A 121,896-nucleotide genomic window follows, 5' to 3' on the forward strand; every position below is an offset into this window, starting at 1 on the left:
TGGCATCATAATGTAACAGAGCAGCATGACATAGTAAAAAAACCTTGAAGCTACAGTGTCGTCTTTTGAGAACCTGTGGAAATCAAAGTTTATTGTGGAAATCAAAGTTTCTTTCAGAAATGGCTTACAAGATGTGCAACAGCCTCACCTGTCTTAAGACAGCAGAGGAAACTTCCTTCAGGCTTTTCTATTATCCAGCTCTTGAGTACCCTCTTTGCCTACATATCCTATTAGGGGAGGGTGGATTTTCAGTGAAGATGACTGTAGTCAGAGCGCTAAGATCAGCTGAGGCTGCCGTGTCTTTGGGAGGAGATAATCTGCCTGGGACTGTGCTGCCTGAGCCATGCGGGCCGGAACAAGGCAGGGACAGTGTCTTATAGACTGAGTGGTTTGGGTCAGAAGGGACCTTTAAAGGCCATCTAGTCCAACCCCCCTGTGATGATCCGGGACATCTCCAACTAGAGCAGGTTGCTCAGAGCCCCATCCAACCTGACCTTGGGTCTTTCCAGTGATGGGGAATCTACCACCTCTCTGCGCAACCTTGGATGGTGTTTCACCACCCTCAGCATAAAATTTTTCTTCCTAATATCTAGTCTAAATCTTCCCTCTCTTGGTTTAAAGACTCTGCCCCTTGTCCTTTTGCAACAGGCCCTGATAAAGACTCCTTCCCCATCTTTCCCATAGGCCTCCTTCAGGTACTGGAAGGGGCTATAAGGTCTCCCTGGAGCCTTCTCTTCTGCAGGCCAAGCAACCCCAACTCTCTCAGCCTGTCCTCACAGCAGAGGGGCTCCAGCCCTCAGAGCATCTTCGTGGCCTCCTGTGGACCTCCTCCAACAGGTCCGTGTCTTTCCTGTGCGGAGGGCCCCCGAGCTGGAGGCAGCACTGCAGGTGGGGTCTCCCCAGAGTGGAGCAGAGGGGCAGAATCCCCTCCCTCAGCTGCTGGCCACGCTGCTGGGGATGCAGTCCAGTCTTGCTGCCTTTCCCTTCAGCTTACCTCTCTTTGGCCGGCGTGTCAAAAAGCATTGTATTGCTTGGCTGATGCTTGCTTATGGAAAATGTCTGGTGAAGTGATTGTATGCCATGGAACAAAAAATTCTGGAAATTGCTATAGTAGTTCTAAATTATTCCATTATTTGAGACAGTCACGTAACGTTCTATAGTACTTGGAATTTAATACCTTTTCTGTGATTCAGTATTTACTCTGGGAAGAAAAGCGAATTATAAAATAGTAAGCATACGTATCTTAGCATGGCTACTAATCTTGCTTCTGGTGCCATGTGGCCTTCCTCTGTATTGACTTAATCTCTTCTTTCATGAGAAAGTAAAAATGCAAAACATGCTCCCTTGCTTTTTCTTTTGCGTACTTTTAGAATTGCATGGGACTGCGGCTTTCTGATATACCTTTCTCGAGTATGATCTGAACGTTTCCTCTTAGTACATGCAGGATGAAAAGATTTTTAATGAAAGGGTTTAATGAATCTCATGAAACAATTGTTTGTATACAAAAAGCGATTTGCACATATGCAGGCTGGGGATCTTTCTGAATAGGACCCACGGTCATCTAATTAGACATGCATGGTATTAGTAGGCATTTGTAGTACTCGCAGGACTAGTCCAAGGACAAGGGATCCCTGCTGAAAATTTTCCATTAAAAAGATAATTGCATAGCACAAGGCCTTTCTAAAAAGCCTTCCTAAATTTTTTCTTGTTTTTAATTAGGGGCTGAGAGCTAGATCTAAAAAGGCTGAAAATAGAAAAAAAAGTTCTTTTTCCTGGGTAGTAGAACTAATCATGCTGGCAGTGACAGTGGAACTGTAAAAAATTCAAAACAGAGGCGCTTTGCTTATAGTTTTATGATGTGCTTTATGATCTATGATCCTGGTAGACCTGAATGTTTGGTATATACTGACATTATTTCATATTTTCAATTGCACTATGTTAGACCTACATCTGGTTAGTTAATAACTACAGTCCCAGGCATGTGTCACCAGTACCAGGAGGTTCCAAACATTCTTTTTTCTTAAGATAAGATTTCTGGGCATCTCAGTTCTCCCCCAGAACCTTATTGGGCTCAGCTGTGCGAGAACACTGTCCACTCTGGTATGCCCCTCAATGGGGGCTGCTCGGAAAACACAGCTGGGTTGCGTTAGGTGGGGAAAAACCAAAACAAAACAGCACAGGCAAAACATCAGTCACTGTGAAAGAGGCTGTTAAATGGACTAAAATGTTGTCATCACTGTGACTGGTAACATCAGTGTGAGTTAGTAGAACTAGATAAATAGTTAAAGAGGAGTTTGCACATTTTTCCATCAGAATTGGAATGCAACCAAAGGAGTGATTACTCGGGTACTTTTACCATGAAATTTAGATAGGACCGAAAGAAGAATAGTGAATTTCAGGAAAGTCAGAGAGGCTCAGTGTAGGGGGTACAGGCTGCTTATGAGAATGTTGAAATAATCTATTATTCTTGGTCAGCATAATGAAGGAAGAAATGTAAAGACTTAGCTGTAGCTTGGTTATGAAGGGAATGAGAGAAAGATAGTGAGCACAGGTGAAAATGTTCTGCTATAAGCCTTGCGTGGTTGTGAGATGGTAATGGCAATGGAGAGAATGGTGTGAAATAAGTTTTGGCTCTTAACATATAGCCTTTCTGCTGCATGTGTAGCATGCTTACTGAAATAATAGCTTTTATTTTTTGCGGGGGAAAGCACCTCCAGATTAAGGAACAACAATGGATCTCAAAGTACATTCAGCAGAATTGTAGGTTGGAAACTAAACTTGCTTCTCAAGGTTTAGTAAGGACTGGAAGAGAAAAATGACATACATGTGAAGTGGTGTTGTATGGGTTCTCAGCCAAATAGCTGTTGCAAGTTGGATCTAGCAAAGACATGTGATTCTCCTGTCTCTGGCCAGTACAAGAATGGCAAGGTACAGTCATAGTACTGTTCCCCTTGGGCTGCCTTTTAAAGTTGGGGAATCAGAAAGACAGTCTCTGGACTTTGGAGGTCCTGGTCCTTGCAGAGGGAATGGCCAACAGCGGATGCTTTCAGCCGCACGCACAGCCCTGCACAGGTATCGGTGCGCATTTGTCAAGTGCGGGTTCCTGCTTGTTAGGGAGACCAATTCAGAAGACAGCCCAAGAACAGAATAAAACTTTGGAGAATTACTGATGGTATCCGGTGTTATATTTCAGGTTTCACAAAAGTTTCTTCTGAAATGCAATAAATGCACAGGGACTACTATTTCAAGATATGTAATTACCTAAAGGTGCAGATAGCCACACAATGGGATGTTCAAAAGGTGTCTATCCTTCATGTCACTGTGTATGAGCTTTTGAAAATCCCAGGCAGGTACTTGTGTAACTCTGAATTATAAGACACAAATTAATATATGTATCTATCATTTTAACATCTTGGAATGCAGTTCCTTGCAGTAATTGCCTTTCCCACCAACTTTTAGATAGCTAGGTATAGATGTAAAAATAGAGATGTCAGGAAGATTTGGGATGGCCTTTGGATGTTAATTTTTTTCTCTCTTAGGAAAGAGAGAACCTTAGTCACAAGAGAAGGATGCAAATGTAAAGGCTGAACATACGGCTGCAAATAGGTCCCATGAAAAAAAATACAAATTAGGTCAGACATCAATGAGCAAACTGATCCCAGCTGGTGGGTAAAGGAATTGTGAGTTAAAGCATTTGACAGTTCTACTGAGAAAAAGGAAAAATAGTTAAACTACCTATTTCTGTCTTTGCTGCTTTCAAATATACGTGATAACTTGCGATGTGTTTAGTCTTCCCTTAACCTTAATTGAAGCGTTGTTTTAGCAGGTTGAAAAAATGTGACTTCCTACCCATTAAAAACAGGCAAAAACAGACAAAATTAGCTTCGTAATTAGGAAGTGCTTTAGATGTGTTCGCTGACATGAAGAGAACTTCAGGCCTGTCTTGTAGTCATGTTTTGCCTTGACTCAAGTCTTGCATCTGTTTTCAGCTACCAATTTGTGGGTGGATTTGATTTTTTTCAGTTTTTTGCTACTTACATAAATACATTGAGAAAATAGTCACTGTCAAAAATCAGCGAAGCTCCTTTTGTCACAAATGCCCAGTGAAAATGTATAGTGAAAAGCTAGCTAGGACAGTTGTTATATCCCTGGCCATTTGCCTGTGTTACTGCCTGCACTGTGAGCTGTTTACACAATGTGGGAGCTTTGGCAGGTAATAAATTAGCTATAGCTGTTGATCGTGAGTTTAAAAGCTATTTCACACTGTGTAAGCCAATGTATTTGTTTACCTTTACAGGGGAGAATGGGAATCTTTCTGAATTTACTCTGACAGGATATGTCTGTATGGCCTTCTGTCAGAAAGGCTGGAATACTAAAATTCCTATAATGCTCCGATTAGTCCAGGTAGGATTGTATACAGTGGCAGAGGCCAGTAATCATTTATCAAAAAGATAGTATGTAATCATAGATTTTGATTATTTTGCATCGTGATTTTTCATGGACATGTTGGTAGGAACTTTTGTTGGTTAATGCAAAAACAGCTCTAACGAAAAAAAAAATCACCATCTACAGTAGACTTAAGCTCATGCCAAAAATGAGCTTATGCATATTAAAATTTTGTGTCAACATACTATAAACAGATCCCAGTACAGTTTATTGTAGATGAAACTTGGAAGTTATATTCTAAAGCTGAGGTCATTTTATGCCACTCCCTCCTCTCCTGCCACCTTTTTTCTTTCTTTTGGGTTTTTTGTTTGTTTGTTTGGTTGGTTGGTTGGTTTTTTTTTAATACAAAGCAAAAGAGCCACCCTTGCTTTTAACGCTGCATATTTTCTCTTGATATGCGGAGTAATGCTATTGGAACCTGAAGCTCTGGAACTTTCCAGATCTCCCCAATTCCCATGATTTCAAAAGACTACTCAGAAGATGTCAGTTAAGTTCACTTAATGGCTAGGGGAGTCAAGGTTTTTTTCAAAAGGTTTTTCTCTGTGAAGAGAGCTGAAGTATAATTAAACTGACCTATACACTTAGAGCAGGGGTACTTGCTGATGTTCTTATAATCATGCATATAAAATTAAGGTAAGAAAAACAGCAAAAATATTTCATCATTGTATTTTAATGGGCTTCCTTCTGTGTATTTAATAAGGTTAAATTCTGTTTGGACTCAATGTCTTAATAAAAGGTGAAACACCCAACAGTAGTAGCATATTTCACTAGAACCGTGAAGAGAATCGTATCAATCACAGAATAAATTAGCTCATGCGGTACCTCTGGAGATCATGTAGTTTAATCTCCTGCACAAAGCATGGCTAATCTTGAAGTTGGATCTGGTTGCACAAGACTTCGTGTGACTGAGCTTTGACTATCCCTAGGGCTGGAGACTGCCTGGCTGGCCCCATTCCCCTGCTTCACTTCTCTTGTGAAGCTCACTTTTCCAAGCACAAGGTTCATAATCCCCTGTATTGCAATGTCTGTTTCACCTTGTCCTTTCACTGGCCTTTCCAAGAAGAAATCTGGCTCTTGTGTTCCTTCTAGCTCTTCTTTAAGTGATTAAAGACAGCAGTTAGATCCCCTAGGCTTTCTCTTTTCCAGGCTGAACATCCACCGCTCCCTCAGCCTTTCTGCACGTGTTGTGTGCTCCATGCCCTGAGCCTGTTAGTCCAGGCTCCCCTGGACTCGCTCATTTTTCAGTATCCATTGACTACTGGGGTGGTCAAAAATAGATGGAGTACTGCAGGTGTGGCCTCACCAGGACATGATACGAGGGAAATGACCGCCTCTCTTGGCCTGCTTGTGATGCTCTTGCTCATGTAGCTCATATGCAGGTACCCCTCATTGCTCTAAAAGTATGCAGCCAACTTATGTTCAGCTTGATGTCCACCATGGTTCCCAGATGGAGGACATGCTGCATGGAGTTATTTCATCCCTGGTGCAGGATTCTGTGTTGAATTTCATGAGGTTCATATCAGCCTATTCCTCCAGCATTTGAGGGGTCCCTCCAATGTAATAGCAACTTCCCAAGTCTGGTGACCTCCGTGAACTTGAATTTGTTTGGTACTATTGCCAAGATGCCTAATGATCCATAAAACCCAGCTGCACTTAGTTTCAAGGAATGTTTATTTTTGAATAAAGAGCCAAACTTTTAAGACTGGTAACCTGCCTTTTTGTGCCAAAAGTACATAAAATTCCAGAAAGTTCAATACAAAATTTCTGGCAAGCATTTTTTCTTGCTCCCTTGCAGAGTATTTGGTTTCATACATTTAACAAAATTCCAGTTTGCCAGAGTCCATAGTGATTCTTTGTTCTCACGTTGAGAAATGGGTCCAGGTACCCTAAGGTGCAGTCCAGTACCTAAAACCATATGGTTAGTTCACTCTGAGATCCTTTATTAGGTGATTTGTTTAAAGGAAGCCTTAGCAGTCTAAATTAATACAGTGAAAAGTTCATTAGTGTGTGCTCCACGTTGTCCCTTGCGGCTACTGTGAGTTAGTTCGTGTCTCAAAATTACCACTTTTTTTTCCCCTGGGAAGAATTTTCCAGGCTCCTCTCAAACGCCTTTTAAAAAGTCTCATCAAAAGCAAGGCAAAGAAAATGACTCTTATAAAACCACTGCCTGCCTGCTCTGGTATTAAACACTTCCCATGTCTGTCTGCCTGGAAACAGCTACAAGAGCTGCAGAGATGAATCAAACACGCAACGGAGTAGCACGGCTCAGCTGGCGGGACTCTGGGACGGCTCTGACCTCCGAACGACTCGCTAACTCTGCATCTAGTGGAAGCTCAAAACAATGAGCGCCTGTCCAGCTACACCCAGATTTGTTTCCTGCTGTCGTACTTCAAGGAAATCTGCTCCGTGTGGGGACGGCGGCTTGCAAAACGTTCTGCAGCAGCCAAATAGTCGTGGCTGGAAACAGGGTGACTTATCGGTGTTAATGCCCATCCTCTTCGTGTATGAGTCATGCATGCAAAACCGTGTGAAATGAAATAGTCGCTAAACATAGTTAGCTGAGAGGCATTGGGAGTGAGGCAGGTCACAATACTTTAGGTTTGCGTTCGCCTAGCATTCTTGGAGAGAGAAGCAACTGGTTTGATAACCTTCTCGCCACTGTGGGGATGAATTACAAACGCAAAGGCCTGTGGTGCGTAAGTTTTTGTAAGAAAATTTTCAAAAGTATCGTTTTGGCAAAGGTAGGACTGCTTGTCTGTGACTCTCTACATCTCAAGTTTCTTGGAGTCGTCTAGCTTGGTAGATGTTATAAGGCTTTTTGACATAGCAACTTTCTTAAATAGCTTATCGGCTCCTGTGTAGTAGACAAATTCTCACGGATAAGAGATTGAGATCAGTGGAGGGGGGTTCTTCATCCGCCCATGTCTTGGAACAACGCTTGGGGGGGGAAGTGCTGTTTACTTGCGCGTGTCGTGATGTTTATGTGACAGGTGAGAAGATCAATCTTGGTCACTTCAGTAAAATAATGTATATACCAGTGAAGTCCTCAAGACCTGGTTCAAATTTATAGATATGCTGATAATGGTTAGCTCTTAAAAAGCATGAATTTGTGTATTAAAAGTACAGGTCAGGTTCTTAAAATAAGCTGCTCTGGTTAGGTTTTAAGAGCACAGAAGTTGATGAAGAGCAGCAATGTGGGAGCCTTACTCATGCTCACCGCTTTAAGTTTAAAATGACATTGTTTCATCTTTTAGAATGTAAACTCTTAATTGTGGAATTATATATTTAGTGGAGAAAAAAGAGTGACAGGTTTTGTTGCTTTGAGATAGCACAAACAAAAATGCTTTGCCTCAGAATCAGGCTGTGTTCGTGTTGTGAAGCTGGGAAACCGTTAGATACACTTGGCAGTATGGAAATAGTACTTCTGTAATGGGAAAAAATTAAACCAGCGTAAGTAATTTGCATGGATTTGATAATCATTGGTGTGTACAATGTACTTTGTTCTTGTAAACTATGCCACAAATTTAATTGATGCACAGGGGAAAAAAGGTGACAAAATTGCTTTCTGATAGTTGCAGCATTGTTGACAGAGTTCACTTGAATTTCATAAAGCGATACTTTGGAGACTTTTGCATAAAAATGAATATAGAACTTGTATTGAGTCACTGAGCATGCTCTGTGTATGAGAATTCAAGATAAATGCTGGTCCCTTCTTATAAGGGTATTTATCACAAACCAAAATTGGGAATTAGCTGAAATTGCAAAATCCACAAATTATTTTAGAGCCAGTGAACAGCTTGCATCTACTTTGTGGTGCTTCTGCAAGCAAGTCCTCGTACAGCAGCATTCAAAATACAGCACATACATCCTGTATCTGCTCTCTATAGGCAGAATTGTAGAACTTTGTATCATAATAGTTATTCTATGAGCTCCTATTTGCTATATGGTAATACAACAATATATATTGTTCTCCATTAATGTTGACGGGCCACTACAAATAGTGATTTACCCAAGAACATTACATGTAGCCATGTAGTTCAGTGGGTACTCGTCAGTGACTTATTAATGAGTAGGAGTAGTTTGTATTTCTGTAGTCTCTTAAGGCTTAAATTAAAAAAAAAAAAAAAAAAAAAACAACAACAACAAAAAAACACCAAACCCAAGAAAGCCTGGATTATTTTCAGTGTCATAAGTGGTGAAAGAAATTCTATGGCATGTAATGTCTATTTACACAGGGCTTTTTTGTCCAAAACATTTTTTTAATGAATGCGCGATGATTAAGGGGTTGGATCCGAAACTAGAGTAAAGGGGGGACCATTGACCTCAGTTGGACTGTACTGGTTCATAACAGCTGAGGAAATAGCAGGAAGTATTTGCATTCTTCAGTATGTCTAAGAGTAGAAGACAGAGACAAGAGCTGTTACAAGAGGACAAAGAAAAAAATTTATAGGAGTATGAAAGAAAATGGTTCATTTTAGTTTGGGGTGGGACTCTCTCTTAATGTTATCCAAATAGGAATTTATTAACTCTGATGCCTCACATTTTACTCCCAATTCATTTAAGCATTTAAGCCTTTTGAATGAGGCTGATACACTACGCTTGTGCAAAACCTTTGAGGCCATCCAGTTCAAGCACAGTTTCCTTACTTTTTTAGCAGAAAAATAGAGGACTCGGTGCTGCATGCTTACACTAAGCGCAAGGCTTCTCCTTGGAGGAATCTAACATGCAGCGTTTAGTTCTATATGCTTATGGAAATCAAGGGGTTTTTAAGCATGCATGGGCAGCTTTTGTCCAAGTGCAGGCATTTATAAGAGGTTTGCCTGATAGTCACTAGAAACGGGGTACATAACAGCTGACTTCTGCAGCCGCTTAATTGTGATGAAGGATGTGACTGAGGTATATATTTGTGTCTGTCTTGTTCGTTAACTTGTTCATAGCTTCACCTGGTATCGGTACTTCTAAAATCTACTGAACTGAAGCAAATCATCCAGTCTCTAAAGGCGCTGGATGGAGCAGAAGGAGGAATTGCGTTTGCCTGCCAGTACTGAGGCCATGAGAGACAGTAGGATGGTCAATATAAAACAGGAGTGCCAAGGGCACAAGGGAGCAGAAACCTACAGTTCTGCTTCGCTTAATATCCAGAAGCATCTGCTGGTTTAGAGTTTGTGCACTTCATAAAAAATTCAGTGTTTATTTGATGGCATGGCCTTAGTTAGTAATTCACCGATGATATATTCGTAAGGCCTTATCTTCCACTCGACTTGTTGTTTATGCTGATGTCACTCCGCTGAACACAGTACAGAGCAGTCCTGCACTAGAGCACAGATCCAGCTTATGGCTTTCCTTAGACATCCGCAAGGGGTGGAACCACATCTACTACTGTGTCTAGCAATGGAGTGTTCCTGAATGGGACTTTTGTTGTGAGAATTTCAGGCTTTCTTACTGGGAGAATGAATAATAAATCCAAACATCTTGAACTGGTGCCAAATAAATGTTAGCGTTAGGAAGGGGAAGGGGTTGTTTACATAAAGACTGTTTTCATTAAAACAATTTATGTAAAACTTGATTTTGTGCCCTTTGTTTTGTTTTGTTTGTTTTTTTAATTGATTGACTGACTGGTTCACTTTCTGAAAGCTGAGGATGTACAGTAAATTTGCTAACCTGATCACTGGAGAGCATTTTATGGAGCGGTCATTCTTGAGAGTGCCTGCTTCACATTATCATAGGTTCTAGGTAGTCTTGGCTGTTGTTGCCTTCATTTACTTGCTACAAAGGAGAGAATCCTAAGTTTCTCAGGTTCTCTGCTGCATCTTTTCAAGGGCAATACGCGTGTATTCAATATGCATGATCCTTTTGCTGAAGCTATGTGAGTCAATTGTGTCAATTGAGTCAATTGTGTCTATTGAGTCAAAACGTGAGACTATCAAGGGGATCTGTCCTGCAGCTGTATTTCACCTAGGATCAAGAGACGTTTAAAATGGAAACACAAAGGGGGAGACCACTGAGAAAGACTCGAAAACTTAGACTTCCAAAGGCACCCTTTCCCCCACCCCAATAAAAGCATAAAACCAAATTCATCATCTGCTGTCGCTGCAGTGCAATGGTTGCTTCCATCTTAGAATGCTGAAGGGTGAAATGGAAATGCCAAATTTTCCAGCCTTTTTGTTGTGAGGAAGGTGTAGGATGTAACTCCAAACAAGCATCACAGAATCATAGAATGGCTAGAGTTGGAAGGGACCTTAAAGATCACCGAGTTCCACCCTCCCTGCCATGGGCAGGGACACCTCCCACTAGACCAGGTTGCTCCAAGTCCCATCCAGCCTGGCCTTGAACACCTCCAGGGATGGGGCAGCCACAATGCATCAATGTGTGCAGAACGAGAATACTGGTGCTTTGGCTCAATTCCATCTAATCACACACCATGTCTGTGACTGTCTAGAAGCGAGCATTTTAGGTAGGCATAAGACAGGGTTGAAGTGATCCTTTCCCCATTATTTCCCCTGAACTTCCAATTACCAGTAACTTAGGAGCTTCTTGTAGCAGGTTTTGCATCTGGACAGTCATTTTTAATAGCTGGTGATGGTTTCATTTTCAAATGTGTACTTATAGTTTACGTAAATTTGGAATAAATTATTATCCTCTGCTCAGCTTTTACCCACTTTTCATATTTTTACACATCTGTGGTCCAATTTAGGACACAAAATGTTTGTGTATAACACAAAAGTTTGACAATATATATATTTGGTTGCAGAGTAGATTTCTTTACCACCATAATAAGTTTTTGAACAATTGCAAAAGATGGAAGTATTATTCTCTTTCTCTGATGCATATTCTAATGTCTTTAATAAGATGGAATAAATGTTTTAAAATACTGAGGCTTTACACCACAGTAAGAATTTTATGAAGCAGTGTTGTTTGCTTTTACAAGATGACTAATGGATCAAACATGATGGAAGTTGTCAAAGCAAACCAAGAATGCATGTTTTCCCCTCTTTTTTTCTTCTTTAATTCAGAGTGACAGTGTTGGTTTTCAGAATGCTCACTGTTTTGTGGCTTACCATATCATATAAAAATTTCTAGCAAGAATGATTTACTCTTGAACTTCTTTCATTGTAGTGGTTGTGTTGAGACAGTCAGTTTTGCATTATTCTTTGAAGTAGTGGGCACGCCTGTCTCTTTAGTAAGAAATAATAAAATAATTACGCTGAAAAACAGTGTGACAGACACTTACAAATTAGTCAGAAAATGCATAGAAAGGAAACATCCCTTCCCCAAGCAACTAATGAGTTAAATTAGATTACTGTGCTATATCAGAAAAATACCAAATTCAAAACTATATACCATAGGTGGAAGCAGTGTACATGGTCCTTAAAAATTAAGTATGAACATAAAACCCAATTTAAAGCAGCTGGTTTCAAGGAGGTGGAAATTATTATAAATAAGAGGTATAGAGCAGAAGTGGGTAGGAGAGAAATACCAAGCTTATCTTCACATAAATCTGGTGTTTGCCTTGTGGTTTCTTCAAGGTAACTAATGCCGCACATTAAAACACGCTTGAAGGCACGGGACTGTTGCTGTATCTGTATTTAAATCGAGGTGAATCACAGGGCAAAGCTGCAAAGCCGAGTAAAGTTCCATGGGAAATTGTTACCTTGCTTTACAGGAGTTGTTTTGAAACTTCAGGAAGTCTTGCTGACTTCCTCAGCAAGCCAAAACCTGAATGTCGATGTCGAATTTCTGTGAATGGAAAGAGCAGGTTAAGATAGTTTTTTTTCAAACACTTAGTTTGTCTTGCTCTTCTGAGACAATTTGCTGTAAACTAACATTTCTAAATAAAAGCTTAGAGTAGCTTAAAAATCAAACCAAAAAAAAGGGTCAAAACAGGACCTCTCAACAATTTTGCAACTTATGCACAAAAACAGATTCCAGAATTGCTACTCTTTTTTACAATAATTTTTCTATAAAACAGCATTTTTCTATAAAACAGTTTTGGATGGTAATTCTGGCCTCATCAACTTTACGAGAGAGATACACATAGTTTTCATTAGAAATAATCTGACAAACAAGAAGCATCCATTCTTTAGCAACAGAGGTGGTGCTTAAGAAAGGGATTTTGAGTAAGAGAGGGAGGCTTCCAAGGGGTAGGGCAGAATGGGATGAAATTATAGCCAAAATACCAGAAAGCACTGAGATGTTCACAGCCACAGCTTTGAGATGAAAGGACCTTATTTAGGAACTGCTGAACTCCTGCCACTGATGGTACTTAGAGCAAGTGGAGAGGAGAAAAATTATCTGAGGTCAGTCTTCAGAAATGAGGATAAGGTGTCAGGAAAGTGAGACAGAGTGGGGTTAGAGGCATCGGTGAAAACTGAGCACAAAGAGGATTATAGCACTGAAAAAAGGGAAGTAGAGAATTTCAGAAAGAATAGGAAGAAACAACTAGACATGCATCAGCGATAATACAGATCATTTATTCTCTAAAACTGCTAGTTTCTCAAAAAGTAGATGAGTTCATTTTTAATTATTTGAAAAAGAAAGCAGAACATTAATCTGTCTTGGTAAAAAATTTCCTTTCAAAAGCAACTTGATTCTGACATACTGTGCTTTGCTTTTGCATGGACTTTCAGAATTAGCTTGGTTTTGGGTTCAGAGTGCTCTGATTCAGTTTTATTTAAATACGGGAAAGAACATCTTAGTACCTCAAATGCTACTGATCTTCAGATGAAGTATTTACATCACCTGGGACTAATTGTAAGGTGACAGCTTTGTGGAGATATTCAAATAGATTTTTACATTTTAAAAACTCCTTTTTTTTAGGTTTCTGGGTTCTTGTATACTGTGTTTAGTAAGCAGCACCAGCGACTGGTGTAAGGAATGAAAAAGCAATTGTGTGTTCAGTTCATTAACTTTATTGATTTGACAGCTTTTCACAGATAGCCATTTCATGACTTTGGGAAACTTCAAGACTAGTTAGCATAATTTCTTTACTGGAGGAAAAAGATGTATTTTTAGAAGTAAGTACAGTGTGGTTTTAAACACTCTTCCCTTTCCTTCAGAAAGTTTAGGTATCGATAACTTAAGTTACTCTAAATTCCTCTGATCTGGTTTAATGTTGGTCCTTTAAATGTTGAGTGATTGATTTGGTCCATTAATAAAGGAGAAGCTTACTTCTCTATCCATCTGTCATACAGATCTGTCTTACTGTTTCATGTGCATTTTTAAATGCAAATAAAGCTAAAAAATGTATTTTTGGAATAACAAAGTCCTAAATAATGTTGCTATAAGCCAGACTATTAAATATAAAAATCATAAAAAAGCAGAAGTAGAACTTACTGCTGAGGTCCCCAGTTACCGTATTTTCATGCCTAAAACCTCATAATTTTAAAAAAAAATGTTTAAAGATTTACCAGTCTCCTATTTAGGACCACCATTTGCAAGCTAATAAAAAATTTATGAATTATCTCTGCAGATCTTGGCATTACTCTTCTGTCTGCAGAAAAATCTGGAAACGGTAACTAAAGATGCTGTACTCCGTTGTGAGGGTGGCTGGGCTGCTGCTTCAGCGTCAGAGCCTTTGTAATTTTGGAGTACTGGGAAGCACCCCAGAAAGCTGCTGTGCAAACTGAGAACTGCCAGAGCACCCTGACAATTATGCCTGACAAAAATCTCATGATTTTCCTTACGGCTAAGCTGAAAGGATGTGACAGGCTGTCATGACAGTATTGAAGCAGACACTGTTCCCATCACTGATCAGTACAAGGAAGGTCTGAATCCTGGTTAAAATTTCGGATTTTCATACGGTTGGGGGTGAAAGCAACAGAAAGGTAACAAACTTACCCATCTTTTTCAGTCTCTCTAGTCTGATGATAATGAGATTTTTTTTTTGCAGTTAAGTTTCCATTTTTCAAGCTAATTGAAATAGCTCTTCAGAGGAAAAATTACTGTAACTTGTTATGCCACTTAACAACCAGTATATTTATTCAAATCATGCAATGTCATTTACCTTAATGATATTTTCTTTTTCTGAACATTCCTAAACGAAATCAGTGTGCCACCATGTTCGCTTGTACACATTCATGTGAAATACATGTGTCCTTGTCACGAGAGTGTGGGTGACATACAGTTGAAGTCACTTGTGCTCCAAGTAGTAGAGGAATTTAATGAGCAAGTAACAGTGGCTTTTAAAATGACACACTGCAGTGCACTGTATGGTAGGTGACTGTAGTTATAAAACTATAATTAAGTGTGTGGGAACTGAGAACATCTGCTGAGGGAATGGCGCTTACTGTTGCCAATAAAAAAAAAAATAATAAAAAAGCCTAATGCTGTAAAAATAGCATTAAAATATTACATACACCAGATTAAGCCGAGAACATAATTTTCATAATTACATTAAGTAAACTGAGGGGTAGTTCATGAAGGAAAATACTCTGTGATGCTCCATTATGTCATCTATCCTCTTTTTGTTATTCACACTGCACTTGATGAGGTTGAATAGCTGGTATTACAGCAAGGCATGTAACTGATCTACACATTTTCATGAAACAGATCCCATCTCGTGTGCTAGCACGCCGTGAATTAGTTGAGTGACGCTTACGGCGCAGAACAATGAGCCCTGAATAGCACTTGTGGCAGCGTTGGAACTGCTGCAGGTACGGTTAAGCTAATCTGATAACCTCCAAGTAACATTTCATTTGGGACCAGTACTGAACCCACTCAGGCAATTAAGGATTCCTATCGGTGTCTGCACTCCTGGGGACATATACTTGGCAAAATTTCACTAGGTGATTTAGAAAGCAAAACAGGCAACATATCAGGATACTAATGAAACAAACCTTGTCTTAAAACTTCAAAATATTCAAGCGTTTTGTTTAGAACTGCATTATTGAACTCTCTAACCTAGCTGGAGTGGACTCATAGTACCTATTATGAATGAAGTCATTCAGCATTTCCTGTTTTAAGATCTTGTTTCAAGTTTCTTGTCAAAAGCGAGAGGTCATGATTCTACAATGTCATCATTTTGTTCACATTAAAAATACTGGTCACCTATAGTTCAGCAACGTTAGGGCTCGGTGAGTGGAATACCGGTGTAGACTTTAAAACAGCTTTGTTAGGAATGTGACTTTTACCTCCTGTTATAAAAATTGCGCGCTGCTGCAAAATCTGTTTACAGGTACTTGGTAGAGATTTGGCAAAAGCAGACTGATGATCTGTCCAAAAGATGATCCATTACCATTGCACGTGAAGGGAAAACTAGAATCGAGTACTTGACTGCTTCTGAGTGCCGGGAGAAGTATAGGGAATGAGTGGGACTATTCATGTAGTCGCTACTGCAACGAATGCTAGAGCAAGCTGAAAATAAGGTGATGGTGCTGACTATTCTTTCAGACCCACTGTAGACTGATCTTTGCAGAGGAAAAGGCTGCCTCGCTCGATGACTGCGGGAATAAGAGCGGTAGACTGTGACAAATTGCCTCTGGCAGGGGAAGGAGGAGTTTGGTTTGGAGGGTGGTGGGAGGAAAACTGGGATTTAAGTGAGTTAAACAGACAAAGGTAAGACTGGCTAGGAGGGAGTCTGGGGCTGGGCACAGAAAGCTTACTGTGGCTGCCTAACTCCCTTAGCTGAACAGGCAGAGATTCGTCTGGTGACTCTAGAAAAGTGATGCAGGTGTCCCTGTGGTGCCAGAGAATAAGACTCCAGTATTTCTCCTTCCTTTCAGAAGGAAAGAAAATCTAGAAGGGGACATGAGAAAGAGATACATCAGCGGTGTGAAGACTGTGGGTAGGAGTGAGTCCAGAGGAGGGCCATGAAGATGCTCCAAGGGCTGGAGCCCCTCTGCTGTGAGGACAGGCTGAGAGAGTTGGGGTTGTTCAGCCTGGAGAAGAGAAGGCTCCGGGGAGACCTTAGAGCCCCTTCCAGTACCTAAAGGGGCTACGGGAAAGCTGGGGAGGGACTCTTGATCAGGGAGTGTAGCGATAGGATGTGGAAGAACGGTTTTAAACTGAAAGAGTGGAGATTTAGATTAAGTATTAGGAAGAAATTCTTTACTGTGAGGGTGGTGAGCCCCTGGCGCAGGTTGCCCAGAGAAGCTGTGGCTGCCCCATCCCTGGAGGTGTTCAAGGCCAGGCTGGATGGGACTTTGAGCAACCTGGGCTGGTGGGAGGTGTCCCTGCCCATGGCAGAGAGGGTGGAACTCAGTGATGTTTAAGGTCCCTTCCAACTAACCATTCTATGATTCTGTGAAATGCCAATGAATCCATGGACTCATCTAGAGCACAAGCTGGATCTCCTCATGGGATGCGGGAGTAGGTTTGGGTAAGGAATGGAGCCAGTTGTAGACACTTCAGGATCCTTCTTCCATTTGCTGACCCAGTTTGTGCTGGTACTAGGGAATGAAGTAGGAGAGTGAATACTCGTGCTAGTGTGTGCCCTGCTGCCTGGCTCCTGTGGCAGTGGGCGTTGTGCTTTATTGGAGAAGAGCACGGAAAGCTAACAGTTATAAATAAGGGTCAAGGCCACATTCTGGATAATGGACGAACATGGCATAGCTCCTTACTGGAAGAACATCATTCTTTCTGTACACAGGCAAATTAATTGCGGGGGGGTTTTTTAAGCCATCAAAAGTTTTATGTGACACCATTACAATTCTTTAATTATAGTTTATTAAAGGTTAGATGTATGTGGAGGTTGCATGTGGAAGATATGGGCACGTGGGTATGTATGTACATGCGTAGGCACTTTCTGTCTGTCTTTTCCCTGAGCATATTTTCTCAGTAAGAAATACTTAGGGTTATACTAGGTTCTAAAAAAAAAAAAAAAAACACCCCCAAAAAAGCCCAAGTATTCCTTAGAGACAAGTCTTTTAATTTTGCAGAATGTGTGTGGTCAGTGCAGTTATGTCCTCCTTGAGCTGAATGATAATTCCATTTAAATGTTCTTGATGTTATTATGAATATATGATATGGCTCACAGATTTAGCTATTATTCAACTTACCGTTATTATACAATCAGAACTGAGAAGAAGCAGTGTTGTGTTGATAAAGGATGATCTTGTCTCTGACCTTCACTGTCTGGAATGCTGAACCACTGTGTTGACTGATTTCTTTCTAGTTTAGGAGCAGGAAGAATAACAAGAGTGAGAGTCACATGGTAATGCTTTATCCCCAAACTGGAAAATCAGATATTGGAGTAATATGTTCCAATAAATGCATATGAAAGTGTGAACTGAGCAAGGGGTAATGAAATAGCATGATTAGTGATTAACATATCTAACCAAATGATGTAGTATTCTACCCCATCAGTAAGAATATATTATCTGTAATTCCTTAAGAAAACTGAGAGAGGGGAAATCAGTCCTCTGATTACTAAAGTAAAATCTGGTAATTGTAAATTTGGCTCTTACAGAATTGAATGCTACTTGCAGGCAGAAAATACAATCTTTATAAATCCTAATAGATAACAGTTGTATGGTTATATGGATAACAATTTCTATAGCAGAACCCATATACTGTATAGGTAATGGTTAGAAGAATTCTTATCTAAATAATTGTAATAGTAATAATCTTGGGAAATACTAGTTTAAAAAATTGAAATAAAACTTTGTTATAAACAATAAAAGTTGGCACAGTTTTGTGGTTGTGGAATTTTGCAGTGATTTTTATTACCAGCTTGTTAATGTCTTCTCTTAGCAGCTGATATTCTTAGCAGCTGCTGTTTATCCAGTGATCCAAATGGTGGGCAGGTATATTGAAAATTCTGACATTTCCTTTGGATTTAATCAACATTTTTGAAAAAATCTGTCTGTAATTTACTAGTTTTCTTTGTTATTTTCTTGACTACCATTGCAAATATTTGGAACGTATGTTCTCTGGTTAAACGGTGTCTCTTGGTTTGGCTGATCTTTGTTTGCTATAGTATTTTTTGAACATTGTTTGCTATGGTATTTTTTACTCTGCCTCATTATATATGCTGTCACAGTACATAAGGACCTGTAATCAAGGACCAGCATCCCATTACTCTATAGGCATACAGAGACAGATCTAAATTAGTCTTCTTTCCCAAGAGTTTGTAATCTAAAATGAAAAAGTAACAGAACTGAGTAAAAGAAAAAGAAAAAAGAAAAAGTAAAAGTAAAAGAACTGAGATATGAGGAATCGATGTTTATTGGTATTAGTACAAAGCAGCCTCCAGCCACTGAGGAAAGGCTACGTCTTAGCAGAGACTGGGGTCCCGTCCTGGTATGTCTGTGGAAAGAGCTGAGCAGAGACTGTCCCTCTCCAAAAGCGACAAAGGAGGGTAAGAGAAAGCTGAACCTACAAAGGTGAAATGATCAGTCGAAAATCAATGGCAGAGCCAGGTGTAGGAAACACAGGTTAATGCCGTCTTACAGGGGATAAGCTGCTATACCATATGGCACCTGGCCTAAAGAAGCCTCGGAGCACGTAAGACAGCATGAAAAAATAGTTCAGTTCTGTCCTTGAAATGTCACTGACAAGTTAAAATGACAGGGACGGGGTTAAAATTCATAAAAATAAGCGAGGCCAATGCTGATTCTTTTAGGTATAGAGTAGATTTGATTGGCATGTGAAGCCATGAGAATGGCGTAAGTTTAATAGGTTTAATAGTGCACCCATTTCGTGAAACCCCCTCCACAAACAGGTATTAACTTGCAGCAAATGGGAACATAAATATCCTTTGTTTTCCTGATCTTTTGGCTTAGTGGTTCATTGGACAGTTCTGAGAAGATGGGACCTTTTCCCGTGAGTGGTTTTCAGCACCAGTATTTGATAACCATCAGCCAAGGGCCTGATAGTCGCTCTCCCGCTGTATAGGCAGATTCCATTTCCTTTTCAAAGCCTGATTTATTTTTTTTTCAAGATCCTCAAGATTTCCAGGTTATTTCAGTGACTCCTGCTTCATGATCAGAACCAAGAATGCTAGAGCAGTCTACTTTGGAATTAAAATTGCCAGATAACTGGCTGTCAGTAATGGAAATCTGCAATACATTTTAATAAAATGCATTGGCAATTTAATATAATTTCAAGGTGCAATTGCTTGAAAGGCTTATGGAAAAGAACTGTTACATTTTTTCCTTCGTGTTCTTAAGTGTGTTCCGAGGTGCTTTGTAGATTCGCATTTGCCTTTGAGTCATTTGTCAGCCCCTCAGATAGCAGGCAGTGTCATTCAGGTTTTTCATGTGCTTGCTTTTTCTCTTTCCAGCTGTTTCTGTCGAATACTATTGTTTTTTTCCCCAATTTGAAAATTATTTGTTTTCCCCCTACATTTCTGTGAAGATTGAGCCTTTTTGTATGCCTTCTCTCCTATTTTTTCCTATACTACTCTGCGTAACCTTTGTGAGTTTTAATGTTATACTGTTTCTGACTTGCTCAGTAGCAGAAATCTTAAATGTGCTGATGCACAATTAAGAATTGAGGGGAAGAGACAAAGATAAGCATGCAATTTTTAAAAACTAACCAAACCTGTAGAACTTTTGAAATTCAGTTAGCAGGTACAGGTAGCTAATATTAACAGTGCTTAATTACATGAACTTAATTGTGCTCCCAATTATAATGGTTAGTAGTTCTTTGGCTATTTATATTAGGAATAATTGTAGCTTTTTTGTTGTATATAACATTGAGGAATGTTGGACTTCATTAGGTATGAAACCAGGTGACAGTACAGTGCGCGTACTAGTGTTGTAAACAGTAGAAGTTAGGTTATTTTGATGTGTATTTTATGGAGGAGGGGAGTGAAGCTGTTTGCAATGAAAATTGGTGATTGTGCCCCTTGGGAAAGGGCAAAATATAATATCAGCAAAAGATGCAGATGCAAGCTTGCAAAGCTGATTGTTTAAGTACTGAAATGTTCCCTGTGTCATTCCATCAAATTTCTACCTCAGAAAATAATAAGGATTAAAATGTTCCAGTGAATATTTTCTTAGTTAATATTTGAAGTTATAGGTATTCTTTTTGTCTTTATGAGCATGTTACAAAAAGTTCAAAACCAAATACTGCTGCTTCAGCGTACTTACTAAGAATATATATTAAGGAGCCATGTGTCACCCCACGCATTGGGGTGACTCCGTTAGCTAGATGTAACGTGACCTCACTGTAGTTCAGGGAAGCATATTTTTGCATTTAAGAGAAAACCACTGGAAGGGAACAGAACAGGATTTTTCTTTCATGAATGAACGCTGTTCCCACTGATTCTATTGGGAGTGGTACTGACACATGAGAAAAAACCAAACTATTGGAAGGAATTCTATTTAGGTGAAGATTTATGCATGTTTAGTCTCAAATATCTAGTAGAAAGGAGCAGGAATGCATTGTTTGTCATACTGTATAAACGTGGAAAATTTCCTAATACTCAAAGTATTTAAGTGACCAGTAATTTGCAAAGTTCTGGAAATAAGTGATGAAACTAAATCTGGCTTACGTTCCTAATGTCTTTGGTGGTTACTGAAGGCTAAAGAACCCAAATTTAACCCTCAAATGATGTATTTCTCAGGAACGTAGCTGTAATGATACTTGTAGCTCATGTCTTGAGAAAGATGGAGAAATAGTTGGATAATGCCTATTCCATTTGGGTCTTGTGGGAAATAAAAATATGGGGTAAAATTTCAAAGAATGTCTAAAAGATTGACAGTAAGGTGAATTCTGGGTACCAATGCTGAATATTGTATTTACTAAAAGATACATACTTCATCATGGTGCGACAATTGGCACTTCCTAATCAGGCTGCTTTTCTGTCGCTACTTTCTACATTTCCAAAGAGTGATGTGGAAAGCTGGAGTTATTGCTAGTGCTGCCTAGTTCCCTGTTCCACTAAGGAGAAAACTGGGCAGGTTGTGTATACCGGAGTACTAAGCTAGCGGACACAATGAACACCGTCATCTTCTGGGGTTCCAGATGCTGAAATCTCTCCCTGAGCATCTGTGCCAGAGCAGAACTGCCTTGCTGCCCATCCCAAAGTGAAGTAATATGGAAATGCATGCCACCAGCATCCATCTCCTGGATGGGCTCTGGCTACCTGCCAGGGGCTCGTTTCTCCACCTGGAACATCTAAGTTTGCCCGACAAGGGAACTTTCAGAAGGACTGAGAAGATGTGTAATGCATTTTACGCACTCTGTCTTGAAGGTGGGGGTTTTTGTAATTATGTCTGTGGACACTAATCTACTGCATATCTAGGTCAGGGACAAGCTCTCATACAGTAATCTTAAATTATTTCCAGCCTACAGAATGAGTTGATTTGAACAAGCGCAGTTCCTGTAAAACAACAGCAAAGCAGGAAGCCAAAAGCAGGGAACGAAAATAATCGCCAGTAAAAGCTAGAAATTTACAATTTTATATTATTAAAAACAGTAGTAGGTTCTTGGACAAAAGGGTAAGAAATGCGAATTGCAGTCAGCAGTTAATGGGACTTTTTTTTTTTCTTTATATTTAAGCAATAAAAATCATGGAAAAAAATCACAAACACCATAAGCATGACTGGAATTATTAATAAATGTTTCTCTAATGGTAGAGCTTTAAGGAGTTGCAGAATATAAAAGCAGCAGTTTGTCCTCCTCCTTCCTTTTGCAGCTGTAAAAATAACCAGTAAAATGTACAGAATGTTGTCAGCTTAAACAGCTTTCTTGGTATGCTCTTATACTTGCAGTTACATTTTTGGAAAATGTTCTGGTATTGAAGCGTCTGAGAGGTATTTTGAGATGACAGCAAGTACCTATTTAGAACTAAGAGCAGAAGTTTGACTTAAGTTTGTTTTTCAGTACATAGCTAGTCAAAAGAATACATATCTCGTAAAAATCATGCTGAATTTTTAAGCTTCAAGTTTTTTCTCTGGAGAGACTTACTTTTAAGTTGATAGCAATTTAAATACAAGTGTTTGAGCTTTTTCTACTGATGCTGTATGCAATAACAAAGATTGCTGTAAGGAACCTTCAGCTTCGAAACATGTCTTTGCTTTTCTCTCTCCTCAGATTTTTAGTTAATTTTCTGTTTCATGAAGAAACAGAGGGAAAAAAGGAGGTAATATCAGTTTCTCTTAATCTTGCATTTATAGTATTCTCAGGAAGATGACATTAGGAAAAGAGTCCAAGGTCTGGAAAGAAGTTCCTGTGTCAACAGATTTATTCCGCTGTCATCAGACAGCCACTGGTCAAGTTCAGGCTCCAAAGTTTGACCACAGCACTCCTGGTAAAAGCGCTCCAGACCTTAATGACTGTCATGAATAGAAACTACCTTGTGATTTTCAACTTGCATCTAAGATAAAATTAATTCTTAATAGTAGTTCTTGTGCCAGCATTGTTCCTTTACTTCCTCCAGTTATGTCCAATCCCTTGATGTGTTTATAGAGAATGATCAGCGATGGGCTCCTGTGATGGATTCTCCTGTACCTGATGTTCTTTGAACTCTTGCTTATGGGAACTAGAACTGCTTGTGATTTTTCAAGACAAGATCTTGAATAACAATGTTGGTATTGTTATTTGCAAAGGAAAGTAGGCTTATGTGTCTGATATGTCGTAAGTTAGGTATCCATCTAACTTTGTTAGTAATATTGTAGGCAGTTGCAATATCTTCAAATTTTTATTCCTAATTACAACTTGGCAAACACAACAAAAATCATAAATTCAACTTATCATAGAACTGTAGAATGGTTTAGGTTGGAAAGGACCTTGAAGATCATCACCTTCCAACCCCCCTGCCATAGGCAGGGACACCTCCCACTAGACCAGGTTGCCCAAGGTCACCTCCAGCCTGGCCTTGAACACCTCCAGGGATGGGGCCTCAACAGCCTCTCTGGGCAACCTGTGCCAGTGCCTTACCACCCTCAAAGTGAAAAACTTCTTCCTAATGTTCAATCTGAACCTGCCCTCTTCCAGTTTAAAGCCATTCCCTGTCATCCTATCGCTATATGCCCTAGTAAAAAGTCCTTCCCCAGCTCTCCTGTAGGCCCCCTTTAGGTACTGGAAGGCCGCAATAAGATCTCCCCGGAGCCTTCTCTTCTCCAGGCTGAACAGCCCCAACTCTTTCAGGCTCTCCTCATAGGAGAGGTGCTCCAGCCCTCGGATCATCCTCGTGGCTCTCCTCTGGACACGCTCCAGCAGGTCCATGTCCTTCTTCTGTTGGGGACTCCAGAGCTGGATGCTTCCATGCCTGTTCTGCTGCCGCCTTTCCACACTGCTCAGAAATCACCTGTTTTCTACTAGAATTATCACTTATAATCAAAATTTCTCGACAGCTGTAGCAGGGTACCTACTCATCCCCCTCCTACCTCTGGAAGAATCTCTGCAAACACAGATCTCCTCATCCTCTCCCAGTCAGTCAAACCAACTCACGCTCTTTGCAGCCTAGACATGACTCCAAGCATTTTGTGTCTCCCCGGATCATCCACTAAACAGAGCTTTTGTATGGACAGGTTTCCCTGATCATGCACTTACTGCTGCTGACTACGATGTGACATATCTATTGCATTCCAGCAGTAGTTTATGGCCATGTACAAATTATTCAGGCATTGCAATTTTTTAATGACCTTATCAGTGCATTTGCAGATGATGTGCCTAAGTAACACGTGTACAATGACACTGCACTTAACATGAGGATGTCTTCACAATCCTGTCAACAGAATTTAAAAGTTAAAATTACAGAAACTATCATGGCAGTTGTCTGCCTGTGTTTTTTTTCTTTGATTGTCTATCTGAAAACACTTCAATTAGAACTGGAGTATTCAGGTCCTTATTGGGTGAGGCAATGTGATCTGGGGCAAACAGTATTTATGCTTATGTTTAACATTAAACATAGAAATAGGTCTTTGGGGCCTACATAAAGCATATGCTTAAGCGTATGCTGAGTGTATGCCTTGCTGGGTTGGATCTTAGTGCAGGCTCCCTGCCATTTTGTTGTCTTGTTGTTGCGTGTTAATGAAATTAAGACATGCAACCTTCTTAATTTTTTTACTGTAAGCACCATCTACCTGTGCTCCACCAAATGTTTTTTTCATATGAACAATACACCTGCATATATGCCTTCCTTCTGCTTAGGGGCTCAGCTGGAGAGACCTCTGCCCCCAAGGAAGCTTTGGCAGTTATTTCTTCATATGGGTCGCTGTTGCCACAATCTAAACATTTTGCGGTCTGTCAAGCTCTCATTGCTTTCCCATTGCCATAGGCATCCTGCTACAGCTAAACATCATTTTTCTTTTAAATACTGAGAGAAATAAAATAGTCAGCTTTGCTATTTTCCAGAACTAATGTGTCATACTTTTTTTTCTCCCCTTCACTGAATGTATGAGTTGGCATATAAAGTGTGTTGCAGAGATCGGGAATGCTCTCCAGACTCTTAATGATTTGGGTTAAAAGAATTTCCTACCACATGCAAATATAAAATCCTGCCTGGTAATAAATACGTGTTTGTGGATCACCTGCCATGTTTGAACTAACTGAATAAACAATCCTTGGAGTAAAATCACAGGCTGATTTGGCTCCTTAATTTTGCAGATATTTTTTCAAGTAGATTACTGTCTCTAGCTCAAACTGTGAAACTGGCAAACATTGATGCAAGTCTGACACTCCTCACGCAAATCTGGAAAGCTCCTGTCCTCTCCAAATATCTGGGCACTGCTGTCTACCTAAGAAAATGAAAATCTATCATTTTCCGGATCACACACATCTATCCTGCTGTTGATCCATCTGCACTCTGTATTGCAAGCCAATTGCTCCTCTCACTGAAGGTCCTTGGGGTAGAATTCATTATAAAGGATGGTAACTATAAAGAGCACATACTAGAATTAGCTTTAAAATGAATAGAAATACGGTATCAGAATATTTCATTTTAAACCTACTTTTTGTAATGTATTTTGTGAAATGGCAAGGAGCCTCTAACAGGTAACTTAGAATCTGTTGAAAAAGTTCAGTCGTCCATTAACACCGTCTGGTTGATCTCTGTCTCCTTATAAAAGTTGTCTTGAATACCTTGGGGAAAAACAATTCAATTCAATCAAACTCACAATTTACCCTACAATACTCAGCACAGTGAATGCCTGTAATACAACTGTAGGGGCTGCGGCTGGTGGGAAGGAGGGTTGTAATAACAATTGCTTTCTCTTTGATCCTCTTTCATACTCTGACTATATTAAGTAGAATGGTCAAAAATATCTTCAGACACAATCTATATGGAAACTGCCAGCTTGTTTTGCAACAGCAATAGAATCTGTATGTTCTGATTCAAAACATATCAGACAAGGTAGCTTGTTCTTCAAGAGCCTTTCAAAACCTCTGTAAGCAAGCAGGCAACTGGCATTCTGGAGTTTGCTCCCAGGTTAGCTATGCAGCTTAGCAAGCCTTGGGATTTCAAGGGGGTCTTAGACTCCACGGCTACAGAGCAGGAGGCAGAAAGACCCCCAAAGTTATCCATGAGCTTGGATGCCTTTGATCTGATACTCCTATGTGGCATTTAGGAATTTGCAATACATTGTTATTAATAAAGATGTAATGATAATTTTTTTAGTTTCTCTATGTACTTCAAAAGGAAAAAAAAAATCTCCTTTCCTTTACCTCTCAGTTCTGTCCAGAATTTTACATGGAAAGGATATTCTAACTTCTGATGGTCTCTATCCTTAGATAGTTATGGATTATGGTTATTAACAATGATTAACTTCATTCTTTGAGGTGCAAGCAGGTAATACCATGTTACTACTCATTTAGGCTTTGATTCACAGAGCACTGACATTGATTTGGTGTATGTTTGGTTGGATGTTAGAGCTCCTACCTTATGGCTGTAGGTGCTCTAACATCTGATCAATAGTGGAACTAAACCTCTAACAGTAAAGACACACATCTTGTATTCATGAATAAACTGAGGGTGGGGAAACCTTTCTTGACTTCTCACTATCCCTTTTTATAGCTCCATATCAATGTGGAACAGAAGGGGTGACAGCATGGCTCCCTGCAGCACCCCACACTTCAGGATTTATCTGGAACAGAAGAAGCGATCACAACTAGCTATCAGGGTCTCTTGGAGAATGTAGAGCAGGTGTCGATGAGATTCCCACAAGGCTTTTCAGTAGCCTCTCTCCGTGCAAAGTCTTGCTGAGCTGAGGTAATCTTTGTAGCATTATCAAGAAATATAGGGAGTTCTCAAGAAGTAACACAGGAATATATATTCCGTATTTAGTGAAACTCTAGCAATGGTAACTGCAACTGTATTCAACCTGACCGACCCATTTGTGTGCATTCACGCGGTCATTGAGTTCCTACTGTGTTACCTCTGTCAGATGAAGCCAACTGTAGAAGAACGCCCTGAAGATTAATCCTGCATCTCCCTCTGCGAAAGTTGGGCACGCTACTGTGGTTAAACTTGGTGTTCTTTTACCTCAGCATGTCAGATCAGGTGGGAGCTTAGTAGAAAACCTGCCCGATCTAGGTGGCTCAAGCAGTCTCTGATTTTGTAAACTCACGCCTTCCAGTAGCGCTTTGCATCTGCGCAATAATTACGGGCATTCCTTCCGTCACAGCGTTGGCTTTGGAGGAGCTGAGTATCTTAGCTGATCATTGGGCACCTTTTTGGCAGTGAAGAGTGTTTGATGCTTCCAGCGGAACATTCATCTCGCCTCTGCCAGGGGTCTGTATTAGAGCTACTCGCAAACCCATTCACAAAGAACAGTTTTCAGGAGGCACTGAAGTAGGAACAGAAGGACAAAGCAAACAAAGCCCTTTGCTCCCCTCTTCCTCTCCCACCCCCCTTCTTGAAGTAAGGATCTTAAAGACTGCTTGAAACAACTCTGAATAAAACGCTTTCAGGCGTATGGCTGTTACGTTCATTGCATTCGTTTGGATCCTACTGCCAGTATCATTAAGTATTTGAAAGCTACTTCATCTCCGTTGAAGCAGAGAATTCCAAGTAATTTCAGTATTAAATGCAAGGCTTACTGTTTGCATGAGTGCGATTTATATTGCCTTATTTGCATGCCTATTTGTCAGGGATGCAAGACTAATTTGTTCCTCAGCAAAATGAGATTAATGTGGAAATGTTAGTGATTTGTATGCGGTCCCTTGCTGAGTGTCAGCAATGCAGCCGAAGCTGTTCAGATAGAAAAACTCTCGGGAGGACAAAGCCGTAGAGCTAAAATTGAGCGTTGTCTGTTAAAACTTGAGCAAGAGTTAAGCACGCTTTATGTAAATACATCGAAGCCACCTGCTAGAAGTCATTTTGGCTCTGCAATGTTCCAAGAGTTCTGTACTTGTTGGGTCTGAAAATAAATATCATGTTGCATTTCGTAGCTTGCGTGCGGTACCGTCAGTGATTCAGTTCCAAGCTAAAAGAAGACTTGAAAACGGTGTCTCCTCTAGCAGCCTGGAAACACTGCAGGAATTTGAGGTTTTAAGAATATTCCGTAGCTGGTATGGAAATCCGAAATTTCAGTCAAAGACAGTTTATGAAAGAATGAATAAAATAGAATTTGCCTTAATTTTTAAAAGATCTTTTAGAAATTCTCAGAGGTAGTTTGCCGGTAGTTGCAGCGTAAAAAGAATGTAATAAAGCTTTATTCACTGCCACGTATCTGTTTTTGTAGTTCTCAAAAAGTTCAACGTGCATCTTTTTTGTCACAAAACTGCCTGAATAATGGCAACAGAGTTCAGATAATTTCTGAAAAACAGTAGGTTTTTCAAGCAGTGGAGAATCTGGCCTTGGTATGAACACAAGAGAATACAGCAATATGTGTGTTCCCTCAGAGGTACAGTTAATTCAGGGTTCCTGTTGAGTTGAGCTGGAAGTCTGTTTCGATATTCTGTTTACTTGTATTAATCGGTATCTTGAGTATCCCATTATCAACAAGGGTCCCTCGTGCATACCTTCCAACTTACTGCAGCGTAGTTGGACAGTTTATATTTTAAATTTATGCTTTGATGCTATATTGCATTAAAAATGCTGATTTTTCCCGTTGTTTTATCCTGAACTTGATGTGGGAACAGTTCAGAGGGAGAATGACTTTTTTTAGCCCTCAGTATTTTGACTTCCAGTGTCTCTGCCCAATCAGTAAAGTAAATTATAGCGGGCAGCATATACGTAACGATACAGCTGAGATTGGCCGGTACGCAGCATGCCAACCTTTTCTGCATATATCTTCATATCTCTAAAAGAGTGCGAATAGAAGAGGTATTAAAGCTCCTGATCGTAAGACAAAGCTGTGACAACGCTGGCAGTAGATGGGAAATATCATCCAGTTTGTCCTACGGCATACCATCAGTAGGTTAAAGTCGCCTGTTAATGTAGGATGTCATGCTTTTTCTACAGCTGTAGTTTGGTTTTGTGGGGTTTTACTATTTGTTTGTTTGTAAGTACTGTATAGACCCGGGATATCTAACGGAAGAGATTAAACCTTTGTCTGCATTTGACATGATTTTGGTGCCAATTATTACATTTAAATAGCACGTTGATGTACAGTGATGTGATTCCCTATCTATTGACTCCATTGGGAGTTTTGAAATGGATTCCTGTGGATGCCACAACATGTGTCCTAATTCTGTGCATGGCAATACAGTCCGCAACATTATGAGTGTCAGTGACGTTTGTAGAGACACATTAAATCACTGGATGAAAACAGCCCCATCTCCTGCTTACAAACCGTTGAAAAAGAGCTGGTAACTTTGGCTGCTTAAAAAAATATTCTGAGACCTACTCTTCATAACTTTCTGTTTGCACAAAGGAGTGAATAAAGCTTATGAGCAGCCTTTAAAAATATTTCCCCATTCCTGTATGGCAGTGATTTTTAGTTTAGAGTTTTGAGACCAAAAGCCAATCAGTAGTGTTTTATCCCAGAGCAAATGTTTACAACAGAGATACGAAACCCTAGAAAACAGAGTAGCTTATAATGGAAGCGACATCTCATCTTTAACTTTGGAAGGACAAGCAGTACCAATTTAATTAAAGCTGTGTTAAAATAGGACTGTCATTTGTATCACAGGGATTCTCCACCCCTCCGAGAAGTCCTGCTGCCATTTTGTACCACACGTTCTTGTCTTGTGCAAATTAATAGATCGTTTTATTTTCTGCAGGAAATCTGAAGACTTTTATAGCAAATCCTCCAGTGTCAAAATGAACACAGGTATGCTGCTTCTGTGAGATTTTTCTTTACTCTTACGTGTTGTTTAGTGAGCAGAGAAGGTCCCAAATTTGCTTAAATTTTCATGAACAAATTGTAGTTTAGTTGGTGCTGAACTCAAATTAAGCAAGATATCTTACCAGTATGTCTGCTTATGTGCATTTGTATTCCATATATATAAAATTTACATACATACTTTTCTATGTATGGATATATATGGATATGTGAAGTATATATGCATGTTTAGCTTTCTGTGCTTAAGTTGTAAGTATCAGTTTTGTATGTGTATGTTTTATGTAAAATGTAATATGAGGTAAAAAAAGTGGTGGTAAAGCATCACATTTTCCTATGAAAATGCACGTGCTTTGAAAATGCTTTGTTTTCATTCCCTACTTTCCTTAAATTAAGGGCCATAAAAATACTACCTTCTATTATTAGCTACACTTGCATAATCAGATGAGGATAACTATTTTGTATTTGGACGGATTTGTATTTTCTCTCAAGTTGCTGTGATAGATGTATTGACCAAATGAAGTACTCTGTAGAAACTTATGATCTGTGACAACGTGCTAACGTTTGCTCCTGAATCATGGAAGTCAATAGATAGTGCTGCTGGTCTTGCTGGAAGTGGGAATAAACTTCTCGAAAGGAGGCTGGTGAAATCCTGGCCTCACTCGTGTCAGGTGTAAATTTTCAGTTGCAGTCAACTCTTTACGCTCCGTAGGTGAACAGCCTGGTTCGCAGATTTAACTGTGGCGCATGGATAGACATCCCCATCCTTTCCAAACCAGTTGGTTTTAGCATTGACCGTAGGGCTGCACTATGGCAACTTGAAATAAGGAAAATGGGTTAGACGGGACCTGAGGACCTGAACTACCTTTGAAGTTAGTTTGGGGGTTTCAGCAGCATGCTCTAAATCGAAAGGATTAGCTTTTCCGTGCTATAGGCTGCCATGACCTGGAGCACTGGATTAATCAGCCTTCCTGGCTTCCTGTTACCTCAATGACTGGAACGCAGTAGGACCAGGTTCTTGGACAGATCTTTTAATACAAAGTTGAAATCTATTGTCTTACTTGAAACCACTACATTTTTAAAAATAAGCAGGACAATTTAAAATTCTCAGTTGCGTTTGTGGGTTTTTTCCCCCCAAAGTTTTGGTTGTTCTTAATTTTTACAGATGCTAACCAGGGTGGTGTGTTCTTCATTCATGGAAATACTGTTTGAAATTTGCCCTATCCTCTTGCATTTTTAGTGAGGACGTCTTTCCTAAACACGTCAGTCTGTATAATTAAGGTAGTACTGACATACTAGTTGCTTAATGGAACTGTAATTTCATACATTTGACTGTGATTACACTGTGCATTGCAGTTGTATGAGTTAAAATCATATGATAGATGTCATTTTGTAGCTTCTACTTTGAAAAATTTGGATAGATTCAGAGCAGTAAATTGCCAGTTTGTGCTACTGCAGCTCCAAACTATGACTTTGTTCTGTGTTGTACTGATTTTTCATGTAAGCTAGACATTCTCAAGAGAAATGGATGTAAGATTTAAGTAATCCATGTGACTAAATGACTTCTATTGGGGATCGGTAGTCTTCTGATCACAAAGGAGCCTTGAAAACTGATTTAAAAAACCTGAATGCACCTGAAATCCTTTCCAGTTACCTAAGGATATCATGATTGTCAGCTGAGCTTTAATCTACTCTGCACTTACACAGTGAAAATATTTTTCATCTTGCGTACACTTGATATTAATGCGCATGTTACCAGCAGCACTGAAAGGAGGTATTGACAAAAAATGTGGTATTCCCTATCGATTCTGTTGATGTAGAGTGTTTCCTGACTGTAAAAAAAAAAGAATAAAATTCAGTGAGTAGGGTGTAAAAGTGAACATCTTGCACCTATCTGTTGATAAAGCACCACTTTCACTAAGGAAGAGAATGACTGGGGTGGAAGCTGTTCGGCATGATGTTCTGGTCTAGCTGGTTCCTCCTTTCTCTCTCTCTCTTTTTTTTTTTTTTTTTTTTTTTTTACACCCTGTTGTCTTTGAACATAAAATGAGTGGTGCGGCTCTTTTATTTTTTTATATATATTTCATTGCTTTATAACAGGAATTTGTGCATGACACAATTGGAAGTTATCAGATGCTAGTGATTTGCCACTAGTTTGTTCTAAAAATATGCATTTCATTAATTACTTCTACAGATAAATAAGCACTCTAGTTTGATGCCAGTAACTGCTGAAGTGGCAAAGCTAGCCTGTATGCAGCTTTAAAAAGGAAAAGTAAATCTACTCTTCAGAGTGGGCTCCTCTAATCCAGCGTTCCCTGTGGCTGCAGACTTGGCAGCCTGTCTCAGCGAACCCTGCAGAAGATATTTTTGTCTACAGAGAAAATGTTTTGAAGAGCTTTGGTTTTCAATACTCTACCATATATGGGAGGGATTTTTTAGCATTTGATGTTAATTCTGTACCACATGTTAGGAAGGAATGTTCAACAGCATAAGGCAATGAAACATGTTTGCAAAAGCAAAGAAATAGATGTAACATCTAGGGGAGGTTTTCAGAAGGACCAGAGGTACTTTGGGTCATAGTTCCTTTTGGTGTTCAAATGCTATCATAATTTAAAAATAGTATTCTAACGGGATGCGTTCCTATTTAAACCCAGACTAAGCAATCCTCAACAGAGTAATATTTTAAACTATATATAGGGGTTTTCATCAACAAGTCTTCAAGTACTTCACAGATTTGAAGAGCATCATTAACTTGGTGAGACATTTTGAGAAACTAAGTCACGGAAAACCTGAGCTGCCCATGAAGCTCACTCAGATTAAAACACAGGATAAATGTGCTTATTGCTCATACTATATATGTGCATCTTGGGGGAGAGGTAATTGCATTGAGGAATAATGAATGGATACAAGTTAATAGGCTAAACCAGATTCTTAGTGTCCATCCATAAATATTTTGGCTGTGTTTCACACAGATAATTCTTGGTAAATGCATCTGATTTTAAAATTATTAAACAAGTTAGCTATTTGCAGGAGATGAAGCACATGAAGAGCAGCCAAGAGTGAAAAAGTATGCAGTTCTGGAAGACTGCAAATATTTTGTGTTTGTTAAAATTATTGCTGGAAGTCATCACATGCACTAATCACATTTTATCTGGGAGACAAGAATAGAAAATCTTGGGTCCCTGCAGAGTTCCTGAATAGACTGTGAAGCCACTTTTAGATCACTAAAGCAAATTAGGTGGGCTTGAGTACTTCAGGTGCTCTGCAAAAAATTTACTTCTTTAATCATTATTTGTTGTAACTTAGCAACATCAAAGAACCAAATAATAGTAGGTTCATCTGTGTAGTCAGTGGTGGGTTACGTGATGGAAGTTCCTCTGCCCAAGTAACAGCCTGTCTTGCCAGGATACTCCCAGGCCCATCACAGGAGCCATCAAAGGCCCATCTCCACAAGTCTCGAGGAGCGCAAGGGCAGGCAAAAACCCAAAACAAGGACTCCCAAGGAACGTAGGGAGGCACAAGAGCCTCCCTTGTCCAGGTTCCTCCCAGGACCATCCCAGGAGAGCCTCAGCCCTGGGGACCAGGCATGGAATGAATGGCAGGCTCAGTATCTGAGCCCAGCTGCTGGAAGGATCCACCTTGTACGTGTGTGCCTGTATATTCTCACTAGTGGACCTTTGTCCTGCTCAGCCAGACGCTGATAAGGCCATTGTGCAGTCAGTGTTAGTTTGAGTGCTCTGAGCATCTGTCATCTGCGTGGCCAGCCACGTATGTATGGGGTGTATACGTGTGCTCTTGTGCATGTGTCTGCTGGGGGGACATCTCCAGACTCACTGCTGGTTGGACCTGGGGAAACAGAAAGTCAGCACCTTCATCTGGCTCGGACTGGTGGATCCAACACCATGTATTTGCCTCAGAAGGCAAATAGGGAGTAAGAATCCCTGGTCTAAAGACTTTTAAACTTGAATTCACTGAGCAGACAAAGGGGAGAGTGATACTGTTCATGAGTACAGTGGATAGAGTAATGATCAGCAAACATTATTTTTGGGTGCCAATTTTCTTTTCTTTGAGCTGTAAGAACTTATTAAAAATTTCCTGCCCCGGCTGCTCTCTCTCACCTCTTCACAAAAGGTCACCATCCTTTCATCTTTGCCAGCTTGGTCTGTGCCACTGCTTTTACTGATTCTCTGAAAGTCTTTAAAAAAGAAAAAAGAAAAAAACCCAAACAAATAAACACAAAAAAAAAAGAAAGAAAAAAAAAAACACCAGAACACCCCATGTTCCTAAATGAAAGTGGTGGTGTTTTGAATTGGCTCCATTCTGCTTTGGAGCAGGACCTGACCAACAGACTGTTTGTCAAACAGAGGTGCAGCTTGCTCAGGGTGATGCTGTCTGTTGTGGTGGGAGCAGTTGTTGGGATGGTGGACATAGCGGGAAAGGGTTAAAGTACGTATTTGTGGAGAGAAGCAGAATTAAGGGATGGAGAGAGAAAGAAGTGAGGAAAGATGAGGAACGGAAAAAAGGCTGAATTGAAAAATTGAAGGAGGGGAGGGTGGCAAAGGGAGAGGAGCTGAATGGTGAGCTAACAAGGAGAAGAGAAGAGAGCATCCAGAGCACCGCCATGGAGAGCGTTAGGATACTTACACACATACGCACATCCTCCTAGCTGGAGGGCAAGCCACCACCTCGCCTGTCTTTTCCAGTCATTGGTTGTCTCTTTCTCTCTTCAAAGGTAAGTCTGCAGCACTGATCCGAGCATTCGGGGGTTCGTCCCTATATGGCCCTTGCTCTGCAAGATACTGCCAGAAGTATGTCTCACCAGATAATCCTTTCCTCCTCTTTCTTCTTCATTTTCTGCAGTACCTGCTAAGGATGCTTAGTTGTCTTTCCCTGATCTAATGGGAGTATGTAGGGCTTGCAAAAGAATATTTCGGCACCAACCGTGATAAGTCTTGATTTGAGCTGGACTTGCATTTGAGGCAGCTGTTTTGATCGTGAATTATTGCCCAACCTCACCTTCTGCAGACAGCTGATTCAGATCCTTTGCTTCAATGTTAAAACAATACCTGGGAAGACAGGACTCTCACTCCTGAAGAATTTGTCATGTTAAAAGCGTAGAGAATTCTCTCTGTGTGTATGCATATTTGCACACGTTTCATCTTTTTATATATGCATACATTTTGTATAGATCGTTTCACATATCCGCATTTGTTCCTTGAGTAACAGCCGTGCAATATTAATTGCTTATAGCTTGCAAGTGAAATGAGCAGATGATCATTAATTCAGCCTCCCCGTACTGTTTTTGAATTCTCTGTTCTCTAGACTTAGAGCTTTTTGGTACTTCAGGAATCTGGGTGAATATAGTCAGTATTTGCCGGGAATTTGATGGAGCTATGAAAAAGGAATACAGGCTGGAATAAATAAGCCTCTTGAAGTTCCGCTGTGTAAGGCCGTGCAGATAAGGGAAGCAGTTTGAAAAATGTCTCTTTTTGAGGCAGCGTGTAGATTCTTCTGATCTTCATTCAGACACAATGCCCTTGACTTAACGGGAGCCTGGCTTGAACAAAGATGGGGAGATGGAGTCCATCGTGCATAAATATGTGCTTGCCTACACACATTCATATTTTACTAGGAATTTTGCACAACTCAATATGGTATATTTGTGAGGTTATGTCTTAACTGAATGCTAATTGACTCATTCTTTTGTACAGATACTGAGAATGTTATTGCAGGTACAGACTTGTGTATGGGCTTCTCTATATAAGGGTAAATGTTGTATGCATATATCTATATAGCCATTACAACATCTGTTTTAGCTATCTTGTATGAAGCCATGTCAAGTACTTTGTGAGATAATGGGTCCACTGAGTATAAAAATCTGAATCAGTTCAGCTACACTAAAAATTAATTTGGAGCAGAATTTCCTGAAGTTACAATGATGGAATATTTGCAGTCAGTTTTCTCATTCTCTTCCTGTCGTCCCATTTCAGTTTCTCTGTCCTGAAATTCAGGAAGGTAGCTCTTGAAAAAATACAAAGAAAGCATTGCTTTGTTTGAATAAAAGATGTGACAGTATAACAATATTGTTTGCCTGTTAGCTTGTATTAATCAAATAAAGCATGCTGTCGAGGTCTGCCAATATTCAGATAAGAACAGAACCTCGCTATCAACACATCATCAAATCTCCTTGGAATTACTTCTGCTGTGTGTTGGGGAGGGAATACAAGAATGGAAAATGTGATTTTAATTACCATTGCCATTCTATATTTATGTAAGCGAACTGAAACAAGCGTGCAGGTTTGATAGCCATTGTCTTTGTTTCACGTGTACGCCACCAATAATTAATTGCGGGTAATGTATTGCTTTCGACTGTTGCTGACTGAAGTCATTTGGCCTTTTGCCTCGAGGCTTGGAATTGGCAATAAGTCTTCGGAACCGCTTACACCTGGGGCAGTGGCTCTGATGTTTGCCAACGTTAACAACTCTTCAACGCGTATCCTGCAAGACCTGTGGCCAGAGGGCTCTGCTATTTCGGGGGAATATCGGAATGAGCAAAGAAATACCAGGAGCTCACTTCTCTTGCAGACGTGGTTTAAAGATGTCTCTGTGGCTCAAATTACTGCCATCATAGGAAATACTTTCTACTAATAGGTTGCAGGTCTTCCATAAGTATAACTGTGTAAACCTCCCTGTCATAGGACACAGATATAGAAACCCTTAGGGCCTCTGTCGTAGTCGTGGTTCTTCTTGACTTCAGTGGGGCTCTGTATGAAATTTCAGTAGTATCAAATATGAAAATTGGAATAATTATTATATTGAACAGCAGAAAAGTATTCTGGTTAAATATAATCAGGAAGAATATTTATTCACTTGCTTTTACCGCTGTGATAGAGTTGCTAAAAAGCTAACTGTGGGAAAGCTACCTTCTAATAATAACGAAGTATTTATAAAGCAGAACGACAGCTCCAAGTGAGAGAGGAGCAGAGAGTAAGAAAAGAAAGGAGTCATGCAAGCTCCAGAAGAAAGGGGTTTTTCCATTCCTGGTTGTCCGGGGAGTGATTTTAGATTTCTAGTCGTTCCCTTGGGATGTTATTGGGTTCCATTAGATAAAAAAGAAGAGAGGGGAGGGAACAAGGATGTTCCACCTAAATAACAAAAAAATTGTGCCATCCTCAGTAGTTTTGTTTCTTGAGCCTAAAGGTTCCAAAAGACTGAACAAAAGCACTTTGTCAGCTGATCAAACATAAGCTTAGTTTATGAATGGTGTCTTTCTAATGCAGACAATGAAATGATTTTACAGTGCGGATTATTGATTAATATTACTCTGGAATGCTTAATCCTTCATCTTGATTACTTGTTTGTTTTTACTGATTATAATTAAGCAGTCTTTCAGGTAACAGAATGTATATATTTCCCTAGCAGATTAAGTGTTAAACATTGCTTTCTTTACTTATTTTCTGTGAGGTTTATTGTTGTTTCAAGCTTGTGAAATTTTATGTATTCTGCTAATCTGCAAAACTTGCAAATTGACCACGTTCCTGCAGCGGTGCCCTAACTGCACGCTTATTTTCATGTACGTTTGGCGTATCTCACCCGGTGATACGTTGCATGTGCTTGCTCCCTTTGTCTGGGGCTGCTGTCTGTATTGTTTTGTGCTTCCAGATAGCGGTGGGTGTGCTCGCAAACGTGCTGCCATGTCTGTCACATTAACAGCCGTGAAGAGAGTTCAGAGTTCTCCAAACCTATTGGCCTCAGGTATATCTGCTAACCGGGGAGCTGCTCCTCCCGAATGGCTTCTCTGTAGTGTTATGCATTCCTGCAATATTACTCTGCAAGGAGGACGAGGGTAACCCTATTTTGTATTCCACTGACAGGTCTGTTACTTCTACAATGCTCTTTAAAAAGTAGCCTTAGTTTCTCTCTGCCTATGTTGAGTAGTCATGAATGAAAAAAAAAAAATAATAATAATAGGAAGACTTAGGAAAAATCAGTTATTTATAAATAAATTTTGCCTTTGATGCATATTTTAGGTCTCATGTCCCCTTTTGTTTCAAGATAACATAGCATGAAAAGTAGCTTTTGTTTATTAAACAGTTTACTGCAACTTGCTTTAAAAACGCGTCTCAAAGGTAAAGAATCTGAATGCTGTTGCAAAATGGTCGTCAGAAGCCAGATTAGCTTTAAAAAAATCACTTATCAAGCATGTTTTCCTAAAAATGTTTAAAACAATAAAAACATGCAGAATATTCAGTAGACAGGCAGAACTGCTTCTTGGCAATACTTGTGTCTGGTTTTGCAAAATTAAATCGTAATGGGTATCGGCTGCTCAGGTTCACTGGTGAATTAATTAGCTGTAAGTATAAATCAGTAAAGAATCTTGAGTGGCGTAGACTAATTCACACCAGTCTGAACATGCGGCGTTCACACCAAACAAGCATAATACAGGAAGCTGAATAAAGAATGAGCCAGAAAATAATTGCGAGATGAAGTCTTTGTTTTGTAGGTCTTTTCAAATATAAGACTAATCTCCAGGAATAAGAATTGTGAAAATTTATGAAGCAAATTAAAAATTTGGTTGCTGCTCTTTGTAAGGGTAGTGGCAGGGCTGTTGGGATTATTGCGTGTATGTAAATTTAAGAAAACATTGGGTTCTTATTTCTTAGCAACCCTTCTCACAACTTTTTATCATTTAAGCATGCAATACAAGCCTCTTAATGTCTTGCTTTGTTGCACTTAAAGTTGGTGATAAGGAGCACTCTTAGTACTATAATTATTGTACATCAAAAATATTTTAAATTTCTTCAGAGATGTAATTTTAGTTTCTTTAGGAGAAAAATCACTAATACATCTACAAGTAAGCCAAAACATCACCAGAATTTCGAATCTGTTCTGTGCTGGCAGTCTGTATGTATCAGTTTCTGTGTTTTGCTTTGAAGTGATGAAGAAAGCATCACACATTCTGGTGTGAAGGGGGAGAGAAAATCCTGACAGAATCTCTAGGCATCTTTCTTGAGGTTGAATTAAACCTTTCTAGCTCATCTTCAAGGAATGTTATTTCTTTTGATACCTAGATTTTAGATGGTAATATATCGCAGTATTCACTGGGAAAAAACCCAACCACAGCAAATGTTTGTTTATTATTGGCTGTCTGATATAGCAGTGATTAATTAACAGTAACTCAGCACACTATAACCTTCTGTAGATCTTGTGGAATAAGTGTTGCACAGTTACTTATGGTCTAATATTCTGAGGTGTGCTTAGGAAACAGGAAGGAATTAGGTAACTGAACAAAAAGTTTCCTACATATTTTTCAAGTAGTGTCATCATCTTTTTTTTTTCTAACAGGGATTAATATTGGATGTTTCTTTTTCAGGGTCTGATTCTCAGTCTCCGGATTCAGGTAAATAAAACACTGTGTTATTCATGCATCAGTGTAATACCATGTAAGTGGATGAATTATAACGATCTTCCATTTATTTGATTTCATTACTCTGTACATCCGCATTCTTTAAGGAGAGCACCACTGAAATTGTAATAATAATTGCAAATGGTTAAGACCTCAAATTCAGGTCTCGTTTGAAAGCAGTATTTCCTGTAACACAGTATATGTTGTCAGAAAATGAATTGTGTGGGAGAATACAGGCTGCTAATTTGCCACCTTTAGCTTCAGTGGCACTTGCAATTTCATTTTTAGTCCCTTACTCAGAATTGCAAGTTCTGCCCACCCCACTTAGCAGCCTGCTCACTAATGTGTTACTTTTCCCAGCCTCTTACAATATTTTGGCTTCAAACCTGTAACTTGTTGAAGCAGGATAGTATCCCCCTCTATGTTTGGACAATCCCTTGAGGGCTTTCCAGCTCTGAGGACAGAGCCAAACCATGGTTAGTTGGTTCCTTGAAAAATCGAGGTGTCATTCAGATTTGGAAATAAGATACATTAGTGGAACAACAAATCAGGTATTGTGGTGAAATTTGGTGAAACTGCCATGACCAACTAACTTGACATGACCTGGGGTGTTTTTCAAAATCTGATGCAGCTGTGAAGTTCAAGAACTGAATCTGTGGAAGTACTTCAGCCTGCTTTATATAGGGGCTGAAGCACCAGTGTCTCAAAAGGATTCCCACGGTTAAAACCCGTAGTCTGTATGAAAGCCGTGGGGAGGTATCAAACTGCTACCAGCAGTGTTGTCAACGCTTGAGTTTTCTAAACTTTAAAGATCCATATTGTGTAAAGTGGCAGCTTTAGCCCTGTTCTAATAACTTCCATGGGGATAACAGCGGCAACGTCAGTTGTGTAGTAGCTAAACTTTTCCACAGTGTGTTTAATGGCTGGGTTGCTGTGATGAGAGCAATATACAGATCTACTAATCACAAAAAAAAAAAAAAAAAAAAAACAAAAAAAAAAACGCTTTGATTCTTTTTTCCTTACAAAAGCTTGGAGATCTTACAATGATGGAAGTAGAGAGGCACTGAATGGAGATGCTAGCTGTTCATCTCTTACAGCAAAAGGTTTTAGGAGCGTGCGGCCAAATCTACAGGATAAGAAATCACCAACTCAGGTAAAACTGAACACACCAGGTTTCATGCTGTGGCATTGGTGTGGGGGTTATTCTTGGGGGATAGCATATATAGATGGGATACCTCTGTGGAACATTTTCCCGATGTCTTCCAGGTAGTTGAATCACCTGTTCATATGGGTCATTACAAACTGGTTTACTGCATAGATAAAGTATTCTCCACACAGGATGCATGCCTCCAGGTTAATTACCAGAAATTGCTTTCAATGAACAAGACAGCCAGCTTAAATGAAAGTAGGTCATACACAAATAAAAGCTTTCTAGGCATGTTCCCAGACTTCAAAGAGTATTTATTAATATTTTACACTCGGAGAAATGCATCGGTCATCAAAATAATATCTGAGGATAAAGGTTTATTAATTATAAGGTAGACAGTGTTTCTGCCATTTTTGCAGGACAGTATAATTAGAGCATATTAAAAAAACTCAACGCTTAACTTGGAAACATATTTATCTGTCCAAAAAAAGATCAACATAACAACGTCTCTATTGCTGTTTTAATTTAAAGGTTTAAGAGGCTCTATGTGTTTCATATATGTGCGTTACCTGTGAATAATAGCTTGTTATGTAAGATCGTGGAGTACATTTTGGAAATTACTTACATATGTGAACAATTTCACAGGAATAATTCTTATTCAGTGTAATAATTGTTTTTTTTAAAAGAAAATGGACTGTTGTGGGCTCCCTTCTGATCCCAGTTTACTCTGAGCAAATGGAACATCTGGCTTTCTAAACACAAGCTGTACAGCCCTGCACAGTAAAAGGTGGTGGGAACCTGACCAATTCAATCGTCTGTTGAATTGAGCAATGTTGGGACGAAGCCCCTTAAGTTGCTAGTTCCTTTATTTAAAGATAAAAGTCAAACTGAGATGTATCTCCTGCTAACATTTACTTTCTTTCTGTTTCTTCTTCAATGTTATTTTGCTGTGTGTGGATGCTTTTGGCAAATAAGGCACCTCTGCCACCCCCTAGAAAAGAAAGTTTTCGGAAAGCAAGAGTTACTAATCACAAGAACGAAATTAATCTCCAGGCAGTAACAACTGGTCCAGCTAAACACCTTCCCACAGATACTGCCTATTACACTAACGAGGAGTCTGTCCAGAAGACAATGTCTTCTCAAATATCTAACACGAGTGTGTCCTATGCACAAAAAATCACTAAACCACTGACCTCCGTCTCCAGTGCAGGCACAAGCACGGTAGCCGGTATTAGTACTACTCTCCATCAAGGCCAAAGGCAACAGTCTCAAAAACGTAGGGTATCTACCCTGAAATTAACCCGGACACGCGACCCAGCGAGTAGCATTCGTTGTCATACCCAGCAACAGCTGAAGCCTGTTGAAGTGCCAGTATTTCCACAAAGGCCTGTCTCACCTGCCTGTAACCCCGTGCCTGAGAAACACACAGCATCTCTTTCCATTCAGATAGCTCCCATCCCTGACAGTAAAGCAGAGCCTGAAATCCAAGAACATCCACCTAGTGTTTCTCCAGACACTTCAAAGATGGCTTCAAAGGATTTGGGACAAAAGTCTACAGTTCTTCCTTCTTCACAGGCTGCAGAATGCCATGTGGTATATTTAATTTTTCCATTTTTTATTTTAGATCATTCATGAATCACTTAATAACCCTCTGTTTAGTTATACTTACATTATCAAAGTTAGATCTTGTGTTTTCTGGGTAAAACTACCTGTCACGTGGATCGAAACAGAACTGAACAAAACCTGAAGTTTTTGGAAGGGTATTGCAAAAAAAATGTAAAGTTATTAAAAAAAAATTAACCCAGCTGAGCAGGAAGGTAGACTTCTTTGTTCCTCTGTGTGCACTTTATGGAGTGCAAATGCACTGTAGGAAATTAGTGAATTGTAGGGGATGCATCTGCTTAAGTGGCTTTTCCTAGAGGGGGTTGCATTATGCCTGGTAGAGTTAGGCAACAGTTGGACTTGACAATCTTAAAGGTCTTTTCCAGCCATAACGATTCTATGATTAAAGCGTTATGCTGCCATAGGTGCTAGAAGGATCAAGTATACGTAGAAAAGGGTTGGGTTGGGGAGTTTCTACAAATGCAGCTCTGCCAGTTTGCTAGGCCCACCAAAAAATCTATTTTCTCAGTCGGTGCTTTCTGCAAGACTAGTCACTGCTGTCTCCTACGTGTCCTGTGCAATAGCACTTTTTAAAGAAAACGGGTTGATAAAATCTTTTGTCAACCACCTCTACATGAAGCATCACAAGGCACAGAACTTTTAAGTCCCTCTGTTTCCCCTATATAGACACTATGCCTACTGAGATGAAAATTCATTGTTAACTATGCTGATCTCACCTAGGAGAAATGGGAGCGTTAAGCACACAGTATAGGACCAGAGGAGTCTGAGCAGAGTTGATCACCATTCAGAAAGTTGCTGAGTCAAATAAAATAAGCCTGGGAGTAATAAAGCAGCAGCGAGTACAGACAAGGCAAAAGGAGAGATTGAGATTTTTCTGTTTTAAAAGTTAATTATTCTAGTATATCTAGCAATATACCGGCTTATTTGAGTTTGAAAGCCCATCAGTTGGAGGTAGGGATTGCTATAGGTCTAGGCGTAACTGCCTTAAAGCTTTGTCTGAGCGAGGATCCCATCATGGCGTATATGTGTTCATCTAGTTTTGCTACAATCGGTGGGGCTATTCTGAAGTAAATACAGCACAGTCTTGCAAACTTAAAGTCCGTTAACAGCCCTGTTGTCAATAGTAATAACACATCTGCTCGCTCAGACTGTGGTTCTTTCAGAGTTCCACCAGGTCTTTACTCTGGAAGCAACAAGTATCTGCATCAGCTGCAGGATAGCTTTACAAGTTGTAATGTGTCAATTCCCCCCTTCAACTCCCAAGTAAAAATTTTGATCTGAACAAAGCTTTGTGAAATTATATGGCAACAGTTTGCAACGCTCTTTGTGAATGCAGTCCCTCAAGAAATGGGAGCACAGAAGAATTAATTGCATTTGTCCTTCTCGAGATTAGAAACTAAACTATCATCTTAAACCCTTCTATTAGGCTACAAAAAATTTAGAATTTTTTAAGTAAAACAAGTTTCTCTTTGGGAAGAACCAGTATCCAGGGATATGGTCAGACAGTAGAACACGTGTAGGTGTGGCCAATACAACTTATGTGTCTATGTTTTCTTTTCACTTAAAAATAGTTGTTCAGCCTGTTAGCAGTATGATGCATTATATATGCTCAGAAAAATCAAAGTGTCTGTCAAACAGAAAGCAGTTTTATGACGGCTAACAAGAATTAGGTGAAATACCTTTTTTACGATCCAAAATATTAACTCTAATAAGAATGACTAAAAATAATTTAACTTCTAGCTACCTTTTTTTTTTGAATTTTAAAAGTCAAAACACACTTTGCAATTTCTTTTTATTTTAGAATCTGTTTTAGTTTCACTATGAGCTGGCAAAAGTCAGAAAAGTAGCTTTGACTTGTTTGGCAATTCTACACTTATTTTTCTGCCTTCTCCTTGGTTTCAGTGTGTGGGAAGAATGATCAGAAATTTGGCAACTGGGTTTCTTTGAATAAAATGATAAAAATTTCGGTTGATCATGGGGACCATTAAGGAATGTAGCCAACTTTTCAAACTGCATCCATTTATTGATCTCTTGCCTGCAAAATTCAGCTGACATCCTCCCTGGTGTTCAACTTTGAAATCAGTTCTGAGCATTAGTATGAAGAGGTGTATCTGGCATCACAGTCAAGTGTGGAGCTGGTGGGTTTTGCTATCTCTGGGTTAAAATACGTACCTAAAAATAGAGTACAAAGCAGCATGTGAGGTGGTGTAAAGTTCTTCATCAGGTGAGGTGCCAAAGCCAAGATGCCATGGGCTACGGTTAGAAATAAACGCTACAGCTGTATGTCTTAAAAAGATTTCTTTTCTGACTCAGTTCTGGTTGATATCTTGGAACTGTTTTAACTAATGATAAAAATTATGATCTCCTTTAGCGCTATATCTCATGGTATTTGCAAAGTTTACAGTTTCTCCCACATAGACAAAGTAACTTTCAGTACACTGTGCATGACAGTAATTTCATTTTAAAAATTGTTTTAGATTTGCAAGCTCTACAGGGCTTTGTACACCAGTTAAAATACTTTTGTACACACAGATCATAGGTGGTTACGTTAGACTATATCCTCTAGGGATAGTCTCAGGGTGTAGGTTAGGCCCAACAGCAGTGTTCAAAGCTGCCACAGAAACTCTCAGAAACCAAATACATTTAGAAACAACTCTCCCTCTGCGTCTGGGTTTCTGTATGTGGAGGAGAATGAGGTAAGATTGGCTAATCACCGCTTCTTAAGAGGTGGTGAATGGAGAAATACTGTGTATGGGTGGGTATCTATGTGTGTAGGGAACATGTACAACTCTATTATGTCACAAGGTATGGAAAAATACAGCTGAGAGAGCTTGTGTGGTCCAAGTTCGTGCACAACAGTTTCACAGTATTTTTTAATGTATCTTGTTATGTTTGGGCTCCTATTTGCGCTTCATTTCAGAGCTTATCTGCTGAAACTTGAGGTGCAAGCAGAAGTGTGGTATGACTCACCAAGTGACATTTTGTAAACACTCCTACTCAGAGAAAGGTTAACCCCCTTAAAAGTGTATATGAAAAGAGAAGCATTCAAGTTGCTTAGTATTAGTTAGTTTACATTATTACAGTCTGGAGAGATGCTGCTGCTCTTTACCCTCCTGCAGATCCGGGAGAAATAACCTGAACTATTTCGACAGAGAAATTAGCATTTTTTAATACAAGAGTGATGGAGGTAAATTCTGTTGTCCAAATTTCATATAAGAAAAAGTTCTAAACTGATGAAGAATTCTGAGCTGCACCTTCTGAAATAAACACCTGATATTTTTATGTTCATTTTGTTCATGGGTTGATAGGTGTCCTCTACTTCTAGATACCACTGTCTAAAACTGAGGATGCAAAACATTCATCCTGTTTGTTTGAATTCCATGATGAGTGAACACTTGGTGTAGTCCTGGTGTCCTGGAGGAATAAAAAGTACTGTACTAGATGTTCATGAAACTGTTTCTTTTGCCATCCTTATAGCTGTAGACAAGTGAATCAAGGAAAATAAGCCTGGAATTCAAAAACCTGTTTCTGAATCGGTTTATGTAATACATTACTGTTAGGTAGTGACAATACGTTGAGTGATGTAGAGGGTTGATGAGAAGACAGGTTTCGATGTGCCGGGGACAGATGGCAAGCAAAGAAAATCGAGCGCATAATTTTCATTTTAAGTTCTGTATCACTAGTGTGGTTTTGCACAAGGGCTGAATTCCAACTCCTTATAGCGAGTTTAGAATAAGAGAGGTATGTAGTAAAAATGAGCATAGGAATATCACTTGGAGCATCAGTTTGGAGATTTTGGCATCATCTTTTAACAATGAAAAATAGAGGTATTTTTACCCATTTGTGTAAGCGTATGGGTGCAATTTGATTGTTGACTACTAAACTCTGCTATGTATTAACAAAATGAGTTGATTCACTTATCTTTGAGTCTCCTTATCTGCGTCTTGACTGTTGAAGCAAGGCCAGCACTTTGGTGTCATTAGTAATGTCACACCACTGCCCACAGATCTTGCATTAAAATGATAGATGACGGGTTTTGAAACCCATACTAGGGTTGCGCATCTATTTCATGCGAATTGGGTAGCAACTGTATTCTTCAGGCCCCACATTTTAGTATTTCATGGAAGGTGAACGTTTCTAAGGACCTGCAGAAAGCTGCGCTTGAGACCTTCAATTCACTTCAAGACTGCGATGACATTTATCTCTCTCTCTCAAGCGTTGCTCCACAACCCACGATAGTTATGTAGTCTAACTAGTTTTTCATCATTCTAATTGATTAAGTACTTGTTTGGCATTTAATCCACCTGACTTCTGCTAGTGTTTGTTGTGCTATAACCATAACAAACCTAATCTGAAGCACACTGAATGCATTCAGCCTTGTCCTGCTTACATTTTTCATAGTGATAAAAAATATGGATTGGTAGTAGCCAAACAATTCTATTTAGAGTTTACCCGCACTCCATTTTTTTTTAAATGATGTAATCAGTTTTCAAAAATAATGCTATTTTAAATCACCATGTCAGCCACTCTTTCCCAGAGTGATGATTGTACCTGTGACAAAATTCTAGAACCAGGCAGAATATCCAAGTTTTACTCTACAAAGCTGAGAAACTTCATGTTGGGAATTAGTACCTAGAATTGCTGCATTCCTTCTACCCACGTTGTAAGAATGATAACTTCATATCCTTTTTAAGAATTGGGCTTGGTGAAATCGGCTATTATTTGCCAAACACAATGAATTTAATTCTTTAAGAACTCAATTTACTAGCTCTCTGGATGCACCCTGAATATCTGTTCTTGTGTTGTCCGTCCCTTCTTTTCTTAAGCATGCAGACAGTCTTCTCAGTTCAAAGCCAGAAGTCTTACTAGGTTTCTCAAGTCTTCAGCGTTTCCTGTTATTTTAACAATTGAGAGATCAATATGCATATTTTGGCTCAGTCGTGTAACTTTTCTTCTGGGGATGCTGAGAGGTTATCTGGTCTCAAGGACTTCAGAACTTCGTATTGGCTCTGCCTCAAAATTGCATTATGATCTCCTGGTTCACGTCTTTTGCTGGAGATCTTGAATTATGACATGAATGATGAAATTCATCGTGAATGATGATTCTGTCTTTCCTTTATGTATCTGTGAGGTGAAATTACTGTTTCTTATATGTGTGTGTAAATCCCCATATCTTAAGCCCCTGATATATTATGCTGTATAACTGGCTGTTTCACATCTGCATATGATTGCTTTTCATGAAATTAGTTTAGTAGTATTCCGTTGCTCTTTTGAAGTTTCCACTGGCAATTTATTTAGCTCTAAAAATCATAACTCTTTTTACTCAATTATTGATTTTCTGATTAAGAAGTAATCTCTTCAGATTTACTCTATGGAAAGGTTCGGGTTTTTCCAATTGTAGATTTGAAACATTGCTGTGAATAAGATTTGGATTTCGAGGTGTTTGATTAAGTTTCTTCACTGTCTTAACTGCAGATTTTAACAGCATCTGCTGGCTATTTTTATGTACCCCAGAGGTCCAGTAATGCCAAAGAGTTCTTTCGAATCATTTGGACCAAGTGGTGGATATCTGTTCACGTGCTTAACATTCTTTTCTGAAATGCTCATTCATAGGGATAGTCCCATTGACCTTAGTAAGGTTATTTGTGTAAATTCTAGTTGATCTCAAGCAAGAATTATGGAACTGGACCCCCAGTGACCTCTCGTAAGTAGCACAAGCTGGGTTGTGTTCCAAGTCTTCCATAAGGGCTTTAGAAGATATTTTCAGATTTTGGATTAAAATGCCAAAATGGCATTTTAATCTGATGGCTTGAAACATTTTTTGAACGATTACAGTTAAAGACGTCTGCCTATTCCGAGCATAGGAAATAACCATAATATTATTGGTAACTATGTGATATCGATGAGCAAATGTTGCTTTTTTAAGTAGTAATTACTGCATATGGTATCTTCCTGTCCTCTATTTACCTACCTCTTCCCCTGCAGCTATTCCAGAGTTCCTCAGGCCTATCAAAAGTGAAACCATTAGTGCTGAAATAGGCAGTATTTTGTCGTATTTCAGGAATTGATTGAAAGCTCGTGGCTAATAAGCAGTATAGAAGGATTTGTGCAGCTGTTTAACAAAGATTGGATGTCAACATGGTTTTCATGTATCTTTAATTCAAAAGGAAGCTGCAGATGCACAAAGCCAGTTTGGGGACTAGTTTAAACCCGGTGTCCTGTGTCTGATTTGAAATAACAGAACATAAAGCTTATGCATTGTGTGGCAGTTTTCAGCAGCGCTACCATGAGGATGTTCCCTTATACTTTTAAGGAATTATGCTGAAGCCAAACAACTACTTTGTTTTGTTTCAGTACAAGTCATCCCTGTCCTGTTCTTGTGCTCCCAATCTTTGTTGTTGCTCAGATTTATACCAGTTACCCTAACAATCCTTGTGTCCTCTAATGTTGAAAATGCTCCTATGCGTACACCTTACCCAGTAGGCTGACAGGGTGCTTCCAGGGTGCTTGGAAATTCTAAGATCATCTAAAGGTTTTTGTCAGAGAGGCAGTGGAGAAGATGTATTCCGTTAAAAGAGGCAAAGAAGTCCGCAACCCATTGCTTGCAGATCACACGAACGTTCAATATTGGTGTTTCCATTGAGCTTGCAGTCCTGCCCATCTGGCAGGATATACATTATACGTTACAGTTGATTTCAAAATATACAATATGCAGTACAGTTAATTTCAAAATGATACCTGTCCTTTGACAAAAGAGAGAGCAACCTTTACAGAGATCAGACTTGCAGATCCTTTTTTCCTTTTACAAACAAAACGAACATGACATTCTCTAGCCTCGTAGTTACGGAAAGTATAAAAGAGTGTGAACCTTCTCGATGCACAACTGAGATCATTAATAGATGCAGTACATTATGAATATTCATCCCCAGCACACTATGGTTTCTGGCATTGCTTCCACTGGTATTTGATGCATTCATTTCTTTCATGTTTTCCTACTTTAATATAGAGCGTGGTTGATTTATTTCCTAATCCATGTGAATGTGAACTTCCTTGGGCTGCTGAAAAACTTACGCTTTTGTAATTCTCCTACACACAGCAAGAGGCAAAGGGAAAAGTTTTTTATTCATTTGGTAATCTGTTTCTTTTCTTATTTTTTTTTTTCCTCAAATCTCAGCTTGGAAACCAGAAAGTAACTGCCCCTGTGATGGAGGTAAATGCTTCACAGACACACAGACAAACAGCAACAGAAGCTTCTCCACTGCCTCTTCCTCCTCCTGTGGTACCAGTTAACAGAACCTCTTTCTCACCAGACAGTGCCACCCATCTAGTACCATATTCTTTGCCAACGCTTGATGATTTTTTGCCTTCACGCTTTTATAAAACCCCAGCCCTTTCACAATTTTCTTACCAATGCCCATACCTAGCTTCTGAAAGCGTTATCCACAGGAACGAAACGGCCTCTGTAAGCACAGATTCTGCCATGAGCGAGTGCTCCTCCCGCACAGTGAGTGAGTCCTCCACGGCCATTCTAGATGAGCTGCAGACTTGTAGCTATGATACCACTGACTGCTCTGAAACACCTTCCCCAACCTTGAGCCAGATGTCTGCTGTGTCAGATGGCACCACCTTAACCAACACTGCTGCCACTTCTCATGTAATTATGCTTCCTTTTTTCCTCCTCCGTTTTGTTCAAACAGGTTGTCAAAGGGGAAAAGAATTCAGGCTTGTCTGTTACCCCCTTGCACGGACAAGTATTCCGTTAGTAGTTTTCTGTGTTCGCAGTTTGACAGTATGTTTTGCAACAGTTGTTTAAAAAAAAACTCTGGCGTAGCAGATTTGGTAATAGGGAAATGATTACGAGTTGTTACACAGTCGTATGGTCAGCTAAGGTCTATCAAACACTTTGCTTAAAATAAATGAAAATAAATTCAATGAATATCTGTTCCAAATGCATTAAAAGCAAGTGGTCTGCAGTGTTTGAAGATATCTGTTTAAAATATTGTCAGCAACGTACAGGTTTTTGGAGTTTGCAGCCTCTGGGCTATCATTTTTGGTTTATACCGAGGTTCAGATTTCAATAATGTAACTTGAAAATTCATAATAAATGTTGGCGATATTTAACACAGTTTTTTCCCCCAGCTGTGACCACTGACTGCACGAAACTGTTTTTTTCCGTCTAACTAACCTTTTCCTCTCCTAAGCACAGTTTCTTACAGGAGTGAACTTCTCAAATAATCTTGTGGTACCCAGGTGTCCTGGTACTTTTCTCTTGGTTAAGTCAAGGAACAAACCAGCATGCAATCACGTATTTTATACATACATTCACTTTTCTGTGCCTTAGTACACTCACGTATGGGTAGAAAGACGGTGTGGAATTTGGGTCAAATCCCGATCACTTCTGGTTTCTTTTGAGATTATCTGCATGATTAAAATGAGTCAGAACAAAGCCTTCATTTAAATTGAGCGATTCATTGCCGAATTACAAAGCAGAGAAATGTTCTGAGACTGAAGTTTTACTGGGTCACAACAGTGTTCAAACTGTGTACAAATACTTCAGCATGCTATAGTTTTCAAGCCTGGAAAGAACAAACTGCATATATTTTTAGAGTTTTATGTATATTTTCTAAAAAATATTTTGAGCCCAAACTTGCACGTAGTCACCTGGAAAGTCAATGATCTGTTGTCAGTGCTCTGGACGCTGTTAAGAAAAATAATATTAATAACAGGCATGTAAAAGCTGTCATTCCTAACTCTTGTAACACAGCTCTGAAACCTGTTGTCTTTTTTTTTTAAAGAGTCAGTACTGTGAGTCTGCGTACAGCCCAGTAGTTGTTACCAAAGATACCGTAATCAATGTAGGCTGGTACGTGTAAGTAAGGCACAATCACTACATGACCTTTCACTAGCTATGGGAAGCATGGAACGTGTATATTTTCTGCTAACCTACTTCTAAAATAATCAGCTAACTGCATTTCTTTTCTTAGAGCACCATTTTTGTAAGCTAAAGTGAACAGTCCTTCCTTCTTTCCTTTTTTGGGTGATCTCCCTGCAGAGGGATATGTTGTGGTCAGGTCTGACCACCGCGCTCTCTCTTAGACATGGAAGGGGTGAGCATAACAGTTGTTCACCACTGATGGACAAAGAGAAAGGATGAGTCTCCCACCAAAGGACGAAAATCCTCAAACGGTCCCGAGAGCCGCACAGAAATTAAACTGCTGGCAAGACCCACCTCTGCAGTGCAGAAAATTCTTCATCTCCCATCCTCTGTAGAGGAGGGCCAGATGACTATAAACCTGTCCCTGACACGAGAAAGTGATGGGGAAGCTGGTGGCACACACACATGGGCTGCTGGTGGCTCTACTCCTGTAACCATCATTCTCGAAGGAGACTCCTCTTGGTTCTGTAGATGAAAACCGCTGAGAGAACAACAAAAGTAATATAGGATTGTACCATGCGCACTGTGCCCGCATAAGGCGGAACCACGCTTCCAAAGGCAGTATGTGCACGTTGGGGATGTTTGTTTATTCTTGAGGTCCTTAATGAGAGCTTAGGCAAAAAAGGTTTTACAGCAGATCTTCTGAGAAGAAGAAACAGCATCAGGAAGAGCTGAATCAACAAACTTGTAAAACATTGCAGGCAAAAAGCAGAGCTGAACATAAAACTGTGGTTAATTGGCCATACTTTTAGTCCCAGATTACTGCTTCTTTGAAAACCTGAAGTATGAGAGTTGTAATTCTTATTTGGGCTTATGCTTAGAATTGGACTTAAAATCAGAGAACAGCTGGTTTTGGAAGCTATTTTTTCTGATTCTATTCCAGTTATGAACATTTGCCTTATAAAGTAGTTTTCATGGGTTCTTTTTGTTTATGTAGTTTAAAATTGTGGAATCTAATGGAAACTTGGAAATGCAAGTACACATTAAATTTTTGCCTTTTCCCGAGTTTTGAGACTATCTCGAGCTTCAAGACTTGATCCTGAGTATTTTAGCCTAATTCAGTGTCTTGAGGCCGGGGGTGTGCTGGGCAGCATTGTTGCACAAAACTGCTCAGACATCCGTGATGGGACCTCTTTCCCTTTGCTGCCTGCCTCAGCAGAAAGTGAGAAAGCAACTCCAGTCCCGAGTAGATGCTCTGCTCTGATTCAGAAGTCCAAAGAGCTGCTCTTTCTGATGCTCAAGCGAATTAAAGGAAGCTTAAACTTGGTACCTAGGAGGAATCCTTACAAGGGTTTGATTACTTAGCAGTAGGAGTAGGTGGCTCTGCTAGCAGTGGAGCACAGGTACAGTATATTGGAGAAAAAATAAATGGAGGGGCCTAGGGAAATGAGCAGCATGAAAGAGATGAGGATTATCTTCCCAGTTACCTGGGAAATAGGTGCATTTGGTGAAATAGTTATTTTCTGTATCATCTTATTTTCCCCCAAAGGAGATTACCTGGGAAAGTGAAAGGTCTAATTCATGAATAGGCATCTTAAAGATTTTACTTCCTTGTAAAATCTGGGAACAAACTCTCTCACCTGCAACCAAAGCATCGCATTGTCAGATTGAAACGTCAATAGCTCCCGAATGATGCCAAGGGCAGGAAGGGCCCTTGGAACTTGAAACTTCACAAAACTATTTTTTATAGCTAACCCTCTCACCGGTGCAAGATGTGTCAGATAAATGAATGCAATAGCCACCTTCACGGAAACTTTTCCTCAAAGAGAAAGTCATTAGGAACTGAGAAATTATAGCAGAGCTGATATCCCCTCTAAAACTGGAGTAGGTTTCCAGTCTACAAAGAACTCACGCTAGTTCTGCTCCTCTCTTCAGAGAAACAAAAGCCATAGTAAATGAGTGAGAAGATGTAAGGTTCTGGACACAGTTGCACCCTGCCTTCCCTAGAAACAAGCTTTTCCCAAAAGACAATATGCAGGAAGAGAGAATGGATGAACCCCTGAAGCAGGGTAGAGCTGGCTGGCCTCATCTAGGAACCTCATCTGAAAACATGGCATCACACCTCTCGAAATGCTATCTTAAAGCTCATATAGCTTTTGTATCCCTACAGCTCCAGGTTCTTCCGGAGGGGAGGATGGTGTGAGAACCGCCAACTTAGTTTATATTTTGGTTCTTGACTTTATTACGAGAGGAAACTAAATTAAACACAAACATTTTAACGGAGGCATCACCACAACAAAAACTTTTCACCTCTGTTCTGAAAACAGACATCCTTAAAATGAGAACCCCCTGAACGCACCTAGGACGTGATGTCTGCATAGGAGCCAGGATTTGTTTTGCTCTCTTAGCTATTGGAGGCCGAGATGTTAAAAATGTCAAATCAAATCAGTATTCTCCACAATACAAATGTATAGAAGAGGTTGTGACCCATTTCATTTTTAATGTAAAAAACATATGCCTTTTAATACATTTTTTACTTATGCTTTGCTGCTTCGGATAGTCTCGTTTTACATTTACAGCATGCTTTAGTTCCGTGTTTGTAGCACTTCTGATTTTGTTCAGATTTAAAGCAGAGTTCTGCATTAAAAGAGGTGTTACAGAGAGCTTCCCTCCCTTTTCTGCTGAAATATTCGCGACACTCTCATTTCATTCAATGCTTTCTCGATAGCTCTGTTTTGGTCCTTGCAGTGCTCCCCATGACAGTGCTACAGCCCAGATTCTAAACCTGGGGGCAGGAAAGCAGGTTGGTTCAGAAGTACCTCTTGTGACTAAAGCCTAAATGGCTTGTGATGCTGCTCTACTGCCGGTTTACTCATCTTTCCCATTTTATGTATTGGATTTTGTGCTGTGGGGTTTTTTTTATCAGTGCTATTTATTTTTATTGTGATAGATTACATATCAGCATCCCACGGGCACTCCAGCTGGCTTCCATTTTTTAAAGCAGCTTTGGCTCACTCTTTAGCTATTCTTAATGACACTTTTCCCTTCAGTCTGCCTTAAATATCAATGGGGCCTGAGCACGTGCATTAAGGGAATATGTCTCTTGGAGTGAGTGATATGTGGCAGGCAGCCTTCGTGGCTCAAGGGGAACTTTTACTGCCATCTTCATTTTGCATTGCTGCCAGACCTCGTTTGTGCCATCTCCCTTGCCTTGACCGTGGTCTTTCTGTCACCTTCCCATGACTTCAGCACACAGAAGGAGAGGAGGGGGGAGGTATAAGGTATATGAGGAACACATTCTGCTCCCCTTGTGATGAGTTTTGTATTTCAGTGAACGCAGATGCCTTTACGGCTGGGTACCTGACAACTGGTAATTGTTGTGTGGGTGACAGTCAGTCTTGCATCACTCTGTTTGGGATGGCGGTCGGAGGGCTTTGTCTGTAGTTTAATGGGATATTGTTTTGTTTCTCTCAGGCTCAGATCACAGTGAATGGGAACTCTGGCACTGCTGCCAGCCCAGTGAGTCACTTCCAAAGGCCTTTTTCCCCTTCTTCAGCTTACCCTCCACCAGCTTCGCTCAATTCCAACATTGTTATCATGCAGCATGGCAGGATGATGGGTAAGCCTCACACAGAATGTTTGCTTTATACATTACGCAACGTATTCCAATTCATGTGGCAAAGACTGCAAACAATTGCAGAGTGCTTCACGCCCATAATGAAGGTATTGTCTATTCATCTACCTTGGGAAGTAAATGCAAAAAAATAATGGCATTTATTGTCAGATATAGTAGCGACCCTGAACTGGAGTTACCGTTAAGTTTTCTTACTTATGTGTGTGAAGGTGAGCTCTTGTCACCTTTCTGCTACCTTTACGGAGGAAAGAGCATATATCAAAATAGCACCTTCAGATTTTGCCTTCTTTAAGAGACCAAAAGCCAACGTCGTACATTGGTTGTCCCCACAACTTCCATAATCTACAGCAGAAATACTGCCAACAAAGGGAGGAGCTCTGGGCTCTTAAACACTTAAAGCCATGTCACTCTATAATTTGCTTATGTATTTTTTGTCGGGTATTGTTAATATTTTTTAAAAAATCCACGGTCAGCCTTAGAAAGGTGCTTTGGCAGTATAATCCAGTTTACCCAGAACAGTCGTTTGCTTGCTGCTTTTTGTACCGGTGTTTTGCATATTCAGATAAGACTATACGTGCAAAATAATTTGAATGGGATCCTGGAGTTTACTTTTTTGTTGTGCATGCAGGGAAATGAGTCGCTCTGAGACTTACAGCTCAGACAAATGCTGCTATCCCTATCATAGCGATAAGTACAAAACCTGTATACATGGGTTTCTCCAAATTCCAGAATTCTAGATTCTTTGATTGCTTCCAGTTGGCTGATCGAAAGGACTATCATTTCTGGTTTGGATACACCAGAAGTAAATGAAGTGCTGTCCCAGGACTTTTACTCTTGTATGCTGCTGAAATTCTGTGTTCCGCAATCACAACCTGATTTAATTCTCCTTGCTTCTGTAAAAATCCCACTGATGGCCTCGGTTTGAAGAATGAAGGATCAAATCCAAAATGTTTTCTAAATTTATCATGCATTTTGGGAAGAAGGCCCAAATATTCAGACATTTGCCACGCAGAGTTGCCCCTCGCCATATATGTGTAGCGCTGGATTATTTACAGGATTTCAGACTTGAGTAAACAGCTGAAACAGCCACACCAAATCCAGGTCTCTGCACTGGGAGTGGGCAGAAGTATTCCAATTGAAATTGGAGCTTTCAGTCGCCAGAGCTCCTTTTGTTGATTTATAGTACAATTCAAATATTTTGCTTCAGAAGAATCAACGGATGTAAACGTCACACGAAAGGCAATTGTAATCTTCACCAGTAATGTTAGAATATTTATTTTTGCTCCCTACATTCATTTTTCCTGCAGTGGAAATGTCTCACAAGCACTGTACCTGCTCTTGCAAAAAAAAAAAAGATGCTTTGTCATAGCAGCCCACTAATTCACTGAAACGTGCGGCCTGAAGGAGTCGGGCTCTTTTTCCTGCATACAGGAGAGAAGTGCATCATCTGCAGCAGTACAAATTTTCGCATGACAAGTTCCAGCAACTAGGTGGTTTTTCTTAAATAAATGACTCTATTTTAGAGGGAAAAGGTAATAGTGCCGTTTTGATTTCGTTAATTATGAAGGAAGAACTGCAGCCTGCACAGTTCACCTAAATATCATAGGTGGATATCAGATTGTTCTGCAGATGTCAAGTTAATGAGGTCCATTTTTGTGGATTATATGTAGAGGCACTTAAACATACCAACGTACCTTTAAGGGACGAAACTTGTATGTCAGAATCTGTTTTTTAAAAATATTCATGCAGCAAAACTTAATGTTTCTAAACACATATCACCTAAGTCTTTATGGAGGGCTGTTTGGAATCTTGTTGCTATGCTTACAGAACAGCAATTTTCTGTAGTTTGCCAGACTTGGGCAGGGGGGAGAAGTTTTGAAATTATATCACTAGTTTCAAGGAATGGATAGGAAAGGTGCGAGAGTTTGATTTATAGGAAAAAAAAAACCTCCGCTGCTATTTCTCGATAGATTTTGTGGGCTTTGGGTTCTTTTTTTTCTTTTTTTTTGTGAGCAAGATGCTGTGAAAAAAGCCCTCTAATCTAAGATGGTCTGAGTTGAATAGCCTGTCTGGTCCTTAAATAAGTTTATAATTCTGTTAATGTAACATTAAGTAGGGCAAAGCCCCAGCTAAGATGATTATTTTTTTTTTAAGTGCTGTATATGTATGTGGCTAAGATTGTTGTCAGTCTTTGTACAGCATAGTGAAAACGGGGAAGCGTGTTATAACTGCCAAGCATGGTTATTCTATTGTTATACAGTATTCTGTCATGTTATCTTTACAGAGTCCACAGAGACGTACTCCCAGCATGTTCAGAGTGTTGGCAGCAGCAGCACCACCAGTACAATACCAATCTGTAGGTCCTCAGAAGAAGAAAAAAAAATTACAGTCATTAAAGCTCCGCATTATGCAGGGATTGGCCCGGTAGATGAATCTGGAATCCCTACAGCAATTAGAACGGTAGGAAATTCTGGGGAATCTGTGTATGAACTCATACAATGAACTGATTGTTGGTAATGGGGTTTTCACATTCTTCTAGTCTTATATAATGTGGAATACAGTGTGCGTAATCAGCGAGCTCATGAATATAATATTGTGTGTTGACGGAAAGGGAGAATGCTGATGGGAGCATAATTGAGCTACCTCATGTTTCTAGTTTTAATTAGAAGTAGCCAAAACTTTGTGTCTGTTTCTTGCTTCTGTTGTAGCTCTTGCCTTTTGGAGATAAGCAGTAATTGCATTTCTTTCGTTATTTCTAAAATAAGGTTTATACATATTATATAGATGTGTGCATGCGAGTATACATATATAGATATGTGTGTCTATATGTAAAAAACTTGCGCTTCTGCATTTTTGGAGGCAATGGTTCTCATGTCATCGGGGTAGTGCAGAAACGAATAGTTTTGTTCTGATAATCTTGTAAGCGACTAGCATTTTCGTGGAAGTGCAATATATAATCACTGTGCCCTTGAGTGACATGCAAACGAACAGCGTGGCAGCCCTTTCATTGTGGCTAGCCCCGGTTTTGATCGTCTGCCACTAGTCCCTGCTTGAGTGGTCCCAGGATGTCGAACTGAAGAGTTTTGTTTGCGCTATGCTGAAGCATTCTTTCCACTCCGCTGTCAGGGCAGCCTCTTCTGGCTGCTCCAGAGAGCACAGTGACAGCTGCACTGGGTCTGGAAAGGGATTTCTTACTGGCCTTCCCAGCCGGAGAAGAAGTGCTGTGCTAGACGGAGAAAGAGTAAGAAGAGTGGGAGCCAGGATGAAAGCGGCAGAGCCCTTGCAGGTGAAGTCTTTGTGAGGTGCAAGGTTCTAGCAGCTGTTGGATGTGTCCTCTCTGCCGCTGCTGACCTACGGGGCTGGGTTGTATTGCCAAGAACTGCTTCAGTGGATTGAAAAAATTAGGGGGGGGAGGAAATCGGGAATTGATGGAGAAAAGCTGTAGGAAAAATTCAGAATAAGTGGTAAGACGAGGGGACAATTTTGATAAGAATGGGGGGCAACTCTGGCATTTCTTGCTGTATTTCTGGCATGAAAAGTAATACGATCAGAATCTTTTAAAAATGAAGAAATTTCTATGCAACAATGCTCTAGCTTCCTACCCTCTTTTTAAGTAAATATATCCCTCTGCTTTATACAGGATAAAACAATTATCTTCGTTTGTTTTTTTTTTTTTTTTTAATAGCAGATTGATCTAATAGGGTACATATCAGTTATACAAATTATAACAGAAATCCCCCTCAAGTGGGCTTAACAGAGTTGGCAGTCTGCCAACCTATATTTAACTTCTGGATCGTATGGTCTGTGTGTCTCAGATTTTCACCTAAAACCATCATGTAATTTGGATTAGGACATTTTTCAGCTGCATTTGCTCTGGTTTTTGTTATGTTTTAATTTCAAAAATATAGCTTGTAAACTTAGTATTGTAGAAATGGTTCTCACGGTGAGATATGAGTTGAAAGATTATGCTAACGTGTGTGTGAGTGTGTCTCGTGTGCCACTTTGTGACCTTATTCTGCTTCCTTAGGATGTAGCTGGCAGTGAGATTGTTTTCAAGTTATTGATCTGAGATTACATTTTAAATGTACACGAGTATATTTGAGCCCTGTGTACCCCAGTCGTGTAAGAACAAAGGTGATACAGTTGTCAGCCAAAGACTCAAATGTGCTGCACCTTGGCACCTCTCAGAAGTGCAGTACTATGCAGAATCATGCAAAAGTGCTATAACTGCATTTCCCGTGAATAGTAGGAGGTAGGATATATCACTCGCTCTTTCTCCAAGGTCAGTGAGCCATCCAAATAGGCATCTTCTCCCAGAAAGTTCTCCCTCACTCCATCTGGAGGGAGAAAGAAGTTTTCAGATTAGTTGAGTTTATCGTTGCGTGCAAAATTTAAAAGTTTTGTATTCTTCCATCTTTATGAAAATGGCAACAGTCTGTCAAAAAAGCAGTAAATGCAGATTCACGGGTGATAGGCAACGTATACTCCGTGTTCTGAAACACTGTGCTACTCAAAGGTAAGCTTGTAAATAACAACTTAGGAGTATCTTTATTCCAGATTTGGTCTGCTTTTAGGAGCAGAGAGATTTTTCAAGCTGTGGTTATCTCCTCCAAGGCTGTCTTTCCTCTCAGAACATGCTTTGTGACGGCAGTTTAGGCAGGGAAAGCAGAGCGATGTTCTCCTCCTATTCCTGCAAACTCTCTGTCCAAAGCTGCTGGGAGGGGAAGGGTTCCTATAAAGCTTTCCCATCTCTCAGAACTTCCATCCCATGTTAGGGTGTTCCCTCCATACCACTTGAGCTCCTGCCAGTGCTGGGAAGTACAAGTCCAAAGCCTGAAAATTCAGATCATTGTTAAGTTCTGCCACCATGCCAAGCCCTGCCCCAAAGATGGTGACATTCCAAGGCATTAAAAATGAAGTCTTTGGAAAAGAGAGGGTAAAATGCTGTTCACTCAGGAAAGCATTCAGTCAAACGGCACCATCAGAGTTTATCACCAACAGGGTTCTGGGAAAGGAGAAAAGCAGATTCATGGAAAACAGTATGACTGCACTGGTTTAGACTATCCAAAATGATTGCTTCGTGTCTAACTAGCAAAATTAATCTGTAGACTGAAAAGGCCTCTATTTTCTAAGAATGAAAAAAAAAAAAATCAAGTCCCAGCAGATTTCTTTTCCGTACTTCGTGATGTAATAGTTCAGCTAGAAAAACACCACAGAAGGTCCCCTGAAAGTCATAAATGCCTCCTTTTATTGCATACTTTCTGATGGATTATTAAAATACTGCAATGATTATGGACTTTTCTGAGTACAAACTGCAGATACTTATGTTCTTTTCACGCTATTTGGCTGATTGTTCATTCACATATGATGATACCATGTTCCAACATTTAATTGCAACAACTGTAATGTATGCAAAGCAGGATGGCATCTGAATGGCTTGGTGCATTGTCAATACTGATAATTCCTCCAACAAATGTTGGTATGTGGGATTAGTGAATATAAATTGAGAAAATTTATTTTAAAATTAATTTATTCTATTCATTAACTAATCCTATGTGGCTTATAACGTAAAGCCAAATTATTGGCTGAGGCTTTAAACCCCAGGGTGGGGGTTGAGGGAGTGATGATGAGAGAAAAACATTCAAATGTCCAGAAAGATGTTGGGAGACCTTCTCTGGTCACATGGGAGCTTCTCCACGCCTGATCTCTATGTGGAAGCCTTCTCTTGGTTTGTGGAGGACCTGACTGATAAGGAGGATCCCGCAAAGAGGTGTCTGAGCATCTTTGTCCCTTGACAAACGTTAGGGTCATAGCAGTAATACTTATGCACTATTTGCAATCTATGCGCGTATCACTGATTCGAGCTCTGTTGGAAGACTCTTCTTGGCTTAATACAACCAGAAAGGCAGTTGTGGTATCATGGGACCATTCCAGGTTTGTAGTGCTGTGGGAAATGAGGAGCAACCATGGAGGTTATGCCCATCGGCATGAATCCCTTCAGACCTTCTGGACTTCCTTGTAAACTTTTGAACATACATGATCTTGGAGCACCAAACAGCATACTTGTTTCAAATCCAGCTAAATTATTCTTACCAGAGTTCCACTAGTATAGATGTTTAGTACCTTTAGGGAAACTGTTAAAATGGTCCAAATCTGCTTCTGAGTGCCTTCGCTTCGGCAGAAGTCAGGAATGTTGGTAGGTGGGGGAAGGGACCTGATCTGATAGGAAACTGGATCTCCTTCATCTCTTGCAAGCAGGTCTGGGTAAAAAGCATAACCGGCTGCTTAAATTTCTTTCTTCCCCAGCAGATTGCCAAGTTCTTCTGATGACTCTGAGCTCTTCTTTTAAACAATTCTTTTTTTTTAAATGTCATTTAGTAGCAATTTTGTGAGAACTCATATTGATTCCTCGAAATACGGGAGCGTTTTCTGCTTAGTCCCATATAGTAAGAGCTCACCATTGTTAACAAAACAGATTAATTATGTACAGTAACTGTAACAAGTACTTAGGGCAAAAGCGTGATTCACTCAAGATGGCATGGAGCCGGGTGAACACACTCAGATCTGTCAGTTATTTTGTTGAGAAGAACTTGTGGTTTTTCACTTTTCATGGTAAAGAGGAGAGGGCAGGGTGATGGCAGGTTTAGCATTGGCTGATGCAAGATAAGGCACATCAAGAGGGGTCTTTTGAATTATCCCTGTGCACCATGAGGTTTGACGATAATTTTGTACATCTGCATTGAAACTTTCACTTTTCTGACTACAGTGGAACAAGTAGGATTTTAGGACCTAATAATAATAATAACAATACTGAAAGCATGTTTGCATTTGTGCTATCTCCTTTTCTGAAATATTATCGTCATATCTCAAAGAAAATTGCAGCAAAAGAGAAAATGCGGAAGAGTAAGAGATAAAAATAATTAGAAGCACGAACAAATGTTGATAGGAGGAGAGGTTAGGAACTTTGGGATTGCTTAGTATACAAAGGTAAGGATAAATGTAATTTAATGAGTGGTTATTGAAAGGTGTATTTTATTCACTTCTCTTAAAATAGAAAAATAAGTTAAAATTCAATTGCCTGGAAAGGGGATTTGAAATTGATAAAAGGATATATTGTTTGTTTTCAATCCAAACATTAACTCTTAAAGATATTGTTGTCTTAATTCTTTTCTCTTCTCTTATTTCTCTTTTCCAAAGTTTTACTGCATTATTTAACAATTACATTTTGAAGATAATTTGAGTTGGAAATTGCCAGGAGTTCAAAAGAAGCTCTTCTTACATGCTTGTAATTGCTGAGGTGTTTGTATTTTCCTGTAAAGTATCTAGCATTCACCCTTGTCAAATATAGTAGATAAACTCTTGATCTGGCACTAGTTCCTCCATTCCTAACCGTTCTACCCTCCGAGATCAGAGTCCAAAACTGACTCAGTCTTCAGTGTCTTCCAGAACTTGTTACAGGAATTCCGAGATGAAAAACATAAATACACTATTTGAAATAGATGCTATGAAAATTATTATATTAAATAGGGGGCAAAACATAATAGTCTTTGTGTCCAGAATAACATTAAATGTCTGATCAGATCTGTACACACAGGTTTTTTGGGGTTTTTTTTTGTTAATTGTTAAAAACTGTATTTTGTTTAGACAGTCGACAGGCCGAAGGATTGGTACAAGACAATGTTCAAGCAAATCCATATGGTTCATAAGCCCGGTACGTATGCTTTTGTCTTGGCTGGCTGGTTCTCAGTGGTATGAAAAAATGCGCTTTTCTGCATTTTGATCATCCACTATGTGAAAATATAAGTGTTCACTAAGTGTCAGATAATGAATCAAATCAAATGGGTAAATTTGATGATAGATTTTACTGCAGAGAGAGGTATTTTCCTCTGCTAAAGGCTGGAAATTTCTACTGGGTTTATTTTATTACTAAAACTAAATAAAAATTGAAGTGATTAGAATAGGTGTGCAACCAGTATGATTCCATGTCGCTGGGGAGCTCAGTGAAGTGATCCTCATCTCCTGTTTAAAAGATGAGATATTGGCCACTCTAAATCTCCTACCGTACCGGCTGTCTTCTGGAGAGTTCATGTGTTAGAACAGCATGGGCTCGTTAACAGGCTGTTTCGAGGATACATTTTCTGTCTGAATTGCATTTTTTTGATAGAATGTCTTATTTGGTTTTGCTGAAATGGAGCTTTGGTGACATTACTAGCATTAGGGTTAACATCCTGTATCACGATTGTCACCGAGGATGTTAAGAAACGGTCTAACCGGCAGTTATGTTCGTTACGCCTCCGGAAGGGAGGAGGCTTTATTTGCCTGAGCTAGAGCTCGCCTTCGGTGTGGTCATACGGAATTAGTGGGAGAATAAAAAATGTAAGCAGGAAAGGTTTGGCTTACAAGATCTGTTTTGAACACTAGTCACATAGTAGATATTTTGTGATAGGAACAACTTATTCATAGTCTCTAGTAGAGGAGAGCTGACAAAAGGAAGAACTTGAGCTTGGGGAAGAGAGAAGACCAGACAAAAAGCTGTAATTTGCAATTTTGGTGCTAACCAGTAAGTACACAATATGGGTGACATGCCAAGAAGATACCATTTTACCGATAAGGTGGTAAAAATAGCCTATGGTAAGTATAATGGGAAAAGAGAGTCTTCAGAAAACACCTATGAGATGAGGAAAAGAAATACAGCACTTGATTGCCTGCCAGTCTTCTGTTTGTATTTGCAAAACCAAAGCTGCATTGCTGTGATAAACTGGCACGAATTGCACTGCTGTAACACGTGTATTTCTTTTTGTAGATGACGACACAGACATGTATAATACTGCATATGCATACGGTACTGGTAGGAATTATTCCCTCACTTCCAAATGAGTCTTTTGTTAATGTCAGCAAGTAACAGGGGTAGTTAACTATTCATGCTTGCTTTTATGATGCTTACATAAACACTTTTTATTGTCTTGCTTGATCTCAGTTGGTGTTTTTTCATGCCTTTTTTCCCAAATGAAACAAAGTTTAATTTTGGTTTCATTCTTACCACAGAAATGAATTGCAGCTGTGGGTCTCCTGCTGCAGATGGGCTATATTGTAGCACTGTCGTTTCTGATTACGTAGCGTTTCGTTTCACTGGTGATTGTGAGAAGCGCAGCCTTTCCTTATCAAAATGTAAAGTGTGAAAGTACAAATGCTAATTACATAGATGGGAAGACAAAAAGGTTGTACTGAAAACACCTTTTAAAAATATGCAATAAGAGTGGCTAATAAAGATGACTGGTTTATGATCTTGTTCATTTTTGCAATAGGCACTGGTGGTGATGTTATTTAGCTGCAAGAAAGACATATTCATCTAATAGATATGTAATTGTTGTCTCTTTCAGAAGATTATGCAATGTGGTAAGATTATTTAAAAGAACAAAAGTGACAGTGTGAAAGAGTACATGGGCAAAAAAAAAAACCCCATAGTGCCTTGTGCAAAAGTGCCATTCAAAATTCTTCCATTTCAGCGTTTGCTGCATTTGACATGCTCTCATGCTGCCTTTTTGTGTGCTGTTGAGAGCATTTGTTGTGGGTCAGTTGTTTGAGACCTGTTTGGACTCTTGTGATCCCTTTCAAGAGATGCTATTGCCTAGTTGTCCTAGACTAACAGCAATTATTAAAACAATTAAAATCAATGTGCGTTTCCAGCCACTTCTCTTCCTTCTGAACATGGAAGCAGTGAGAGGCAGGACAAGCCTGGGGATTACTAACAGGCTATCATTAACAGCTCTGATGGATACATACAGCCATTAACTTCTCCCCCCCAGTCGTTAATTAATCGTTAATTTATTTTAACTATACTACACTTTATCTCCGTGTTTGTATTTTTGTATAGAAATATACACAAAATATTCCAATGAGCTACGTATTACACAGCATTTAAAAATGCATTTGCACATTTTTGTAACCTTGCAGCTTTATTGGGTAACGGTGGGTTCTTGTAGCGTTCCGTGTTGTGTTTTATTAAAACTCATGCTGAAGTTGTGACTATTTCTGCTTTTGTTTTATGTTAGGTAGCTACAGTCCGTCCTTCTCTGCTCAGGCACACCCAGCTGCAAAGACGCAGACGTACAGACCATTGTCTAAAAGCGCTTCTGACAGTAGCTCCGATGCCTTTAAGGTCTCATCCCCTTTACCACCTCCACATGTGCCACCTCCGGTCCCACCACATCGTCTGAGGGAAAGGTCTACACCAGAAAAGTAAGTTAACGTATTTTCAAAAAGTGTTCTTCGTACATACAGTAGTCCAATTACAGGATATCACAAAGGATAAAATAGCAGCTATAGAATAATATGACTTTAAGGGCTTTGTTCAAGGGACAGTGAGGTGTTGAGGGGCGATCTTCATCAGCAGTGTGAGCATCATGCATGGTCCTGCCATTTCTTCAATGTGCTAAAGAAGCGCTTGTTCTTAAGAAGTGATACCACCATGAGCATTTAAGAATTTCATTCTCATAAGCAGGATTGTGCTACTCGTGTTTCAGAACAGTCCATGCTCTGGCAGCTGTCTCGAATAATGTCTGAGTAGGAAAGGCCATTTATGGTATCCAGTAGCAAAGAGAAAGGATCTAAACGATGTTGTAAATTGAAATTCAGGGAACAGCAAAACGGTAAGAGTGTAGCTGTCAACCCACGTTTCCCCAGAGCTCAAAAGTGCTTTATATCCCCATTTTTTAAATCTCCCTCTCCGTTTTGGTTGACCAAGAAGGTGTTTACAGATTAAAGGGGCATTTCGGTTTTCTCATGGTTTTCCAGCTTCAAACTTGTTCCACAAAATGAGATCCCAGTGGTTAGAGTCCAGCCTGGAAAATGTTACTACCTAATAACTCAGGAAGGAAACGCTTATCATTCTGATAAAAACATGCAAAGCGCAAAGACTCTTCAAGCATATCTGTAGCTACTACATCAAGCACAAAGCTTTTTCTTTTAGTGTTTACATTCGTGAACACTACATGTTAATATAATATTATGTTATTACACATTTTTGTGTGTATGTGTATCTACGTATGTATTTTATACATTAAAAGGGTCATTTTTTAATCCATTTGTGGCTACAATCCAACCTCTCTCGGTTACGCTCAAGTAACAAAGCAGAATTTGCCCATTTTGTCAGCTTGGACATTGTAAACATTTTTATATGTAGAATTTGAATTATAATGAGCAGTTTCAAGTAATTTGCAGTTTGCATAAAATATTAAGAGAAAAGAGCATACTAAGTGTTTAAAATTAAGACCATGACTATGGCTTTTTGAAAAATTTATAGGTAGCGGCAATCCAGAAGGCAATCCAGCAAATACACGTATTGCAGAGGAAAATGAGATTTCTCGATGGTTACTGATTTTGGTTGCTCCTGTTGTTGAGGGCAGGCTGTCAAGAGGAAATGCCAGGGGTTAGAGTTGGGCTACCAAAGGTTTGAATTTTCTTAGCCTGTCATACGGAAGTGTAGATTTTGTTTGCAAAGGCACCAAAACGTGGATCTGCTTAGCTTTGATCTCTGAAGTTCTGAGTCATCATCCTGTGCTAGGCCAAATGCCTCGGTCACAGAAACTGAGGCCTGTTACAGTTCCTTTTGTCAAGCTTGGAAATAACTGCTTCAGCGCTGAATTTGGTTGTTTAGCCTCTCCTTTTAATCTCCCGCATGATAAGACAGGCAATGGAAATCTGTGTTCTCCAGGCCAGGGGATGCCACGTTAGTTATGCTTTGCCTGCTGCCGACAGCTACAGCTTGTCAATCTTTTCCTGCCATTGGGAGATTCTTTTTTTTTAATTGCCTATAAAGCCTGAGTATTTAAAATCTCACATAAGAGGCTTAGGTCCATGTGTATCGCAGTTTTATGGCTGGGAGGCAAGATACGGTTTGCATTAACATAGTCCATTAGGGATTACGGGCTAAACGTTGTAAATTAAGTGAACTGAGCGTGAATCAGAATCTCAGCAGCATCTTTTCTTCTTCAGTGACTTGCAGGATGATGCAACTTGATCAGAACCTTTCCATTTTCCTGTTCGTTCTCAAAAACCACAACCTTTTCTGCTCTGAACTTAATTTTTTCCTCAGTGAAAATAAACGATACAGCCACGTAGAACTACTTCCCTTGAAATGTAGGGCATTTTATAAACAGAGGTGTCTGTGTGCCAGAAATTGCGCTCACAAACATAGTGTAAACAAAAGTTACTCCGTAGACTTTTCTTTTAAGGCATGTGACGTGTGCCTTATGATGTCAGGTCACATCAAACCGAGTCACATCAGAAAGGCAGATAGGGCTGACAGAGTTTAATCCGTGTATGCTCTTTCTTGTTGTAAATACAGGCAATAGCTGAATAGGGTTTCCCCTTTCCTTTCCCCCGTTCTTTGAGTTCCCGGTGGGGCATTTTACACAGAGATAAATAAGAAGATGTATGAGCTACACTTTTCTAAATGCAATGTGAGTAATGACTACGAAAACTTCCATGGAAAGGTAACTCTCACTGTGATGTAACTAGCTAACTATCCTCCCAAAATGTGTAGGAAGCTATTGATATAACACGGTAGATTACTGAAAAATAGAGTTAGTGGGGTTACTTTTTATTCTTTGCATAGCGCTATTAAATTGACAGCAAATTTATAATTGGAGAGAAAATGGCTAAATTACTGTCCCAACATCAACTGCCGAATTCTTGTTCTTGTTTATCTATTCAAATTTAAGTGGGAACAGGATACTGCTTACAAGGACATTCAGGAGCAGTTCTACTACAGATCAGGATAAGGAGCATCTATTCGATTTTCACACTGTCTTTTAAAAAATTCCTTATTTTTTTTTTCTCAGAAAATTCTGTAACTTTTTCAGTACGGACTTACTATCATATTGTGTGATGACAAAACTGTCTACCACTTGCCTATATTAGTATAGTGCATGAAACAAGTATAGGAAATTTGCAATTTGAGAAGGCATGTCATGGTATTTTGACACAATATATCAGGGAAGTCTACCAGTTCACAAAAGAGTGAGCAATCACGTAGGCTGGACATCCCAAGTATTTTTCCTGTTGTACTGAATATACCTGCTGTGAACAGGTTAATCATAGAATCATAGAATAGTTTGGGTTGGAAGGAGACTTTAAAGGCCATCTAGTCCAACCCCCCTGCCATGAGTAGGGACATCTCCAACTAGATCAGGTTGCTCAGAGCCACGTCCAACCTGACCTGGAATGTTTCCAGGGGTGGAACATCTACAACCTCTCTGCACAACCTGGGCCAGGGTTTCACCACCCTCAGTGTAAAAAATTTCTTCCTGATAACTAGTTTGAGTCTTCCCTCTTTTAGTTTAAAGCCATTACCACTTGTCCTATCACTACAGGCCCTGATAAAGCATCCCTCCCCAGCTTTCTTATAAGCCTTAGGTACTGAAAGGCCACAATAAGGTCTTCTGGAGACTTCTCCAGGCTGAACAACCCCAACTCTCTCAGCCTGTCCTCACAGCAGAGGGGCTCCAGCCCTCTGATCATCTTTGTGGCCTCCTCTGGACCTCCTCCAACAGGTCCATGTCCTTCTTGCGTTGGGACCCCAGAGCTGGAGGCAGCACTGCAGGTGGGGTCTCCCCAGAGTGGAGCAGAGGTGCAGAATCCCCTCCCTCGCCCTGCTGGCCACGCTGCTGGGGATGCAGCCCGGGATGGGGTTGGCTTTCTGGGCTGTGAGTGCACATTGCCAGCTTATGTTGAGCTTCTCATCCACCAGTACCCCCAAGTCCCTCTCAGCAGGGCTGCTCTCAGTCTCTCCATCCCCCAGCCTGTATTTATACTGGGGGTTGCCCAAACCCGGGTGCAGGACCCTGCACTTAGCCTTATTGAACCTCATGAGGTTCACATGGGCCCACTTCTCCAGCCTGTCCAGGTCCCTCTGGATGGCATCCCATCCATCAAGTATGTCAACCTCACCACTCAGCTTGGTGTCTTCTGCAAACTTGCTGAGGGTGCACTCCATGGTTAAGGTGATACAGTGGTTAAAACATTGGTGTGCCAGGCCAGACGTTTCACAACTGAGATCTGGAAAGAGAAGCTATGCTGAAGTTCATTTGTATCTGTGTGTTTCTCTCTCAGAGACCTGTAAAGCAGATGGCAATGATAGTAAATTAACTCAATTGCTCATGTTTGTTATTTAGAAATGACTGGGATCCCCCTGACAGAAAGGTAGATACCCGCAAGTTCCGTTCTGAACCAAGAAGTATTTTTGAATACGAGCCGGGAAAGTCATCAATCCTTGAACATGAAAGACCGGTAAGACACACGAGTGACATGGCTAATACAGTAAAGAGGTTTGGTGAGAGGTCATCTTTTTATTGTTTACTACTGATTATAACTACTTAGATGAATACTGAAGGTCCTTTTTCAAATGTGATTTTGCAGCAATTTGTTTTTGCTCTTTTCTGATGATTGTGTTGAAAATGTGAGTTTGCCTTCTTTGCTAAACTTAGATCTTCTGGTATTTCCAAGAAATCAAACCACCACTTTGCAAACCTAATGGATGATGAGCAAAACTGTGAATTAATGGCAACTGCTTCTTCTAATTGGCATGTGTCTCCAGCACTCATTTTCAGTAGTATTAACAGCACGTATAATAGCTGATTAATGAATGCATAAAAATAAACTACTTGTGTTTTCAGGATATGCCTAATTGTACCCTTAAGGAGATTTTGGTCAAATACTGGTCCAGGTTGCCCAGAGAGTTTCTGGAATCTCCATTTCTGGAGGTGGCCAAGACTCACCTGCACACGGCCCTGAGCAACCTGATCTGATTAGACCTGCTTTCAGCAGGAGGTTGGACTAGGTGACCTCTGGAGGTCCTTTCCAGCCGCAATTACTCTGTGATTACTGAGAGTACACTAACGTGTAATTAGAAGTCTTTATTCCTGCTTTCTGAATAACGATCGCAGTCGTGGATTTTTTTCAAAAGCATGTCTGGTAAAGCTACGCTTAATGCATGCAAAATGACCATTAACAGTAATTTTCATTTCCTGAAAGACACGTTCTCTGAGCCTTTTTAAATTACCTTTATGCTGTCTCAGTACTTTCTTATTTCAGGAAAACTCTTGTGTATCAATGGCAATATTTTCTTGTCTTGGGCTTTTACTTTGAGGTTGAAATGGTTGAGGGAGTCCGGTTTTAAAGAAGGGGTTTATGTAATCAATACTGGATTATTATTTGCTTCTGTATTACTGTATTACATGCTTGTTCACGTAATTTATTTTACTTATTTAAAATAAATTAAGCAAATAATTGAATTCCAGAATATGTGGTGTGTCAACAGTGTGAAAAGGCTGTACTAAGCACCTTTCCCTTGTGTTTTAGTGGTTTTTGCGGGAATATAATTTTTGTTAGCTAGAAAATACTAAGCTGTGTTTCTGTGAAATTAAGTTCTTGCGGAACTGATGCATTTTTCAAAGAGGAAATTGGCATTTCTAGGTGAACTGCTAGTAAATCAATATAATTAAATGGGATTTAGTAGTTATTGTGAAGCTGAACTTAGCAAATACTTTTATTTAAAAGGTGATGGCATTTATTCTGAGCACTTTTTTGATTGCCATGGCTGCATTGTACACGCTGAGGCCATTTACCAGCCTTCCCAATGCCAAAGAATAACAGCAGATTCAAGTTAAAAATAATAAAATTACAGTAATGCTTCAAGAATGGGCTCACTTTTCTAATAAATTACATTTTCTGCTAATGTAATGTGAAAAAAAAATTCATATAGGAATTGCAGTGCTGATGTCGATGACCATAGATACAAGTTTTCAATTTTAGCAAACTAATGAAATGAGAAAAAAGTAAGCTTTGCTCACTGTTCCTGAACCTTTTTTCTTTAACTTGCTTATGCATTTTATTTTTGTTCTCAGTCAAGAGGTTGGACTTTGAGCTTTGCTTGGTCCTTAAAATATTTTCATGCAGAAAAGCCTTAGTCACATTGGACTTACCGAGCAGCATCTGGCAAGGGCACGGCCACACTTTTATCATCTAAAACTTAGACTAGAAGTTTAGATTTAGCTGATGTAAATACAAGGAAACCTCTCTTTGTAGAATAAATTGAAAAAGCTGAGGAAATAATATTCATGGGCAGAATGGAGAGATTTTTTGTTTATTTATAATTCAGAGCTGTAAAAGATTGGATAAGAGGAATGAATGCAGAATACAAGAGCTGAAACTTATGCTGACACTAGTGCAACGTTATTAACCGGTATAAAAATAGTTGGAGTAAGCTAGCCCAGTATTATCAGTGTGGAATTTCTGCTGTCGATAAAGATGATGTTCAGCTTTATTTGGACCGTGTTACCAAAAGAAAAAGACTTGGTTTCATTTGCTATCCTTGTGTTCACTGAATGGCATATGGAAAGTACAACTCATGACTTGTTAAGTGATGGTCAGCAGAGTAGGTCAAGAGATTTTTCTGTGTCTCTACAAAAAGCTAACGTCTATAATCATTGTATTAGTTCCAAAGGCAGATGAAAACTCCCAATTCTCAGTGGTGTCAGTATTGCATGAGTTAAGTCTTTCATCTTGATAATCTCTAAAGATTTGATTTTTAATGTCTGAAAAATTGTTCCGATGATTCTGAAAGAAAATACTAATGAAAATATGGAATATAAAAATAAATAGTTTATTAATATTGTAAAAGATGGACATTTATAACACCTGAACTAGAAATCCTTACTTTATCGGTTTTGCTAAAACCAAAAAAGTCAAAGGGAGTTCTCCAACACTCCAAGTCTTTATTTTTTTTGCTGAAATTAAATCATTTCCGTGTCTACAGAATTGCAGTTTTGATGGCAAAATGATCTGAAGAAAAAAGAAAAAAAGATATTTATGACTACCTTTTATGATACTGAACAGGACAGAGGAGGTTTAAAAGATCAACGTTCCCATTATTGACTTAGATACAACATTGGAATCAGTTGTGATTAATGTGGAAATTAGAAACGTGGGAAGCGTGTAATAAAATGAGATTCAATGTAAAACTAACATTTCGTGGGAAATATTATTCAGCAGATTCTCATTCAGTAGATCAGAAGAATGTAAGAAATAATAAACCTGAAAAAATGACCTAGTAATACACATTACGTGGTTAGATTGGCTAGGCATAGATTATTATCTTTGTTATGGATATAAAAAGATGAGTGTAATTTCAAGCTGCAGTATCGTGTAGCAGCCTTCTGTCATGAAACAGGAAATTAATGTTTTTTCTTCTGTAATTTGGATGTGTAAGGGTAGAAAACATCAACAAAAAAGGGGGGCTTGGGTTGGTGCTTTGAGATTACAACTACAAGTAAGTGACATTAAGCTGTTGAGTAGTCTGCCAAGCAACGATGTGGCAGCTGCTTTTTTTCCCATTTCAATAAGCCCGTAAAATATTCCCATTTTTTAAGGTGCTACATAAGTTGGTCTGAGGAATGTTTCCATTTCCAATGCCTGCAATGTAATTGTATCTCTCTTCTTTTTCTCTAATATCATCTGAACCATGGATTTCTTTCCTAAACTGGATGTTTGCTTTCAATGAATAAGTAAATTTCAGGGTGATAATTTAATCCTATTCATATGGATATGAAGTTAAATTTTTATTCTTTACTAGCTTCAATCTTGTATATGTGAAGTACTTCCTCCATACATGTACTTTTCTCGATTTCTGCAGTAAAGCAAGTAAGGAAAAATCTAGCGGTGTAACTGTTAAGAAAGACTGAAAAATTGGGACAGGCAGTAGATTTTTATTTTTAGCAGATATTTTAGTCTAAACATGAGAGTGCACGTGCTAGTCAGATAAAATTGTCAGGTTAAATTTTAGTTCTAGATTTTTTTATACATGTTCAGTAAACAAATTCTACTGAGTTTATATGCAAGAGGATATCATGATCAGAATAAATTAAAAAACATTACTGTTTTATCAAATAGCAGAAATAGACTGGGCTTGCACCATAATGTACATCTGTTGTTTGTTGGTGTTTTGTTTTATTTTTACTGTAGTGGAAAAATTGAAGTTTTCTTTAGAATATGCAAGTTTGATCACCTTTGACATCTCAAGCGGGTCATCAGAATGTGGGTTTGGTGTAAGTTGAGTTACTTGAGGAACATGTTGTCAACTGAAAAAAAATTCTCAGCATGTTTTAAAATGAAATCAGGAATTCCACATATAGGTATGTTTTGATATGACATTAAGAAATATGTCTCCTTGTAAAGATATGGAGAGACTAAGTCAATCTGGTAACGGACTTGGAGCTATGATGGTAGCCTAAACCACAGCAGACGGCTATTTAAATGTAGGCATAAAAAAGAAAAAAGGAAAAAGGAAAAGAAAAAGCAAACTTCTTTAGATCTGATAAAATGCCAAAGCCAAACAGATGACAAACATCTCAGTCCATTGTTCCAAAGAGGCTTCAGTATGGCGTCTGAACTTGCAAATGCAAAATATTAATTTGACCATGCAGATTGTATAAGAACCATTTAACCCACCAGTTTAAATGCACAATTTTGATTATTACCTGTGAGTGTCTACCTGTGTATATCCAATCAAGCACAGGCAAAGCTGCAGGCAACACCAGAGATGTATTTTTTTAAATGGGTGTTCTTTTATACTTGAGTATATTGATACAGTGCTGCATTGACCATCTGATGCAAATGGCAAAAAGAGTGAAGATAATTACTGGTCTTTAGTAGTATATTTTCAACAAGTAATGAAAATGTTGCTAAATGACTAGATTAAGTTTAAGAGTATAAGAACGTGACTTGGTTTGACTGACAAGTCATAAAAAGGGAATTTGCCTTCTTACAGCTTTTATTCTCTGTTCAAACAGTTTGGGAGATACTTTGTAAGACCAAGCCAAGATCGGTTTTTTAAGCCAAAATGATTTGTTCATTTGACGTCTCTTAGAAGAGGAGATAATAGAAAAAGGTCCATCAGCAAAACTGAAGCTGAAAGCCAAGGGAAATCAATTGCCTGTGTATTGATCTCGGGAGCGCAGGGAATGCAGTCCTCCCTGGGACTGCCAGGCAGCAGCGAATTTGCAAACTTTCGTGCTTGGTTTCTTTTTGTTTGCTGCCCTCTGTGGGTCAAGCTGTAAATAAAAGTAGGACTGGGGTACATGGAGTTTACATACTTACTTATGCTCTCATTTTATTTGCACACTACTACAGGGTGAGAACTCCAACACTTATAAACTACATAAAATACATTATTTCTAGCGGGTTTTTTACAAGTGGAAATGCAGGGGGGTTTAAACTTTCAACTAATTGCAAGAGTGTTTGAAGACAAAAGAGGAGCCAGCTACCATTCTCATTTTTACCTCCTTGGCTAGCTGGGTGGAAGCCCAGCTGGTCTGATGGTGCGTTCTGGCTCCCTGCAAGAAGGGACACCAGTTGGTCCATCAATGGTTTTGTAGGGCTGACAGCTCTGCAATTTCCACCCCATATGCATTTCATGGGATTGATTTATTTACTTTATGTAGGTGCACCCAATTGTCCATGAAAATGAATTCATTGGTGTAATATAAAAGTGGAAACATGCTCTAAATATTTCAACAGTCAGTAACTTAGTTTGGAGAAATAACAGAAAAGCAATTGTTTAGTACTGCCTTCTCAGATTATCCGGATCTAAATTGTGGATTTTTTTTTTTTTAAGGTAAACAAAAAACTCTGAATATGCCAAGCATTCTCTGTAATGGTAATCAAGTTGATATATAATGAATTTATCTTCTGCATTGTGAATTTGATTTTTGCCCTCATGCTTTCATCTCTCTGTAGAAGACAATCCTGTTTTTTCTTAAATCAATTATAGTCGCTATGAAGGTCACAAATCTTTACTGGTAAGTTCATGAAACTAATTTCAGTGGTGGTTTTCTACTAAAGACTTGGGTATGTACAGCCGAGTTGAAACAATTGTCATCAGTAGTGCTGAATTATGCCTGTGGATGGTGGAAATGTAGGGGCAAAACTCCAGAGCAGCTTCGCTCCTAACCAGGCTACGGAGCACGGGCAAGGTTTTCATCACTCGTATTCACTTCCCACTCTGGTCCCAGGAATAATACTTCCCTTACTTGAAAGGGCCGTTGTGAAGATAAATCTGTAAAACAACAGTTGGTGTCCAGATATTGCGTGAACAGCTCATAGACAAGTGAGGACCAAGGTAGTTCAAAAGGGTTGTTGACCTGTCAATAGAGCAAAGTTGGAAGTCTGTTCCAGTAACATCAAAGGCAGCAAGAAAAGTGCTGTAAGATGTTTAATTACCTGAAATGGTGAAGAGTAGGGTGTTATCTCTTGCAGAAAACAGAAATAGCTGTATGTGATTGCTCAGGTCTATTGGCGACAGCGTGACTCCGGAGGCAAAAGCGTTACGTGCTTAATCACCAGTATCATTCTTTATGCCGGACCCTGTCTTCTTCTTTGAGGAGTGCTTTCTAGGTCACACCGTAATTAGTGTTTAAGTTCTGGTAATTACAGTTGCGGAGGACCAAATTTTAAAATCAGAAATATCATTAAGAAGAGGCTTTCTCTGTTTCAGAGATCTTCAAGCCAACAGTTCAGAGTAGTGCTGTGCTGCATGACAGCTTGCACCAGATCCTACAAAGGAACTGGAGCTATTTAGAAAATAATTAACGCAGCCAAGTTTACAGTTGATAAGATATCCCATTGGGAGCTCTACTGTTTTGCACTGTCATGTTTTCATGCTACTTGAATAAATCGGTGAATTATTCTTTTGTTCATTGAAAAATTTTCTTAATGCTATCTTCAATTGCTACTTTATCCCTTTGCTGTGAGAATTTTCAGATGACAACAATGTATTTCACTGTGGAAAAAAATGCTTCATTATGTCAGCAAGACCGGGAGATAAAGCATTACAAAATACGGCTAAAACAGATATTATGGAATGCATAATTTTTTCTTCCCCATTTTTTGACTATAGGACTTAAAATATACCCGTTCCATTTTGTACGCTGAAGTGGCTTTTTAATATACTCATGCCTGCATGATGCACATTCCTTATCTCTGCTCAGCGCTTGCTTCAAGAGAGCAAGATCCAGAATTAGCATGCATTGTGAGAACACAAGGAATGACCAAAAGCAATACTGACAAAATTATGTCTTTATTGCTGCCGGGCAATTTCTTGCCTATGCAAGAAGATGGCAATCTTCTTAGCAAGGAATCTTTAGTAGCATTAAAGTTACTTAAGTAATGAAGGGATGTTTACAGAAGTGGTCAAAGAGCTTTCTTAGCTTTAAAAGAGTAATTTTGAAACACTTAACATCTTCCAATCATTGGAAGAACAGCAACAAAAAGAAAAGCGTTAAAGCTACCAGTCAATGACAGCTCTTGAACGAGAATATTCTCTTAAATACTGTCTTCATTCTTTGATTTTATTCCATCCCTTTCCCCATATTTGTTTTGTGTTTGTGTGTGTTTGTTGATAAAGTGACACGGCATTTCTAGCACCTTGCTCAGTGTGTGCCTTTTCCTTCCCTTTTCCTTCACAACTGCTCCAGACTGATCGCATAAACCCAGATGACATAGATTTAGAAAACGAACCATGGTATAAATTCTTTTCAGAACTGCAGTTTGGATGTCCGGTAAGTGAGGACAGAATATTAATATTTAAACATTAGGAAAAATATTTTTACAATGAGGAATTTATAAATTACCAATTCAGCAAACATATGCCAGTACAGTTAATATGATTCTTTTTATGAGAAAGGTCAATAAAGTAGTCTCATGCACATAACTTATTTTTCAAGTGGACCCTTAACTTGCCAGAGTAGTGGCTTTAATAGCTTTAATACCGACTGCATGTTAGACAAATAGTAGTGTGTATATATTTAGGAACAAGACAAACTGTGCGTTAAACAGGGATGTTTACTAGTCTACCTAAATCTTTCACATCTGGCTGGATTATTTTTGAAAAACACATCAGTTTGCATTACGGATGCTAAGTTGCGAATCATGTATTTTACTTGAAGGAATGTGTCTAAATTTAAATGCACGCAACCATATACAAATTGATTATGGCAGTAAATACTGAGATTTTTTTCCTTTTTTTCCTCTCTTACATGCATACATACCGAATACATATTTTGCACCTGAACACAGAGATAGAGGTTTACTCTGTTTTCAAACTGGACACCTGCTTGAACAAACACACTTCAGTTCTGCTCCAATTTTCAGAAATAGCCAGATCCAAAAAAAAAAACAAAAGGACTCGGGCAAACAGATGCTACCTTAGTCCTACTGCAAGCATTTACGTTTAAAATTGTAAACTGAAAAGCTCCCTTTGGTTGAAACACCTAAACGTCAGCGATACCTGTTTTTCACCTTTGGTTGCCTAGGCGCTCCCAGTTCTTCTGCAGGTACCGCAGGCTACGTTAGACGTAAGCACCAAAGGCTGTTTATATATTTTATACAAGGATAAAACCGTAACGTTGTCCTCCAAACAAGACTGAGAACTTGGTTTCACTTCCTCTTTGCCTTAACAACTAGACTGGAGATGCACCTGCCCTTGCTTTTGCACACCCCCCCTTTAGCTTCATGGAGCTCAGATTCTTTCCTGCACGCTCTTAACATCTTTAGGGAAAAGGATAACAAATGTCTTCATCCCAGAAGAATGTCTAACACAGGGTTAGAATACTTTCCAGACGGGTGGAAGCTGTGAGTTCAAATCCCCTCAGAAAAAGAAGGGAATATATATGCATATATATAACCCACACATTCCCTCGGTCTGGTTAAGTGTCCTCATAGCTCCCCAGGATCCTGGGCAGCTTGAGGAAAATCCCAAATAGACATGGCATTTGAGCTTGAGTATCAGGATTTAAAACATTCCCATTCTGATCTTTCCCTGTTAGCTAGCAATTTGCTGGAGCCCCCCTCAGTGTGCTCCATGGGGAGCCTGAGCACTTGCCAGAGGGCTCTGGAGGGCGCTCGGGGAAGCAGGTACCCGAGTCCCTTTTGGTAGCTAGCCACAAGCCAAAATCGAACTCCCAGCTACTTTGGTGAGAGCAGAAGAGAAAGCAAACCACATACATTCTTTTAAAACCCTAATTTTTTAATCATAACACTTCAAAAAAATACTCATTGAATACCTGAAAAAAAAAAAAGTTAAATATATCTGGGTTTACTTTGTTGTCCAGTGCTCTATAATGTATCACATTTTGACTGATTACCTTTTATCTCCTTTTATCTTGCCATTCAAGCTGTTTTGTCATTCCTCCCTCTAGGTGGGCAGAAACAGTCCAGATGATACATTCTTCTGATGAATTATATGTCAACAATATTTAACTGATAATGATAACCTGAGAATAGTGTCTCCTATAAGATAAAGTATATTGAGATGTCCCCAGCAGAACATAACTGTGATGCTTTACGCTCTTCTGTCTTATCAGTGTTGAAAACTGCCAGTATTGATTCCACCATTCACTTGCAAATTTTACTGCCTACAGTTACTAACATTTAAGATGCTTATAATTTAAAAAGTATTGTAACGCATTCTTCCTTCCATTCTACCCATATGTGTCACTCTGTATCTGATGTTGTCAACACTTAGTTTCTAACTGTGTCACCTTCTCCACATGTTTCACTCCTTGCTGCCATTGATTCTACTCCATTCCATCTCTACACTTCTGCTTTTATGATGCAGCCACCTAAAAAGCTTTTGGACTATGTTCAAGACAGTTCTTCTGGTGTTTCCAATGAGGTAAATGAATGATTCTTGTTCGGATGATTCTCTCGGGAAGAAGGGTTGTAGTGCTCGCCATTTATGTCTTAAGTTTGTTAAAATTTAGTGGTTTCCGTCTGATAGCTATGAGGCGTTGCTAATTCACAATCATTGTATCTCGTCTTCATATCTTTCCAGATCACTAGTGCATTTGGATGTTGATCTTATTATCCTAGGAACTGTGAGTCCTTATCCCCAAAGCTTCTCAGAGATTAACACTCAGAATTACACAACAGCCCATACATTTCTAACTCATTGACAAATTCCCACTTCTTCAGAGTTGGGCAAGTGCATTCATTGCTTTCAGACACCATGAATACATCAACACAGTAGTATCTTTTAATTAAAATACCTGACTGCAAATTCTATATGTCAAGTGAAAGCCTTTGTGGCTAAGCTGTCGTTTCTCCAATTATTTATGACTAAGGTTGCTAATCAGGAACTGCAGCAATTAATAATTCTGTTTTAATTTTATAACTGTAGGATTGGCAGTCACTGTCATTTCCTCCAAATAAAAGGCATCGAGATCAGGTAGTGGGCTGTCATCGCCCTGCTCTGAGTGGGAGAGATTCAGGCTTTCATTCCTTCTCCCCTCCCTCCCCATTTTTAGAGTGTTAGGGCAAAAGTCAGTGAATCCTGTAACGACAACTTTACTTCATATGGTGGCTTTACCTCATTGATATTCGTGATTCACTCTCATCTTTCGTATTCTCTCCAAAAATCAAATGCAAATCGTGGCCTCAAATTGTTAATTGTTTGCGAGTTACTCTGGTTTGGGTTTAAGCTCTATAAATCTGGACAAAGTTCATGATTGTGAAATATGGTCCAGTTCTCTGAGACAGTAAGCTTCTAGGCCTTCGCTAATAACTGAGAGTTCGCCATATATCGGAGAAGACAATTTAAAAGCCCCTAGCAGGATTGTTTGTGTTCAGTAGGTCTGGGTAAAACGGCTATTCAGACCGGTTTTCTCTTTGTTTAGTTTACAAAGACATTTACCTTTTATTTTGCAACTTTTAAAATCTTTGAATATGACAAATCGTGTTCAAAAACTACAGCAAATTAAATATTCTTCCAGGGGGGGAAATATTTCAAAATATCTTGATAAAGTATTAGAACCAGCATGCAAACAAGCCTGTTTGTTTTTTACAACTTTTGCCTGCTTTTCCTAACTTCATTTTCAGTCACCATTAAAGTCTTGATGCATGAAAACAGCTAAAACGTTGGCTTAATTGTAAATATATATCTGGGGTTTTTTGGAGTAGAACCAAATCAAAGTATTCAACAAGTATTTGGTAGTTTGAGGTGGTTGTCTCCAATATTGAAATATTTTTGTCAGGCAGCCTTTATCCGTATAGGGCAGTGTGGAATATTCTGGAAGTTGCCTAATTAGCTTTGGAGATGGGGCAGTGGGGGAGATGTGTTCTGTCGGGCCACCGGGAAGTGGCTTGGAGGGATCACGGGTCAGTAAATGCCCGAGAGCTGATAGGACAGCTACAAACAGCGGTACCCACTCTTGGCAGTAAAAAAAACATATCCACTGTTTGCTTTCACCGTTCCCGGTGTGCCGTATCACTGCGGCTTTACCTGGGGGTAGAAGGGATGACCTCCATGCAGCCTATATATAATAAAGTATGCCTGTAGTAAAAATTAGGATTGTACAATGTGTAACATACAGTATTTTTCATATAGAAAAAACTTCAAAGGGAGGCATCAAAGAAAGGGCAGAAGGGCAAGTTACGTTCAAAGTGATAAGAGTATCTTAAAGGACGGAAAGCAAAAGCCATATGGTAACCCAGCAGCCAAATTTGGCATGACACACACTTCTTGCTGTCTTAGGCTGATCACTAACACACTATTTATGGCCTGGAGAATGCTGTGGATAAAGACGTTCTCTATGGTTTGCCTTCAGTTGTGTGATTTCCAAGTTCCCTTCCATAGGAGGCAATGGGGATCGGCAGCGCCCTTGGCATTTACATGGTGGGCTGTATAGCCCTGGAGCCATTACAAGCGGTGGAATGTAATCACTGCCTCCTGGCCATCATGTGGTCTCGGTCCAGGCTCTAATGGAAGGGGTTGGGATCTGCCCCAAAAAAACCCACGATGACAATTGATCTGCCGTGTTTGTGTTGCCTCATGCAACAGTTCTAACGGAGGTCACCTGTGAGTTCCCGTCCTCTGCTGGTACCGGACTGTGGTGGGGACTGATCAACAAAGACGAGGTTGATAGTTCTGCCCAGTTTTGAAATAAGACTCTTGACGTTTTCCAGACAGGCTCAGCGTGTGTTTTGTGGGTAGTGTAGGGAAGCACCCAGATCTGAGACCTTTGCTTCGCTCCGCTGTGTAGAAATGCGAGGGGAAGCGTGATTACACCAGCTGTTGGTGTGAGCAACTCTGCTGCTGGCTTCTATGGCCTTGTTGCGGACAGACCTCATAATATTAGATACGTATCTTAAAATCATTGAAGTTGGATAGTGATGGGAGAATTATCATAAAGTAGTTTGCAGCTTTCAGAGGATGTAAAGGAAAAACTTGAAAATATGAACTGTATGAACAGTAAAGACTAAGGAATAACTACCTTCTTCAGAATGTATTTTAAAAAACAAATACCATGTCACTTGCTGTAGACAGAATAGGCTCACAGTAATGCACTTGTCCTGAGCCCCATACGCATCCCAAATATTGAGAAATAAAATAGGAATGATATCCTGAGTGCTAATAGCAGGTTTATGCTCTGTCTGAGAATATCTGATAATCTCCTCCACACCTCCATAACAGAACCGGCTCCAAAACACAGGCTTCTATTTAAGATGCCTTTGGAAAGGAGATTTGACCCTTTACTCCTTTCCTAGAGCAGATTGTATGGGTGTGTTTCACAGTACCTCTTCTCTCTAATGTTTAACTCCATTGACTTTATGAGCTAGGTTACAGCACTGAACATACTGCGGTCAACAATTACCTGTTTCTGTTCTCCACATTCAAATCCACAAATCAGTTGTTATTTTAACACATCATAAATAAGTTTGTTTATCACCTAAGAACAATGTAACAACAGATGATTAAAAAAAAAAAAAAAACAACAAACAAACAAACCTTGAAATCTATGTTTTGCTAGGAAAATGAAACTTGTAAGAAATAATTTCACATTCACTTGTAGAAAAATAGGTTGGCGTTGGTAAATTTAGCAAATAAAAATCAGATGCTGTGCTAAAATTTGATTGAATTCCACAGTCTTGTGTACTCTCCCCTCATGGGAGAAAAGCATATGTGGAGCACCACTGCACAGAAGTCCACCTGGGGAAGGAATACATCGTTGTATGGGAGTGAGGCAAACCTTCACTGATGGAACCACTGGGAGAAGCTGGGCATGTGATCAGTAATATTGGTAGTCTTCTTCCAACAGGCTGTTGCTAGAGCAGACCTGCCCCACTGAGAGCGCCGTCCGCCTGACATCACCGATGGCCTCTTCCCTGTACCTTGAGAACGTGGGCTGCCTCCCACTACCTCACCTTGCTTAATTCCCAGGTGGTGTGATGGTCTCTCATCCGCAGGCTGCAAATTGCAGATGAGTGTTGCTTGAGGACATGTTGAGTTAGAAAGAATAAACGCAATAGCAATTCCTATCAGGTGGGCGTATTGCCATTGATGACTTTTTTAATGCCACTTTCTCCTTCCTACTGTAGTGCACACACTGTGGGTTACATGTGTATCATTCGCTAATGTAAATGATATGCAGATGAATAGAGGAGATATCATGTCTCCTCTAATGGGTCTAGAGGCTGTATTGGGTGAGCTGAAAATGACTGCATGACAAGTAACCCTTTTTTTTAGCATAGCACTAAGGTAATTTTTGGAGCTTTTATTTCTAGCTGTCCTCTTTTATCCATAGCATTAAGTCACTGGAGTAGAGTTGTAGGTTACCAGAACTTGAGCATCAGTTTCCACAACCTGAAAATCCATGATGCAGTGCAGCAGTGGAAGAATAAGGATGAGAAAAAGAGGACATTTATTCTTTTGGTTTCCAATTCTATTATGAAACAAAATATTTGTGAAACAGACCAATGTAGCGCATTACAATAGAATCACATTTGGGTTTTGGAAGCAGTTTCAGAAGTCTTGGTCTAATTGAGCCCTGACAGGAACAATTTAACAGTATCCATCAGGTGAGAATTTCAGCAGCAGCAGAGAAATGGCCTCAGCTGTGCCTCTAATGTGGTGACAGAATATTAAAAAAGAGACCTTAAAATCTCGCAAAGACACATCACTTTTAGAGCACAGGACTCTTAGTTAAAGGTATTACCTGAGTCTTGCATTGCTTCCATTCTGAAGAGGTGCACAGACTAGCAAGTTTAAGCACACCAATTACTAAAACAATGAAGTGGTACGATCGACATGATTTCATGATTTAGTCCAGTAGTCTATTTCATTTCAAAATAAATTGGAAGAAGACAGAGAAGTCGTTATAACCAAAACCTCGGGTTTCCTTTTTTCCTAAACTCGTGCTCACTTTGGGAATTCCCCCATAATGTAATGCTCTGAGGGTTGGTGGGATGAAAAAATGCCATGTTGAACGGTCAAAGATCACCAAGAAGCCTTGAAATAGGCCAAGAACTAAATTCCTTCAATTCCAGGCCAGTTCCTAAGCTGTCTCTTGGTGAAACATCAGAGTTGCCGTAACCCTGTTTGCCAACGTTACAACCCAATGTTGTTTTCAAAATCTGTTGCCTTTGACACGTCTGTTGAAAACAAGAGGAGCAAGAGCTGTGCACAAACACTAACAGGATACAGCTCGTATTCACAGTGCTTAGTCTAACAGAAATCCATGGTAGAGGTAGTTCTGCCACAGTGTCTTACAAGTTAAGCTAAGTAGGACTTGAGAGAAGTATCAGGAGCCTAATTCTGCCATTTCTAGTGGTCAGGTTTGTGTTACTGATTTTTGCAGTGAGCATATTCCTTACAGGTCACTTATCTCAGATTTGTAATCACACGGGAGGAGGGATTCTACCTTTGCATTTATACAGCAGGTTATTCTGATCCAAACTGGAGCTTATGAACGTAATAGTATTTAACAGTGAGAATAATAGTAGTAATACGTAGAAACACAGAAGAAATACATGAGTACTTGTCGATAAAGCAAAGAAATTTCTGTTTAGAAAAAACAAACATTTTGAAACCCTATGCGGAGATCGCCTTAAATAAGTTATAGAGGCCTTATTTTCTCTGGAAATTAACTTTGAATTATTAACATCCTTTAACTGTTTACATCTCAGCTGCCATTCTTACCAAAAGCCTGAGAGTTTTTTTACCTGATTTTTAATGTGATTTAAATTAAACTACAGTTAAAAATTGCTGAGAAAATGAGAACAATCTTAGCTCAAGTTTTAGATAACATTTGATAGATATTGTAGCATGTTTGCGAAGTTCTCCCCACCTCCCAGTATAATTTCAGTATAAACCAGAAATCAAAACTTCAGTTAATGTCCACTTCCTATGCGACGCAGGTCTTCTTAAATAACAAAGTCTAGTGACAAATGGGCTCTAACTGAAAAATTGTATTGCCTTTATAGTGCTCCACCTGTAAAAGTAGTTTCAACAGTTCCTGTAGAATGTCATTTAAAATGCAGTGTCTCATGAAATCTGTTCCCAAATATTCTTAGACTATAGGTACCCTCTAGAAGTATTTGTAAGTATCAGATTACAAATCTGGGTGAAGTCCTATTCATTAACTTGCAATTCGAATCATGGGAAAAAAAGAATACCTAACAAAAAAAGCGCTTAAAAAGGCCATGAGTGCTATTTCTTCTGCAGTCCTTCTGTACAGAGAAAAGTCTGTAAAGATTTTTCCATACAGAAAAAAGTCTAGAAGGCTTCTATAGACAGAAGAATAGTTCCTGCAGCTTACAAAGCTATATGATAGTTCTATTTCCAGTCCATCGGGTTAGCTCTGAAATGACACGCCAGGAATTTAAACAAGTTTAACCTTTGAACCACGCTGCTTTGTACCCATGAAGGAATACGCCAGGGACCATGCAGTTTGTTCTAGATTCATACCGAGTTACCAGAATTGTAATATTACCTGGTTATTACTGCAGGCTTGAAATGTATGAAATGAGGGCAAGTCATGCCCGACAAATTTGGTGGCCTTCTATGAAGGGGTTACGGTGGCAGTGGACAAGGGAAGACCAACTGATGTCATCTACTTGGATTTGTGCAAAGCGTTTGACGCCGTCCCACACCATATCCTGGTCTCTAAATTGAGACATGGATTTGACAAACGGACCACTCGGTGGATAAAGAACTGGCTGGACAGTCACACTCAAAGAGTTGCGGTCAACGGCTCGATGTCCAAGTGGAGAGCAGTGACAAGTGGTGTTCCTTAGGGGTCAGTACTGGGTCCTGTACTGTTCAACATCTTTGTTGGCGACATGGACAGTGGGGTCAACTGCACCCTCAGCAAGTTTGCCGATGACACCAAGCTGTTTGGTGAGGTAGACGCGCTGGAGGGGAGGGATGCCATCCAGAGGGGCCTGGACAGGCTGGAGAGGTGGGCCCAAGCCAATCTTATGCAGTTCAACAAGGCCAAGTGCAAGGTCCTACATCTGGGTCGGGGCAATCCCAAGCACAAATACAGGCTCAGCGAGGAATTTCTGGAGAGCAGCCCTAAGGAGAAGGACCTGGGGGTGCTGATTGACGAGAAGCTCAACATGAGCCGGCAATGTGCGATCGCAGCCCAGAAGGCCAACCATATCCTGGGCTGCATCAAAAGAAGTGTGGCCAACAGGTCAAAGGAGGTGATTCTGCCCCTCTACTCCACTCTCGTGAGACCCCACCTGGAGTACTGCATCCAGCTCTGGAGTCCCCAACAGAAGAAGGACATGGACCTGCTGGAGCGTGTCCAGAGGAGAGCCACGAGGATGATGCGAGGGCTGGAGCACCTCTCCTCTGAGGAGAGGCTGAGCGAGTTGGGGCTTCAGCCTGGAGAAGAGAAGGCTCCGGGGAGATCTTACTGCAGCCTTCCAGTCCCTAAAGGGGGCCTACAGGAGAGCTGGGGAAGGACTTTTTACTCGGGCATGTAGCGATAGGACGAGGGGGAATGGCTTTAAACTGGAAGAGGACAGGTTCAGGTTAAACATTAGGAAGAAGTTTTTCACTTTGAGGGTGGTGCAGCACTGGAACAAGTTGCCCAGAGAGGTTGTTGAGGCCCCATCCCTGGAGGTGTTCAAGGCCAGGCTGGACGTGGCCTTGGGCAACCTGGGCTGGGGGGAGGTGTCCCTGCCTACAGCAGGGGGGTTGGAACTCGATGATCTTCAAGGTCCTTTCCAACCTAAACCATTCTATGATTCTATGATTTATTTATAATTAGCAGTCATTTAAGGTTGACTTTGTATTAATAATAAAATTATGGAGCAGTACTCTATTCCATCTTCCAGGGTTCATGCAGTAGTTAATTCCACAACCCCATAAGCAACGACTAATGTTCTGTGATAAGAACTGTTCTCACCAGGTATATAAGGTGGTCGACAACTGGCCACAAACATCATGGGAGTTACAAAAGTTTCTGGCTATAAGTGATTGTGGGATTTTGGTGAGTAATTGGGAGAGATGAGAAGCTCTGCAGACCTCACTTGCGCATGAAGAAATTATTTTCAGATTTTTATGTTTTTATAGTAAAAGTTTGTTTCAGCTGTTCTGTATCTGTTTTTGAAAAGAATAAAGGAGCATGACTTTGGATCATTATTTAGTAGTGCTTTAAAAGAAAAAAACATTACTGAAGTAGAACATGAAGTAAAACCTAGTGATGCTTTTTAAAAACTGTGTAATTATTCTCATGTCTGTGTTGGAGTGCCCAGGATGGTAATCATCATAGCCTGTTTTTATAGGATTTGTCACAGAGTAACAAAGCATAATTGAACATGATAAGGAGAAACTGTCACCCCTTTTTCAAATACAGACATGTAACAGATTCATATATTTGTTTTTACAGGCTTCCTTGTATCATCACTATTCAACAGACAGAGGCCTGGACAGGCCCTCTAGGTAAGAAATACAATATAGGATTTCATAGACGCAGATTATACAGCCTGAGGGTTTTCTCTGTGACCTGAAGCCAGCAGATGTTGGCAAGAGTCAGATTTTAACTTCCACCTTGTGAGCTGTTCTGTTTCTCTTGTGAGGAAATAGAGAGATGCACGGGGAGGCTGTTTGTATTTTGATACTGAAGTGTAAACCTTACTTTTGTCTTACACGGACTTACTGTTTACGTTCAAAATAAGCCGTGCTGTGTTCTGGGTCTTCCCACTGACATCCCTGAGCTGCTGCCTCAACTGCAGCGCTCCATCATTCGACCATACTGCCTGCAGCGCTTTCCCTGCTGTGTCCCTAAGGGTGCTACCGCGTCTGGTCTCGGTCTCTTTCCCTATCTTCGCACTGAACTTCTAGTACCAAAAAGTAGTCTAAAAAAAAACTTGATGCATTTATTTCAAATAATGCATCAGGAAAATGACACAGCAATTTTATCTAGAATTTTAAAGCAATCGGGTGAAAAAGAAATTCAGCTTTTCTCTGTGAAATATGCTGTCAGATGTCCGAGACCAGTGCTTCTCCCCTTTACGTGTTTTTGATGCATTTGTTCTGGCATTGTTTAATCTATAAACCGCTGGTATACTTAAGAGCTTACTTTTTAAATTCCTGAATTCTGATCTTGGAATTAGACCGCTGCTAATACTGCTTATTTCTGTAGTTCTGCAAGTACGGCGAGTGACTACCGAAAAAGACGGAAGTCGGAACCTGCTGTAAGTCATCAGAGGGCGCACAGCGATCAGAACGCAAACAGGCCTACCCTGGGCCGTACAGATATGCAAGGCCCATATTCCACCCTTAGAAAGCCTTTAACTAGCTCGTCTCCTTCGTCTCCATCAAGAGCGAAAGGTAAGAGGAAGAGCGTATTTGCCAGCAGAAGGCTACCGAGGGTGCGTTGTACAGTCCCTTGCTAGTAAACGCAACTGTCCGCTCTTGCTCAGTGCGGAGATCTGGGAGGTCTACTCATATGAAGCAACAGTTTGCTGTTGGGCAACTAACTTCTGTATTCTTACATCTGTAATTCTTAAAATGTGTAAGTTGAAGCTGAAAAGCTGCATTTGTAACAAGGGTTTTCCAGTTTCAACTGCTTATTTTAACAACACAGACTTGACTAAATGAAGACTATGATTTGTACCACTATAGAGAAACCCATAAACTTTTATTAATTCCACTACTTTCATTAGATTATTGTGATTTTAAAACTATTTACAGAATATACAGAAAGTAAATCAAGACAAGTAGCGTTCAAGATTAAAGATGTGTTTCCAGAATAGTAGACCTTTCCAATCGATAGCTGATATGTTAGACCTTGTCAGTTATCAGGACCTAATTTAATCAAGCAAACATCCATAATCTGATTCTTGATTTTGTAAATCCTTGAAGTATTTAGTACAGCATATGCAATCTAATTAGCTTATTTTCCAAGTTACTTGCCGTTACATCACTGTTCTCTGTGTCTCTCCAGAAAAGAGATAATTGAATCAATTGTTGGGGTTGGGTTTGGGGTTTTCGGTGGTGTTTTTTAGCAAGACAAAAGGTCTCCAGTAAAACGTGATGGAAGTAATATTAAGTTATTATTATCCATTTAATTGCTGTATTTTGTAGCTATACTTTCTAATCAGCCTATACCTCTATTAGGGACTGCATAAACCTTCGTAAAAGTCAATTCCCACTGAAAAGAATGTAATATCCTGGCTGCAACAGAACGCATCACACAAAGAAAAGCAGTGAGCAATATTAAGAGTGAAGTGACAGAAAAGCAAATGTAGTTAAAAACCGGTGTTATGGTGGTAATTTAAAAAGTGGGTAAACTCACCCATTTGGTGTACCAGGCCAGGTACTGGAAAGTTGGTAAATTCCATTTATCTGCATTTACCTTTGACTACACCACCAATAATGAGCCCGTATCAAGACTTAAACAATTCCTGTGTTGGAAAATCCTTCCCTTCAGAACATCTACCACAGCTAATTAATAACTTTTGGAAGGTGACCTAGCTGTGTCACTCTGTTCTCTACCAGCATTACGAAACCTACTAGGATGTTAATTTTTCTTGGAATTAACCATTCTGTTAAAGCAGCAGCACATTATAAGCTCTTTGATCAGCATGGATTTTGAACTCAAGTGTTTCAGTTTCTGATCCAGATTCAAATTGTTCTTCTAGAAAGCAGATTGAGCTGTTTTGAAGCATGGATCCTGAACTGAATGTTGCCACTTGAGACCATTTTTGAAAGTTCAGTGCAAGTATGAGAGACCGCAGTTCCAAACGTGTCTCATAGTTACTACTAGATCTAGCACGCGCCTAAAAATATGTCGTAAAACTTGCTTGAAAACTCAGGCTTTGTTATGGAAGTCAAGCTATGGAAGTCAGCGTGTTTCTTCTACATGCTGGTTAGACTCAGTAAACTGATACATCTTCCTTTACACCTGTGTAGCAGTTCCTCGGCTGCCTTGTTCTGCCCTCCAGAAGCTGTAGAAAACACCACTCCCTTCAGTGCTATCACACAGGGGAAGAGTGGGCCACCTATGCTACCTGTCACCAACTGGGAGAAATTTCCCATTTGACCTTATATAAAGATTTATCTTTAATTACTTAAGGATATGCAGTTGTTGTGAACTCTCCGAGCATTACTCAGCTCAAAAATTCTGAACAGCTGCTTTCAGAATGCTCAGGTGGAAAAGTCAACATTTGAGTGAAGTCTGGATTCGTTGTTTGGCTTCATCTTTAAATTCTTTGCAGCTTTTATTGTCTGTTGACCTGCTTCCAAATCGACATTAATGCTTGTTTTCTTACGTTACTTTGGCGGGGGGTTGTGGAGAGGGGTAACATCTCCATAAATCATAAGGAATTCTTTTTGATGTTCAAATTATCATGAGTACGTTTTTACAGCTGGAAAATAACTTAATTATTAGCTCTGCTTCCCCAGGCTGTAGCAACCTATGTGCTGACCTAAGTTGATAGATGCGTTAATTGCTGTCTCTTTTCTAGTCTCTCTAATACTGATGTTAATTCCAACTTTCTGAATCTTTTAATTTCTGGCAATGTCTCTTTTTTACCATGCTGCTCTGTGGATTATAAAGGTGGGGATATTAGCAAAGTATATCCATCCCTTTTAAGTTATTCAGTGCACAACCACAACACCTCAAATGAATTAGATTACTGTAGCACTTACAGACAACATTTAGCTGTTCCAAACGATTCAAGAAGGGCCATCAGCTACAAGAATGGCTGGCAAATGACTCGTCAAAATGCAGAAGTCTGGAGCAGCACAGAAGAAACTGCTTCTCCAAAGAGGAAATCTCGTAGCTGTGATGATCTGTTAACAGATGATCGCGATAGCTTTCCCGATGCGCAGGCCAAGTCTGAAAGCATGGGCTCTCTGTTGTGTGAGGAGGACTCCAAAGAAGTTTGCTCAATGAACTGGGCCTCCCCATATGTTCCTGAGGGCCGTGGTAGTAGTAGGTCAAGAGTTCGTCACAGATCTGCGCATGATGCCCCAGGTTTCCTAAAAATGTACAAAAAGATGCACCGCATCAATCGCAAGGACTTGATGAATTCTGAGGTGATTTGTTCTGTGAAGTCCAGAATACTGCAGTATGAAAAAGAACAGCACAAAGGTATTCTTCAAGGCTGGAGAGAGTCTTCTACTGAAGAGGTGCCCCGAGACATGGTACCAACCAGAATATCTGAATTTGAAAAATTAATTCAGAAGTCAAAATCAATGCCGAACCTAGGCGATGAAATGTTGTCAACCGTTACACTACAGCCTCCTAAAAACGGCTTATGTCCAAAGAGGCGATTTTCTATCGAATCCTTGCTGGAAGAAGAAAACCAAGGCAGACATCCCTCTCAGGTACAACGGAGCTACAAGTCTAAAACCCTGGTGCCAATTCATATTGAAGTGACCAGTGATGAGCCACAACGATCGCATATGGATTTTTCAGACAGCGATCAAGATGGAGTGGTTTCGGACCTCAGTGACTTTATCCAGATAGAGGGTTCATCCTTTTGTAGTGAAAGTGACTTTGACCACTTTTCCTTCACGTCATCCGAAAGCTTTTACGGCTCAGGCCATCACCACCACCACCACCACCACCACCACCGGCATCTCATCAGCTCCTGCAAAGGGCGATGCCCAGCATCCTACACCCGCTTCACCACCATGCTAAAACACGAAAGGGCTAAACAAGAAACCGCTGAAGATCCGAGGAGACAGGAAGCAGAATCTGGCCTCTCTAAGATAGCATTCCTAGTCAGCCCAGTGCCTTTCCGGAGGAAAAAAAGTGCAGCTCCTAAAAAACAAACTGAAAAGAAAAAATGCAAGTCGTCGGTATTTGAAGCACTAGATTCTGCACTTAAAGACATCTGTGACCAAATCAAAGCTGAAAAAAGAAGGGGAAGCTTGCCCGACAACAGTATATTACACAGACTTATTACTGAGCTGCTTCCAGACATTCCAGAAAGGAATTCATCTCTCAAAGCTCTGAAAAAGAGTCCCATGCACCAGCCTTTTCATCCACTGCCTCAAGATGGTGCTATCCATTGCCCACTGTACCAGAATGATTGTGGAAGATTACCTCTTAGTGCCTCTTTTCCAGACATGGACGCAACTAACAACAATGATAGTGCACTGTGTTTCCAAGGTGGATTACCTTTCTTCCTCTGTCCTTGTGGTTCACTTATCCAACCTTACTCCCTGTATTTCCCGCCCTTTCTCATTCCATTTTTATTTGTGTCGTCTATAAGAAGCTTTCATCCCACAAAATTCTTAATGAAGGATGTCATTTTTGCATAGGTGGTGAGGATAGATAAATTTGCTGTCTATTCACAAAGTAATCTGGACAACTGGAGTAACGGTGTATTTCAACGAATAGATTCTTAGTGCTATAAATTACAACGGTGTTATTAAATTAAGCAATGTGGGTTTTTTCTCCAAAAGACCTTACAGAAAGTGAATGCCTGCATCGTAAGATGGTGGTCAAACAAAAAACAATGTGCAGACAACCCTTCCTTTATTATTTTGAAAAAAACAACCTGCAGCTAAAACATGTTGTACTGTGTAGTTTTGTTACATGGAAGTGATAAAAATGCTGTTAATTCCGTCAGTAGCATAGAAAGTTGGTTCTGTTTTCTTATGAAAATACACTAATTCCACTGCTTTATATTACTTTTTGTGAATAGACCTTAAGGTCATTTTAGGAAGTTTCCATTTCCACTGTTCAAACAATACAATTGCCAATTTCTGTGGCAGCAAAACTAGTTCTTCTCATAGAACATTCATATATCATGAAGAGAAATTGAGAACTATCCTATCCTCTTAGAAGGATTCACCATAATCAAAACTTGAATGAAACTGTCAGGGTCACTAACTTTTTAAAACGTCTGTCTTGACAGTGATCTGGTTTTAAAGTTACTACTTTACTTTCAGTTGTTCATTGCTCTGCTTCTCTTTTTCTCAAAAAAAAAAATTGCCTGTGCTTAAAACATTTTTAAAGTTTAACCTTTCAATATTAAAAGAAGCAAACTAGATTCATAGCGGGAATGCAGAAAGGTGTATCCCAGATGATTTAGATTAAAGTTTTTGGCAAGTCTGTCGTTTATTTCTCTTTTTAAATGGTAACGTTTCTGGGTTAAACAATTCTGCTTCTAGACATACAGTCCTCTGACAGAGCATCCTTGAGAATTTAATGACATTACAAAGCTATTATTGAAATCACAAATGGATGTAAGAAAAAATGTCCTTAATATATCAATTATGCAATATTTGATTAGACTCATCTTACTTATCTTTAATCTCACAACTTTTTCTGGAATTTTTGCAAGTACCACACTAGTAAATATGTATTTCAAGAATCATAGAATCGTTATGGTTGGAAGACATCTTTAAGATCATCAAGTCCAACCGTTAACCTAACGCTGCCGAGTTACCACTAAACCATGTCCTTCAGCACTACATCAGAGTTGAAGCTGTTACCATCTCTTCATAACTAGTTAAAAAAGACATATTGAGAACAGAGAATTTGGTAAAAAAACAGCTACAAAATGCAGTTCAGAATTGAATTAGTCATACCTGAGGCCTGATCATGATTAACTCTGGCAGGCAGCACGACGCGATGAGACTGAAGTTGTTGGACATTGCGCTGGTCGCATATCGCAGTTGCTAAATGAGAATTTTCCAGTCCTTGAAAATAAGGAAATCCACAGTGCAGAGTAAACATGGATTCCTAATAGCTTCTGCAGCTACGAAGGAGCCTGGCATGAGGAAAGCGGTATGCTCTGTCAACATGAATATCCTTAAAGTAGCGTGGAGAATTAGTACGGCAGAATGTTCCATTGACTTCCATCAGCAGCAGTCATGGCTGAGCTCTACTTCTAATGAAGGTTCGTGTTTTGTTGGATCTGTGTGTGCCTCTTACAGCCCCCATCCACACAGAGACCCCAAGGTCATAGCAAAAAACACCGAGAACTACCAATATTGCCTGCATAAGGAGCTGTGTAGAAATAACAGAAATGGTTCTTCATAAAGCTGCTGCGTTTTAAATCCTTCCCTCCCACGTCCTTCTCTTTCTGCTACAGTATAAAGAAAAATCAATAGATGTGTTTGGAGGCATTATATCTTTAGGTTTATGCAGTGAGCATACATCCTCATTCACAGACACGTGCCATATCAGGAAAGCTGTCCAGAATTGGGACTGTGATACACTTGTTGGTGATGCCACCAATGACATAAATAATACAATTATATCTTTTTCTGCCTCCACTGTCTTTATCAATAGATTAGCCAACACCCCACTGGAGATCATTTACACCTTTTTTTTCTACGTGTACTTTCTTAGAAATGTACGTGTGAATGAAGTCAAAGGAAGACACACATCAGTCATATGTCTCCACTGGCAGGTGTCACTGTGGCAGTAGGAGGCTAAAATAGTAAATCTCAGAAGTCAAGAGGCAGTTCATGTCATCCTCCAGTCTGAAATAATTCCGTTATATTTTCATTTCACATTGGCAACTTGCAGAGCTATAAAGAATGTAGGATTTTGATTTGATTTTTATTAAAACATGGAAAGATGTATGAACCAGCCTATAATGTGCTATCCTGTAATAAACATTGCTAAACTGTGCTTTAGAGAAAATCTGCCACATAGATTGGTGAGTAATGATTTGTACTCCATCTCTTAAAACGGAGTTGTTTTTATGAAATAACATCCTTTTAAATTCCCTTGTGCTGCCTAACAAGTGCCCGTGGTAAAGTAGAAATGCATCTTAGATCACTTAGGAGGAAACCATTTTTGTTCATTATTTTCTCATTGAAGCATGCTTAAATCATGTTTTGTGCATGTAATTATGTGTTTATATTGTTGGCATTCCGAAACAGTTTATTGCAACCTGATGAAGTCCCGGTACTGCTGTCATGTCTTCCATTTTCCATTTGGTCCAGTAGGGTTGCACCCCTTCGTACAGTGAGGCATAATTTTGCTCTCTCGATCCTTTATCATATGTTCTTCTGCTGTGGACCAGCGGACAGCTTTTGTCTTTGCTTGAGAGTCAGTATCTTCTTTTTCTTTAAAGGTGCACTTTAGCCATCGTATCCTGTGCTTTTCTTTCTATTAAAAGTAAAATAATAGATTTCAATACCTCTTCATCCCCCTAAATGAAACCAAGCAGCATCACAGATTTGAATGGCTTTGTTTAATTTACCATAGTTTCACATAATTTCTGTTTTCAGTAGACCAGGAGTCTCCTGGAAGCTATTCTTCTGCTTTCACTGATGTGGGACGATGTACTCCAAGGGAGAGAAGAGGAACTACGGACAAAGAGGTAGTGAAACAACAATAAATAATGCAGCAATATCCATATGGAAAATTGGTGACAAATCTGAGACAAGATTTGTGTTGGCTTTAAGACACTAATGATATAGACCAAAGGAACAGTAATTTCTCATCGTATCAGATGGGACAGCATCCTCCTTTTCCATTAAGGAGATTGGTACTTCAAGAAATTAAAAGCATATAAAGCCTTGTCAGATTATCTACATCTTCTATCTTTGTTTAAATAGATATGGACATAAGTTTACTAGTCATTGATAGGCTCTGTCAAAGTTGACCGGAGTGGGCGTTCGGGACAGAGAAGAATAGCAGATGTGACTGGGGAAAGGTTCTTTTGAGAACCGGAGCGTTACACAAAGAAACTACCCCAGTAGTTTCAAAACTGATACAAAGAACATCTGTATTTCACCATTATTTTTGTTTAGAAAAAGCAAAAAACCCGCTGTATGATAGGCAAAACCACTTATCCTAAAAGCGATCTGTAATGTCTGTAACAGTTGGTGACTGTAAGTATATGCTGATTGCTTATATTAATGCTGTGGAAGAGGAAATGGAAGCAGGCATACAACCTTTAAAGTAACACAAACTATCACTGAAAAAAATACACAAAAAAAAAGGAGTATCTCATTCACTATCTTAAGTTGTCCAGATCTAGAACTATAAACACTCTCCAAACAGGCTTCGGGGATTTTATTCAATCATAAAGTAACTAGATTTATATTAACCAACATCTAAAGACCATAGATTGTTAACATTTTCCATTGATTTTTATTAAAATATTGCACAAAATAATGGCAGCATCAGAGATTACCATATTTTAATTGCTAATATTTAAGTTTTTGCTCTGGGCCATCTACCTTGTTAAATGGTGGTACAGGCTAGAACCGGGTAGAGGATCTGAATTCAGATCCACTTGCACCCCGCTGGCATGGTTATATTGCCACAGTTCGATTAAGAGTCTGATTTCAAAATAAGGCAGCTCACTACAAAATAAAGGTTAAAAAACTTCCAGGAGCCATATTGTGTCTTCCTTTTGCAGAATTCTGTGACATCGAAGGTCATCTTTCAATTTGAAAAGATGTAAAGTACTTAGGCTACAAGCCATTCTTAAGAGCGCTGTAATTTAAAAAGAGGAAAGAAGAAAGGCTCCTCTATTTCCAGTATGTTTTGTACATTTTAAAGTGTTTTGTATTTAATCAGCTCCACTGTTCTTTTAATGTTATCCCCCTTCTTCAGTTACTTGCTTTAGTGGTTACAGCACCAGCTGTACCAAAATCAGGAAAGAGTGAAAAGGTCTTAGCTACAGTTGAAGATATAGATCTCCCCTCCTGTCTAAAAGACTGTTTTTAACAGCAGCAGAGAACAGAAAAATGCTTTTATATTTAGGCCATCTTATTTCAAGAGCTGTAATGGAAAATTGCATTAGTATTGCGAAACGCAAGTTGACAGGATCCCTGTAATAACTTTGGGGCCTTTTTTATTATAGCAAAGACAGTGCTGTAGGTAGGCTAAATTTGCTAGCCTTTAGATGACAAGAAGAGCGAGAACCCAGTTGAGAACATCTGGCCTGGAAGAAAGGTAAAACGCAGAAGTTACAAGTGTCCCTTTTTATTCCTCTTATAAAAAGACATACACCCTTACATCATCACAAACAGCACCTCTCAGAAGTAGTGTAATCAGCTCATTCTTGTCACCAGTATATCCCAGAGAGAGATTTTTTTAAAATGTGGCGATCTCACGTGCGCAAGTACTTGCAGAGAAAGTCTAAATGGCTTTGCCAAATATCCTCACGGGATACTGCTGATCACTTCTTGCACCTCCCTCTGAAGCACCTAGCGCTGGTTGTCCACCCGGGGCAGACACGAGATGAGTGAGGCTCCTGGGTCAGATCACAGTTCGTGTTTTCAGCACGGCTTTGAAAACGGTGACAGTATAGGTGTCAGCCACACAGGTGAGCAGAGGTAGGGATGGTTTGCAGTTTTATTTCTGAAACAATCTTGAGTTTACAGATACTTGGCGGTACAACTTGATAAATACATGAAAGGAACGATATGATGTGATTGCCTGTGATAGCAAGAGAGCTACACAGATGATTCGGGAGATCACTTCCAGTCCTCCAGTGTTTCTCAGTTTTTCTTCAGACTATGAATGGGATTATAGAAATTTAAAATATTCCCAACCTTTTCCAGCTCTCAGAGTAGTTTTTCCTTTCTATATACATATATAAAATGTGATGCATTATTTGCAGTTGAAATTAGCCTAAAAATAACAAGTTTAACAGATGCATCTAAAGTATTAGAGAATATTAAGCATGTGCACTTCCATTGTGCCTACATGTCTAGTTGCCTATGAGTCAAATTGGCATTCAGATAACTTTTTTTTTACTTTTGTAGTCCTCATAAACCTAAAATTGCAAATTAGTCTGTATTAAAATTTAGCTGCTATTTCTATTTTTAAAACACTAAGTCCCAAACACCCAACTGCCTTAAGAAAGGAAGCTATGTATTTAATTGCCTATTACTAAAAGAACCCCCGTAAGGCACATGTCCTTTTCTTTTTGGATCCTGGTCATCTTTTTAAAAGCTGAAACACGTTTACCATATGTAGTAATACTACCTGAATGTATTAATCCCTTCGCCTGTTTTTCAGAAACTGCCAGCTAGAGCTGTATATGACTTTAAAGCTCAGACTTCTAAGTAAGTACCAGACTTTTGTTCGTTTAAGAATTCATAATTCAAGAAAACTCCTTCTAGCGCTTGTGGCGGCTAACTGCTGTTCTAGCCGGTTTCAAAGGCAAATGCCGTGGAAGCAGAGGACCCCGCTTGCTGTCACGGTAGTCTCTGCATTAGCAAACTGTGAGAAGTTATTTAGTAATAGAAATGTCTTAAATTATTATATTCTCCATTGCATTCGTTTGAACACACGAATGGCTGTGCATCTTCAGCCTTCTAGAGCACAGGTCCTGAGGGTCACCCACAGAACGCTCTTTGTTTGTAGTGAATTGTGTTTAGGTTCCGCAAGGTACAGTGCTTAAAATACTGTCAAATACCCCCGAGATGTCTGTCATAAAATCATCATCTAAACAGGTGATCCAGAAGACATCATACTTTTATGCAGACCCTATCCTAAGTGCTGTGGTGATAAGTAGCAATACTGCCTTGGAATCACAGTGTAAATGTGATTTACATGTCATTTACAGATAGGACCCGGGATTCATAAATGGGAATTGTTTTATTTTATATGGTATAATCAACTGGTAAATGTGCCACAGCTGTGAGACTTTTCCTTCAAATGTTTGGTCGCTACATTCTGTTGCAGTTCCGAACTGTAAAGATCTCAGAAACTATGCAGTTAGAAGAGTTAAATGTAAAGGTGTGATCTTCTGATCTAAATAAATTTGTTCCAGAGAGCTGTCCTTTAAGAAAGGAGATACTGTCTATATCCTCAGGAAAATTGATCAAAACTGGTATGAGGGTGAGCACCATGGAAGAGTTGGAATATTCCCAATTTCCTATGTCGAGGTTTGTTCTGTTTTAATTCCTTGAATTAGTTTGTGTAATGGGTCCGCACACTGCATGGGAATGATGAAAATCTGAGGTTTTTTTCTTTTTCCTTAGAAACTTTCTCCCCCAGAAAAAGCACAGCCTGCCAGGCCACCTCCCCCTGCACAGATCGGAGAGATTGGAGAAGCTATTGCCAAATACAACTTCAGCGCAGACACAAATGTGGAGTTATCGCTTAGAAAGGTACAGTTTATCTTTATCAAAATACCATTATAGAGTCTACTGCTGCACAGAATTAATGTATAGGTACATACCGTGCTTTGGTGCGCTCTGCATTCACTATTCGCGATGCACAAAGCAATGCAATGGTAGGAAACTACTAACATAGCAGCTCGTTGGCTTGCAGTCTTTCACAGCTACCTGCAAATAGTTTAAATATGTTGCGCATGTAAGCTGGATTGGGGTAAATTAGCATATGCAAACAACGGCTAACTGCCCACCTAAATTTCTAGTTTTGACTTCAATTATCCATTGCTTTTTTAAATAATTATTTCTTGATGTCACAGTTATCATGGTAAGGGGTTTAATATAGAAGAAATAGAAGAATACAGAGAATAGAAAACAGAAAAAAAGCTCAGAGATATTTTTGTGAATGTAGCAGTTCTTCCAAATATTTCATTTAATAACAGTCTGCTTTTTATAATATTCTTTTATCTTTTCTATGTACATCCCGGTGGTTATGCTTTATTGCACATGAGCAAAAGAAATGTTTAATTTCTGAGGTTTCTGAGACACTGGAATATTACCACGATAGAGAAGCATTATTATTGTAGGCGTTACATAGTTAGTTGTAAGTAGTATATACTTTTTATCCCCTAGAAAGTAGTTCTCTCTCTTTTTTTAAGAATTAGAGTTCATAGAAGTTATTCAGTGGTTTGGGTTTTTTTTTTTAAATAAGAGTAAAGATACAGTTTTAGATGCTGACCTAAAGCCTCATCCAGCACAACTGAAGATAACGGGCGTTTTTCCATTCATTTGACATTGGTAAACGTCAAAGAGGTCTAAAAGAAAATCAGGAATAGGAACTTAAGAAAGCGTTGGGGGTAGTTTGACAATTTATTTCTTTTTCAGATTCTCTTTTGTGCTTATTGCCATGGTTGTAATCTCGACAGCCCGGTTTGGGTTTGTTTTTAAAAGTTAACTTGCACTGGTTTTCTTTTGTTCCATCCCACTAAAGATAATTTTAGGGTACTCCACAAATCCACTACAGAAACAAAATTACAGAAATCCAAGAGAATGTAAAACTAATAGGGAAGGATTTATTACAGAAAGACACGTGGTAAAAAAGCACATCATGTAAAACAGCAGAGGCGGTAGCTCATGAAGTTTCACTACAGAGAAAAGTTTGAATAGAAAGTTGGTATTTTCGATTTCAGTTGCTAAGCTCTCTAAAAATAGCAAGTGAGCAACTGCACATCTTTTTTACACAGGAAAAGCACTTCTTTCTCTCATCTTTCCCCTGAACTCATTTTTTCACTTTCACTTACTTCAGTTTTACTGATAATGAAGCACTTGCATGGATTTCATCGTTTAACTTTTATCACTTTTAAGGAAAAATGGGCATAGCAGTCACTTTGCATATCACAGTTAGGCTGTTAGCTAGTACTTTGGCCAACGATTAAACCAGGTTGTGTTACAAAGAAAAGTTTAAATGTTAATCCCCCAACCAAGAGTAGGAGACTACACGAGATTCCCCTCTGATAAAAGATTAGCATTTCCAGTCCGTGACTAGCCCCCAGTTTGGCTGGAATGGTAGTTGCATACGCGGTTATTGTAAATGGGAGAAGTGTCAAAGTGGAGACCAATGGGAAACAGCACTGCAGGGAAAATAATACTGTGTGCTGAAATAGTATCTGCTATTCAAAAAATTAACTTGCAGTGTATCTGCTGATAACTCATTTTCATAATGCATTTCAGGGAGACAGAGTAATTCTTCTGAAGCGAGTTGATCAAAACTGGTATGAAGGTAAAATACCAGGAACCAACAGACAAGGCATCTTCCCTGTTTCCTATGTAGAAGTCATCAAAAAGAATGCATCAAAAAGTCTTGATGACTACCCCGATCCTCCGATACCCCAAAGCTATTCTAGTGACAGAATACACCATTTAAGTTCAACTAAGGTAAGGATTTTTTTCTCTTTGCTATCACCCCTAGAGTGGGTTTCGAAGGACTTGTAATTTTTTTTGTTAACATAAGATAATACATAATCTATGCATTAAGTACACGTCATTTTCTTTCCTGCATAGGTAGAATTGCATTACTAACTTTTTTTTTAAGTATTTTAACAGCCAAGTGTGTGTCTTACATTCTGCCAGGATTTTTGCTCTTTTCTTCATTAGCTAATTACATTATTGAGAGTAGGGCCAGGCAAAATTTGGGCAGAAAAATCAAGCTGACAGAACAAAATTTATTTGAGAGTCTTAGACAGAATTGGAGCATTAAGGATATGTCTATCAGACTTTTCATAGTGCAGTGTGAAGACATTCCCATAACAGCTATCCTAAAAGCCTGCAGGCCCATAGGCCCGCAAAGGGCAAGAGAGAGCAGTTTGTGTGGGGACACGGCTTGCCAAGACCACTTCTGTGACTTTCAAAGTAAAGGAGAACAGCTAAGGAATGATTTGTACTATAACCCTCCTCCTTTTGCCATTCACTCTCTATAAGGAGGCTGTTGGTACGATAGGTTCTTTCGAGGGGTATGACAACAGTGACAGTATTGTTTCATTTAGTAGTGAGGCAAATGTATCGCATTGTCAACGAGCTTGGATCCAGACCTTCAGAGTTGGAATTTTTCACAACAGTTGTCTGTTGTAGGTTCTGAATTCTTTTGCTTCTTAGTCTATATAACCACCACAAACCATACTAGACGATGTTGCAGAAAGATTCCTGTATTCCGGTTTATCATTCACTCCTGAGATTTCACAGTCACCTGTGTGGGGAACATAACCCCTTTGGCAATGATAGAAACTAAGAAAGTTTCTGTTTGGAAACTGTGATTAACATTAATGTATTATCGATGATTTTGAACACTCAAGATGGAAACTTTTCTAAATCTTCCTCTTTACCTTTGTTGTTTATCTCTTCAGCAGGGGCGGTGGGTTTTGTGTGTCATTATAAACTTCTTATCCTGCTAGAGATTACTCTGTCTGTTTCTGTTGGGTTTGCCCCCTTTTCCACTTTCATATACTTGCATACTCGTGCTCATTTAGATGCTTCAGCTTTGAGATAAGTTCCACGTTTATTTGCAGCTTTGAGGACAGCTACCAAAAGATGCCACTTACAGACAGCGGTGGCCTCTGAAAATACTGCTTACAACTAAGCAGTATTAGCGGGTTTGGGATAGTTGCTAGAACAGGTCGTGGCTGGTTTTGCAGAAGGTGTCACAACAGAGAACTAGCTCCTCTCTTCCATTCCAACCGAACTGTTGAATTGAAGTAGCGTCAAATTCTGTAGCTGCAGACTGAGGTATTGATAAGATAAGACCCCTTATTATTACAGGAATCCAGAGGTTCCTGAAGGCAAGTCAAGAGTATGAGGCAACTTATACGCTCCATATTACGGAGCTGCCTCTCTGTATTTGGAGGTGCCCCTCTCCCCGTTTTCGATGGGGAAGGTTTGTCTCTAAGGCATCCTGCGGCTAAAGCTGGTGTCTGTGTAACCCCTTGCTGGGCACAGGTGATGCTTCAGACCATTTACATTCAGATTATAAAACTGTCCTGCCACTATTAAGTTAGTTATTATTAAATTACTTCTGTAGGGAGGGAAGTGGAAGAAGCCTTCCTTGTAACACAGAAAACTTTTGCAACCATCTGATTCAAGCATAAGTCAAAAAAAAAAAAAAAAAAAAAACAAAAACCCAAGCCTCTACTGACCCTCTCAAACAGACGTCTTGTTTTTGAATTCAACTGCATTCAGAAACGGCAATACCGTTTAAGAAGACATGTTGTTCCTGACTACCTAGAAGGACTTTACCAGTCATGAAGGTGTTCTGGAGTTTATCGCAATTACTGATACCACTTTTCCTATGCCTTTGGAGCTTTTTAGCACGTATCGCTCCCTGTTGCTAGAACAGTTGGGCTAAACTCCTCTGGCCTAATGGCACTAGAAATAAATAAGCAATACAAGTCGGGAGCAAGCTTTACTCTCCTTAACTTGGCCTAGACCATCGATATCTTCAGCTCTAGTGCAGCCTGTAGCCACCGGAACCTAAAAACGGCAATATCTCCTCGGTAGTATTACTAACCTTAAAAGCACAGGTTGTAAGCCCTTGTTCAAGGGGAAAGACGAGGGGAAGAGATTGAGTATTGCTTGTAACAGCCCAGCTCTGTTTTAGCAGACTGCATTGTATCAGTCTATACTGTTTACTTTGGTACAGAAGACTCTGTAACAAGGGTTTGTCTAACTGTAAAATACAGCTATTTGCCTCAAGAAAACTCACGCAGAAGGTAAGTAAATTAACCTTCCTATGCTGCGACATTAATTTAGCCTTTTGAAACTATTTTACTCTTCTAGAGTAATATTTAAAGTCTAAAGTAGTCCGGATAACTTAAAGAGATGTACATCTAATTATTCTGGATAATTCTAGCAATGAGATCAAAATATTTTTCATTCAGTTTTAATTTTGAGGATTCCTAGTAACAAAAATACATTTTCAGTATTTACTGAAGCAATGGATATCTACTGATGCTGTGTACGTATGACTCACCAGTCTCTCATTCTTACAAAAGGACGTTTCTTTTACCAGAAGGATACTTCAATCAATATTGTGTAACGGTACTCAAAATATACTGCTGTGTACTGTGCTCTCACTATTTTAAAAGCATTGTTGACTGCCTGCCTTTCACAAATGTTGGTGTCACTTTGAACTAATAGGGTTGTTTAAAAAAAAATAAAATGCATTCTGTAGCCGCTCATGCCTTAATAAAAGTATGCAATGTATTAAAGATGTTTCTTAAACATTTCCTCGGAAGTACTGAGAAAAAGTAGAGGTATTAACATTAGGATAATTAGAAATCACCTCAGTTGCTATAGTTTTAAAGAAATACTCAATGACACCTGAAGTGTACTTCTGAAAATGCTGTTCTCAAAATAACAGTAATGGTTCGGGGAAAAATACATTAATATTAATTGTATGATTTAATAACCTGTGACAGGCTCACTGTCAGAGCGCCATAAGTAACATAAGTTTAGCAGATCAAATGCAGGTCGCCTTCATGAATGTAATGATTCAGATCTGTCTTCATGTTTGACATTTAAGCCCCAAGCCAGAACCTGATACAGTTTCATTTTTCAAATGTCTTTCCTGCTGTTCCGATTCATGTAGTAATGATTTCAGACCCCCGTGCTCACTGAAATGATACCCTATAATCCAGATGATGGCACAGGCTTTTCTCTTGTCCAGTCTACTCATATCCTAGTTCTCTGTCATGCTTATTTATTTACTTAAATTCCCATGTTTTTCTGTTTTTGAAGTTGCCTTCCCAAGCGCTGTCCCCACTTTCCAGACACCTTTCCTCCTCTTGGTCTCACATTGATCAAAAGATTCTCCACGCTGCCACTAGTGACCACTTTTCAAGGACTGTTGGTTTGTCACCTTCAAGCGCGTGCACCTTACCTCCACCACCATTTCCAGACAGTTTTCTTTGTGACTTAGAAGAACTCGATTCTTTGGCACTAACAACATCCCAATCTGTAGCAATCTCCCCGGGTAATAGCATTCACCGAGTTAAGGACGATCACTTTATTCCAAGTACAGAGGTCTCTCTCAGCTCTTCTACAGCCCTTCCCCTGTCCTTTCTTGTACCTCCCTCTGTCTCATCTTCAGCCAGCTCATCGCATGACATAGTATGTAAGCATACCAGTAACAATACCAACCCAGGAAAAGATAAAGACTTGAGAGGTATACTTGACTCTCTGGTTATCGAAGTACCTAGAGACTTGGCAGACGCTACAGGAGAAGGTGAACATGTTGGCGCTATCAGTAACATCCCTTCACCACATGAAGGTGGCTCCGGCTCCAGAGCGTTAGCTGCAACTGCTGAAAACGAAGAGGAAAACTCTGTTGCAGATCTGTCAGTTCATATAGGGGATGAGGCAAAGGCTCCAGAATCAGATTTCTACGAAGGAGCACAAGACACAACAGAAGAACTGACAAGACTCTATATAGAGGAGGATCTGGGACATGACAATTTAGAATTCCCAATAACAAGTGGAGGAGACTCCATGGTATGTTATGAAGGATGCACTTCACCGAATATTGATAAGGTATTTTAATTTGTGCACACAGATTTATACTATTGCATTGGATAAAAATTGCCAGTGTTAGGGGACAGTCCCTTCTCAGAAGTACACCACGGTAAGTTCTGTGGTGTATCAGCTCTGCTGGTCCTTCCCCCTCTGTCCTTGTTAGCTGCCATCGAGCTTCTGACGCGAAAAGCCAGTGAAGCACTTTCCTCACTGGCCCATTATGTTTTTGAGCCAGAGGCCCCAGCGAGGCAACGCTGTCAGGAGCCTTCAGAGGGAGCGACATGCCTCCTGCAGAGGCTCAGCGGTTTGCGCTTCGCACGTGTCACTCCACCGGCCCATGTATTTATAGTAGACTCTGTTACGAGAATGTGACTAATAATAACAGATCAGATTTATGTTTGGCAGTTAAACAAATGCTTCCCCCTAAAGCCCTCCCCAGTTCCTCTTTGGGACAGCGCAACACGGGACTATCCCAAATGTCTGCCGGCCATTAAGTGCCACAATATGGCTGCGGCGTTTGTGTGGTTTCTGAGCAAAGTTTTAGAACAGATTCCTTCTGTCCAGCACTTATTTCAACAGACTGTTCAGGCAGTTGCTTTGGCTGGCGCATGCAAACCAGATAGTTAGGACAATATGTTTTAGGCCAAATGTAAAACTAGTTAATTAGAAGGATTTTGCAAGCTGCCTCTACCCCTACTTAACCTGAAAAACACAGGAGAGAACCATAAGAATAGAGGTGAAATCCACAGCCACAAATGGCAACTTGTTTTAATTTCTGAGGGAAGAATTTCTTCCAGAAAAGTAGACTAATAATAAAATTAGCATCACATTTCTAACTGTTCAGGTTAGTTACGTGACTCCTTCTTGAGCATTTTATGTCCTTTACAGCTGCTTTTCTAGCACAATTACTTCTCATTTTTCTTAAACGCTTAAGCCAGTTCTGCTTTCTGCGGGAACAGCGGGAGACTCTGCTCCTCCTTCCCACCTTTCTTCTAACCTTCCATTTCACTCTGCCGCGGCACCAACTTCTCGCTCTCTTCCTACAACATCCCCATCTACTGCTTCTCCCTCCCCTCCTCCCCTTCCTAAGCCCCTACAGCAGCAGGAGAAAGACTCACCAAAGGTAAAGGTAACCGCACCTCTTGAGTACCGAGTTGCAAATCTTCACCTATGTTCAATAACGGCAAGGCTAACACCGTGTTTGATCTTTTCAGATGTATCGTTTGCTTTACTAATATTAAATAACATAGCACGTGGAGTATTAAGATAGGCCTTCTTCAAATGAAACACAAGGGTGAAGCTATAACCATTGTGATACATTGCAATAGCTTAAGGAGAGAGCAGTGGCAGGAAAGCAGAAAGCCTTCAACTCAATTTCAGGTCCGTACCAGGACATCAGTAACTCTTATTTAATTGAAAGAAACAGAATCACATTCAAGTACGCAGCAACTAAGTTACATTTCTAGTTTAAAAGCGTTTTCAGTTTCAGTCCAAAGCCTGGGAGAACAGTCATAAACATCACAGTAAAGCACCACGGCGCAGGGTCATGTTCTAAATCCCAGTTCTGTTAGTCGAGGACTGGACAAAGGTTATTCCCTCTTCAGGACTACACTTTGTGTCAGCATTGCAGTTCGCTGGCAGAAAAATGAAATCATCTGGGAAGTTGTTTTAGATAGACAAAGTCAATTCCTAGTGCAGTTCAGACCCACAGTCAATTTCCAGTTCTGACTTCCAGAGTGTCCATTTGCTCATGAAAAAGGAGGAAGAGTCATCTAAAAAGTTTGCGAAACTATCCTAAAAAAAGGGATCATTACCTCTATGGCAAAAAAAAATATTTTTTTTTTAAATATACCACATCTTACAATGTGTGTTCATGGAAAACCGAGAGATAATGGACTTAAGGTGTTAAGGTCCACCAGATCTGTTGTTTTTTTCTGAAGTAGGGAAGAGGCATAAGGGTTCTCTCCAGGGCATGAATCTGACGTGGGCTTAGGGATGTTTCGCTTTGAAGAAGGAGTGAAACACAGTATTGCATTCGTTTCTGCAACTTTGAATAATTTATCAGTTGTGCAGTACTTTTGATGGTACTTTTTGCTTTGCCTAATCAACAAAATTCAGAAAATTCCTCATCTGCACTGAAATTCTTTTTAGGTGACCTCAATATTCCTTGCCCTTGTTTGAGCAAGGCATTTTAATCACAGCTGAAAATAAATTGAGGGAATATCTGTTCTGAGAGTTAAAAGATCTGCTCCTGGGAACCTCCTCGGCAGCGTACTGCTCTTCATTGGGCATGGCAGGGAGCAAGACGCAAAGTGACCCAGGGAGACGTCTCCGTCTTGCAGACACAAGAGCCTATCTACTGAGGAGAACTAGAGGGCTGGGGGGCTGGTACAGAGTTCTAGCTCTTAATTATTGTTTTCAAACCATTTCAAGTCGGGATTATTTTTTAAGTCCAGGGAACAGATTCTTTTATAAGCTTAATCAGTATAGACTTACCTATTTGAAAATTCTTGAAATTATTAAATACACTCCTATCAACAGCAGATTTTTTTGCACGATATTTCCAAAATGAGATAAAGATTTCTTTCCCCCAAGGGTAAACAAACTTTTTTCAGCAGTCAACACTGACTGTATTGCCAGGATAGAGAGTTGCATTAAAGCAAGCGTAGCCAAGTTTTGGCTGTCATCGTTTCTTGCTACTTAGTCTACAGGCTGGACTTGAGAAGGAAGGACAGTTCCTATCCTCTTCTCTTTGCACATGTTGTCCGTGTCCAAGTCTCCTCTCAACTGCTACAGCAGAAAGAACATGAGACATTTCCAGGACTCAAATACCACAAGTGAAGAGAGGTTCTTCAGAGAGTTCTTGAAACGGTATACTGATACTTCGGTAATTTTTGTTGATGTAAAAATACATACATACGTGTATGTATATATATTTGGAATGTGGCTTAAATCTAAAGCACGATTGGAGATTTGAGCAGTAGAATACAAGGAGCCATGGGTAGAAGTATCACTTTGCTCCATGTTGGTGGGAGAGATGTGTCCTCCGAAGGAAGAACTCTTTCCAAGGAGAAATAGGGATTTTTCCTGCCTCCTTGGCCTCCCTTGGTATCCTTTTTTTTGGTTATTCACCCTCTCAGTTCATAAGAGGGGGCTGGTCTTCTGTCTTGCCACATTCTACTGGCAAACAGTCACAAGTACCAAAGAAAAGGTTTCCAATGTCAGCACTCCACTCCTCTCGCGTTCCCCCCGACTCACCCCTGCCCCTGAGAATTCACATTTCCTGCACACACACCCCTTAAGAGCTGAATCCTGACAAATATTCAGCTGATTTTTCGGGATGTTAACAAAACAAGGATTTTTCATTGAAGTACTTTCCAACAAGTATTTACTTGCTATCTAAATGCAACTTGAAGGTCTGTGTTGTGTTTAACAGCAAGGAATTGCAACGTTTGGCGTGGGTATTTCCAAGATAGTATTTCTGCCCTGCGCTGTTGAGCTTTCCTGCGTTATTAACTGAGTTACTTCAGCGGGTACACTTGCAATAACTGTTCTTACTCCAACTGCATCCACTGTGCGTGAATAATCTTTTAACTCTAATGTGTAAGGGCACGTGCCAGAGCACCAAACCCTTGGAAAAAAGGGTACAGTGGCAACGATGAAAATGCTGTGTACTAATGGTACCGTTGTTTGCACCTGTAACACAGTTGGGGTTTGTTATCAAGAAAAGCATGTCCAGTTTGCATGTATGAATGAAGCAACAAAAATCTCACCATGCTTCATTTTTAAACTCTCACTTGACACAGTGTTTGTGGTTTTTCTAGGCTAATTTAAAGAGAGAGCTATTTGTTATGGGTAAACCTCCTCGTAGCCCAGTGATGACTAAGAGATACTGCAGCTCACCTGTCCGAGGTCCCACCTATTCCCACAGGGTATGGTACTGGACGCCCAGTGTGCAAGAACAGCATTTCCATAGATAAAAGGAGCCCAGTGTCCAGTCTTTCAGTATTTTGCTTTTGCCCAAGTGTCTCAACACTCTCCGTACGCCGTGTTTTCTTCCTGTTGTGCTTCTGTGCTATGTCTGAGTAAAGCCAACAGGTCTGTGTGTGCCAAAACTTATTTTATAAATCCATTAGTGTATTGTGTCTCTGCAGTACTGCATAGTATTTCCAGTGCTACAAGATGTAAGAGACCACAGTTCTTTATATTTAGCCTGTTTTTTCCCTAAATTACTCCTCCATTTCAAAATATTTCTAGTTTATTAAAATTACAGCTTCTAAGAGTCAAAAATTCATACTTCATTGCACATATACAGGCTGAATTCTTGGTTTTGAATCCATGTCCTTCTTTTCAAACTGTTTTGTTGCTGCTTTAGTATGTTCACTCAGTACTGTGCTCTTTAGCCAAGCCCTGTTATTCCAGACTGTCATATTCTTTAGCCTTTCCTTTCATATTTATAGTACAACAGTAACACAGCCGTAACAATTTTACCTAGCCAGAAAGTTAGGTTGTTCAGAGTTTGCATGTGTTTCTCTCAAAAAGGTGATCTAAATTATGAAAAAAAAAAAAAAAAAAACCAACAAAATAACCACCTAAACTCTATGGGAATGATAATTCATGGGTTTTGTTCTACTTTTAGTTTTGGACTAAATTATTCTTTGCATTGGTTTCTTAACATTTGTTTCTTAAAAGCAATAACGGGATGAACTGTATTCCATGCTGGTGATTATATGTTACCGTCTTTCTGATGGCTCCCTTTTTAAAATTCAAATTTTAAAAAAAGATATGCAGGTTTCTGGAACTTTTCAAAGTCTTGGCTTTTTGGCAGGCCTCTGTTTGCTACCAGGCATGAGGGACAGTGCTTTCTTCATTACTGAAGAGAGACTGAATTTCAATGATAGGAAGGCAGGATTCTTGTAGTAGCGGATCAACACCATCCCAAAGAAAGTCCAACTGGGAATAAGACCAGGAAAAAAAGGATTAAGCCCTGTTTTAATTTTTTGAGTTACTCCAACTGAACGGTGGGTAATCAATATAGTGAGAGGACCGTATTGGTCAACGTTTAGTGCATTTATGTCTTTATTTCCAAAACCACAAGAGCACAAATTGTACACCTGATTTGCATGTTCAGGACTATGCAGAACTACTCTATGCAAGCAGATACGAATCATGCACAAACATCAGGTGTACACCTGGGACCACTGACTTGACTGCATACTTTTTAGTGGTTTTGGGATTAGGCTCTACAATTTTTCCCAGGAAACAGGACAGTGTAGTGAACTGAGCTGTAAGTTGGAAACCAGAAATCCGAAGCACCAAGGGCTACCCATAGGGTGATGCATTTCATAATGTCTCTTAATCACAATTAGCCAGACCTTGCAACGGTCCCCATTCTAGCCAATGCCACTGTATGTGGGAATGAGAGCTTAGGGAAAGAAAACAGGCAAAAAGTTTCTCGATGGCAGCTGGGCTACTATTGAGGAATGCATTCCGATAGAGAGTAAGCTCCAAGGCCCCCCTATTCAGACACAGCACAGATTATTTCCCACCAGTTTTCCCAGATTCTAGTTCCATCAAAGGTGAATCTGCTATCTCTGTAGCAATAACATAGAGTTGACAAATCTTCACTCACCTCGATTTTTTTCATCATTGGGTTTCTACAGTAGTTAACTAGCAATAAGACATTTTAAAGCATTGAAGCACCAAAAAATAGGTAACACCGACCTATCTAATTTCTCCCTGGCTTGGAATATGTTCAAAGCATTAAATAATTTGTAGTATTGCTTAGGACACTGGCTTTTATTGTTTCCAAGAAAAATCTGTAACCTCGGTTGAGTTCTCTTGCATCTCTGACTATCTTTGGCATTCAGCTCACTTACAGACCTGATGAAAGATTAGCAGAGAATAAGGTCAGATTCCAATCCAAATACCAAGCAGTCTGCCCAGTGGAATAGTCTCTTCTTGCTCGACAAGCCAACTGCTGAAGGGGGTTTACTGAGAACTGAACTGTCTAATTTGCAATCTTTATTGTTGGATTCTTCAGTAAAAATTATCTGTCTTCTACGCTGGCAGAGGAGAGTTAAGCGAGGAAGAGAACAGTCAAAGAGTATAAACAATTTCTTTTTCCTTTACTTTGAAAACCTCTTCCCGCGTAGCTGTCATTAATACGAATAAAAGTTGTGTAATCTGCCTGCCTGCATCTTTAGGCATCTTTTTAAAATTATACTCTACAGACTGTAAAAATGAAGTGGAGAACATTCACAGTGTTTTCTGCATGTCCACATACCAACATGATGAAAAGAAGTTTAACTACTTCAATTTCATCTGGAGATGTTGGGGGGGGGGGGGGGGGGCAGGAAACAAAGGAAAAAAAAACCATAGTGCATTTTAACATTCAATTGATATCATCAGGCTGTGGGTTGTTTACCACGACCTTCTCTCATGGAACACTACGTCATCTTCAAGAGTAAACCGAAATAGCCAAACCTGGGAGAGGGAGAGCCATGGAGCAATAGGACAAGTCCCATGGCTTCAAGATCAGGTTGCAATTTACTCAATTCATGAAAGAAAAGTGCTGTGAGCTGTGTTTGATACCCACGCTCCCAAAACAGATACAGTTCCCAGACCTGTATCAGCCTGTCAGTCTCTACAGCGTGACCACAGGGCATCATCCTCAGTCAACAGAGAATACGATCGCTGCTCACATCAAGAGCTCTCCCAAGCAGCTGCTCCTGCGCTGGTTCTGGCCCCAGCCAGATTCTAACGGGCAGAAGCCAACGTCTTCCTGAGCAGGATATGGTTTCTTTAGGAGGTTAACATATCTCATTTCCATTGCGTTCAGGTTTATTGTATATTAGTGGTGGGTAATGCTCCATTAAGAAGGAAAATAATTCCTTTCATAAAGCTTTGCACTGGAAATACAAACTAGTTTTTCCTCTGAAGTAAAAGCGTTAATTGTTATTTTCACACAATTACATGCATTCTTTCGAAAATTCTTTGTGCTCTATGCCTCCCAACAGCCTGCATGGCTTTGTGCTCCCCCTTGAGATGAAACAGAATTAATTAAAGCATAGCATGTTCCGCCTGCCAAGTTAGTACTCTGTGTGTGTGTAATGTAAACGGGTATGTTGTTTGTCTGTGAATATTCTAAATTCTGCCATTACATATAGGAGATTTTATTTCTGCTTATCTAAAAATATACTTCACCCAAGGAATGTATAGTGTTCATCAGTTTCATCTGATTTTTCTAATGCTATTTCTGTTTCACAGTGAGGAGGCAGCAGGGTTCCCTTCCAACTTTCTACTTCACTATAAATAGAATGGACTGTTGATAAAGTTCACAGCTTTGTTTTAGTTTTTATTATGTCCTCCAAAAACCAGATCTCTAAACCTGCCAAGATTCTTTTGCTTCTCTTAAGAATTTATTATGAGTTGGAAAAGGGGGGGGGGGGGGGATATGTTGTTTTACACCAGGTAGAATACGAACCCCTAAGCAACTCTGTATCGTGCCCCTGTCCAACTGTTTGGTCCTTAAACTATAAATCTTTATTACATTTCAAATCATTTCATTTCAGCCACAGCGCCCTGTGCTTGCTCATGAAAACATACACAGTGGGGGGGAACCGTAAGTATACTTCTTGTCTACTAAACCCAACCCTAACATTTAAGCAATAGCCAGCCCATTCTCAAATGATTTGTTAGCCTGCCAAGGACAATTATGAAGAGATTTCAGAAATTGAGAGATAACCGCATGATGTAGGAAGATATCCAAGAAGGTCCCAGAGGGCAAAGCCATAGTTGTCTAATTTACATCAAACTCAGACAGACGTGCCAACTTACAGTTCTCCATCATTCATACTGAAAAAGGATAATAATTTTATAATGACTTTTCTTATTCTCTCCGTGTTTACATCTCAGCAGAATGCCAATTAAAGATTTAATATTGATTCAACTCTTCTGCTTTACCAACTTGACAAATTATTCAGAAACAGTTCTGAATGTGAAGGGAGGGGGCGGAAACAACTTGATAATGTTGATCACAGGAACACAGGCTCGCACTTTTTGGTGTAATTTACATGTGCAATCTAAAAATTAAAGACAAGAAAGCCTTTCTGAAAACCGGAGAATAACCTAGATCTCAAGTCTTATTTTTACAAGCAATGTATGCCCTTGGGATAAAGCTTTGGGAAAGGCTATTTCAGTGCTGATTGTTAAAATGCAAGTTCAGTACGGGTTTGTTTGGGGGTATTTTTGGTTGGGTTTTTTTTTTTTTTTTTTAATTATTATTTGGGGGGACGGGGGGGTAGTGGTGGTGTCCCAGTCTTGCACTCGGGTCCTGCTTCAGTGACCACTGGAAGCAATAGCTATTCTTCCTCTAGCATCAGAGCACTTTGGAGTATGCCCCATTAGATGAATTCTCCTCAATGTAACTAAAGCTTAGCATCTAAAAATATTTAAAGATTTACCTGGTAGTCACTTTAAGAAATGGCAAAAGAGAAGAGGAGCAAAAAATTACCAAATAACTACACCACAGACAACATATAATGAAAATTAGATGTTTTGGTTTCAATCTCACTAAAACCACAAGCTCCTACGGGTATTGTTGAGCGTACTGAAGCATCTAACTCTGTTTTGTAAGCAATAATTACCTAATTAATTTTGTTCAATATAGTTTAAGTCATTCATAACTAAAGTTACTTATTCCTAAAATGAAAAAATCAAAACACATTTAAATTGCCAACCAACCATTCTCCGTCTCGAATATGTATTCTGTTAGTGTTGTAAATGGTAGTAGAGTATTTTTATGTACATTTATGTATTTAAGAAATTCTTACATTAGCAAAGAGAGAATGAAATGACTACAAAGGACCTATTAAAATGGATTATCTGGAAATGACTAAAATTAGATTTCTAAATTACAAAGAGCGCTAATTGGAAAGTTCTTGTTACTGTATTTGAGTAAGTATTTGGCTTGAATCCTATTCACAACACGTTACATCTGCAACTCCTCTACCTTTGGAAGCTGCATTTAATCAGTTTTGAAATATCATCATAGCTCTGCTTTCCTGGAATAATGATAAGCATGACAGAAAATGTTATTGCTATTTAATTTTTTGCACAGATCGTTCTTACTCCTGCTAAACAAATTACCAGAGATAATTACTTAAATAACCAGTCCCGTTCCATTTGGTTAGTGTGATTAAAATATGAAATTAGACTTTTCAGATTTGGAGGGATAACTGCCAGTAAGGAGAAATTAAGTTAAAGTCATTTTTGTCTTGAAACGGTGTCTTTTTCTCCAAATCAGCAATGTGGAAAATATATGTAGTTTACTCAAGACGACCATCGTTACAGTAAGCGTAGTCCCAGTCTGTAAATAGCATTTTCAAATGGGACTTTCAGGAGCAGGAACTTTTTCCTGAAATAATAAACATCTCATTTAAGCCATGGCAGCTTTGCCTGAATGATACAGAGCTAATGGAAATATTCAGTACCAACATATCAAAGGGGGAGTTATTTTGGTTTTATTGGGGGAAGTGTAACGGCGTTAAGGTTTTAAAGTCAGTGGGCTGTTGTCGAGAGGGAAAAATGGACATGATTATGTCTTGTTTCGATATTTTGAAATTAAAACTATTCCCTTTGTGCAATTTCTGCAGCTGTACCCCACTCCTTTACACACAGTCAGTCATAGCTGGGGCACAGATTGTGAGAATAAAAGGCAGATTCCGGCTCTGCGGGACTCGTGCAGCAATTTTCCCGTGGGCTCTCAGCCCGAGCACCTTCAGTACCCCCTATTCAGAGCTTAGTGCCATTCTTTCAATTCCGAGAAACTCAATTAAAAGCTGAGAAGGAATGAAAAGATAATCAGTTTAGTAGTCTCATAATACCTCTTTCCATTTATCCACAACACATCCTTCAATCTGCAGCCCGCGGCTGGGAGGGGAGGTACAAGTCAGTATCTGAATACTGCTCGAGTTGCCATCCTTATGTCCCCTGATATGATTCAAGCCTCTCCCTCACTCTCAGAGATATTTTTATATATATAATTTTTAACATATATCTAATAAATAAATATGTGAATATATATAAATCAATCAGGGGCAGTTTTAACCAGGGAAGGGGTTATGGCAGTATGTTTCCAAGTAGCAATTACCCTCCACCTTCCCCGCAGAGGCAGGCGCCTCTGTTACGTGCAGAGCTCCTACAGTGCCAAAGCTTATGCTTATGGCACGTGTGAGGTTGCTGCGCTGGGGCAGAGGCGGCACAGGGTACAGCTCTCCGGAGCTTAAAGGCAGAGGAAGAGGTTTAGGTGCTGGTCATGGAAGGGGTTAATAGAATCATAGAATCAGTGAGGTTGGAAGGGACCTTTAAGATCATCAAGTCCAACCATTAACCTACCCTGATAAAAACACCACCACTCCAACCATGTCCCTAAGCACCTCATCTACCCTTTTCTTAAACACCTCCAGGGATGGTGAATCCACCACCTCTCTGGGCAGCCTATTCCAATGTTTAATAACCCTTTCAGTGAAAAAATGCTTCCTAATATCCAATCTAAACCTGCCCTGACATAACTTGAACCCGTTGGGTTCAACGGGTAATGGGCAACGGTAATGGGCTAGTGCATCTGCAGACTGCCCTCTACAAGTCCTCCGTTTTGGTGACTCAACTATAAAATAATGCTTAAAAAATAATAATAATAATAGAATTCTGTGTTCAAAGCAACTGGTTGAGGAGCCATGGGGCTTGCCGTGAGTCCCCGGTCTTTAGTGTCCAACGAGTCACCTTTCCGATAAAGTTTGATTTATCTACTCTAAGTACCTAGCCCTGCAGTCCACCAGGCAAAATAAACCCTTTCCCCCCATATTTGCAAGAAATGTTATGTATTAGTTCATGTTTAAAGCAGCTCCTTTACTTCAGCAAAGGTGCAAAGAACTCTTACTTCTTTTTAAAATGCATCATTTGTCCTATTTAAGGTTTCAGGCTCTATATAACTATACTCCTAGGAACGAAGATGAATTGGAGCTCAGAGAGGGAGATGTCATTGATGTGATGGAAAAATGTGATGATGGATGGTTTGTGGGTATGTTTCCATTTGGTTGCCTCCCCCCTACCCCCCGAGCTTTGCTGCCCTCTTTGCTTGGTGTCTTATAAACAAATTGATTTTTGGTATTTGGTGTAACAAACCTGAACCTGGCTTTATCAGGAGAAATCCCAACCAAAATCCACTGAAACGAGCGGGTGATTTTTCACTTGTGTCTTTTGGAATTGATGGACGCAAATTGACACGTGCCTCCAGGTTGTTGTACAGCACTGTTGTCATTCTTATGTGACACAAAATGCACTGTGTATTACTGCTCTCTTCATAAAGACCAGGTAACGTAAAACTTACTCGCATGAATACGTTTGCAGAACTGACTACTTGTGAGAAGCAAGTACTACTGAACAAACAGAGATTTCATAACTAGGCCTGGATACGGCGGCTTAATCATTCCATAAACCCTCAAGCACACGGTGGCTAACTTAATCATCCAACTAGTCCTCAACTTTGCAAAAATTCAGATTATGTAAAGAGACTTGATGTTGTTGCCATTAAATTATTTCTAGGTATCAAGTCCACATTTTAGTTATAATTTGCGGTTATAATTTTCTAAAACGCATGACTCACAAGTGAAATTCAGAGTAACTTTTTGAAGTTACAAAGAACTGTAGATATTTCTGTTTGTGCAATATTAAACATGAAAATCTAAAGGCCGTGCTTACATAGTGATTGCCTGTTGTTATTCCCATCTTTCATCTATTGCTTCTAATTTCAGGAACCTCGAGAAGAACCAAATTCTTTGGTACTTTCCCTGGAAACTATGTCAAGAGGCTGTGAATTTTTTTTTTCTACTTATTTATGCTGCATCTCTGCAACACATTTGCATAAAGCTGCTAGAAAACACGCTCCGCTGGCCTTCTGTTTTCTTGCTTGCAGTCTCAACTAGAGGCCATCTAGTCCATCCTCATCCCATCCCATCCGCCCAACCGTCCCAGCAGTATTACAGCAGCGACCACGGTGTGAATAACTAAGCTTTTCTGAACCAAGAGGAATCGTTTCAACGTTTAAATAGTCCCTGCTTTAAAGTCTTTTCATAGGAAAATATGAAGGATATAGGAAAAAGCCCGATATAGGAGAAGCCTGATGACAGGCACACGGATGAATTGCCATGGGGGTGGGCGGGAAGGGGGAGAAACTGGTTTCGGTTTGGACATTTGTGGTACTATCATGAAGTTTGATGGGATTTTTTTCAGCATGCACGTAAGACAGGGGGAAGTTGCTGTTTACTATTTAAAAAAAAATATATAATTGTTTGAGTTTCCACATTCTTATTAGCTTGGCAGCATTTGTTGCTTTCACTTTGCCGTATCACAGGTTTGCCTATTGTACTGGTTTACAATGTATGACAAATTATAATGTAGATTTTTTGCCTGCACTTGTATGTTGTAACATATGCACAGTGATTGTAAAATCTCAAGCAAGCGTAGTGGAAAAAAAAGTGGAAGAACTGCAAGTGTTCTGGACGGGTGCAATGGTATTAGTTAAACCTTTTTTCTTTATTTCCCTAATAAAGCTGTAGTTTTCTGTTAAAAGGCAAGAAGCGCAAGAGGCGTAAAACCTCAGGAAAGAGGATTTAATGAAGAGCCAGACAATGATATAAGCATAGACAATAATAACCTGCTACTGATGTCTGACCTTAAATGGTTGTAATCAGAGAGTTGTACTAGTAAGCAACATGAAATTTGAGGGTTTAGTGGTTTTCGTATCAGGAATGTTAAGAAGCAGGAAGTAAACAGTGTTAGTGCAAAGGGTCCTTGGTTGTTTGGGGTTTTTTTTTTTTCTCCTAACATAGCCACCTGAAAAAAATATTCACAAGTATCATGTACTGATTTACTTCACTATATATATACACACATGTATGTTAACAAAACCTGAGTTACACGTTCCTTTTAGGAATTTAGTACAGAAAAAAAAAAAAAAAAAAGAGTCACAAGTATTAAAAAACTGGTACATTTTAGAGGTGGGTTGTTTGATTATTTTTTTTTCCTGAAGTATTTGAAAACACACATTTTCCATAAGCAAAGGTAAGCATAAATAGCAAATGAAATTAAAGCACAGGATGCTAATGACTATGGCTTTATAAAAGCAAAAATTCAGATTTGGTTTCTTCAGCACCTTATAGATGGCAAAAGCTTCTACCGCATTTCTCATGGGTAAAGGATTGAAATTATCAAAATGTATGTAGTCTCTGTAGCATTTTGTACATATGTTTGCTTTTTTGTACAGAGCCATTTGGTTGTTGATTTTAAAAAAATTAAGTTCCTTAATTGATCTTTGCCCTCTTCACATACAGAACATTTCAATGCATTTTTCTTTTCTTGCTCTATTTACCATAAGCACATCTGGATAGTGCAATTCTGTAAGATAGCATTTTATGCAAAATTTTATTAATTAAAATATGGTTTACCAGCCAAATCTAAATGTACATATGTCTTTATTACTGAGAAATGTCATTAAGACAAAGGTAAAGAAACATCTTTGTGCAGCATACCTTTATTATTGCAGATTTCATGGCAAAAGCTTTATATTCAAAGGCTTTCAATTTTAAACTAGATCTGCATGCAGCTTTGCTGTGAGATTAATACCTATCTTTGATGCCATTTATGATTGAATACTTAAATATCTGTTGCCTGTGATATTTAAAAAGTACTGTTTCTACTCTGTATCTGATTTTAGAAAAAAAAAATACAGGTTTTTCATACCTGGCTTTCAGGTAACTGACTTTGAATTCCTACAAGCAAAAGGTCTCTGTGGTTTTTTTTCTTGAATAGACTTCTAATAAATTTTGCTTGGACTACACAACTGTTTCCCCCATCATTTCTAAAAATACACGTAACTTAAGTGTTTCACAGCACTTAACTCTTCGAGGCCTACATGCAAACAGTTTCGCCTTGTACAGAGATTTTTTCCCACCACCAAGCATACACCAGTTACGTACATATGAGCAACTTGCACTGCCCACACAGCTCTCAGTTGGTCCTCTTCAGTGTCATCCCTAAAACGCTTGAACGCAAAAGCAACTTTATGGACTTTCCGCATGGACCGTGCTAATCCGAGATGATTTTCCTGTGCCAGAGCCACCCTTCGCTCCAGACACCCAAAGGTAAAACGCACAATGGTAAACCCTTTATACCTGGCAAAAGTTCCCATGCCCTAAGCCTTCAACAAAAGCAAAACAAGAACTCCTCTGTAAAGGGACAGCATAGAAGCAAGATTTAAGGAAAATACAGATTTTTGGTGAGTATCTTATACTTGGGACTCTGCCTGCAAAACTGAATACTAATGTCTTTGATGTTTGGAAAAAGCAAAACTACCAACACATCTTTAAAAAAAAAAAAAAAAAAAACACATACACAAGTATGTAGCTTAACCTTCCTGGAGACAAAGTTAACATCTTCACACCAGAGCCTGCTGTTAAGACCAGCAAATAAACTCATTGTTGGTATAAATACTGTCAGTGCTGGGAGTGCTTTCTATTTGGACAAGACCTAATTTAGTCAGCACTATTCCCCCTGAGGTAAATGTGCCCTTTCCAGTGCTAAGTTAGGTTAAACCCACCGCACGCATCTCTTCTTGCAGCCCTACAACCACAGAAGGGTTTGGGTTGGAAAAGACCTTAAAGACCATCAAGTTCCACCCCCCTGCCATGGGCGGGGTGTCGTGGTTTAGGCTGAAATCCACTACTGGGGACCTGGGGGACCCCAGATGGGACCGACAGATGCTCCCCTCTACCCCCCTTCAAAGAGAGAGGCAGAGGAGGAAAAAGAGGCTTATAAGTTTAGAAGGAACTAAACTACTTTAATAAAATATTAATAATAAAATAAAAAGAAGTAATGAAAAATATATACAAAACCATATCAAGCTCCCGAGATGACAATCACGTCACCGGCTGGCACTGGGGCAGTCCCAGACTGGACTCAGTGACGGATGGGAACTGGATTCTGGATCTGCATTCAGGATCGGGATCACAGGCAGATGAACAGAGTCCTCCTCAGACGTCGGCCATTGAAGGAAGAGCCAGTGACCCTTTGATCCCTCAGCTTTTATACTGAGCATGAGGCAGATGGGATGGAATACCCTGTTGGTCAGTTTTGGGTCACCTGTCCTGTCCGCTCCTCCCTGCGGATGGGACCCCACTATGCTTTTCCGCTTCTGACCCTCCAACGAGGCAAATAAAGTCGGTTGGCCTTGGGGGTTATAGCAATAAGTATAAGCAAGAGCCTCTCTGCATCCCATGCCCGGGCATCAGCTACAAACATTGGTCTTATCGCTCTGAGAGTGGACACTGTCTGCACAATAAGCAGTTAATTTCAGTTGTTCGAAGAGGCCCAGCTAAGAAGCGAAGTTACTGAACAAAATTGCTTCTGTTTTACTTCAAACCAGGACACGGGGACACCTCCCACCAGCCCAGGTTGTTCAAAGCCCCGTCCAGCCTGGCCTTGGACACCTCCAGGGATGGGGCAGCCACAGCTTCTTTGGGCAACCTGAGCCGGTGCCTCACCACCCTCACAGTAAAGAATTTCTTCCTAATAGCTCATCTAAATCTGCCCTCTTTCAGTTTAAAACCGTTACCCCTCGTCCAGTATTATTATAACCATATTGCAGTCAAACACTGTGTGGATTGTCCTTTCTGCTTGCTGGGTAACCCGGTGTGGGCTCTGGGACATCACTGAAGCACTTTGGCCATACACCTGTGAGAAGTAGGCAGTACTGTGCTTTAATGGTCTTTTTCTGTAAGAGCTATCCTAATAACATCAACTGGTTGGTGTAGCCTCACCAATATAAAAAAAAACCACATGAAATAGAATCCTCTTTGCTAATTGCAAAGGGGATGAGAAAAAGGGAAAAGTTAGGTCATCGTAATAAGAATAGCAAGTCATTGACACTTCAGGAAAAACTGTAATGTTAATGTTTTAGTCCAAAAGTAGCAAAATATTAAAGGTATATCCAGGTAAACCAAATATATTCACATCAGCTAAGTCTCTGAAATCCCACCTACACTACTTAAGGAACAGTGTAAAGGGGTTTTTGAGCTTCTTTATATAATTCTTGTACACTCCCCTGTGCATTCATGAAGGAGAGCCCACAGGGCTACACGGTGCTTTGTCCTAAAGGCCAGAGAAAAAGAGGCCCGGGGAATTAGAGGTCAGCCAGTTTAATATCTAGGAAGAGACCAGAACAAATCAATTAAAAGCCTCAGATATTCGTGGATTTTTTTCTAGAAAATGATGTATCAACCTAAATTCCCTTTATCATGTCTGGATATGTAGCATAAATCTTGATTCCCGTTTGGGTTTTCTTTTACAGCTATGATATGGCAGCTGTGTTAGCAGACTAAGAAAAGTCTACATCATTCCACATGAAATCAAGTTTGTTGCAGAGATAAATCGGTAATGTAACCAGAGTGTCCCTAAAAAACCAACAGACCCCACTGGCTGCCCTGCAGCAAGCCGTGCCTCTGCTGTGGAGGCAATAGCCTCTTAAAAGAAGAAACCCCACAAGACAGCAACAAGGCAGGGAGGCCAACGCGCGAGCAGCTCAGGGCGATGATCTGTATCCCAAACCGAGCACAGGGTCACCCCAGCGGGTTTGACATTCTGTCACCCGCGCCAAAGCAAAGCACGTTGTCCTCCCGCGATGCCTGGTATTTACTAGTTGCCTTTTAAACGCTGTCGCACAGACCCGGATAGGAACACGAGGTGCTTCCCGTGCATTTGAAAAAGCGGTGCAGGAGCCAATGGGAAGCTGGAAACATGAAGTCAGTAACTCTAGAAGGACCTTAGGTCATCGCTAAGTATATTCCCTTACAGCATTTATAGTTACGTGGCGAGACCCTGCCTTTGCTCCGGTTACCAGCGAACTCCATTGAAGTCAACAGACCCCACCGTGCTGGGAATACAGTGTCTACCTTCGCTTAAAAAGAAAATTGCACAAGAGAGAAGCACTGAAGCAACCAAATGTTTTGGTTTTATTATATTGAACAGTATGAGTGCAGGCAGAGACCAGAAACCACTTCTTTAACTGCTCCCGCTACACAGCGCAGCGGATAGGTAGTAGAGAAGATGAAACTAACTGGCAAATTAACTTATAGTCAAATCACACGTGGCTCCAAGGTTGCAAAAGCATATTGAAAGGACCAACAATTCAATTTTTAAATACATTTATACAGCAGAACCCCTCATTACATCCAGCAAATATCAATCAGACCGACACCTGAATCCACCCGTTTTACAGAGCAGGAACTTGCTGGACCAACACGTAGAAATTGGTACCTCATCAATACACAGCGAGCAGGGAAGATGAATTTAATAAGGCTTTCTTCTGCAACTCTATGGGCAATCAAGCCACACCATGCTATTTATTTGCAAAAAATGCCATTTTACTTTTATCCTCCCCCCGATGGCCAGATAGTTCTGAGTACCTAAATCCTAGCTAAAACCTGCCAAATAGCATCTATTATTCCCATCAATACAGTGAAGTCACATTCCTTTCAAAATTAAGACTATTTTTACACGTATCTGCGCAGAATATGACAGAAATCCACTGAAAGGGAAAGAAAAGAATGAATGAATTCCCGCTTGCACCACCCCGAGTCAGATACTATCTAGGCCAAAGAAAGTGATACTGGTGATATATAGGCTCTCATTCATGTATTTTGTGTCACCTCTGAAACATAAAAAGAATAACAAAAGTTTCTAGGTTAATGTGGGGTGCTGAAACCAGGGAAGAGCCTGAACAATCCTGCAGGTACAATTTTTAGTGTAATCCTGGTGGTTGGTCATTCACTCTGCGCACCTGCACCCAGAACTCCCAGCTCCCGTTTCATTTGCATCAATCCCATATATGAAGCATTACAGAATTACACCTTCTGGTATCTAACTTCTATTTCTTCAAGAGTCATAGAGAAGGAGCAAAGTCCTGTGTTAACAGGCTATTTTATATTACCAGAAAGTAAAAAGCATTCTTGCTAAAATAGCTCTAATACCTATAACAACTATCCCGTAGCAATTTTTTGGGCAGCCTTTGTATAGTGATGTCACATCTAATTACAGATCGGCTGCAGAGAGGGTTCCGCTTCAGCAGAATGGCATTA

The 121,896-nt window shown here is 39.7% G+C and overlaps 1 protein-coding gene across 9 annotated transcripts; it reads left to right on the forward strand.

The window, feature by feature from the left end:
* Nucleotides 1-7,028: 7,028 nt before the first annotated feature.
* On the forward strand, nucleotides 7,029-117,599 carry SORBS2 (sorbin and SH3 domain containing 2; the record flags this gene model as incomplete). 9 transcript variants are annotated; one of them, XM_082482010.1, is made up of 23 exons in its annotated part: nucleotides 7,029-7,138; nucleotides 29,500-29,549; nucleotides 38,932-38,958; nucleotides 39,993-40,117; nucleotides 54,084-54,228; nucleotides 56,528-56,703; nucleotides 61,888-61,954; nucleotides 63,047-63,091; nucleotides 64,296-64,482; nucleotides 68,418-68,596; nucleotides 75,721-75,857; nucleotides 77,915-77,971; nucleotides 85,974-86,026; nucleotides 86,730-86,917; nucleotides 89,148-90,710; nucleotides 93,797-93,885; nucleotides 96,543-96,589; nucleotides 97,300-97,414; nucleotides 97,511-97,639; nucleotides 99,374-99,577; nucleotides 111,277-111,326; nucleotides 114,679-114,785; nucleotides 115,519-117,599. In XM_082482010.1, the coding sequence occupies 23 exons, from the start codon at nucleotides 7,113-7,115 to the stop codon at nucleotides 115,578-115,580; spliced, it is 3,828 nt and encodes a 1,275-aa protein (XP_082338136.1). In that variant the 3' UTR covers nucleotides 115,581-117,599. The 9 variants fall into 9 exon arrangements, with proteins under 9 accessions (XP_082338136.1, XP_082338137.1, XP_082338138.1 ...); XM_082482011.1 differs by lacking the exons at nucleotides 7,029-7,138; nucleotides 29,500-29,549 and adding an exon at nucleotides 37,253-37,313; XM_082482012.1 differs by lacking the exons at nucleotides 7,029-7,138; nucleotides 29,500-29,549; nucleotides 77,915-77,971 and adding an exon at nucleotides 37,253-37,313.
* Between the last annotated feature and the right edge of the window lie 4,297 nt (nucleotides 117,600-121,896).

This window comes from Vanellus vanellus (genome assembly GCF_965231255.1).
Source record: "Vanellus vanellus genome assembly, chromosome: 4".
In the NCBI taxonomy this organism is placed as follows: domain Eukaryota; kingdom Metazoa; phylum Chordata; class Aves; order Charadriiformes; family Charadriidae; genus Vanellus; species Vanellus vanellus.